Source organism: Medicago truncatula, chromosome 5, assembly GCF_003473485.1.
Source record: "Medicago truncatula cultivar Jemalong A17 chromosome 5, MtrunA17r5.0-ANR, whole genome shotgun sequence".
Classification (NCBI taxonomy): Eukaryota; Viridiplantae; Streptophyta; class Magnoliopsida; order Fabales; family Fabaceae; genus Medicago; species Medicago truncatula.
In genome coordinates this window covers 44,650,384-44,794,029 of record NC_053046.1, presented here as the reverse complement: position 1 = coordinate 44,794,029, position 143,646 = coordinate 44,650,384, and the positions used below count along the sequence as shown (strand labels likewise).

The 143,646-nt window shown below is 34.0% G+C and overlaps 11 protein-coding genes and 2 long non-coding RNA genes across 23 annotated transcripts in view; 5 read left to right on the top strand and 8 right to left on the bottom strand.

Moving 5' to 3' along the window:
• The window catches only part of LOC112422238 (uncharacterized), a 2,614-nt gene extending 546 nt beyond the window's left edge, over positions 1-2,068 (top strand). The window contains exon 2 of the long non-coding RNA XR_003012582.2: positions 1,639-2,068. This is a non-coding gene — a long non-coding RNA (uncharacterized lncRNA). The remainder of the gene's footprint in view (positions 1-1,638) is intronic.
• Positions 2,069-22,968: 20,900 nt separating this feature from the next.
• On the bottom strand, positions 22,969-30,070 carry LOC11429357 (queuine tRNA-ribosyltransferase catalytic subunit 1). The gene is made up of 11 exons (XM_003618087.4): positions 29,566-30,070; positions 29,360-29,480; positions 27,256-27,322; positions 27,086-27,127; positions 25,024-25,129; positions 24,820-24,930; positions 24,376-24,447; positions 24,195-24,296; positions 24,052-24,098; positions 23,908-23,935; positions 22,969-23,307 (listed from the first exon to the last, which is right to left on the bottom strand). The coding sequence occupies exons 1-11, from the start codon at positions 29,962-29,964 to the stop codon at positions 23,116-23,118; spliced, it is 1,287 nt and encodes a 428-aa protein (XP_003618135.2). The 5' UTR covers positions 29,965-30,070; the 3' UTR covers positions 22,969-23,115.
• Positions 30,071-31,782: 1,712 nt separating this feature from the next.
• LOC11430236 (brefeldin A-inhibited guanine nucleotide-exchange protein 1) lies at positions 31,783-50,253 on the top strand. 2 transcript variants are annotated; one of them, XM_003618084.4, is made up of 11 exons: positions 31,783-33,013; positions 33,766-34,083; positions 35,195-35,528; positions 35,779-36,201; positions 41,695-41,987; positions 44,878-45,151; positions 45,605-46,104; positions 46,344-46,665; positions 47,507-47,864; positions 48,305-48,963; positions 49,350-50,253. In XM_003618084.4, the coding sequence occupies exons 1-11, from the start codon at positions 32,010-32,012 to the stop codon at positions 49,956-49,958; spliced, it is 5,094 nt and encodes a 1,697-aa protein (XP_003618132.2). In that variant the 5' UTR covers positions 31,783-32,009; the 3' UTR covers positions 49,959-50,253. The 2 variants fall into 2 exon arrangements, with proteins under 2 accessions (XP_003618132.2, XP_024640128.1); XM_024784360.2 differs by lacking the exon at positions 31,783-33,013 and having other exon boundaries at positions 33,909-34,083; positions 35,185-35,528.
• A 3,673-nt stretch (positions 50,254-53,926) lies between these two features.
• LOC112421848 (protein FAR1-RELATED SEQUENCE 5) lies at positions 53,927-59,593 on the top strand. 3 transcript variants are annotated; one of them, XR_003012180.2, is made up of 3 exons: positions 53,927-56,249; positions 56,380-56,657; positions 59,133-59,268. XR_003012180.2 is itself a non-coding variant. In XM_024783834.2 (2 exons), the coding sequence occupies exons 1-2, from the start codon at positions 54,063-54,065 to the stop codon at positions 59,304-59,306; spliced, it is 2,361 nt and encodes a 786-aa protein (XP_024639602.1). In that variant the 5' UTR covers positions 53,929-54,062; the 3' UTR covers positions 59,307-59,593. The 3 variants fall into 3 exon arrangements, 1 of the variants encoding a protein (XP_024639602.1); XR_003012179.2 differs by having other exon boundaries at positions 56,380-56,662; positions 59,133-59,267; XM_024783834.2 differs by lacking the exon at positions 56,380-56,657 and having other exon boundaries at positions 53,929-56,249; positions 59,133-59,593.
• A 3,472-nt stretch (positions 59,594-63,065) lies between these two features.
• Positions 63,066-68,679, bottom strand: LOC11425304 (chloride channel protein CLC-e). Its single transcript, XM_024785102.2, has 6 exons — positions 68,201-68,679; positions 67,566-68,121; positions 67,009-67,475; positions 65,047-65,607; positions 64,353-64,555; positions 63,066-63,531 (listed from the first exon to the last, which is right to left on the bottom strand). The coding sequence occupies exons 1-6, from the start codon at positions 68,519-68,521 to the stop codon at positions 63,501-63,503; spliced, it is 2,139 nt and encodes a 712-aa protein (XP_024640870.2). The 5' UTR covers positions 68,522-68,679; the 3' UTR covers positions 63,066-63,500.
• Positions 68,680-69,746: 1,067 nt separating this feature from the next.
• LOC11419661 (CMP-sialic acid transporter 4) lies at positions 69,747-75,085 on the bottom strand. 2 transcript variants are annotated; one of them, XM_003618081.4, is made up of 11 exons: positions 74,875-75,085; positions 74,659-74,789; positions 74,208-74,576; positions 74,062-74,133; positions 72,901-72,949; positions 72,760-72,801; positions 72,357-72,478; positions 72,054-72,113; positions 71,536-71,584; positions 70,544-70,638; positions 69,747-70,209 (listed from the first exon to the last, which is right to left on the bottom strand). In XM_003618081.4, exons 1-11 carry the CDS (start codon positions 74,899-74,901, stop codon positions 70,158-70,160), a joined length of 1,068 nt encoding a protein of 355 aa, XP_003618129.1. In that variant the 5' UTR covers positions 74,902-75,085; the 3' UTR covers positions 69,747-70,157. The 2 variants fall into 2 exon arrangements, with proteins under 2 accessions (XP_003618129.1, XP_039690442.1); XM_039834508.1 differs by having other exon boundaries at positions 74,659-74,786.
• A 9,839-nt stretch (positions 75,086-84,924) lies between these two features.
• On the top strand, positions 84,925-85,896 carry LOC11421787 (uncharacterized). The gene has a single exon (XM_003618079.4). It carries the CDS (start codon positions 85,134-85,136, stop codon positions 85,587-85,589), a length of 456 nt encoding a protein of 151 aa, XP_003618127.1. The 5' UTR covers positions 84,925-85,133; the 3' UTR covers positions 85,590-85,896.
• Positions 85,897-91,626: 5,730 nt separating this feature from the next.
• LOC11418713 (calcium-dependent protein kinase 26) lies at positions 91,627-99,582 on the bottom strand. 3 transcript variants are annotated; one of them, XM_003618077.4, is made up of 10 exons: positions 99,429-99,582; positions 99,197-99,300; positions 98,318-99,114; positions 97,957-98,100; positions 97,717-97,869; positions 97,507-97,622; positions 97,036-97,203; positions 95,571-95,795; positions 92,804-92,952; positions 91,893-92,145 (listed from the first exon to the last, which is right to left on the bottom strand). In XM_003618077.4, exons 3-9 carry the CDS (start codon positions 99,066-99,068, stop codon positions 92,830-92,832), a joined length of 1,680 nt encoding a protein of 559 aa, XP_003618125.1. In that variant the 5' UTR covers positions 99,069-99,114; positions 99,197-99,300; positions 99,429-99,582; the 3' UTR covers positions 91,893-92,145; positions 92,804-92,829. The 3 variants fall into 3 exon arrangements, 1 of the variants encoding a protein (XP_003618125.1); XR_005646188.1 differs by lacking the exons at positions 99,197-99,300; positions 99,429-99,582 and adding an exon at positions 92,301-92,591 and having other exon boundaries at positions 91,627-92,145; positions 98,318-99,068; XR_005646189.1 differs by lacking the exons at positions 99,197-99,300; positions 99,429-99,582 and adding an exon at positions 92,301-92,560 and having other exon boundaries at positions 91,627-92,145; positions 98,318-99,068.
• Positions 99,583-101,084: 1,502 nt separating this feature from the next.
• LOC11418712 (primase homolog protein) lies at positions 101,085-107,198 on the bottom strand. Of its 3 annotated transcripts, none has more exons than XM_039834782.1 (13): positions 106,987-107,197; positions 106,795-106,886; positions 106,651-106,706; positions 106,232-106,283; positions 106,066-106,140; positions 105,345-105,425; positions 103,461-103,541; positions 102,954-103,019; positions 102,722-102,838; positions 102,303-102,350; positions 102,124-102,209; positions 101,523-101,583; positions 101,085-101,406 (listed from the first exon to the last, which is right to left on the bottom strand). In XM_039834782.1, exons 1-13 carry the CDS (start codon positions 107,105-107,107, stop codon positions 101,326-101,328), a joined length of 1,017 nt encoding a protein of 338 aa, XP_039690716.1. In that variant the 5' UTR covers positions 107,108-107,197; the 3' UTR covers positions 101,085-101,325. The 3 variants fall into 3 exon arrangements, with proteins under 3 accessions (XP_039690716.1, XP_039690717.1, XP_039690718.1); XM_039834783.1 differs by having other exon boundaries at positions 101,085-101,356; XM_039834784.1 differs by lacking the exon at positions 102,954-103,019 and having other exon boundaries at positions 106,987-107,198.
• A 4,095-nt stretch (positions 107,199-111,293) lies between these two features.
• On the bottom strand, positions 111,294-113,787 carry LOC112421695 (CENP-B homolog protein 2-like). The gene has a single exon (XM_024783175.2). The coding sequence runs from the start codon at positions 113,761-113,763 to the stop codon at positions 112,255-112,257; it is 1,509 nt and encodes a 502-aa protein (XP_024638943.1). The 5' UTR covers positions 113,764-113,787; the 3' UTR covers positions 111,294-112,254.
• Positions 113,788-116,144: 2,357 nt separating this feature from the next.
• On the bottom strand, positions 116,145-118,626 carry LOC11434404 (homoserine kinase). Its single transcript, XM_003618071.4, has 2 exons — positions 117,402-118,626; positions 116,145-116,648 (listed from the first exon to the last, which is right to left on the bottom strand). Exon 1 carries the CDS (start codon positions 118,556-118,558, stop codon positions 117,422-117,424), a length of 1,137 nt encoding a protein of 378 aa, XP_003618119.1. The 5' UTR covers positions 118,559-118,626; the 3' UTR covers positions 116,145-116,648; positions 117,402-117,421.
• Positions 118,627-120,752: 2,126 nt separating this feature from the next.
• On the bottom strand, positions 120,753-131,544 carry LOC11433948 (epidermal growth factor receptor substrate 15-like 1). The gene is made up of 13 exons (XM_003618070.4): positions 131,159-131,544; positions 130,019-131,012; positions 129,658-129,870; positions 129,333-129,562; positions 128,855-128,929; positions 128,003-128,074; positions 127,824-127,922; positions 127,648-127,719; positions 127,446-127,560; positions 126,493-126,561; positions 124,319-124,676; positions 122,653-122,782; positions 120,753-121,580 (listed from the first exon to the last, which is right to left on the bottom strand). Exons 1-13 carry the CDS (start codon positions 131,306-131,308, stop codon positions 121,152-121,154), a joined length of 3,006 nt encoding a protein of 1,001 aa, XP_003618118.2. The 5' UTR covers positions 131,309-131,544; the 3' UTR covers positions 120,753-121,151.
• A 321-nt stretch (positions 131,545-131,865) lies between these two features.
• Positions 131,866-134,795, top strand: LOC112421902 (uncharacterized). Of its 3 annotated transcripts, none has more exons than XR_003012293.2 (6): positions 131,866-132,114; positions 132,542-132,633; positions 132,753-132,835; positions 132,949-133,011; positions 133,102-133,285; positions 134,606-134,795. It is a non-coding gene; the product is annotated as an uncharacterized lncRNA (long non-coding RNA). The 3 variants fall into 3 exon arrangements; XR_003012292.2 differs by lacking the exon at positions 131,866-132,114 and adding an exon at positions 132,157-132,352; XR_005646181.1 differs by lacking the exon at positions 131,866-132,114 and having other exon boundaries at positions 132,160-132,633.
• The last annotated feature ends 8,851 nt before the right edge of the window (positions 134,796-143,646 follow it).

The following is a 143,646-nucleotide window of genomic DNA, read 5'->3' as shown; positions in this document are numbered from 1 at the left end:
AACTATTTTGAAACTGGCCCTCTAACGGTGCATCACTCTGTCAGGGGTAGGTCCCATTTGATCCACATCATTCAAACCAGTAATAAAAATTCGAAAGCCATCTCCCTCGGCCCTGATACTTCCTTTAATTGGACCAATAACATATTAAATATTTGATCAAATTCCTCCAGCAACTTGTCTGCTTCAATGCTGCAAGTTGCTTTTCAGGTGCTAGAGTTTCTGACCTGTCTTATTAAATTCAAGTCACACTTCCTTAGCATGTGAATCTTGAACTGGCTTTATTTAACCGGGAACAAACGCACCCTCAATGTTCCCTTTCAATTGCTAGGCAGCAGGAGATCACTTGAAGTACATGCTGCATTGATAGCTTAAGCTGGTTCATTTCCTTTAAAGAAAAAAGCTTTGGAATGGAATTAAAATCATGTTTTCATCTTGCTTTACATATCATCAAGTATTGAATACCACAAGGGCACTATGCAACAGTTCAACTATCTTAAAAACATATTCCAAGTTCCAACCAAATTAGGAATTTTTTCTCAATGATCACGTCAAAAGTTGTACTGTACTGATAGAACCTGATAATAAAACTAAGTATCGCTGTTACTGAAACTAAACAGAGGGTATGTACTACATAGATCTCTGTGAACAGGACAAGGAAAATAAGGGATGACAATTGAGCGGTAGGCTATTTGAGGTGCCTATCCCAAACTTTGGAAACCTTACTCGGTTCCTGGATATCTCTCAGCACCTTTCCTCCCCATTTGTGTATTCCAAGCCATCAGTGATCCTTCCCTTACCATCCTGTTGTTGCAGCTGAAAACCCAACACATTCCATTCCTTTTTTTTTTTTTTGAAGAACACATTCCATTCCTTTGTTACCCTCATCTCTCTCTCTCTCTCTCTCTAGTAAGAGGTGACAGGAACAAATAATTACCCTCAGATTAAAATGAACGGTTCACATTAAAAGCTGCACTTTAAATTGCACTAAACGTGCTTAATTATACCACCGTCGTCTTCCCAAAAGCATCCACACTCAAAAGAAGACATCAAGCTGCTGCCAGGATCGTGTACTTCTGATACCAGTTGATAGAACCTTGTAGGATTCGTACGAATACTGAACAGGACTTATTTATTAATAAAACTTTGGGAATAATCCTTCCTTTTGAGTTGGTTATGCATTGAAAACAGAAAATACAAATGACATTGAAGGAGGAAAGGGAATTGTTGTGAACTTCCACAAACTGCTAGGAAACAAGGAGCCTAGTCTTTTCCAACCAACCAGTTACTAGTACAAAATAACCGAATGCCACCTGCTCTCCCTTACTCTATTTAAAACATACAACTAAATTAGGATTGGCCATTTCTATTGAGCCTGCACCTAACATACACATTCCTAATAGTATGCCTACGAACATTCATTAAATGAATGCCTTTCAGCATGCTGACCTGAAGAGCTTGGGGATTATGAAGCATTCCCCCAACAAGCTTTAACTAATAGCATCATTGAAAGCCTTTTAATTTTCCAGCATTTATGACAATTTCAGCTAGTGACATGAACTTCCTCTTGATTAATCAACACTTTTTCTCAGTTTTTTTCTTTTGGTAATTTTCTTACAATTTCTTTGTGCCAATTTACAGGAGATCAACGACATTGCAGATATCCAAGAATGAATGGTTCACCAATGTTGAGGGGTATTTGTTTCTAATGAATAGGTGACTCCAGATGCTTTGATTTGCAGTGCAATAAAGTTACAAAGCTCGCCATCAGTTAGCTTTTCTATTTACTGGGAACCGAAAGGTTGAAGAAACAAATAACAAGTTTTGGAAGCGCCATAACAGTGATGAAATAATTGTCTCTACTCACTTATTTGACCTTGTAGCTTTTTAGCTTTTAGATAAAAAAAAAGGCTTGATGCTGAGATAATGAATAAAAAAGTAAAAGTGATTGTTTTCCTTGATACTACATAGTCTCATCAATTGTTTACTGTACAACGAGTTGGAGCACGGAGCAGACATTTTTTCATCCTATTTAATTGGAGGTATTATATTCGGCATTGACTTATTGTTAGTTATATACCGGCGGTACAACAAAATCTTACTGTTTGTACTTTTTCTTTCGTCTGATGTTGCACACTCATTCATGTCTATCAAACAACATCATAATCTATGTAGGAATGTTTAATAACTGTTGCTGATTTCGTAATGGTTTCTTCTGAAACTCCTAGAGATTAACTGATAAAACAGTGTGTTGATATTGGCTTCAAATTTGTGGTCTGGAAGAACAGAGAAATCGTGACACGATTTTGGCGTCGTGACACGATTTCAAGGGGGCCGTGAGCTAGTTTGCAGGACGCCAAATCGTGGCACGATCTTGGGAAATCGTGACACGATTCAGAAACTTGCTCGTTAAGTATCCCTGATAAGGACTGGTCTACCTTGGGTCAGACGCAAATCGTGACACGATTTGGGAAATCGTGACACGATTGCTTCAGAGGAAGGCTAGTATATATTGTGTTCTTGTGTTTTTTTACTGGGAGAACTTAAGAGAGCTTGAATGAGCTTAGAGAGAGAACTTGGATAGCAAAGGAGGGAACCAATGGGTTGAGTGTCTTTGTTGAGAGTGTCTCTTGGGTTGGGAAAAACATTGTAATCACCTTGGGTTTTAGGGTTCATATTAAGAGAGTGGGGAAACACCAAAGGGTAGAATCTAGGGTTTGTTCATGTGTAAAGCTTGAAGGCTAGAGTTCTTGTAACCTTTTGTAACACTTTCTCATATTGGATTGGAGAGCTGCTCTCTCCCCCAGATTAGGCCATATTGGCTGAACTGGACCAACAATCTTCTCGGTGTTTTGTTCTTCCTTTTATCACTTATCTTGTTTATGCTTTGTTATCTCTTTGTGTGGTTTTGCTATACACTAGTCTAGGGCTGCTTTGTTGTTGTTTGCTTGGAGACCAATTGTTCTCATTGATTACCACTATCTCTTGCTCCACACATCATTGTTTATTTCATTGGTGTGACTTTGGAACCGGATTCACAACAATTGGCGCCCACCGTGGGGCATAGGCGTTATTGATAGTATCATGGGGTCAAAGTGGGACATCGAGAAGTTCACCGGAAGTAATGATTTCGGGTTGTGGAAGGTTAAGATGCAAGCGGTTTTGACACAACAAAAGTGTGTAGAAGCATTAAAGGGTGAAGCGGCGATGTCGGCAACCTTGACACAAGAGGAGAAGCGTGAGATGGTAGGTAGACAAGGCAAAGAGTGCCATTGTCTTATGTCTCGGAGATAAGGTCTTAAGGGATGTCGCGAGAGAAGCTACCGCGGCATCGATGTGGGCGAAGTTGGAGTCATTGTATATGACGAAATCTTTAGCTCATGGGCAACTCTTGAAGCAACAACTCTATTCATTCAAGATGGTGGAGTCTAAATCAATCTCGGAGCAATTGACGGATGTCATACCCCAAATTTTGACCACTTTCCTCTATTCTTACCCATTTTATTCGTATTTTTAAAGTCGGGAATTTTCGCCGTTTCAGACGAAATTTTGGCAAAGAGGTTACTTTGAAGTACCTCATTTTTTATTCCGAGTCGGACCCTCTTTTCTCTTTTTATTTTCTTTTATTAATTTTAATTTTAAGATTAGTTACTTTTTTTATATTTAATAATTTTTATTTTCCATCTTTTAATTTTATTTTTCTTTACATGATTTAGTTTAATTTGTTTTATTTTATTTCGTATTAGATTTATTTTATTTCTTTTTAATTAATTAGTGTCAAAAAAAAAAAACAAAGTGTCAATAGGTCCAAAATAAAATGTACAAGGTCTAAAAAAAAATTTCAAGTCAAGTGTCAACTTTAACATTCCTTTTTCAAAATTCACCATAATTGTCCATCATTTCCATTAAACCATTTTTCCTTTTTTCATCAACCTCCTCACCTATAAATAGAGCCCTCATTCCACACAATTTCACACACCAAAAAGTTCTCTTGAGTTGTCAAAGAACTTTTCTCTCTTCTCCCTATTTAGCTTGTGTTAACGAGCTATTCTTTTCTTCTCCCTTTTTTTTCTGTCCCTTCGGAATAAGTCCCTTCGGAAAAGTCCCTTCGGAATTTTGTCCCTTCGGTAGTCCATTTCTTTTATTTTCTTGCATTTTTATTTCTTTTTAGCATTTTTACATTTTATTTTATTTCTATTTAGCATTTTAATTATTGTTATTTATTTTCCAGCAATTAGAATGTATTTAGGTCCAATGTAAATATAAATGAGAAAAGTGTGTGGGTGTGTGTGTCCTTTTATTTCCTTACCGCCTTAGATATATCCAAAAAATGCAAAAAAATTAGATTAGGGATTTTGTGGTGATCCAACATCACTACAAAAATCCACGCGCTTTTATTTTTATTGCTCCGTCAGTTTAATTTTCATTTATTATTCAAAAACAACAAAAACATGCAAAACTCCAAAAATATTTTCTTAATAAACCTTGGTTTGTAACCCAAGTGTTTTCCTTTTTATTTTCTTAATCAAATGCTTAATTGAATTAATATTCATAATAGACTTGATTTCTTTGTAATTAAAATTCGACCAACCTCACCTTATTTTATCTCATGCCTTGAGGCCTCTTTCCCTTCTAAAAACCCATTTTCAAAAAATCTTAAAATCAACCTAACCCACCAAAAAGAAACTTTTTAGGTGAACTACATTGGTTTTGATCCCTTTTCTTTAAGGGTATGTAGGCATAGGATTTTTATCCTTCCAAATCAAATAAAAATAAACAAAAACATACTTCTTCTCCCCCCATTCTTTCACTTAGACTTTTAGGTAATAATTTTTCAAGTAAGCAAATGAATTTAGCACAAGATAATTTAGGTAAGAGGTTCCTATGGAATACCATAGACGCTTAGGGTGCTAGCACCTTCCCTTCGCGTAACCAACCCCCGAATCCAAAGTCTCGATAAGGGTTTTTACTCATTTTTTCCCTTCCCACGAATAAAAATCGAGAGTTCAAAGATTAACGATTCAAATCAATTAATGATTTGATATCCGAAAATCACGAGCACAACGGAGTTTAACAAGATTCTTGATGATTTGGCCAACATTGAAGTTAACATGGAAGATGAGGATAAGGCTTTGTTGTTACTTTGTTCATTACCAAAGTCCTTTGAGCATTTCAAGAATACCATCCTTTATGGTAAGGAGGGCACTACTACTTTGGAGGAGGTCCAAGCGGCTTTGAGAACCAAGGAATTGACCAAGTTCAAGGACATGAAGATTGATGAAGGTAGTGAAGGCTTGAATGTTACAAGAGGGAGGAATGAGCATAGAGGAAAAGGCAAGGGGAAGTCGAGGTCCAAGTCTAGGTCCAAGGGCTTTGACAAATCAAAGTATAAATGCTTTCTTTGTCACAAGCAAGGTCATTTCAAGAAAGATTGTCCGGATAAGAGGGGCGATGGTAGTCCTTCGGTTCAAGTTGTGGAGGCTTCAAATGAAGAAGGTTATGAGAGTGCGGGTGCACTAGTGGTAACAAGTTGGGAACCGGAGAAGAGCTGGGTTTTGGACTCGGGATGCTCTTATCACATGTGTCCTAGAAAGGAATATTTTGAGACTTTGATTCTAAAAGAAGGAGGAGTTGTTCGACTCGGAAATAACAAAGCTTGCAAAGTCCAAGGCATGGGCAACGTTCGTCTAAATATGTTTGATGGCCGTGAATTCCTTTTAAGGGATGTAAGGTTTGTTCCCGAACTTAAGCGTAATTTAATTTCCCTAAGCATGTTTGATAATCTAGGTTATTGCACTAGAATAGAGCATGGGGTTTGTAAAATTTCGCATGGTGCACTGATTACGGTTAAGGGGTCTAGAATGAATGGTTTATACATTTTAGATGGTTCCATAGTAATTGGTAATGCATCGGTAGCTAGTGTTGCATCTCATAATAATTCTGAATTGTGGCATTTGAGATTGGGGCATGTTCGTGAGAGGGGTTTAGTTGAACTAGCTAAACAAGGTTTGCTAGGGAAAGATAAATTGGACAAGCTAGAATTTTGTGAGCATTGCATACTAAGCAAACAACATAGGGTGAAGTTTGGAAGTGGCATGCATCATTCTAGTAGGTCTTTTGAGTATGTGCATTCGGATCTTTGGGGTCCTTCTAAGACTCCTACTCATGGGGGAGGTTCCTATTTTCTTTCTATCATTGATGATTATTCTAGGAGAGTGTGGGTCTTTGTTTTGAAAAACAAAAGTGACACCTTTGAAAAGTTTAAAGAATGGCACACTCTCATAGAAAATCAAATGGGAACTAAACTAAAAGGTTTAAGAACTGACAATGGCCTGGAGTTTGTTTCAGAGCAGTTTAATGAGTTTTGCAGGTTGAAAGGAATCAAGAGGCATAGAACCGTACCGAGAACACCACAACAAAATGGTCTTGCGGAACGCATGAATAGGACTCTTTTGGAGCGTGTGAGATGTATGATTCTAGGAGCTGGGTTACCTAAGAGTTTCTGGGGTGAAGCCGTGACAACGGCTGCTTATTTGATCAATAGATGTCCATCAACGGGGATAGACTTCAAGACACCTATGGAGGTATGGAGTGGGAAACCGGCAGATTACTCCTCTTTGAAGGTTTTCGGAGCTTTGGCATATGCGCATATCAAGCAAGACAAGCTTGAGCCTAGAGCTTTGAAATGTGTCTTCATTGGTTATCCGGAAGGTGTGAAGGGGTACAAGTTGTGGAAATTGGAATCTAGTGGAGGATCAAGAGTCTTGATAAGTAGGGATGTTACCTTTGATGAGACCCGTATGGGGATGAAGTGCAAAGACCTAGAGACTCAAGTACCGGAAACTATGGTGGAGAAAACTCAGTTTGAGGTGGAGCTTCCAAATGAAGAAGAAGAAGATGTAGAAGATGAAGCTTCGACATCGGATACTAGTGGAACTCAACCGGTAGTGGATCCTGAGTATCTATTGGCTAGAGATAGAGAAAGAATGACCATTACGGCTCCTAAGAGATTCGGTTATGCGGACTTGGTGTGTTTTGCTCTAAATGCGGCGGAAGATGTGCAAGACTCTGAGCCTAGAAACTTCAAGGAGGCATTTGAGAGCAAAGAGAGCAAGTATTGGTTGAAGGCGGTGAATGAAGAAATGGATTCATTGGAAAGGAACCAAACTTGGAAACTTGTGAAGCTACCTAATCACCAAAGGGTAGTTGGATGCAAGTGGATCTTCAAGAAAAAGGATGGCATTCCGGGTGTTGAAGGTCCAAGGTACAAAGCAAGACTTGTGGCAAAGGGTTTCACTCAAGTGGAGGGGATCGACTACAACGAGATCTTTTCACCGGTGGTGAAGCATTGTTCCATAAGGATATTTATGACTATTGTGAATCAATTCAATCTTGAGTTGGAACAAATGGATGTGAAGACCGCTTTCTTACATGGTGACCTTGAAGAGACAATCTACATGGAGCAACCGGAAGGTTTTGTGGAGGACAAGTCTAAGGTGTGTCTTTTAAAGAAATCTTTGTATGGGTTGAAGCAAAGCCCTACGCAATGGTATCGTCGTTTTGATGAATTTCTTTTGAAGACCGGTTTTGTGAGAAGCGGATATGATTCTTGTGTGTACATGTTGAAGAAAAGTGAGAAAGTCATTCTCTATCTTCTTTTATATGTGGATGATATCTTGATGGCGAGCTCTAGCAAGGATGAGATTATGAAGCTCAAAGAGAGGTTAAATGGTGAATTTGAGATGAAAGATCTTGGTCCGGCAAAGAGTGTTCTTGGGATTGATAACGTGAGGAATCGTGACAAAGGCGAACTTTTCTTATCTCAACTTAGTTATTTGAAGAAGGTGGTGGAGCGTTTTAGAATGTCAAACTCTAAAACCGTGAGCACTCCCTTGGGGCACCACACAAAGTTGTCCATACAACAATGTCCTCAATCCGAGGATGAGAAGCAATTGATGGAAGGTACTCCCTATGCAAGTGGGGTTGGAAGCATCATGTATGGAATGGTTTGTAGTAGGCCAGACTTAGCTTATGCGGTTAGCATTGTGAGTCGGTTTATGGCGAACCCGGGAATTGTGCATTGGCAAGCCTTGAAGTGGGTATTGAGGTATTTGAATGGGTCGTTGAAGGGCGGTTTGAAGTACACAAGGGCAGCTCAAGATGAAGACGCTTTGGAGGGGTATGTTGATGCGGATTATGCGGGCAATGTGGACACTAGAAAATCCTTATCGGGTTTTGTGTTTACTCTTTATGGCACGGCTATTAGTTGGAAGGCAAATCAACAATCCGTGGTGGCATTATCTACAACTCAAGCGGAGTACATCGCACTTGTTGAAGGTGTGAAGGAGGCCATATGGTTGAAAGGGATGATTGGTGAGTTAGGAATTACTCAAGAATGTGTGAAGATACATTGTGATAGTCAAAGTGCCATTCACTTGGCAAATCATCAAGTGTATCATGAAAGGACAAAGCACATCGACATTCGCCTGCACTTTGTTAGAGACATGATTGAATCAAAAGAGATTGTGGTTGAGAAAGTGGCATCGGAGGAGAATCCGGCGGATGTGTTCACCAAGTCATTGCCTAGATCAAGATTCAAGCATTGCTTGGACTTGATCAAGTTTGTCGAAGAGTAATTCCCTTTTGGAGAGAGCAGCATGGTGGTTGATGGTTAAACTGACATCACCACCAAATTAGAAGTCAAGGTGGAGAAATGTTGATATTGGCTTCAAATTTGTGGTCTGGAAGAACAGAGAAATCGTGACACGATTTCAAGGGGGCCGTGAGCTAGTTTGCAGGACGCCAAATCGTGGCACGATCTTGGGAAATCGTGACACGATTCAGAAACTTGCTCGTTAAGTATCCCTGATAAGGACTGGTCTACCTTGGGTCAGACGCAAATCGTGACACGATTTGGGAAATCGTGACACGATTGCTTCGGAGGAAGGCTAGTATATATTGTGTTCTTGTGCTTTTTTACTGGGAGAACTTAAGAGAGCTTGAATGAGCTTAGAGAGAGAACTTGGATAGCAAAGGAGGGAACCAATGGGTTGAGTGTCTTTGTTGAGAGTGTCTCTTGGGTTGGGAAAAACATTGTAATCACCTTGGGTTTTAGGGTTCATATTAAGAGAGTGGGGAAACACCAAAGGGTAGAATCTAGGGTTTGTTCATGTGTAAAGCTTGAAGGCTAGAGTTCTTGTAACCTTTTGTAACACTTTCTCATATTGGATTGGAGAGCTGCTCTCTCCCCCAGATTAGGCCATATTGGCTGAACTGGGTCAACAATCTTCTCGGTGTTTTGTTCTTCCTTTTATCACTTATCTTGTTTATGCTTTGTTATCTCTTTGTGTGGTTTTGCTATACACTAGTCTAGGGCTGCTTTGTTGTTGTTTGCTTGGAGACCATTTGTTCTCATTGATTACCACTATCTCTTGCTCCACACATCATTGTTTATTTCATTGATGTGACTTTGGAACCGGATTCACAACACAGTGTTTTGCTGGTTTTATCATGCATAGATACACACTTCAGTTCACACCCACCTACTTAATGCTCTAGCCTAATTGTAGTTGTGTGGGAAGGTTGAACTTGAGACTGGCTCAACAAAGCCAATACTGTGTTATGATAAAAGTAGCTTACCCAGGTATGTTTGTTTGCATGTCTGGTTTTGTATTCTCAACAAAGCCAATCCTGTGTTTTGATATATGAAGGCAGATACTAAACAAAAATGGAAACATATATGCATGGTATACATATGAGATACTTCACGGATATTTATAAGATACTTACGGGAATGGGTCTGCAATGCTATGGAAGTGGCTGGAATCGACATTTCTTCTTGCTGTGCTCCACTTTCATCATGCCAAGAATATGATTCCAAAAATGTGTCAGAAGAATTCGTCATTGTGGTAGAACTGATTCAAACATATAGGTACAGTGGTTAGATGTAGAAATTAGTTTAGACTGACGATTTCTTGTAGCATCAATTTTGTATCCTGCTTATGCTGCTTAAGTAAAAATTAGTGAAGGTTATTAAAATAGTCTTCATCATACGCTTCTCAAGAGTAATTTATAATACATTTTAGTTCTTATTCATGGTGGCATTTAGTATACACACTACAAAGTTTTGTGTACCATGCACAAATTAAATTCTTCTTTTAAAGCCAACTGTTGGTTTTGTACCTGCTGGAAAAAAACCAAAAAAAATAAATACAAGAACATATTTTAATTGAAATTAATGAATGACTATTTTACTAAATACACCTACATATTGAAATTAATGAGATATATATGTATGTATTTAGAGATAGTCATTGTCATTTGAATTTGTAATAATAAGTTATAACCCTTTTCCTTTATGGATCTAGTTTATGCTGCTAATTTTTGTTTATGACCATGTATCTATTTTGATGGATGATAATTTTTTTTTTTTTTTAGAATTGATAGATATAACGACAAAGAGTTTTCTGAAAATTTAACGATGGTATATTTTCTAAACACCTTTCCTTAAATTTTCTGGCCAATAAGAAAACTAATTGGCTGGAATCTTTTCGTGATCAATTCTTAATATAATCTCGCAAGATAAATAGCAATTTTTTTTTTTGAGAGATGCTAAATTGTGCGGAATTCTCTCTAATGAAAATCCACGAAATGCAAATTACCAACTATCCAAGTGTGTAGCTTCTCCTATTCTTTTATGGAAAAATTTAGATAGCAATGCTCTTTTTTTTTTTTTGAGAGATGCTAAATTGTGCAGAATTCTCTCTAATAAAAATCCACGAAATGCAAATTACCAACTATCTAAGTGTGCAGCTTCTCCTATTCTTTCATGGAAAAATTTAGATAGCAATCCTCTTTTTTTTTTTTAAGAGATGCTAAATTATGCGGAATTCTCTCTAATAAAAATCCACGAAATGCAAATTACCAACTATTCAAGTGTGCACCTTCTCCTATTCTTTTATGGAAACATTTAGATCGATTAAACAAATATAAATTACAATACATTAATAAAATAATCTCAATAATTTAAACTTAGCATTATTGATAGAGTATCAACTGGTGCAATCCACCAATTGTTGAATGGTTCAACTATATGCTGAAATTTGACACTCGACGTATTCCAATAGGCATAGACAAAGTTAAAATGAGAAAGGAATAAGTTGAGATAAGAGAAAATGTAAGAAGGAAAGATGAAACGGTGTGAGAAATTGAGAAATGAGGGTATGTATTTAAACCGTATAAAAAAATAATATTTTAATTAACTCTAATTTTTAATGCATCTATTTAATAAACTTATGAAATCTTAGTCCACAACTTTTCTGCACTTGCTGCAAAAGGATACTCCCTCCGTCCCATAATATAAGCAAAAAAAAACACATTTTCTTTGTACCAAAATATAAGCAAAAAATACAAACTTTTATCTTTTTCAAGATTTTTTTTTGTTATTCTCATAAAATTAAATGCAAATTACATTCAATTTTCTCTTTCTTTCATTTTTTCCATAACCAATAGCCAATGAAAATTGTTTTTACATCTCCCTATAAAACTTTTTCAAAAGAAAACACAAAAAACTATACTCCAAATTCTTATGTTTTAGTTTTCTTAATAAGTGTGATTTTTGTTTTTTTGCTTATAATTTAGGACGGAGGAGGGAGTACTTAACGACAAAACAACTTTTCAGCTTTTTTTTAACATAGGTATACAAAAGGACAAAGCAGGTAGCTGCATAATGTCAGCAATGAGACTTGTTTCGACATATAACTGACTCCTTTTTATTATTTAAATTTTTGATAAATTTATTTTTCATTATAAATTCAACCCCATAAGATTAACTCACTTGGTCAAACATAAATTCACCGTCACATACCATTCGAGATCGATAGAAAATTAACAATTTGTTAAATTTAAAAATAAAAAAAAATCAATTAACATTTCCTTGAATTAAAATTTTTTTTATCTAAGATTATATTAAAACATTAATTAATTTTATTGAAGTTTAGTCTATATAATTAATTAATTCTCACAAAATTAACAATTTAATAAATTACTGTAGCAAAAAAGACTAGGTGCCGTTAAAAATAATAAGCCCAATACAACTCATTTCCTTGGCCCATCAGATTTCTTTTGTAAAGCCCACAAATAAAATTTATAAAATAATATTTTGGTGTGGTTATATGTCCTTTTCTGTGTACAAAGCAAAAGGTGTGTTGCAAGTTGCCAATGATAAATCATTGTCGTTTATATTTTTTTATTATATATCAAAAGCTATTAAAGTTTTACAAAGATCTTTGTTTCATGTGCACAAATTTGTGTTTGTGTATAGTAAATGACACCCTTATTCATCATATGTTTCTCAAGAGGTGGCATTTAGGGTGGGTAGGAGGAATTCTTTCCCACTATGGGAAAGTAGATTTTAACTGTTGGATTAATTGGAGAGTACAGTCTTATCATACTCCATCAACTCTAGATCATTTTTACACTACCTTCCTCTCCATCCTCTCTCTTCCATGTCCCACTCACCTACTACCACCACCGCCATCACCACCACCAACATCAAACACACTAGATCTAACAACTCACCCTCTACAACCCATCTCTCTCCTTGCCCAACCACCGCAACTGCAAGATTCACTGTTCATGTTCAAACTTAAACTAATATTTCCCAATTTTAACATCAATTGTTCAACTAGAAATCAACCACCACTACCCACCATGGCCAGTATCTCAATTTCCCGACGACCTTTATCCGATGACATCGTTCTGTCCCTTTCAACTGGAGATCAATTTGGTATTCTTGCATATGGTCTTCAAGCTATGACAGATTTAACCGTGGAGATGGTCGTACGAAGAATCACTGTGAAATTGAGCACAAATTTTGAACACGAGGAATCACTGTAAAGTGACCCATCAACACCCATCAGAACTTGAATTTTATAGTAGTGAAATTGAGGACGAGGAACGTTTCTACCAGCATAATACCAGAGTAGTTCCTTCAGACTTTGGAACGTTTCTACTAGTAATACCATAGTAATACCATAGTAGTTCCTTTAGACTTTTTTTTTGTTTTAAAATATTACTATTCATGGTTGAAGGCATTGGTGGTGAATCGGTGATGGGTCAATGGTAGTTTGATGGAGGTTGAAGACACTGGTAAAGAGAAAGAAAAAATATAATATGGACAGACCATGATAAGATCAATAGACCTCTTTAATCTAATGGTAAAAATCTAACTTTACTATGGTGGGAAAAGACTTCCCTTTTCCACCCTAAATGCCACCTTCTCGAGATTCATCTTGTACCTTAAGATGACGTGCACCAATTAATAGAATTGAACTGTTTTTTAGAGTTTCATATAAGTATCAAATTAGTCATACTAGTAGACATTAATTGGTTATCAAAAACCATTTAATGGAATACAACGATATTTTTTGACAAAATAACATAAAATTGTTTTAAAACCAAAAAGATGATCAACCCGGTCAAGGAACCGAGTCATTGGTTTATTGGACGATCTAGTTGTTTAATTCGGTTTCTATAAAAAAAAAATGTAAATGTATTAAATCAGATTTAATCGGATGACTCGGGTCACATTGGTCTTTATTAAAAAATTAAAATTTAAAAAATGTTTATTATCAGGAACCATCCACTACCATTTAATGAAATACAACAATGTTTTAAAAATTTAACCAGTGATCAACCATTCAATTGTTTATTGGTCAAACCAGTGGTCACTGGTTCAGTTTCCTGAATCAGATGACTTGCTTGTTTTAACTCGGTTTTTATAAATAAATAAAAAATAAAAAATAAAAATGTACATGTAAATCAGATTGAATCAAGTGCTCTGGTTAGGCAGGTTGATGTCTCCCAAAACACTATGTGTATTTTAATATTGGAAGACTGAGTGCAAGTATACAATGTCTAAATTATAGTATAATAAGATATCAATCCCACAGAGTCTCAGAAATTCTCAAAGTTAAAAGTGTGGCTTAAACAAATATTTAGTTATGACAAAGCTTTACAGCGATCTATAGAGCTACGACTTTCTATGGCTTCATGGCAACCTGGTGGCCACTGGGAGTGTTGTGCACTCAACCTTCAAGTTAAGCACGTGAAGACGTCCGATCAAAGTACAATTACATAATCTTAACATGTAATGTTGCTAGTTATGTCATCAACATTTCTCACCAAAGTGTTATTCTAGCTAAGCCTTTGAAAGAAGGAATCGTGACACAATTTACTAAAAACGTGTCATGATTGAGCAGGTGCTGTGCCTATTTAAAAAAACACGTTTTTAAATAAAAAAAAATTTAACTCAGTTGGTAAGGATTCTTACTCTATCTCATGGAAAAAGCTCAACTCAATTAATTTTACCTTTGAATCCTTTAAGCTTATTAGCCTATATTAATTTTTTACATATGTAAATGTATTTTTTTAAGGAATATTTAAATAATATATTAAGTTGAAGTAGCTCAACAGGTGACACGTGTCCAAAAAGATAATTTAAATTTTACCACAACATCTTTTTTTCTGATCCTAGACTCTTGACCCGCGCTATCGCAGCACAGATCTGTTACAGTATTGGTCATTTATATATTTTTTAGTGTACCGTGAATTAATCTTTAAGGTAGGTTAGAACATAGACTAATCAAAGACATAAAGTTCAGTACAAAAGGTAATTGTATAAAAAAAAATCATCATAATGATGATATGCAAACTTAGGTTCATATGAATAAACTAAAGTACATTTTGAAATATTTCTTTTTATACTAATTTGATGTGATGTTTGTATCATCTACCTGGTCATCATGAACCAAGAGCTTATCAGCACAAAACATCAAAATAACATGTTATGACTATAAGACATACAACAATGTGTTCATGATGGAAAATAAGCATAATATAAGTTGCTCCTCTAAAATAGTATCATCAAAATAAGTTGCTGTAGTTCTAGCAAAGTCTGACGTCCCACATAAAACAAACGTCTTTATAGGATCCTATGATCATTTATATAGTCCATATTTAAGGTGACGTTTAGCATGGGAAAATTGTGATCTTTTCCCATCTTAGGTCAATTTAACATGAGCCTTTGATTTAATATTAACAAATACCAATAGATAGGATGGTTCTAAAACTTTACCTGAAATTTGGATGAATTTTACTAATAAAGTATTAATGTAATTTCTTTTTAAATGGTATCAAATCACCTATCTTTTATATATTCATATATTTGGAATTGGAACGAATAAAAAAATATGCAATTTATATTTCTAAAAAAAAAGCTATGTTATTTTTTTTTTACTTTTATAAAAAAAAAAAACTCGACTTTTTTATTATATACCCACATGTTGTCTATAATTTATAATTCACCGGTAATTTATTTGAAATTGTTAAATCAATTGTTGTAATGGATTCAAACTCTGACTCTTTACTTTTGTTGATTAGTATCTAATAATTATTGTTATTTAATTTAGGCTTAATTGCACTTTTGGACCCCTATCTTTCCAAAAGTTGCGGTTATGGCCCCTAACTAATTTAAATACAAAACAACCCCCTATGTTTTGATTCTTTGGCAGTTTTGGACGCCCGGTCCATTAGTGAGGTGCCACGTGTATTATTTAGGGGGCCACGTGGCACCTCACTAATGGACTGGGGGTCCAAAACTGCCAAACAATCAAAACATAGGGGGCTGTTTTGTATTTAAATTAGTTAGGGGGCCATAACCGCAACTTTTAGAAAGATAGGGGTCCAAAAGTGCAATTATGCCTTTAATTTATTTATAAAAAATAAATATATTTACGTTAACAAAATTGTAGTTCAGTTTTAATTAGTAACAAGGCCGGCCTAAGGGCCAAGCCACCCAAGCAAGGGCTTTAGGCCTCAAAATTTTAGGTTAAAAAAAGCTCTAAAAATAAGTCAATTTAGTTATAAATACTCCATCCGTTTTTAAATATAAGCAAAATTTACTTTTTAGGTTCATTCAATTAATGATGTATGTGGTTCATAATATGAACCACATACATCATTAATTGAATGAACCTAAAAAGTAAAATTTGTTTATATTTAAAAACGGAGGGAGTATATAATATGACATACTAATAATCAATATTTATCTAGCTTACCTGGTCAATTTTAATGCCTCAAATCCTTTTGGTCTTAAGTTCAAATTTTGAATTCAAAAGAACTTGATTTATTATGCTTTTAATAAGCATTGTGTTATTTTTTTTAATTCCAAAAGACCTAATTATAAAATTTGTTTTAGGCCTCTTGACATGTTGGGTCGGCCCTGATTAGTAACATTAAAATTTGATTGTAATGGCAATAAGAAAAACACGAGAGGGTAACAAAAAAAATTAATCATAAAGGAATAAGGAAAACAATATCGATCATGTTTTTAAATCGGGATATGAATTGAAATATAGCAAAACTGGTTGTATAAGTAATAATAGATAAGACAAAATTGATTTAAGATGGAGAAATTTTTTCATTGTCCCATGCTAAAATCCGCCATCTATGGAATCACAAAGCAAGGCATGGACTAGAGCAACAGGAGTTAAATCAACAATTATAAGTGATAGATCCCTTGGAATATTACCTTTTCATCAACTAATATCATATAAATCAACAATTATAAGTATTTTTTTTCTCTTTGTGAAGATTGTGTGAAACTTGTTGTCAGACAGAATAGCACATCAAGGTAAAGGTAGATTGCGGTGTTAAATCACTGCATCAATGGTTGAATGAATACTTGAGTTACGTTTCTTTTTAAATCATTAAAATTTCAGACCAAATTATATCAGCAATCATATTCTTTCTCTATTTCTTCAGATTGAGGCGTTAAATCACGACATCAATGGTGAAATGAATCATAATAGCACAATATATTAGCCAACAAAACATCATTCAAATTGAGTTCCACAAAAGTTAAAGAGCTTTCCCAACATCCCTACCAACATTAACTTGAACTTTTTCATTAAGGAGCAGTGGTAAAATCGTCCTCCCTCTGTTTCAAAATGAGTATCGCTTTAGCTAAAAAAAATTGTTTTAAAATGAATGTCGTTTTCAGTTTTCAATGCAATAATAACTTTTTTCTTTTCAATTATACCCTCCAATTAATACTCTGCACACTACTTCCAAAATATTACTTTTAAAATTAACCAATAGTTAATAAGGATAATTTGGTAAAATAATCATTCTCTTTCTTTTAATCATTGTATTTCTTAATATGTGTGTAAACACCTAAAACGACACTTACTTTAAAACGGATGGAGTATTAAATTCAATATGACAGTAGCAAACGTAAAAAATGTTACCTTTCAAACTCACGAGTGCATCAATTGCTTCTTCATCCTGTGCAAACATAAGGAAATTGTCCAAACTTGAATGCTTTATGTTTGAATGGAATGACCATCAAGAGAAATAAAACCATAGAAAGAACCAAAAACTCACCTCTTGAGTTAGAAGAATACGGTCGGCGCGAGCAGTTAGACGGTGGCCAACCAAGTGGACGGTTGCCCACTTTGGAAGAAAAAGTTGAATTTTTAGGAAGGGGACGATGAAACTGGGTACTCGCATTGGCAACAACAAGGAGATAGAAATAAGAAAACTAAATGTAGTACTAGTAATTCATATAAAATAATGTTTTTTTTCTTGTTTTTTTTAAAGAAAAAATAAAGAAATCAAAATAATGTTAAAAACCAATATTTGTGCGTATTGGACGACACAGACGTATCATCTATATCAATATATAAAGAAAATACATCAATTTGGGTAAATTTCATTAAAATATGAACAACTATAATAGTATTTAGAAGTATAAGTTAATAAAGAGATTTTGAAATTATCTAACTTAAATATTCATTGTTCGAGATTTTACATAATAAAAATCACATATTTTTTCAAAATTACATTTTTCAAAACTGATTTTTATGAAAAAGCTATTTGAAATAGCTTTTTTTTAGAGATTATTTCAAAATTTTAGTATCAAAAAAAAAATATATAACAAAATGATGAAATACTTAGAGAGACATTTTTAGATAAGTTATTCAAACGAATTTTTCATTTGAATATTTTTTTAAAAGTTTCTTTATTGAAAAATTATAAAAAATATATTAGACTACAAAAATCTATTTTAAAAAAAAAATTATAGCAAACGGGCCCTAAATTAATACCAAAAATGAGGCTAGGGCCTAATGTATTTTTTACTTAAGGAGCCTGATAAATGGATCTTTCCAATTCGGGTTTTTTTTACAACTCTAATATTTTGTAAAACAAAATAAAAAATCCTCAATAATAGTAACAATATTTGACACTATTAAAACGACTTATTTTAGAGCCCGTTTGTTATAGCTTTTTGAACAAAAAAATAATTTAAAAAAAATCACTTTTAAGGGTATTGCATCCGTTTGTTAGAGTTTTTTTAAAAAAAAAGTAGAATATAAAAAAATCTAAAAACAACTTCAAATGAGAAATTGTTATGAGTAACTTCTCAAAATATAGATTTTTTTAGAGGAGAAAATATGATTCAAAAGATTGAACTAATTTTGTAACAAAAAATCCCTTTTATATTTGTATCCAAACAAACTAAAAAAATTATTTAAAAATGTGTTTTTTAAATAGGCACAGCACGCGCTCAATCGTGACACGTTTTTAGTAAATTGTGTCACGATTCCTTCTTTCAAAGCCCAATGGATCACAATACATGGCCTAAAACGTGACACGAAAAGCCTATCGTGACACCTTTCCACTAATGTCGAATGTAGGATTCTTGAGCTTCAAATCGTGACATGATTTTCATCAACCGTGACACGATTTGACTTCTTTCATTTACTTCAGTTTTTCCTACTTTTCTTGTTGCTTAAGGTTGCTTGTGAACAAGGACATCCCAAGTTATGGTCGTTTTAGTGAGAAAGAGTTAAATTTGGGGTTTTAGTGAGAAAGTGTTATTTAATCATTTTGAACTAGTAATGCGTGTTGTGGATGCTTGATGAAACATGATGAGGTTTAGCACTGGAGATCTGGGAAGCGACAACATGGATTAGGATGCTTTGCTTAGGATATGGAAAGATGCAGCGCCCTGGATCGTTAGACGAGTCGTACAATAGTACGAAATCATGGGACCAATTCTAGTCATTGATTAATGGTTAAGAATTATGAGTTGGCGCCATGATTAATGTACGGGGAATAGAAGGAATATACCTATAGTAGGTAGGATAAGATAAGGATATCTCATAGGAGAAATGAGCGAAGGGTGCTAGATTGTTTGACATGAGTTAGTCTCTATGCATAAAGAGGTGAAGGTATCAAGAGAGACTAACTTGCATGAATACTAGATCATGGAAGAGCCTTTGAAGTGTTGAGATCTAACTATGACTCTTGTCATACGCCAAAGTCTCAGCTAGAATAACACTTTAGTGAGAAATGTTGATGACATAACTAGCAACATTACATGTTAAGATTATGTAATTGTACTCTGATCGAACGTCTTCACGTGTTTAACATGAAGGTTGAGTGCACAACACTCCCAGTGGCCACCATGTTGTCATGAAGCCATAGAACGTCGTAGCTCTATAGATCGATGTAAAGCTTTGTCATAACTAAATATTTGTTTAAACCACACTCTTAACTTTGAGAATTTTTGAGTCTTTTTTACTGTTTTCCCAAACTTTCGACTTTTATTATATCATTGTGACAAATAATTTTTTATTTTCTTGCAAACAAGTTTTCTACTGGAAAGTTATATAGAGCTATAACTCCCCAGTCTCTGTGTGATCAATATCTTTTTATCATAGTTTTAAAAACCGGACCGGTCATCGACTCGGTAAGAGTACTGAGTCAATGGGTCATTGGTTGAACCACTGAATCATTAGTCGAACCGCATGACTGAACCAGATTGAATCGTATAACTCGATCTATGTAAAAAAAACTCTTCATGTTGAATTAGATTGAACCATGTGACTTTAAACTTAAAAAAATTATATATTTCGTTTACACTTAATAGAAGCACATTTTATAAAATAAATAGAAACATCTTAATAAATACCTCTTAAATTTAGCTGCATATATTTTTCATGAGATAAAGTATATAATCAAATAAATATTAAAAAATATTTAACTACAGAATTTATAAGTACAACATACAAAAAAGCAAGTGTTCTAAAAAAAATAGTCATAATCAAGTAAAATGTTTATAAAAATACTTTGTATTGTGTAGTCATTTTTTATTCAAGTATCTATGCTAGTTTTTTTAAAGGAGTTCTTTTCTTTTTTTGGGTAGTAAAAGAGGGCTTACGCCCATTAAAGGAGTTCTTTAATAGAAGCACTTTTTTTTTTCTTAAAGGAATTCTTTATTAGCTAAAAATTAATATATTGGAGCTTAATACACCTGTGATGGACGTAACTAAAAAAAATGTCAGCGATGGATTAACTTCTAAAATGTAATTATTTTATATATGATTCGAATACTTATTCATAAAAGGTACTTTGGTGCAGTGGTAAGCCAAGCACATAGCTGATGCATGTCGCTGGTTCTGATAATAAACATTTTTAAATTTTTTTTTTTTTTTTTTTGTCAAGTAGTCTAGTGGCTAGAGCTCACACAATTTAATTGTGGAGAAGTGGAGTGTCCGGGATTCGAACCCCGGCTCCTGCATATAATATGCAATATCCCTACCAACTGAGCTAAGTTCACGGGATAAATTTTAAATTTTTAATAAAGAACAGTCTAGCATGAGTCATCATCTGATTAAATCTGATTTAATACATGTACATTTTTTTATAGAAACAGAATTAAACAACGAGATCATCCAATAAACCAATAACTCAGTTCCTTGACCGGGGTGATCATCTATTTGGTTTTAAAACATTTTTGTGTTATTTTGTCAAAAAATATTGTTGTATTCCATTAAATGGTTTTTGATAACCAATTAATGTCTATTAGTATAACCAATTTGATGCTTATACGAAACTCTAAAAAACAGTTCAATTCTATGCACGTCATCCTAAGATACAAGATGAATCTTGAGAAACATATGATGAATAAGGGTGTATTTACTATACACAAAGCATAAATTTGTGCACATGAAACAAAGATCTTTGTAAAACTTTAATAGCTTTTAATATATAATAAAAAAATATGAACGGCAATGATTTATCATTGGCAACTTGCAACATTTCATCGATCTCGAATGGTATGTGGGGTTGAATTTATAATGAAAAATAAATTTATCAAAAATTTAAATAATAAAAAGGAGTCGGTTATATGTCGAAACGTGTCTCATTGCTGACAATTATACAGCTACCTGCTTTGTCCTTTCGTATATCTATATTAAAAAAAACTGAAAAGTTGTTTTGTCTTTAAGTATCCTTTTGCAGCAAGTGCAGAAAAGTTATTGTTGGAACACTAGTGTATAATGGAGGAAAAACTTGGAGTATACTAGTGAGTTTGTGGAGCCTTTGGAATGTAAACACAAGGATGGAGAAACTAGTGTAAAGTGTGAATTGAAAATTTTATGTCCCACATCGGGTAGATCACATACTCTAGTAGAAATCCTCCTTATAAATTGAGAGCTCGGGAATAGTATTTTTCACACCAAAACTGAGAATCGAATACTCTTCTCTGATTTTCTCTCCTCTCTTCTCCCTCCCGCGGTTTGTGTTGACGAACCGTTCTTTCTTTCCTCCTTCTTTGGTTTATTGAGTGGTCTACGTACCATATTAGAGTGGTTTTTCGAAACTTTTCGAAAACTATATTGAGGTGTTATTCTCGAGCGATTTCTGGCAGTGCAGCCTTTAATCGTACAGTTAGAATCTGGGCTGTTTTATCCTGGAGACGGACGTCTTAAAAATGTTGTTCCAATTTTTTCCTCCATTTATACACTAGTGTTCCAACAGTTGTGGACTAAGATTTTTATAAGTTTATTAAATAGACGTGTTAAAAATTAGAGTTAACTAAAATATTATTTTTTTATACGGTTTAAATACATACCCTCATTTCTCAATCTCTCACACCATTTCATCTTTCCTTCTTACATTTTCTCTTCTCTCAACTTATTCCTTTCTCGTTTTAACCATGCCTATGCCTATTGGAATACGCTGCAGTGTCAAATTTCAGCACATAGTTGAACCATTCAACAGTTGGTGGATTGCACCGGTTGATACTCTATCAATAATGCTAAGTTTAAATTATTGAGATTATTTTATTAATGTATTGTAATTTATATTTGTTTAATCAATCTAAATGTTTCCATAAAAGAATATGAGAAGGTGCACACTTGGATAGTTGGTAATTTGCATTTCTTGAATTTTCATTAGAGAGAATTCCACACAATTTAGCATCTCTAAAGAAAAAAAAGCATTGTTATCTAAATTTTTCCATAAAAGAATAGGAGAAGCTGCACACTTAGATAGTTAGTAATTTGCATTTCATGGATTTTCATTAGAGAGAATTCCGCACAATTTAGCATCTCTCAAAAAAATAAAAACATTGCTATTTATCTAGCGATATTATATCAAGAATTGATCACGAAAAGATTCCAGCCAATTAATTTTCTTATTGGCCAGAAAATTTAAGGAAAGGTGTTTAGGAAATATACCATCATGAAATTTTCAAAAAACTCTTTGTCGCTATATCTATCAATTCCAAAAAAAAAATTATCATCCAGCAAAATAGTAGATACATGGTCATAAACAAAAATTAGTAGCATAAACTAGATCCATAAAGGAAAAGGGTTATAACTTATTATCACAAATTCAAATGACAATGATTTATCTCTAAATACATATATATCTCATTAATTTCAATATGTAGGTGTATTTAGTAAAATAGTCATTCATTAATTTCAATTAAAATATGTTCTTGTATTTATTTTTTTTTGTTTTTTTCCAGCAGGTACAAAACCAACAGTTGGCTTTAAAAGAAGAATTTGTGCATGGTACACAAATCTTTGTAGTGTGTATACTAAATGCCACCATGAATAAGAACTAAAATGAACTATAAATTACTCTTGAGAAGCGTATGATGAATGATTCAAGACTTTTAATAACCTTCACTAATTTTTACTTAAGTAGCATAAGCAGGATACAAAATTTATGCTACAAGAAATCGTCAGTCTAAACTAATTTCTACATCTCACCACTGCACCTATCATGACCGCCTATGTTTGAATCAGTTCTACCACAATGAATGAATTCTTCTGACACATTTTTGGAATCATATTCTTGGCATGATGAAAGTGGAGCACAGCAAGAAGAAATGTCAATTCCAGCCACTTCCATAGCATTGCAGACCCATTCAGGAACATCACCTTTTGGGAACTGCAGTATACGAAGATGAAAGAGGGTCTAATAGCTACTAACAAATATCTCAATAAAATAGAAAGAATGATCATGTAAATATACATAAAGTTTTTTAATATGAAGAAAAAGACAGTAATTATATCAAATTATTTTTCAATAATGACGTCCTATGTTCACTTTAACAAGGATTTACCAAGCAAAACTGAAGGGCGTAACTAAAAAAGGCTGGAAAAAACAAGTATTGGCAGAAAATCTACCTCTACTTATATTTGGATGGCTTTATTCGAGTCAGTGGAATGAGATGGAATTAAGGGGAATGGGATAAGACTCTTTTGTTTTGATTATTAAAAAAGAATGTCATGGAATGGAATCCAAAGGAATCTACTCCCATCTAATTCCAGCATTTTTCCCTATTTTCATTCCCTCCAATTTGAGGAGAATGGGATGGAATCGTTCATTTTTTATAATTATAAATTACTAATTTATCCTTCTTGTTTAATTTGCCGATGTTCATGGGCAGAGTTAAGAGATATATTAACTATGTCGATTTTTTTAAGCAGAAGTCAATGTGATGGTGCCCAAAATTCAAAGAAGGTTGATGAAATTTCTAAAACATACCATTTGGTGCAGAAAGTCGCATACAAACCTTCAAAACCAAAAGAATATATGGTTATTGGCATATTGAGAAGCAATAAATTACTTGAAAGGATAAGTAAGATGAAAGTGGAGAAGATAATAACTGAATATAAAGGTAAAACATACTTTGGGAACCTTTCTTCAACTATTGAAGAGTGGAGATTCCTACTAAGCTGCAAAATTTTAAAGGACAGTAATTTTAGTCATAACATTAGTATGATAACCATATACTTATAATAAATCATTTTATTACATGATATTATTTGTACCTGCATCATATAATATAAATTATGATATGAAAGAAGTTGAGACCCCATGGCATCTTTTGTCACAAGACAATGGATGTAAGCCCTGGTGTAGTTCTTGCAAACCTGTAACAAAAAAAACACTAAACACATGATGGTTTCCACAAAAAGTTTGAAATTTAAAACCAGCCTCTTGTAAACATACCATACAAAGGCAAGTGGGATCAATTGGACGGGTGTCATCAGCCATGTCTCTGTTTTTTAGTTTTAACACTCCCTGCAAGAATACTGAAAAAGGTAAGTTTGAAAAGAAATCAATGAAAGCGGGGATATCAGAGAATTATTCTAAATTCTCATTATTTCACATGTCAAATATATTAAAACTGGCCCAATGTGCAATTGAAAAATTATAATATCCCAATATGGAGGCAATATCATCACGGTTCATCGGATATTTTTTTAGTATTACCATATACAAAAACAATTGCATCTTTTGTAGAAACACCCTACTAGTAGTACAAATACTAGGAAATATATGCTGGTCAGGTAGATAAAATAGTCGAGGATCTATCATATACGAATATGACAACCACACACACAGAGACAGATAATGTTAAAAATTATCAATGAAGGGGTAAAAGATTATCACCTCAGGAACTAGAGCAGTGCCAAAGCGTGCTGTGCGAGTAGGATAAACACAGTCATACATGTCAGCCCCCAAAGCACTACAAACAACAATGTCAAGTGGATAGCCAACTCCCTGAAAGAAGTACAATGGAAAGTTACAATATCATTATTACGTTGAAATATTTCATTAAAAACAAAATGCTTGTACTCAATAAAGAATTTTGACCATAACATATCGCGGTTTATCCTCTGGCAAAGCAGCAGTGCACTGAGCAACAACTCGCCAAAATGAATTTTTATCTTCGCCGCCTGAAAGACCACCAATAGCATAGCTGTGACAAAAGAAAATTGTATTTAACTCCCCATCACTACATAAATAAATAGCTGATAATTTGAAGGCGGCTTACTTTTTTAAGTCTATATGAAAAGTTGCATTTTATGTTGGAAGAAAGAAAATTATGCAAGGAAAAGTATTCAAACATGACATGCACAAAATTCATGATTTACAGTACAAATTATGAGTGGCATATAAGGTTCGTTTTTATTTGGGTAAAGCATATAAGGAACCCTTTTATGTACATCTACACCATTTCATTTTAATAGAAAAAACAAATGCATTCAGTATGTACTTTATCTTTCCAGGAATTGATGGATGCTGCGAAAAATGTGAGATACAATAACAACAGCCGAAATCTTTTACCATTGGCCAGAATGGCAAAATCACCTACTCAAATCAAATGACACCATTGTATAATGCTGAATGTTGTTAAATAGTGGCCACCGATCATGGCAGTACCATAGGTCGCAAATTGCAATCCTATGTTTATGTGGTGGAATTTTGGTCATCCTCCCTTAACCGCATTGACAAAGAACAATTCTTTTGAGATGCCATTTAGACCTAAATCTTTTTATTGTTTCACTTGGTATCTGTTTAGGAGTCTAGAGTTGAGCTTGGGTTATTGATGTTACTACAATTCCATAGAATTACAATAACTCGCCCAAACTATTTCAATTCTTGGCCAACTCCCTAAAAATTACCAATTCCACAAATAGAATGAAAACATGATCAACGCCTCAATCTAAATACCCTTCGTGCTTCTTTCAATTTTTTTAGGGTTTGTAGTGACATTAATATCCTTCCTTCTTCTTTAGTATTATACACCACATTTGAGATTAACATCTGATAGAACCCCGAAATTTAAGATAAAGAAATTGTATTATTGAATGTAAATGGATGAGCCTAAAAGGTCTACAATGGTGATAAAACAGAAAAGGGATGATAAACCAGAGTTCAGAGAACTCCTACCTTCCCCCCCTTCCTCTCTTTTATAACCCCACTCACATGTCAATCAATGTCACATCATTAATAATTCTAAATGGATGATTTAAATCATTTTCCTCTCCCCATTCACATGACAATTAGTGCCACCTCATGAACTAACTTTTACTCTTTATCCCAGGCCTCACTTCGACCTTTCAGGTTCCTATCAACGTCCTTCCCCAGTGACGTTAATATCCCAAGATTTGTAGTGACAATAACTCCAGTATTATTTTTTAATAAAATTGAGATAAATATCCCTTATGCTTCTATAGTAGTATTATATATCAAATATCTTCTAATGTTAAGGTTTATAAGTAATTTTATCTTTAATTAAACTATATACTATAGTAGAATTGAATCAAATTTAGAATTCCAATTCTATGCCATAACTCTTTATTCAACCATTAACCAAACTTAATATTTCAGACGCTTGGAATTGTTCTTGATCTACCTCTATCTTTAATTATTGGGATATCCTTATTGGGACCCTGCAAACACCTTCAGATGTGGGATAGATTAAATAATTCTAACCATAGGAAGAATTCATCAATTTTTCTCCCATTGACAAGAGCAAATAGATATATAGCATAAATAATTTATTAATAATTCCTCCAAGTCAAGTTTTGGAGGGTTACCATATGAAAAGACAAAGCCAGCAAAACTAGTCGATACAGTCTAGTTTAGGCCTTAATGTACAACAAGAAAAAAGCATCCCGGTGCTCTAAAGCTCCCGCATACGCAGGGTCCGGGAAGGGGTCCCACCATTTGGTATATTGTACGCAGCCTTACCCTGTTTTCTACACAAGAGATTGTTTCCAGGACTTGAACACGTGACCGAAGTGACCTTTCAGTCACGTGACAACAACTTTATCATTGCGCCAAGGCTACCCCTTGCTTAAAACACAGCAATATATATATATATATATTGGCAAAAAACCATGTTATGCTGACATGAATAAAGACCTACCCAGGCAAATTCCGCTCCACCAGACCTTTAACACATACATCCCTGCTTACAAAATATTCAATTTATCAGCAAAAATAGAATGTCCAAATAGATAAATCAATAACTAATAGAAAACTAAAAATAATGGCACAACAGATAGCAAGAAGGTTATGATTTTTGCTGGAACCCACCTCAACATAGGATCTAAACCACCTTGCACAATACCAAACAAGTTCTGATCATGAGGCCTCTTGTGAGCTGTTTACACAAGGCAACGTGTATTAATATTCGGCATACAAAGCAAAACAAGATTATAGAAGCCAATGCTAAAACTAACGTAAAATTCTGTACAAACGAGACCATGCTTAACAATTCACATCACTAACAAGCAAAGAAAGAAAATGCAATATAGAAGCCACGTGAGAGACTTTCCGAAGCACTCGCCACATTCTGAATGCAAAGCCCTCAAAGAGAAAACAAACTATTTTCCAGTGCTTGATTAACTTACTTCAACTTTTCTTTCTTCATACAAAATATTGAATGTGGTGCTGATTGTTAGGTGATTTTTTTCGTGAATCACAGCTAACTTCCAGATCAATAAGTTACTGTCCTAATACTCTTCAACGAAATGGTTAGGTGATTGTTTTCGTGAAAATTGAATTGTGCATCAAAGTTCATGTCCTAATACTTGGCAACAAAATGAGGTTGCAAAAGGAAAAAATAGACACTTAATGGAGGCAGCTAGAGCGTTACTTTTCTCAAATAATAAAGTACCAAATCATTTGTCTGGTGAAGCAGTTTTAACTCCAACATATTTAATTAACTGAATGCCCTCCGAAGTTTTCAATTTTACAATTCATATTTTGAAAGAATGTTTTCCTGTTACTCGTGGTTCCAATGATTTGACTTTGAAAATCTTTTGCTGCAACTGGTATCATCTTATCATGACCATATTTGTCTCTGAATTGGTGTTGAATAGTAGACTTGTAGTACAAACATACAGCATATGTGAGTAATGATGCATGCTGGGCCAAGTTCAGCATCACAAAATAACCGTTCAACCCCACCACACTTTGCCTTTTATAGTTCAGAAGAACTTGAGGCCAGAAATTAATTGACGAATAAAACAAAAGTAAGCCAACCTAGAAGTTCATGAGACATGACGTGGAACTGAATTCCAAGACGACATCGTTTCTTTGCTAAAAATTTGTCTTAAAAAAATATGCATAGTTTTACAACAACAACAACAACAATCCTTTGATTGCCGTCTCAATCAGTGTAGTGAGTAGTTTTATGCATTCTCTTTATGTGGAACATCTTGAAGCAGTTTATAGAATACTAAGATATTTGAAAGTCAATCCCAGAAAGGGCTGACTCCCTTCATCCCAAAGTAAGTGAGCCTTGTCAAGTATTGGTGCATTCACCATGATCATAAATGCAAAGTGGGAGATATTGAATTGGGAGTGATGAAATTAGTATTAATTATAGTGTATAATTGGAAATAGGTAATTAATATTGCATAAAGGTGAAATGAGTCAATTACTTCGGGACAATTGTTTTATACAAAAGGGTCACTTATTATGGGACGGATGGAGTATTTTTTAAGAAGACTGGTGAATGAAATGTGTCTATCTTCACTAATGCAGGTTGGGCAGGTTTAGTCACAAACAAAATATCAACCTCTGGATATTGTACCTATGTATGGGGTGATCTTGTGACATGGAGAAGCAACCAAAAAAAAAAGGAGTTGTAGCAAAAGTAGTGCAAAAGCTGAGTTTAGAGCTAAGGTATTTGCGAAGGATGGATTTGAAGAGTCTTGTAGGAACTTAAGATGAAAATTGGGCTTCCATTAAAGTTATATTCTGACAGTAAAGTTGTCGTTAGCATAGCTCTCAACCCGGTTCAACATGACAGGACCAAGCATATTGAGATTGACCCTCATTTCATAAAGAAGAAGTTAGATGTCGGAATCATATGTCTACCTTTGTGAACTCTAATCAAAAGACTGCAGATATTTAAGCAAAAGTTTGGAAAGACCCATCTTTGAGCATTTGATAAGCAAGATGGGCATGATAGATATCTATGCACCAACTTGAGAGGGGTGTTGGAATGTGTACCTGTGTGTGTGTTTTCTTTCTAGAAGGATCCACATGATTCTTTTGGTCAATACATTAACTTTCTATTTATTGTTCATTTATTCTTATTCCCTAAAATTCTCATTGTGAATTATTATCACTTATTGTAATCCTCACCCCATTTCTTTCTACAATCACCACCATAGACCAGAATGCTTACCTGCTATACATCTGTCTATCCATCTAAGTGTTCGGTACATAGCTTCCTCAACTCTTGGACCAGTAACGGTGGTCTTTATAACATCGTCGAGAGCCATTATGATATCTGCTCCAATTCTATTCTGCAGAATATATGACAAAAAATGAAAACAAGTGAATTAGAGGAGCACAGCACACTACAAATGTGTGTGTAAGTAATGGACTTACTTGTATTTGAATTGAGTCCTCGGGTGTTAGAAGCATCGGCTTTCCATCTACAGGTGACTGAAATGTGACACCTTTTTCTGTGATATCCGCAAGATGCAAAAGTGAAACCATTTGAAAGCCACCAGAGTCGGTAAGCATGGCGCGTGGCCAATTCATAAATTTGTGAAGACCACCAAGTTGGTCAAGAAGCTCAGAAGTAGGTCTCAAAGCCAAATGATAAGTATTTCCAAGTATTATTTGGCAACCAATGTCCTCAAGCTGGCTAGTTGTCAAACCTTTGATTGTTCCTTGTGTGCCCACTGGCATGAATAAAGGCGTTTGGCACACAAAATGAGGGAGCGTCAATCGAGAGGCACGGGCACGTTTGAACTTACCAAGAATCTCAAAACGAAGTGCCATCTTACGAGATGCGGCCAAGGAAAGCTTCAGTAAGGTTGTGCTTCTGCCTGCGTGTGTGCCGGCTGCCACTCCTTATTTGAATTTGTTTTCCTCTTCTCTTTCAAACACATGCTCATTTATCCAAAAAAAACACTAATTAGCTCAATCGGGCCGTCCAAAAAACCCAAATAAATATCAAAATTTCTTCTGAAATTTTCTGGTTTGCTGTTTAGGCCTCCCTATTTACTCAAAGACCACCTGAAAAGTCCAAAGACTAAGTTTAGTAAAAACAGCGGATAGCTAATAGCTTATACTTAATGTCAGATGATTAATAACTTATGGCTAATAACTTATATATTGATAACTAATGACTTATAGCATATAAATAAATTGAAGTATTTGGTAAAATTAACGGATCAATTAACTCATAAATGTAAATGACGTAAAAAAACACGCTTAATTAATAACAAAATTTATATCAATTAATTCTTTTGAAATAAAATTTATATCAATTAATATTTAAGAATTATTATTTTAATATCTTATATATTATTAAATAAATTTGTATTCACTGATTTCTATTTATTTTTATTTAGAGTTGTTTAGTTGTTGAGCAAATAGATTTTTTGTTAGCAAAATAGGGTGATTGGATTTATTTAAGTATTGTTTATATAGATATTTAGTTTTTTTTTTTAAAAGGTATTTAGTTGTTGTTTGTGATTTGTGAAACACCGGTATTTAGATTATGTTTTATGAATGTTAATGTAGTTTTTGTGCCCTACTTATTTGACAAAATGATTAAATGAAGATTTTGTTTAAATTTTTGTTACTGGTTGTTTTAAATATGGACTTGAGATGTTGGTGGATTAGGGTCGGAAAGGAATCCATTGTATGATTTCATACATATAGAGTGTGCGACAAATGATCCTCTAAAACATGATCAGATTATGAGAGTTTGAGGTTTCATCAAAACCTCAAATTCACAAGTATACGGGGCTTAGATGCCGATACCACCATAAAATGTTGAGATTGTACAATTTATGAATCATTTACGGAAAATGCCTTCGACATTGGTAAACACGCTGCAGCTTGTATATGGGTTGTGGAAATAAGTTTAAATATAATCTTATTATATAATTTTAGTTATATTATTATTCATTTGATTTTGTTTTTGAAGGAATTATTCATTTTATTTATATATTCATATTTAATTTTTCTCTGCTGTTTTATCATGAATGTGATAAACCACGAAAGTGTATTAACAATGAAAAAAAATACAACAATTTGGTTGGCTTCACGTCTACATGCAAAAAATTTAAACTACGAAAACTACCCTTAAAACATATACAATCTCAAATAATAGAGTCAACATAGTTGGAAGATTGTTGGTATAGGTGTGCAATGAGAAAGAAAAAAAGGGGTATTATTATTATTTTTTTATCAACTTTTTTAATTAAAAGAAAGACTAAATTGTATTTTTTGTCCCTTAACTATTTAGATAGCATCGCTTTGTTCCCTTAATTAAAATTTGATTTATTTTGTCCCATTAACTTCTCTCCGTTACACATTTTGATCATTTCGATTAGTTTTGATTCAAAAACGTTAAGTTTTCTTCATTTTCTTTTGAAATTTTTTATGTGATTTTTGTTGTTGAAGGTTGATGGAGATGATATGAAGATGAAAAAGAGGAGAAGAAGATGAAGAAAACCTAACATTTTTAAATTAAAACTAATAAAAAAGTTTAAAATATGTAACAAGATAAGTTAAGGGACGAAAATAGATTGAATTTTAATTAGAGGACCAAAACCTGAGGGACAAAAATGCAAGACGGAGTTAAGTATTTATTTATTTACGCAGAAACGTATGCCGAGGAGGCAAACGACGGAGCAGTGGATTAATTATGCTCCATGCACGCTCGCTAATGAATTGGAATTGAAATTGAAATCTCCAGCTGAAGAATTAGAATAGAATAGAACAGAAGAGAAGGAATGGACGCGTTTAGTTTTATTTTTGTGAATTGAATTTTGTATGATCCAATCTACTGATCGATTCATCGATCGTTGAAAATGTCGGCATCGCAATCCCTGGGAGGTCCTTCACGGTGTGGAAGAGTGGTGGGTCCATCACTCGATAAGATCATTAAGAATGTCGCATGGCGTAAGCATTCTCAACTTGTTTCTTCCTGCAAATCCACCATCGACAAGCTAGAATCTCTCCCCGAATGCGATGATTCTGATTCCAAATCTCCCCTTGTAGGCATCCCTTCCTCAGATGCTGAATATGTCCTTCAACCTCTCTTCCTCGCCCTTGACTCCGCTTACGCTAAGGTTGTTGAACCTGCTCTCGATTGCACCTTTAAGCTTCTCTCTCTGGGTCTTGTTCGCGGCGAGATCATCAATTCACACTTGTTCTTCAATATCATCGATGCCATCTGTAAATCTGGTGGCCTTGGTGAGGAGGCAATCGAGTTGGGCGTCCTCAGAGTCCTTCTTTCCGCTGTTAGATCCCCTTGCGTTCTCATCCGTGGAGATTGTCTCGTTCAGATTGTTAGAACCTGTTATAATGTCTACCTCGGTGGAGTTAACGGAACCAATCAGATCTGTGCTAAGTCGGTTCTTGCCCAGATCGTCACCATTGTTTTCACCAGAGTCGAGGAAGACTCCATGGATGTATCCGTTAAAAGAGTTTCTGTTAATGAACTCTTGGAATTCACCGATAAGAATTTGAACGAGGGTAATTCCATACATTTTTGCCAAAATTTTATCAATGAGGTCATCGAGGCCACTCAGGGTGGTGTTCCTCTCAACCTAGAATTACCCAATGCTTCTCCGCCCGTGTCAATGTCCAAACAAGTGGATGATACCGAACCTGGACCCGATGATGGAAGCAGTAGTAGTAAAATAAGGGAGGATGGTTTTCTTCTTTTTAAAAACTTGTGCAAATTGTCCATGAAATTCTCATCTCAACAACACCCTGACGACCGTATCCTCCTAAGAGGCAAGATTTTGTCCTTGGAGCTCCTTAACGTTGTCATGGATAATGGCAGCTCAATATGGCGCAACAATGAGAGGCAAGTACTATCTTACTCTTCACTTAAAAACTAATTGTTGAATCTACTTATTTTAATCTGTACTGTAGGCATAATTCAGACACTGTCAACTCAAAGTTCTAGTCACCTTTTCTTTTTAAATCTGGACTTTCATTGTGTTTGAACTTTGAACTATTGTGGAATGTTTTGTTGTAAACCTTCCCAACAAAACCATCTCAAAGCCACAGGGTCATTTCTATGTGTCCCAAACCTCCATGTTAACATGTTTAATTAAAACAATTGATTTGGTGCATAATGCAGATCCACAACTCTTAAATTATAAGGCCCCTGCTTTTCTTTGGAACAATCTTTTTGTCGTTCTGGGAGAGTACTTGATATGTCCTTCACTCTGGAGCGACTTTGGTTTTCTTGGTAAAAAAAAAAACCCATAAAAACAGACAGTGCATTTGGTTGAAAATGTTACATATGTAGTCAGTAGTCATTTGGTGTGTTTGGTCGGAGTGGAATACTCGTATATAAATAGAGACTGTGCTGCCTTGCTACAGTTTTGTATCTCTCGCTACTTGTTGCATCTTGAATTTTTTGTCCCTATTTTATCCTACCCTAGTTATAAAATATATTTATTTATTTTGTGCTAAGATAAATAACAGTTAAGGTGTATAATGAAATTCACACACAAAAAAGGCTATTTCCCCCAAGATCTTTCTTTTTCTATTTAATAATTGATATTGATTGATATTACTGTCATCTATATTTTCTTTTACATGGTGCAGGTTTCTCAATGGCATCAAGCAGTATCTTTGCTTGTCGTTATTAAAGAACAGCGCCCTTTCAGCAATGGCCATTTTTCAGCTTCAGTGTTCCATTTTCATGAACTTGTTATCAAAATTTAGATCAGGCTTGAAAAAAGAAATCGGCATGTTTTTTCCCATGCTTATCCTCCGAGTACTTGAGAATGTTCTTCAGCCCAGTTTTCTGCAGAAAATGACCGTCCTGAACTTATTGGACAAATTATCTCAAGATCCTCAGATTATTATTGACATTTTTGTCAATTATGATTGTGATGTGGATGCTTCAAACATATTTGAAAGGTATCACACTTTTGTAATATTTTGCCGTTGTTATCACTTGACAATGATCACTTTTCAAAAACAGACAGGGACAAATACTTCGCAAAGCTTAGATGATAACTAAACTTGATTTCAGAAAAGATAAATTGAGAATAGCCCTGTTTATGCAGATTCCTTGATAGAAAGAAAAAAAATAAAAATACGCTGTTTTGTATCGGTTGTGATTGTGATGTCCTATGAAGTGACAGAAAAAAGAAAGTAAGAAACAGCTTGGGGCAAATGAAAGGAAACAGAGAGATTGGATGAGTGTAGAACAAGTATCTGAAATTTTATTCATCTGTAAATTGAGACACTGAGTTTGAACCTCTGTTTTGTTTTTAGGTTCATCATTAGAGTAACTGAATCTAACTGTCAGTTAGTTAGTAACTGATTCTAACATATTTTAACCAACAGAAGCTACTAGAATTTGCAATAAACTGTTTTAGACTAAAGATAGGTAAATGCAACAGAAACCATGCGAAAGAATACAGCAGAAGATAAGCATAATAACAGCCAGACACAGTAAATATAAGCTTTATCTAACAAACACTTAACTAACTGAAATTAGCAATAACAGAGGAACTGAACAACTAAGTAGCTAAGCATGAGGAATAGTAAGGGAGTGTATAGTTTACATATACTCTGTAGTCTTATTTCCTTCTGGATGTGGTAGATTGCAGCTGATTAAGTTCAAGGAGTACTCTGGAGAATCGTATAAAATTAAGCTAATTGTAGTTTTTGGGTACAGGGCCGTTGGGGAGGGATAATTGTTTGAGTGTGTTTGGTGTAAGATTTGGTTTGTTGGAACACTTTCTATGTGAGTTAGGAAGATTAGAAATGTTTGGATACCTTTTATTTAATTGTTTGGAGGAGAATGGCACGGTTGGAAACCGTAGCATGGGTTTTAGGGTCAAACCATTTTCCCTGCATATTTTGAGTAGTTTGTTTATATGGTAGACTTGGAGCAGTATCTTTCCAATAGATAAATCGTATTCAGGGTCCACAGTATGCTTTTATTCCTTTATTTATCCATACTTGATTTCTGTATCTTGTTTTAGTATTTAAACACTTATAATTCCTTAGATATTTGCAGGATAGTTAATGGCCTTCTGAAAACTGCTTTGGGACCACCTACGGGGTCAACCACATCTTTGTCTCCAGCACAAGATATTACTTTCCGACATGAATCTGTGAAGTGCTTGGTCAGCATCATTAAGTCAATGGGAGCTTGGATGGACCAGCAGATAAGGCCAGGGGACTTGAATCTTGTAAAGAGCCCTGAAAGCAATAGTTTAGGAGAGAGTCAGCTAACTCTGAATGGAGAAGAAGGAAACACTTCTGATCTTGAGCTACATCCCGATATAAATTCTGAATTCTCAGATGCTGCCACATTAGAGCAGCGCCGGGCATATAAAGCTGAGCTTCAGGTTGTTATTATCTGCCTTCTGTGGATGACAAATTGTTATCGTGTCATATTGCTAAATATCATCTTACACAGAATTGAGAAACAACTGCTTGATTTTACACGAAAAACATACCTGTGTTGTGTCTGTCAATTATTATTTTTTTTAATCTCCCCTCACGCTCCAATTATGAATTCAATTCATGCATAATCTCATCTTCTTAAGCTTCATATTTCCATATCATGTGCTGATGCTTTTTCTGTGTTAAATGCAGAAAGGTATATCACTTTTTAATAGAAAACCTTCCAAGGGTATTGAATTCTTGATAAGCAACAAAAAAATTGGTAGTTCTCCAGAAGAAGTGGCCCTGTTCCTGAAGAACACTGGTGGCCTTGACGAGGCCAAGATTGGTGACTATTTGGGGGAAAGGGAAGATTTTTCTCTAAAAGTTATGCATGCTTATGTAGATTCCTTTAACTTCAAAGGGATGGACTTTGGTGAAGCTATACGGTTTTTTCTTCAGGGCTTTAGGTTGCCTGGTGAGGCACAGAAAATTGACCGCATTATGGAGAAATTTGCTGAGCGCTTTTGTAAATGCAACCCTAGTTCTTTCAGCAGTGCAGATACAGCCTACGTTCTTGCTTACTCTGTAATAATGCTCAATACTGACGCTCATAATAATATGGTGAAAGATAAGGTTTGCCCTAACTGAATCTTCAATATTATATCTTAGGCTCAATGGTTTGAGCATCTGCTTTGTGGCATGCTTACTCTAGGTATTCTTTCGATTAGGCTTAATTGAATTCTAAGTATTCTTTTCCAAATTATTCGACTGATGAAAATTAAACAATTATGTTTTGTACCATGCAGAATTAGCCAACAATACAATGCGATAAACACATGTTTATTTTAAGTATCAATCATTTCCTATTCCTATTTCTTTTATCTTCTTACTTTGATGTATGGTAATAATGGTAAATTTCAGCATTTGGGTTATTAGAAATCACATTGATTATGGTGAGCTATCATGTATTGTATATTTTTGTGATTGATTTTGACCTATGAAGCACGGACACTTCTCGGATTAGGCGTGTCCCGGCGTCGGACACATGTCGTGTCCGACACCGACACTTATAATTACACTAAATTATGTGATTTTTCCAAATTATGATGTGTCGGCGTGTCAGTGTTCGTGTCCGTATCCGTGTTCATAGATTTTGACAAAATATGATTGTAATTCTTTTACACAAGTTACATTGCAAATTCAAGATATATTGTTTTGTGATTCTAAGGTGTTGAATATGGTTTTTGACTTGGATTCTGTGGTGCACATTATTAGAACTGAAAATATGTTTATTATATCATATTATGTGGTGAGAATGTACATTTATATAGGTAGGAGTCTCCTAGTTAACCCCTAATTAATAAGGAAGATTAATCAACACAACCAACACAATGACTAGTGGAGTTAAAACTAAATAGTCACAATCTTTTCAATATCGCCACTAAGTACTTGATTAATTATTCTAACAGTCCCCCTTCAAACCGAGGGTGTCACAAACCCTCAGTTTGTCTCTAAGATAAAGGAATCTGGCAGTGGACAGAGGCTTAGTTAAGACATCTGCCCACTGGTCTTGAGCAGGCACATGCGAGACATTCAGTTCCTTCCTTATAACCTTTTATCTCACAAAGAAAATATCCAATTCCATGTGCTTGATTCTTGAGTGTAGGACTGGGTTGTGAGCAAGAGAAACTGCACCGAGATTATCACAATAGATATGAGGAATTTTACTCTTGATTTGCAATTCCTTGAGAAGAGACTGGATCCAAATAATCTCCGCAGAAGCTTGTGCAAGGTTTCTATATTCAGCCTCTGCACTAGATCTAGCTACAAGGGTCTGTTTCCTTGCCCACCAGGAAACTAGATTGGGGCCCATAAATATGCAGGCTCCAGATGTGCTTCTTCTCTGAAGCCCGGTCAGTATCACAAAAGCCAGCTATAGGTTCAGTAGAGCTTGCAGGTGTAAGCAATAACCCATGGTGTAAAGTACCCTGCAGCTCTTGACTGCCTTCCGGTGATCTTCAAGGGGATTTGATAAGAACTGGCAAACTTTGTTCACAGAGTAGGATATTTCAGGTCTTGTTATGGTTGCATACTGCAATGCACCAACAACACCAACAATTGACCTGAAAAATGTAGGATCTGAGACTGTACTTGAACCAAATTTAGACAGTTTTGTGCTAGATGCCATAGGTGAGGGCATGCTATTAGCATTAATCATGTTAGCTTTCTGAAGAAGGTCCTTGATATATTTGGTTTGAGAGAGAAGCAAAGAGCCAGATGGTGAGTGATGCACCTCTATGCCAAGAAAATAATCTACTATACCCAAATCTTTAAGGGAGAACTCAAAATTGAGCTGATGAACTAGATTATTAATAGCCAGTTTTGAGTTTCCAGTGATGATAATATCATCAACATAAACCAATATAAAAATGCAGTGAGTTTGAGTGTGCAGAGTAAACAAAGAAGGATCGCACCTGCTTTACTTGAACCCAAAGCTAAGTAAAGATGATTTCAATCTCTCAAACCATGCTCCTGGAGCCTGTTTTAACCCATAGAGAGCCTTGTATAGTTTGCATACAAGGCTCTTGTCAGAAGATTCAAAGCCAGGAGGCTGCACCATGTAGACTTCTTCAGTTAGTACCCCATTTAGGAAGGCATTGTTCACATCCAACTGCTGAAGAGTCCAGTTATATGTAACTACAAGTGTCAGAACTGTCCTCACTGTAACAAGTTTGACTACAGGGGAAAAGGTCTCATTGTAGTCAAAACCTACTTGTTGATGAAAACCCTTAGCCACTAAACGTGCCTTGTACTTGTTTATAGTGCCATTTGGATTTCTTTTACCTTGAATACCCATTAACATCCAATGGCCATTTGCAGGAAGAGGTCTGTCTCATTATGAAATATATAATGCTTTACTTCATAATGCCACTTAGGATCCTGAAGAGCAGTTTTGTAAGTAGTGGGCTCAACATGAGTCAAAAGGAGTGTAGGGTTAATTCTAGGCTACACAATTCCATGTTTACCTCTGGTTCTCATTGAGTGACGGTTTTGAGGATGAATTCTGTGAGGAATAGGAGGAGGAGACTCAAAATTTGTAGACTGAGAGCTAGTAACACTAGCAGATGACTCGTGAGGGATTTTGAGATGGAGAGGGAGATAGAATGTTGATGGGTGTGGGATTTAGGACAACATTATTTATGTGTAAGGACTCAGAGTGGTGAGAACTAATAGATGGAGTCTGGGGGGGTGTTTGATATGGGAGTAGTAGGAACAGACTCAGAATGAGAAGTTTGAGCAGTAGGTGAAGTTTGAGGAGTAGGTGAGTTAACAGTAAAGGTTGGTTGTTGAGACAGGAGTGGGAAGAAAAGTCGATAAAGTGGGGCCATCTGGTAAAACATAACACACTTTCTGATATGGAAACAAGTCAAGATAAGGGAATTTTACCTCATTAAACACAACATCTTTGGATATAAAAATTCTACCTAAAGCATTTAAACATTTATATCATTTGTGACTGTTGGAATATCCCAAGAAAACACACTCCTTTGAATGAAAATCAAACTTATGAGAGTTATTGGGTCTCAAAAAGGGAAAACATGCACACCCAAAGCTTTTAAGGAATTTATAGTCTGGAAATTGAAGGTGAAGTAAGAAAAAGGGTGATTTATTTGCTAAAACTGGTGTAGGTAACCTGTTGATAAGGTAAGTTGCAGTTAAAAAGGCATGGTCCCAAAACTTTAATGGCATTTGTGCATGAGATAAAAGAGTTAGACCAGTTTCAATAATATGTCTATGTTTCCTTTCAACTGAGCCATTTTGATGGTAAGTGTGTGGACAAGTGAATCCTTGAGTGATGCCAAGGCTATTGAGATATTTTGTGAAAGGTAAAAACTCACCACCTCCATCAGTTTTAACCGAAATAATTTTGTGATTTAACTGCAATTCAATCATGGTTTTAAAATTCTGAAATGTAGGAAGTGTGTGAGATTTGAGTTTCAGAGGATATATCCATGTGTATCTAGAATAAGCATCCACACAAGTAAGAAAATAGGTATATCCACAAGAGGATTCAACTGGTGCAGGTCCCCAAAGATCACAAAAAATTAGTTCAAGAGGTTTAGTATATGTCATTTGAGATGCAAAAGATGGCAGTCTATGAACCTTACCAAGACAACAAGCAGTACAAAAATCTGACAAGCTTTTATTTGGTAATTGTATGTTACAAAGTTTGATAATACTTTGGAGCACCTCATGATGAGGATGTCAAGTCTGCTATGCCAGATACCATACATGGTAGGAAAAGACCGAGTAGAACTAGATGTTGAACTACTAGGTAAATGTTCAACATTATTACATTGAAAATTATTGAAATTGAAACCATCTAGAATTTGTGCTGGAACTTTATTGCAAACAGTGTTGACACTAGAATTTTGAGAGACAGTGGTCTTGAATGAGTTGGTGTGCTCAAACTGATAGAGACCATCATGTCCTAGAATACCTCTTAAAAGCACCTTAGAAGAATCCTGAGATTTGACAAAACAGTGATTAGGATGAAACTCAAAGTAAACATTGTTATCTTTAGCAAACTGACTCACACTAACAAGATTTTTGGTTATAGAGGGAACAAGAAGGAGATTATTCAGTTTTAAAGTAGTTTGAGGATGTAAAGGAGAAGTAAATTGCAAGGAACCAACAGAGGTAATAGCCAAACCTTGTCCATTTACAATATGGACCTGATCAGAACCTGAAAGAGACATGGAATCCATGAGGTTGGATGCATAGGGGTGACATGATGAGTAGCACCTGAGTCAGGGTACCAGACATTGTTGAATGAATTGTGTGGATCTGAGCTAGTTAAGAAGGCCTGGGTAGCTTGACCTCTCTGATTCTCAGCCTGAGACTGTGTAGGAGGCCTAAGAAACTGTCCAGAATACTGAGGACGTGACATGTTCTGCATCCATACATTTGGAGGTGCACCATAGCCTCCTGGTGAGCCATAGGGACTTTAGTAATAATACTGTGTGGCAGAGAAACGGTAGTGACCATATCTTGCATCATGACCAGTTTTTGAACATTGGATCTTCCACCATAACGGCCACCTTGTCCTCTGAATCTACTACCAAAACGGCCACCACGTCCTCTGAACTGGCCATTTCTTCCTTCAAAATTAGGGTTAGAGTTAAGAAATTGATTGTTTTCAGTGCCATCAGTATAATTGTGGTTTTGAGAATTAGGACCATGAGATTGAGATTCTGAATTGAATTTGCAGTTTCAGTGATAACAGCTTTCTTGAACTTCTCATTTCTAGATTCTTGTGTGAGAAGCTGAGATTCAAGTTCATCTAAAGAAACAACCTCAGATTTCGCATTCACACCAGCATCAACAACAGGGTCAAACTCTTCCGGAAGTGCTTCAAGAGACTCTGAAATTGCGAGAATTCGAGCAATGAATTCAGCGACAGTGCGTGAACCTTTCGTAATGGATCTAAGCTCATATCGAAGTTGACGTGAACACGTCTTCATCTGCGTGAAGGAGTAACTATGAATCTCATCCCAAACCTGCCACGAGTGGCGAAGGAGAACGAATCGCGAAAGTAGCGAAGGCGAAATCATTGAAAGAATCCAGGTGCAGAGCAATGAATCTTGTTCTTGTTCTTCCAATTCAGTGTAAGCAGGATTCTCCGTTCCTGCTTCGTGTGCTGCATCTGTGAGATAAACCGGTGGAATCTCAGGTGAAATCGCAAATTTCACCATCTTCGTTCCGCGAAGAACACCTTCGATTGTTGCTTCCATTGTTTGAAGGTTTTGGATGCTGCAGCAGGTACGCGTTGCGCAGCAGAGGGAGTAGGAGAAGGCGTAGCAGAAGACATGGCTCTGGATCAAGAAGCTCTAGATACCATATTAGAACTGAAAATATGTTTATTATATCATATTATGCGGTGAGAATGTACATTTATATAGGTAGGAGTCTCCTAGTTAACCCCTAATTAATAAGGAAGATTAATCAACACAATCAATACAATGACTAGTGGAGTTAAAACTAAATAGTCACAATCTTTTCAATATCTCCACGAAGTACTTGATTAATTATTCTAACACACATTCCATGTTGATTGCTTTTCAGATGACAAAGGCTGATTTTATCCGAAACAACCGAGGAATAGATGATGGAAAGGATTTACCGGAGGAATATCTTGGGGCCCTTTATGATAAAATTGTTAGAAATGAAATTAAGATGAAGGCTGATTCTTCTGCACCTCAAAGTAAGCAGGAAAATAGCTTTAATAGATTGCTGGGATTGGATGGTATACTCAATCTTGTGAACTGGAAGCAAAATGAGGAAAAAGCAGTAGGTGCAAATGGGCTTCTCATTCGGCACATTCAGGAGCAGTTTAAATCAAATTCACGAAAATCAGAGTAAGCTAAGATATTGAACATTACTCAATGTTTGGATTGTTTTTGTGGAATTTTTCTCGGTTGCAAGGCTATACCTGATAAGCCCTTTTTCCGTTTAGAATGTCTGTTGTTTGTTTGATTTATATAGATTTTAACTTAGCTATGCTACCTTGAATCTTTCACCAGATGTCTTTTATCAAACACAAATGCTGTTGAATAATTTATGATAAAACAAATGATTTTGAAAGAGTCAAGGTTTAAAACATTGATTTGTTTTTGCAAATGATACTTAAAAGTAAGTTTAGAATAATTGACACTTGTATTGATTCCTCCTCCCCCCCCCTCCCCCTATTTCAAGACCATACAGTATTCATAATTACACAGTTTAAGTATCTTGAGCTTATCATATAAAATGATAAGGAAAGAGTGCGATGTAAACTATAGTTTTGGAACAGGTGGGTGAAATGGTGTAGTCTTTACATGTTATTGGCGAGAGAAACACCACTCCATGTTAAGGAAAATTTTATTGCACAATTATAGGACTGACATGTTTATGATAAATGTTGGATGGGAAAATGCTAAAAAGAAAGAAAAAAAGCTCATTTTTGTAGAGATAAGAATGTTAGGTTGGATGAGTGGACACACAATAAAAGAGAGGGTTGGGTGAATGCCTCAGAGGGAAAGTTGTGCAACACCTATTATGGATTGGAAACATGATAACATACTATAATTGTCAAGATTTGTTGTGATTCCGATATGATTCTATTTGTAATAGAATCTGCATCAGGTTATTATAATTTATTCCCTAATAAAACATTGAGCAATCAAGGAAATGTATGAGGGGGCCTCAACTAGTGCGAGGACGCAGGATAGGGCCACCGCAAATTTTCCAATAACAATAGGATTGCACTAAGGGTCAACCCTCAACTTTTCACTTTAGTTTTGGATGTACTTACGGAACACATCCAAGAGCTAACACCGAGATATATGCGTTTTGTAGATGATGTAGTCCTTCTTGGAGAGTTGAGGGAGGAATTTAATGGGATGTTGGAGACAAACCTTAGAAGCGTATGACTTTCGTCGGAGTACAAGCAAGATAAAGTATATGGAATGTAGATTTAGCAAAAGGCAAAGTGTTTCTAGCTCAGAGGTGAAAGTTGGAGATCATAGCATACCACAAGTTACACGATTTAAATATCTTAGGTCCATTGTACAAAACCACAGAGAAATAGAAGCAGATGTAAATCATCGAATTCAAGCAGGGTAGTGGAAATGGAGAATAGCCTAAAGTGTTTTATGTGATACTAAAGTACCGCTCAAGTTGAAGGGAAAAATTCAAGGGACAACTGTAAGACCGACAATGTTGTATAGAGCATAGTGTAGGGCGGTGAAGAACCAACACGAGAATAAGATATGCGTAGAGATGATGAGGATGTTGCGTTGGATGTGTGGTAAGACTAGACGTGACAACATTAGAGAGAGAGAGTTAGGGTAGCATCTATAATAGAAAAGATGGTGGAAACTAAGCTTAGGTGGTTTGGGCATATAGAGAGAAGACTTGTAGATGCTGCAGTAAGAAGAGTAGATTAGATAAATGATGGTCATATCACTAGATGGATGATGACCTAGAAAAACTATAAGAGAAACCGTAAAGATTTGGAGATTATTGAGTTGGATCGAAATATGGTTTATGATAGAACATTATGACTTAAGTTGATCTATGTAGCCGACCCCACTTAGTGGGATAAGGCCTGGTTGTTGTTGTAGTTTTTATTTTGATTATGTTTTTTACTCAGCAGATTTGTTTCCTAAATAAGGACCGTTTCTGCCTATATATTTCCTACTGTAGTGTTTGATTTCTACAGACGAATAAAACAAAAATTCCTCGTGTTCTAGGTGGTTTGGGCATGTCGGTAGAAGACCAGTAACAGCTCCAATAAGGAATGTAGATAATATGGAGAGCGCTTCATTAGTTGGACGTAGACGGTGACTAAACAAAACTATAAGTCAAACTATTAAGGAAAAAGAAGATTTTTTTTTTTTTTTGTAGACATGATTGATGATATGATACTATGATGTCATTTGATCCATGAATCTTACGCCACCTAGTGGTAAAAGGCTTTCGTTGTTGCTCTATAACAAATTATAAGCAAAATCAACCACTTCACATTCATTAAGATAATTAGATATTCTCATGCACTCCTTTTAATCCCATTTAAAAATTCAATTTCAATACCTAAATTACCCATCATTTCATTTCATTGCATAAAAAAAATTGGACATTTAATCTGAAAAATTCAACTTTTCATGTTTTCGCCATTAAATATTTGCAATCAAGGAGAGTGTCTTCCTTCTAAATTTTAAACCAGGAGATTTATTGAACTTTTTATCTTCCTCAACCTGTCATTTCAACCATTGTTGTTGGCGCAAATTCTTCTAACTCTTTCTTTATTGATGTTAAAAGTGAATTTCATCAAAAAAGTTGCTAAACTTAAACGTGGTGCCGGTTGAGTTTGTTAAACTTATTCAAGACCAACCAATTTTCAAAATAAATGTATGCTATCCTTTATTTTCCACTGAATGTTCAATTATCTGTAGAAGCACTAATCGTATGGAAACTTGTTTCAATTAATAGCTATTGAAAAAAAGGGCATTTTTGGCATAATATCATTAAATCTGAAGGAAATAGTCCACTTTTACTTGTATTTTGTTACAAGCAGTTGAGCTAAATTTTGCCTTTAACTTGTGACTGTGGGAGTATTTTTGATTGTGTATTGGCTCTCTGCATTGTACATCCTTTCCATTTGTGCATTTTCTTTTCTTCTAAGCCATCTTCTGGATTATTCATAAACAATCCATGTCTATCAATTTGTTCCCTTAGTTAGACATTCTATTTACCTATTTGTTGCAGATCTGCTTATCATGTCGTCACAGATGTGGCTATACTGAGGTTTATGGTGGAAGTATGTTGGGGGCCTATGCTGGCTGCATTCAGTGTAACGCTTGACCAGAGCGATGACAGAGTAGCTACTTCTCAATCCTTACAGGGATTCAGGCATGCGGTGCATGTTACTGCAGTGATGGGCATGCAGACTCAAAGGGATGCTTTTGTTACATCTGTTGCAAAATTTACTTATCTTCACTGTGCAGGAGATATGAAACAGAAAAATGTTGATGCTGTCAAGGTGAATGAATCTTAGGTTACTTGTTGCTGAAACTTTTTGAAGCAAATCATTCTCCTCCTACATGTACAACATATTTTTTGTGTGTGCATCCGTACAGTGCGTATAGGCACAACAAATCAAAAGTCAAAATACACTAAAGTAACAATATTGACATCAAAGCTGTCACTATATTATTTTAATGATGTTTTGAGCTTTTGATTAGATGTGCCTACAGGTATGTGATTATGCAAGCATTGCTGTTATTATTGCAAATCATATATTGATCTCATTCTAGCAGTATTGTAGTTACATAAAGAAAGCAGCAATGACCGGGGTACTTCTATTTGAAATCCTTTTTGAAAATATAACGTGACCATTACAATTTTTTATTTTTTTTGCATTTATCATGCATGTGACACATTTTATATGTTGCATATATCTTGCTTATATATTGTACATCTTAATTTTCTTCAGGCAATAATATCAATTGCCATTGAAGATGGTGATCATCTACAAGAAGCATGGGAGCACATATTAACTTGCCTCTCCCGAATTGAACATTTGCAACTGCTAGGTGAGGGTGCCCCAAGTGATGCAACCTTCTTCACTTCATCTAATTTTGAAACAGAGGAAAAAACACCAAAAACATTAGGTTTCTCTTCTTTTAAGAAAGGAACTCTTCAAAATCCAGCCATGGCGGCTGTTGTTCGTGGGAGTTCGTATGACAGTACAAGTGTTGGGGTCAACCCCTCTGCATTGGTAACACCGGAACAGATAAATAGTTTCATCTCTAACTTGAATCTACTGGATCAAATTGGGAACTTTGAATTGAACCATGTGTTTGCTCATAGTCAACGGTTGAATGGCGAAGCTATAGTAGCATTTGTGAAAGCTCTTTGCAAAGTTTCCATCTCAGAGTTACAGTCTCTAACAGACCCCCGTGTATTTGGCCTGACTAAAATAGTAGAAATCGCGTAAGTTTCTTTCCCTTATATAAGACAGGCAACTCTCTTTTTTGCAATTGACTCAAAAGTCATTCTTTTGCTGATTTTATTGGACCTCAGGAAAGAGTTTGTAATTGACTCAAAAGTCATTCTTTGTCGCTTTGTAATTGATGTTTTTGAGTTCTCTTATCTTGTACACGGGCGATTAAAATTCTTAACGATAATTCAATTTGTTTGAAGTTATTAATTGAACATGGTTACGTTTGCAGGCATTATAATATGAACCGCATCAGATTAGTGTGGTCCCGCATATGGAATGTTCTATCCGATTTCTTCGTCTCAGTTGGATTGTCAGAAAACCTGTCTGTTGCAATCTTTGCGATGGATTCACTACGACAACTTGCAATGAAATTTTTGGAGCGTGAGGAGCTGGCTAATTATAACTTCCAGAATGAATTTCTGAGACCATTCGTGATTGTTATGCAGAAAAGCAACTCAACAGAAATTAGAGAATTAACAGTTCGTTGTATTTCACAGATGGTCCTTAGCCGTGTCAGTAATGTGAAATCTGGCTGGAAAAGTGTTTTTATGGTATGTTGAAGTTAGCTTTGGTCATGGTTTTAAATTATTTGGTAGGAAATCCAAGTTTTAAGTTGTCAAGTATTGCTGAACTGTATCTGTTTAGTGACAAAAAGCAAAATGAAATAAGACGGAAAACTTGTGCTTGTTATTTAGGCTGGAGTTACCTTCAGCAGTTATAGGAAGGAAAATGCAAAAAATAGTGTGTGCGCGCGCCCGTGTGTGTGTGTGTGTCTATATATATATATATATATATATATATATATATATATACGGACACTTCTCGGATTAGGCGTGTCCCGTGTCGGACACGCGTCGGTGTCCGACACCGACACGACACCTATGATTACACTAAATTATATCATTTTCTCAAATTATTATACGTGTCGTGTCCGTGTCTGTGTCCGTGCTTCATATATATATATATATATATGAACGTCTTCCTCTCATTCATTTCTGTTGGTAAATTAGAAAGCCCAAAGCATATTCTCATAACCTTAACACTAAAATAGTAAAATTATCAATACAAGTTGTACTTTTTAAACTTGTTCAAAGGAAATGAATACAAACAACAAGGAAAGGGACATCAAGAACACTTATCTAGTCAAATTATTAATGGGTTTAGATAATCTATAACAATACAAAAGTTTAAGATCCCAGAAAAACTATTGATGGTAATGGCATCTAGCACTTTCACATGTTACATAATGTTTAGACACCGGCTTCATAAATTTGCCCCCTTCCTTCCTAAAGAAGACCAAAATTGTGATCATATGTGTGTCTTATTGTTAGGATTTGATAATTTAGAGCATGTAAATATTTGAACTTACCATGAAATGTTCTTGGTTCTCAGGTTTTTACAGCTGCGGCAGCTGATGAGCGGAAGAATATTGTATTGTTAGCATTTGAGACTATGGAGAAAATAGTGCGTGAATTTTTTCCTTATATTACTGAGACGGAAACAACGACCTTCACTGATTGTGTTGGATGTCTTTTGACATTTACAAATAGCCGATTCAATAGTGATGTTAGCCTCAATGCAATTGCATTTCTTCGTTTCTGTGCAGTCAGACTTGCTGATGGAGGACTTGTATGCAATAAGAAGAGCAGTGCTGATGTCTCATCAGTTGTACTAACAAATGGTGTTTCAGATGTACAAGCTCTTACTGATAACGATGATCACGTGTCCTTTTGGATTCCTTTGCTATCAGGTAAGATGCTATTCATTACTATGGGGTAAGATATTTTGTACAGTTGCTAATGCTACACCACTATGCATGTTGGACAATAAAGCATATTCTTGCCCCAATGAATTGTGTATTCTGTTTGATTTATTGCCTGCATAAATCTGAGATGACTATTGCTTGTAACCATATTGATCTGTAAGGTTTACATTAAGTTTTTGCAAAAATCGAGTGATGAATGCTGCAGTAGGTCAACCGAAGTGCCTACTGCACTTCACTTAATAAAGAAGGTAAACCTATGTATCCTCAGCTCCTAGTTAGTGTCAGAAAAGTAAACATGAAGTTATTTGACCACACTTTGTGCAGCATTAGATAACCTCAAACTTTCTGCATTAGGATATTTATGCCCATTGTTTTGTAAACCCTGTCTGTGCTTTCTGTTTAAAGTGAATTTTTTTTTTTTGCAGGGTTGTCAAAATTAACTTCTGATCCAAGATCAGCTATCAGAAAGAGTTCTTTGGAGGTTCTTTTTAACATTTTGAAGGATCATGGCCATCTATTCTCACGCACATTTTGGAATAGCATTTTCTGCTCTGTTATTTTCCCTGTATATAACTCAGTATGTGGAAAACGAGACATGAATATACTAGACGTTCATTGTTCACCTTCAGTATCTGTGCATACTGAAGGAAGCACGTGGGATTCTGAGACTTCTCCGGTAGCAGCAGAATGTTTAATAGACTTATTTGTCACCTTCTTTGATATGGTGAGGTCTCAGCTACCAGGTGTGGTGTCTGTACTGACAGGGTTCATTAGAAGTCCTGTTCAGGGTCCAGCTAGTACTGGAGTTGCTGGATTAGTGCGTCTCACTAGCGACCTTGGTAACAGGCTTTCAGAAGAAGAATGGAAAGAGATTTTTCTGTGTTTAAAAGATGCTGCTACATCAACAGTGCCTGGATTCACAAAGGTCTTGAGAACCATGAGTAACATTGAAGTACGTAAATTTTCACAGTCTTCTGATCATGATTTGACAAATGATGAGTTTGATGATGACAATCTGCAAACAGCCACATATGTTGTCTCAAGAACAAAGAATCATATTGCTATGCAGCTACTTATTTTACAGGTTTATTTCTTGCTCTTTCTGTACTAAACATAAGCATGATAAGAAATTAAGAATTAACATTTTAAACATGAGGACCAAACCCTAGTTTTCCATCTACCATTGTCTTTATCTGTCCTCTATTGTCATTGCCACCATTCAACTTGTCTCCCATTGTGCAGCTCTGTGCTTACCTTCTCAGATCACATATTGTTTATGGCCAGGTTGCACACTTTATCATGTGTAAAAAAGAGAGATTGATCACTCCATTCTTGTGGTGGTTGCTCATTATTCATGTTCACATATCTTTCTCGTGCATAGAAGCTCATAATGTAAAATATTCAATCAGTTTTAAGTTTCATTTTTGGATGAATTCATCATGACGACAGCTTTTTGTGTTCTGATCATAGGTTACAACTGATCTGTACAGAAAACACCAGCAATCCTTATCAGCAGACAGCATCAAAGTCCTTATTGAATTATATTCATCCATTGCTTTGCATGCTCGACAATTGAACAGAGAGTCAGTCCTACTGAAGAAATTGCAGAAAGCTTGCTCTATCTTGGAATTATCTTCCCCGCCTGTGGTTCATTTTGAAAATGAGTCCTTCCAAAATCACCTCAACTTTCTACAAAACTTACATGACGATCAATATTTTGTGCACGATGAGATAGATCTAGAACAAGAGTTAGTAACTGTATGTGAAAATGTATTGGACATATATCTAAATTGTGCTGGCCCTGTATCCACATTTCACAAGTCTGATACACAGCCAGTGCAACGTAGAAAACTCCCTCTAAGTTCAGCAAAAAAAGAGGAAATAGCTGCTAGGACATCTCTAGTCATCTCAGCACTGCAAGGGTTGGCTGGTCTGGAAAAAGATTCATTCAGGAGGTATATTCCACGGTTCTTTCAATTATTGGTGGATCTCGTAAGGAGTGAGCACACCTCTGGAGAAGTTCAGCTTGCCCTGAGTAATATGTTCCGTTCATCTGTAGGCCCCATTATAATGGAATGACAGTTGTGGCATGTCTTTTTTGAAGGAAGTCGCTGAGTGTTTAGTCAGTTATTTCTTTATTAGTTCAAGCACAGGCCATTGTATAGACATATTTTAATTTACTCACCATTGCAGCTATGGGGTGCTACTTTGAATTTTTGTGATTATATGTGCCATAATGTAAATGATAAATTTATCTGAAGCAGCATCGTGAGCTATCACGGATAATCTTATACCGTTATTCTGCCAAGATATGGTTGCGTTGAGTTTGAAAGGGAGGTAAAAGGAGGCCGAGGGTGGCTTTTACTTATTTTTACTTTCACCCGATATGTTGTTTATCTATACAAATATATAAATGGGATATTGATTGATTTTTTTTATTTTTTTTTTATTTCAACTATACCGTTGAACAAATTTTTCTATAACATTAAAAAAAAAAAATTATATTATATTTGACTAGCGAACAAATTTTATTTCTTTTTATTGTGTCAACGTTTGAAAATTATGAACGGTGTTATTTTTATGAAATTTTGATTTTGATTAAAACAAAAAATATAAATGTTTGTTCCATTTAAGTTATAACAATTTAAACTAACCATGAACAAATCTTATGAAAAAACTAAACTAACCATGATTATATATTTCAATGACACCAACAATATAACCAAAATATAATCTAAGTTCTTTTGTCAAAAAATATAAAATCTAAATTATGTTTTTTAATGACACCAACAACAATCTTTATTATAGATTTTAAAAATAAAAAAAAAAACACACTATCAATTGAGCTAACTTCATTGATTATGATTAATTTTACTAATAACTAGACTCCAACTCGTGTTATGCATGAGTTTGTTTAGAATTTCATATAGGCTACCAATGGTATTATTGAAGAAATCAAATTAGAATCATTTTCAATAAAAAAAAAAAAAGAAAGAAAGAAATGAGTAAGTTTAGAGTGTAGAGGGACAATTTGTGTTTTCAATTTATTTAACCAATATTGAAGAAAGCATAAATAATGCTCGAATAATTAATGGTCACTTGGAATGGAGAAAGCACAAAACATCTCACAATGGCCTACCCATTGATGGTTTGATTAGTAACAAGGAGGAGAAACATTGCCATGACAAATCAATAGTCATACCAGAATGGTGTATCCCATGAAAACACTTTGAAATACATACACAAATTGGGGCATCATTCTCTCGATGGTTGAAGAATCAACAATGCAGTTATTTACAATCTACACAAAAAAATTTACCCACGAAATCTTATTCTTTCTTCTTCTTCTAAAATCAATTGCTTTTATTACAATCCCTGCAAGAGAGGGAACAATTTATTCCATCAAAATTAAAATTTGTCAAGTAGAAGCATATATTTCATGATAAAAGCATAAATTAAATTCGACGAGTTACTTGATTTTGAAATGAAGAAACCGAAGTGGCTAAAGCATGATCAATTGACCCCTATTATTATTATAGTTAAAAATACTAATAATGTGGCTTTTGTTCAGGACTTATAGGTTCTTTTTTATGAAAACCTTCGACCGTTAGCCTCCAATATTATAAGAAAAAATTATATGAAATTAGAAGCAACACACAAATTTAGCAGCCAAATCTATAAGAAATTGCAAAAAAACTGAAAACTCAGACGAGTTTATTTATTTATTTTAGTTTTAACGCTGAATAACTAAAAACCATACCAAAAAAAAATGAAAAACCGTATAAATAAAGAGAAGTGCTATATAGTACGGGAATTATTTTCACGGGAAATTCACGGACGCTTAGCAATCTGATCACGGTTTCTATTGTTATGCAGTGCACTATGTCTCTATTATGCAATTCAGCCAAAGAAAAAGCTGGTCAACATCCACCGTTTCAATTAATTTGCTCCACCGTTTGTTTAATTAAGAATTCATTTTATTAGTGTTAAGATTAATTCCCTCAAACAAAAAAAAATCAGTGTTAAGATTAAAGAGTGCTAACCTTTCACGACCCAAAAAAAAAAAGAATGCTAACCTTTAAACTTTCTTATATTAATTAATCACTTACTTTTAAAAATAAAAAATAAAAAGTGTCGCAGTTTTTTTTAAGGCATCCGTGAATTTTCGTTACCATAGTTCCGTACCGTTTAGCATTTTTCATAAATAAACTCACAGGAAACTAAGAAAAAAGTTAAAAAAAAACTAATAAAAAAGTTTTTAATTTTAAAGAACTAATAAAAATAAATAAAGATACATAGAATGAAAGCAACTTTATGTCAACAAAAATGGGTATAAAAATGTGCATGGCTATGGTAAAAGAGGTTATGTTTTCGGATATTTTTTTAGAATTTCAATGCATTTAATTTTTATTTTTTTTGACAAATGCATTTAAAAATTATTGTTTACTCGTTACATATTGACTATTTGCCAGGTTTAAAATACAAGATAAGGTGTTCTGTAAGTGTAGCTCAATTGGTAGTTATCAGAGATAATTTGTGTAGGAGCAGAGGTTCAAACCCCGAATCCTCACTTCTCCCACACATGATATGTGTGAATCTAGCCACTAAGCTACTTGACAAAAAAAATGAATTAGTCACTTTAGTCTCTGAATGAAAAGGAAATAGTCACTTTAGTCCTTGATTGCAGAGAAATTGCAAAACAGTACATGAATGTAGACTATGTTGGTCAATTTTAGGAACTAATTAAGTGACTAAAAAAATCTACATTTAGATGCTAAATTGACTAACAGAGTCTGCATTCATGGACTAAAGCAACGACTCATGATAAGTGTGAATCCACTAAAGCAACTAATCTGACTAACAGAGTCTACATACAATGACTATTTTGTCATTTAAATGCATTCAGGGATTAAAGCAACGACTCATTTCCCACTTAGGGACTAAAAATATTAATCTAAAAAAAAAAATACAACCCAGTATTTGTATTTTTGGTGAGGACTACAATAAACATTGAGTTTTTCTAATTACACCCTGTTTAATCCTGGTTGCACCCCAAAATGACAGAATTATCCTTCCATAAAATTTAATTTTCAAAAAGCATCTTCCGTTTTTTTTGTTACACTCTAAAATTCCTCTTCAGTTTAAGTAGGTCATGTAAACTTAGTTTCAGTAGGTCATGTAAACTAAGTTTAAGTGTACGTACTTAAACTCAGTTTAAGTAGTTAATGTAAACCGAGTTTAAATGTACCTTTAAAAGTTCAACATTGTTCAATGATTCTACGTAATTTCAGTTTAAGTATGTACATGTAAACTTATTTTAAGTAGGTCATGTAAACTAAGTTTAAGTGTACATACTTAAACTCAGTTTAAGTAGATCATGTAAACTTAATTTAAGTAGCTCATGTAAACTCAGTTTAAGTATACATACTTAAACTCAGTTTAAGTAGGTCATGTAAACTCAGTTTAAGTAGGTCTTGTAAACTGAGTTTAAGTGTACATCTAAAAGTTCAACCTTGTTCAATGATTATACGTAATATCAGTTTAAGTATGTACATGTAAACTTAGATTAAGTAGGTCATGTAAACTAAGTTTACATGAACCTACTTAAACTGAATTTAAGTTAACCTCAACAATGTAAAACTGAAACTGTCGTACAGTACAGTTGAACAAGAAGAACAAAATTGAAACCAGCGTTATTGAAAAAGAAGAAAAAATTCACTTATTTATATGCAATCGAGTATGAATGAAAGATATTTTGATTCGCTCTTTAATCTTCCACATAGATTAATTGAACATCATGATTGTTTGATCGTTGGTTGGTGAAAGAGAGTGAAATTTTAGTGTGACAATGAATGAAATCAATATTTAATTTTTTTTATATAAAAGAACAATTTTGATATTATAAAAAACTTTTTAAAAAAACTGGGTGTAACCAAAAATATATAGGGTGTCAATGGAAAAACTCATAAACATTACACTACAAAAATCTATTTAAAAAAAAAAAAAAAAAACTATTACAAAGGGCTTTAAATCAAAAGCGATGTGAATTAACGCCGTGGTTTTAGTGAGGGAATGAACAATGAACTGAAGTGAGGTCTTTGTTTGTTTGTTTGTGGTTTCGTAGAGTAGAGAGAGAGAGAGAGAGAGAGAGAGAGAGAGAGAGAGAGAGTTGGATTGGATTGGATGGAGAACGAGATGGTAGAATTTGATATTGGGTTGGGAGGAGAATATGAGGAGGAGGCGCGAATTGAGATGATGGATGAAGATGAGGAGGAAGAATATGAAGAAGAAGAAGAAGAAGAAGAAGATGATGATGATGGCAGCGGTGCTGTTTATTTTCCTGAGGCTGGAGATCTGGAACCTTCTGAGGGTATGGAATTCGAGTCTGAAGAGGCTGCTAAGGCTTTCTATAATTCCTATGCTCGTCGTGTTGGTTTCAGTACTCGCGTCAGTTCTTCTCGTCGTTCTCGCCGCGACGGAGCTATCATTCAGAGACAATTTGTTTGTGCTAAAGAAGGGTTTCGCAATTTGAACGAGAAACGTACCAAAGACAGAGAGATCAAACGCCCACGAACAGTCACTAGGGTTGGATGCAAAGCCTCTTTATCTGTCAAAATGCACGATTCTTCTGCCAAGTGGATCGTATCCGGCTTCGTCAGAGAACACAATCACGAACTTGTTCCACCCGATCAGGTTCACTGCCTTCGTTCCCACAGGCAAATTTCTGGTTCTGCAAAAACCCTAATTGACACTCTACAGGCTGCTGGTATGGGTCCTCGCCGAATTATGTCTGCACTCATCAAAGAGTATGGTGGTATCAGCAAAGTTGGCTTTACTGAGGTTGATTGTAGGAATTACATGAGGAATAATCGCCATAAAAGTTTACAAGGCGACATTCAACTTGTTCTTGATTATTTGAGACAAATGCATGCCCAAAATCCTAATTTCTTCTTTGCTGTTCAAGGTGATCTTGATGACGAGGATCATCCCATCACCAATGTTTTCTGGGCTGACCCCAAGGCAAGGTTGAATTACACTTTTTTCGGAGATACTGTCACTTTTGACACTACTTACCGCTCTAACAGGTATCGATTACCCTTTGCTCCCTTTACTGGTGTAAACCATCATGGTCAACCTGTTCTCTTTGGTTGTGCTTTTCTAATTAATGAAACTGAAGCTTCCTTTGTCTGGCTTTTCAACACATGGCTTACCGCCATGTCTGGACGCCCCCCACTCTCCATAACCACTGATCATGATTCTGTCATTCAGTCTGCTATAATGCAAGTATTCCCAGACACTCGCCACCGTTTCTGCAAGTGGCATATCTTTAAGCAATGCCAGGAGAAGTTGTCTCACATTTTTCTCCAGTTCCCAAACTTTGAAGCCGAGTTTCACAAATGTGTTAACTTGACTGACTCAATTGACGAATTTGAGTCTTGCTGGTCCACACTTTTAGACAGATATGATCTCAGGGACAACGAATGGCTTCAAGCAATACATTCTGCTTGCAGGCAGTGGGTACCTGTATATTTGCGAGACACATTCTTTGCAGAGATGTCCATCACTCAGCGAAGTGATAGCATGAACTCTTACTTTGATGGCTATGTGAATGCTTCAACCAGTTTAAATCAGTTCTTTAAGCTTTATGAGAAAACGCTTGAAAGTCGCAATGAGAAAGAAGTAAGGGCAGATTATGACACAATGAATACTTTGCCAGTATTGAGGACCCCATCTCCAATGGAGAGGCAAGCATCCGAGCTTTACACAAGAAAAATTTTCACACGATTCCAAGAGGAGTTGGTTGGCACACTAACATTCATGGCATCCAAAGCCGAGGATGATGGGGAGGTCATTACATATCATGTAGCTAAATTTGGAGAGGATCATAAAGCATACAATGTTAGATTCAACGTTTTAGAGATGAAAGCGACTTGCAGTTGCCAAATGTTTGAGTTTTCAGGCCTTCTTTGCAGACATATTCTAGCAGTCTTTAGAGTTACCAATGTCCTTACTCTTCCATCTCATTATATACTCAAACGCTGGACAAAAAATGCCAAAAGCAACGTCAGTTTGCAAGAACATTCTTCTCATGCATATACTTACTATTTGGAATCTCATACAGTTAGATATAATACTCTCCGACATGAAGCCTTTAAATTTGTTGATAAAGGTGCAAGCTCCCCTGAAACTTATGATGTTGCAAAGGATGCTTTACAAGAAGCGGCAAAAAGAGTTGCGCAGGTAATGCGAAAGGAGGGGAGAACTCCCATCAGCAATGGGAAGGTTAGGAGTCACTTGCTGAATGATGAAAATCATGCTATTTACAGTAGTGGCTGTCAGGAGGAAAGCTTGGGCGAGCATATGAATGAGGTCAGAATTCCATTTTACGGTTGTTTTTAACCTGTTCTATGATGGCATGTTATATGTATTTTAAATGTATTTTACTCCTTAATCCACCATGCTAGAGATATAAAACTAACATTGAATCTTCACCAAATAGCTTGCGGTCTTAGGATAATTGAATCTTGAAATGGTATTAGAGCCTGTATGATAAAGTGGTTAGCAGTTTGATACTTGTCAGTTGTCACCACCATCATTCTTCCAATAAAGTTGAATTTCAGAGCACAAGGCACAAGGTAGTTTTGACTTGTGTGTTGGCCACACCTCAAGTCCAAAGGTTTTGTGGATGAGGGGATGTGCTAGAGATATAAATTCAATCTTTAACTTTCAGTTGTACAGCTTAGGCTATTCAGCGACACACCCTTTTTAGCTCTCAAGGTAAGGTTAGTTGGCAATTGCTTTTCAATCTTAACCCTTTTTGATCACCTTCATTTTTGTTGAGTGCTATTGCATATGTTCTCTATATATTATAAGTCCTACTAATATATAATCATCATATGCTTTTGTGTCCTTATACATGTCTACTGTTTTAATACTAATATCTTCCAACCATTTTGAGTTATGAGTCTTGTGACTCAAAAGTAACTGAATGTTTGTTCAATTTGAGTAATACCTATGAAATTCAACACTTATTTATGCAATTTATAGTCTAAAATCTAATTGAGAAGCTAGTTACTCATTTTATTTGTACATATTCAGGGGAAGTTAAAGGTAAACACATGTGATATGTTTTTTTTACATTAAACTGCCTATTTGCTCCTAAATATTGATTTTGATACAATTTTTGTTGTAAAAAAATAATTTATTTACATCAATTGGCTTGAAGTACACATCAATTTGGAAGAAAATTTAATCCTCTGTAGATCGGACATATCATCAATTAGGACTTAATTTACTTAGTTATTTTAATTCATCTTTTAAGAACCAAATTGGTAGTGCACTGAGATTTTTAGAGAATAAAGCAACATCTTGATTTCATTGATTGAACAAAGTTGGCCTCTAAATTCCTTATCCATTAACCCTTAGGTCTCTCTGATAGGGTCCATAAAGAGAATAGCCCAATGGATAGTAGAGGTGAGTTGGCAAGTTCGTTAGAGGGAAAAATGGGAAACACATGTGGCAGAGTGATGGGTGAGGTGTGTGATCTAGTGATCTATTTTGTTATAAGAAAATGTGCAATTACAGAGGGAGTTGTCTTAGATCATTATTCAGTTAGAACCTTAATGTTTGGGTAGAGAGAAATGTCTCTGAGGAGCTTTTGCTCTGGGATTATAGGGGTTAATCTTCTGCAATGTATTTTTTTTTTCAATCAATAATACTTGTTTTATGTTCTCTGTTAACTCGGTTCCTATCACTCTCCCCTGACCAAGAACTTCATATTTTGATGTTTTAATTATTACGTTACATAGTTACATTACATGTGAATAAATTTAGTCATTAGTTTTCTTTTTTCTATTAGGAATTTGTATTTTGTCAGTCTTGTTACTGCATTCAGTTGTCTGATGTTCATTAAATTTATTAATAGAATTATCTTAATCATGGTTTTGAATTAATTAAGGATGCATAGTGTGTGGGTTTAGTTTTCATTTGCAATGTTTTTCCCTTAGGGCATAAAGAAAAATATTTGCATCATATATCATCTCAACATTTTATGATTTTGTTTTCATTAAAGCATTCTTTGAACACATTTTGTGTTTTAATATTGGGTTTTAAGCAATTAATGTTGACTGAATTGACTTGTAGATGTGGTATGTTGTGGATTTTGGTATTGTCAATGAAGTTATGTTTACTGCATTTGTAAGCACAAATGCACAAAATTTTGGTGGCAACAATTTACATTTCAACGTGATATGGAGACAAGAAAAAAATAGCAGTGTCAAATGCTATAAACCAAAAACATCATTAACAACATTAATCATTAATTGATGTGTTTTCTTCCCGACGTGGGATCAGTTACAAGGATCAAACAACCCATAATGTCTTGTTATAAATCATATTTAAAGAGAGACAATTTGACTCCAAACCTCTTTTAATAGTTTGGCTTGAAGTTTTATTTGGACTATCCTCAATCTGATTTATCTTCCTTACTGGGCTTTCCACACACCTACCTAACCCACCTAAGACGAGGTTCTACATTCTTTTCTACAATAGGAACTATTCCTTTTTTTTCTTTTTCTAATGATTTTATTTCTAATCCTATATTGTCTTGCATAACCACTCATCTATCATAATATTTTTAGCTTTGAAACTGTTATAAATCCAAAATATCATTTAAAAGTAACGTGAACAAATATTTGGAATACACATTTGTACTTGATTTAGCTGAAGCATACATTTGTAAAATGACATGAAGATTTACTTAAACATATACTTTTCTTGCTTTACAGAAGCTGGATTTAGTCTTGTTTAAGTACTATGATACCTTTATATAGTTATTCTTTCCGTCATGATGTGCTTAATTGTATATTAATTTCATACCCATTGATTGGATATTGTCTGACAGTTTTTGGAACAGAAGCATATGATATTAGTGTTCTTTGTGAATTTCAATTAGCCCAAAAGTGCTTTCAGGTCCACAAATATATTTTGTTCTTACGTGCATTTGGTTGAGGAATGTTGAATAATAATGATATGGAAAGAGAGGGAACAACCTTCTAATATACTCTGCGTGTCTTTCATTTTTCTATTTTAGTAGATTTGTTATTCTCCCCATGTGCTTTCTCTCATTTCTTTCAAATGCTGTTTTCTTGAATTTTCTTGTCTAATAGATTATATTGGATAACGTGTTTTAAATTTATGATATTTCATACTCAAATATGCTTTTGTTTATCTGAATTACTTAATATCCTGCAGGATGATATGGATAAGCATATCACGAAACTTACGGATGAGCTTGAGTGTGCAAATAGGAAGTGTGAAATGTACCGGTCTAACTTGCTCTCTGTTTTGAAAGCTGTTGAGGATCACAAGTTAGAGTTGTCAGTAAAGGTGGAAAACATTAAGATAAGCATGAAAGACGGCCTCTGAGGATTGTGGAGTACATAGAAACAGATAGGAAAACAAATGGAAAAGATGCTTATGTTTTCTTTTTTGACAATCTAGTTAATGCTCCTATGAATAACCCCTATTTTGTTTAGTTTTTGTAGAAATTGATAGTCATTTCAACTTTTGCCTTCACGCCCCCACCCACTTCCTTTATAAAGCTGAGATATTTGCGATGTTTATTATGTCAAATTTAATAGTTAATGACTTTCAATATGTAATTAATACTTTTTAAGTTCAATAGTTGTATAACTACTTATGAGTTAGAGTAATGCTAGCAATACTTTGAAAATTGAACTCACACAAAGTGATGAGACATACATTGATTTTATTCAATAAAAGAGGAAGTATTAAAGAGAGTGTTGAAATTTTGTACTCTATAATAAAGCCTAAAATTTGTACTCTATAATAACTTTCCCAAATAATGAAATTTTGATATATTCGGCAAACATTCGGTCCATGCTATTTTTTTTCACCAAAATACGTGGTATATAGTATGGAAAATATCCCTTGAAAACATAACTACATAAATCGTGATGGTGAATAGAATTTTGAACTATATTTTATTTCAATAACTTATAGGACATCACATAGAGTCTTTCAATTTACATCCTACTCAGCATTTTTTGCAAAAATCTCAAAATTTGTAGTCTATAATAAAGAAAAAAAAACCTAAAAACTTAACCAACAAAAATCTTGGCCGAAATGAAGTTTTGAGCTATTATTTTAATCTTGGACATGTATCACATCGCATCGAGGATGCCGGCAAATACTCATTCCATTGCAAATTTTTCACCAAAAAGGTGGTCTATAGTAAAGAAAAAATCTCTCAAAATCGTAACAAAAATCTTGACAGAGGAATGAAATTTTGTGCTGTAACACCCATACCAATTTTGAAATTTTGTGGTGTAACACCCATACTAATTTTGTAACACCCGCTACAAAATTTCACTCATGCATTAACAGTGGCGGATCTTGAGTAATTTTGTTGAGGGTGCCAAATATCGATAGAATATATAATAAACAGTTTCAAACACTTTCTAGGATTATGATGTGGTGTGGTTAGCTTGAATGTTACTTGGAGGGCGCTGGTTCAAGTCTTGCCAGGAGTGATTTTTTTGAATATAAAACATTAAAAATACAGTTGAAATATAAAAAAGAGGGTGTGGGAAATTCAAACACACGCCCTCAAGATAGTTAGGGAGTTGTCTAACCACTGCACCAGCCATTACCCTTTTGTCATGTTATGACTAATATCATATTTATAGAGAAGTTGGGGGGTGCAGTGGCTCCAAGGAGATCCGCCACTGTGCATTAGAGAATTGATAGATGATTTAGAGTAAGAGAATGATGGAGAACTATGTTGTTAATGTAACAAAATTTCTATTCATGTTATGTCCAAATTAATGCCCAGATGCCAAGTATTTATAGTGCATTATATGACCCTTCACATGAGAGAACACTCATTTGACTTGAGTCAATGTTATGGTTCATTAAGCACCTTTTGTCAAAGGTTATGATCATATACACTTGAATCAATACTAAGATTCATTAAGCACCCCTTTGCCAAAGGTTCCAATGTATATGAATAATTACCATGAAGAGTTACAACTCTTGGTGAAGAGTTACAACTTTTGGTTCTAAATTGATTCAATTATTTTGGAAATCACCAACAATCTTCCACCATTTTCAAAATATTAAATCTCATAAATCCAGAAATTTCAAGCCTTCAGATAATGGTATCTCACGATTTGAACCATTACTTAGTAAGTTAAGTTTTCGCTCATTCCCAAATAGTATGGTAGGCAAGATTTGAACCAACTATTCACTAGAAAAAATGTTCTTACACATAGAATCTCGGCACCGTTGATAAATAGAATTGTAAAATGACACATTTGTTAAGGCCTTGTGTCCGTGTATCCTTTTCATGAGAATTTAAGAGTCAAACCCTTGAACTCAATAAAGCGGCCCTACTTTATTCTCATAGAGGTAGACTATATCAGAAATGCCCCATAAGTATGCATTCCAGCAAATATATGTTATATGTCCATTAAGAGGAAAAACCTCATCCTAACCCTTTTCTTCTTATGTTCCAAGTACTTTTACCCCTTGGGATGTTCTATCGTCAAGTACTTCAATCACTCTAATAGTGTACTTTCACCATTGAACCCAAAACTTGATGTTACTCAAGTGTGTTTCCACCATTGGTGATCAAATAGATTTGGGCTTCTACCGCATCCCTAATGATGTCTTCAATGTCATCAACATCTTTATCCGAAGACATCATATCCTTGTCAATAATTTCGTCAAATAATTGTAAGATTTTCTTTAACTTTTATAAACTTTGAATATTCAATTTTTCTCATAGATTTTGTATTCTCGTAATTATGTCTATGGATCAACTTATATACTCTTGATAGTGTTCACATACTATCATTAAACCATGACACTTTTGTCAATTGAGTATATTGTAATAATACACAAACTTTTATGTCATTACACATTTGCTATTAAAATATTTAACATGCATTTCAATCTGATCTTCAACTTTTCTTTTATATATGACAAGATATATCATACATTAAATGCATTAAACATACATAGCAAAATAAATGTTATCATAAAAGAATGTCATACCAATTTTGACTTCATAAGATGAGTCTAAACATGTAAGTCATATTCCACATAAAATATAACACAAACATTTTGTTCTTAGTTATCATATAGAACGTTAATAGTTACGTTGCCCACAAATTGATACATATATAAAATTATGCAGAAGCACACATAAAACACAACTAGTTTGATTAATGTAAATTCAACACTTTATCATCATCATCAATATTCATAAAGAACATTAGCACTAGATTTCACAAACCTCCAATGCAACATATTTCAATTTTTTTTTATGTCCTGTAATTTAATCATTTACTTTCTCATTTTTCAATGGATTTTGACAAGGAGAAAATTTAGGTACAATTCCTTAGGTGTTTTTCGTATGGTCCTTAACTAAATTCATCGTGATTTTCTTAAATCCATAATTTTCTCAAAGTTTGTTATATCCAAAAAATATGTATTTATAGTTCAGAACCATACGAAAAATACCTAAGAAATTGTACTAAGTTTTCTCCTTTTGACAAATAGTGAAGATACACGTATCAAGCATAACAAATTAATCTTTCAAAAAAGTTATGATTTTCATCCATTTCTATTTTACACATAAAAATTATCAATTTTTTCACCAAAATCCAAAAATTTGTAGCCTATGATAAGGGAAAAAACATAAACAAAAATCTTGGCCAAATAATGAATTTTTGAGCTATTATTTTTATGCTCCTCGCGTATCACGTCGCATAAAGGCCGCCTGCAACTATTCTTCACTTTTCATTATCTTACCCTAATTTGTGGTATATAGTAAGGGAAAAAATCCCTTGAACTGGTATCGAAAAAAATCTTGACGGAGGAATGGAATTATGAGCTATATATTTTATTGCAAGGATTTCTAGCACATCAAATAGACGGTGTCTTCCAATTTACAGTTCATACATTTTCATTTCACCAAAATCCTGAAATTGACGGTCTATCAAAAAACCCAACCAACAAAAATCATGGCGAAAGAGTTTTAACATAAATTAAACAAATTTGAATTGAGTAGAAACTAATACTGAGTGTAGAAAGTTTTATTGGGGACTAAAAGAACTATTAAAATTAAGTAATAATTAAACTTAAAATGTTCCAATTTTATAGGGACCAAAAACATACTATGAATTAATAACAGTTTTGCTTACTGTATAAAATTATAATACATTTAGGACATGTGGCTATATACAACGAAAAAAATAACAACTACATGCGCACTGAAAAGATGGAACATGGGTTCCACTTGAGTGACTTTTGAGTTTGGTAACTTTTAGATGAGATAGAGGCCTTAAATTTCCTTCTATAATTAAAAGATAATCCAGCGTTCTCTGTCTTACATCAGAGGAGATCTTTGCTGCCGAGGATTCTTACGGCCGTAAAACAATGTGAAATAAGCAAAGCAAATGAGCTATATTTGGAACTTTTTCAACACAACCAACCACAGAACTAAATGGCATGGTTAAACTTGACTTGTTAAAGGCAGATAATAGAAATTTATCAAACGGAAGAGCCTTCCTGCCCTCCTCCTAACTTGGAACATCAGCTGAGGGACTGTCTTGTGGCCAAAGCACTGCATTCAACAACAAAAAGTAATTGCGTTGAGTCATACCATACAAACAAAAAAGCATCGAAGTGAACATGATAAGACCCTTTATAACTTTAAAGAGCTTGAAATTATGAGCGACCCTCCACTCTTCTTACACCATTCTTTCCCACATAAAGTTGCTTCGAATTTCATGATTAGCTTCAACTACTATTTCCACCCACCTCATCTAATGATACCATTTACTTTCTAAAAACATTTGCAATTTTCATTTTCTAAAATATCTGTTCATTTTCAATTTAAATTGCTAATTATGAGTTAGTGAACAATAGTGATAGAGAGAAGATGGAAGGGAAGCTAGGAATAATGCATTTTTAGAAACAATGAGAACACTGTTTTGCCATTTTCAAAAAATTTAAAAGAAAATGGTGAGAAAAATATTAAATCTATATTCTCCTATGTTTATTAGTTGAAGTGAAAATGAAAACAGGAAGTATGAAGAGCAAACGGGCCTAGATTTTCCTTTAAGATCCACCCATTTTAGTATTTCCTTTATTACGGAATTTGCATCCCTGCAATCCACATCCGAATTCAAGACTCGATTTGTTCAGCCTTATTCTATTGTGCATTTGGTTTCTTTTTACACCTTTGTTCCATGTCATGAAGCTTAGTTCAGCAAATGCATCAAAATTGACTGCTATAAAGTTAATCCTTTCAAAATAAGAAATAAATGTGAAATTAAATAAATATGCTTGGAGAAAGACATATTTCCTGGATCACTAAACCAATTTTATGAAAAGGGAGCATATTTTCTATATAGATAAATCATTGAAAAAATGTAACAAAACCTGTATGTTAAACTGATACTGTCGGGGTCCAGTAGGCCAATTGGATGAGTTCTTTCATAAATATTCTTCACAACTGGAACTTGATTCACTCCATGTTCCTTCATGATCATTTGAGCATGACAAAGTTCCATATCAGGAGTAACTGTACATGGTACACTACATATTCCTCCATTTAAAACACATAACTCAGAAACTAAAATCTCCTGTAAGAGGAAGAACCAAATAGTCAGATATGTAAAGCCACAATAAGGTGGTTTAACTCAGCACTTGCTTAGCGCAGCAGTATATATTGATATAGTAAAGGCCCCACCAAGATCTACCATGAGCGATTCTGACTCATTTGAGCTGAATTGAGAAATCAGTGGCCAAACATGTAAACATGAAATCTACAAGGCCCTTTTAAGTGTGTGCTTGTGCTTTCTAGTTTACATTACATCTATAGAGAATTGACATTTTTTATATCTACATTTGGGTTAAATGTAATAAATGTTGGTTTCCAATCAATGCTAGGTTAAATTTGCAGTATCGTCAGAACTTAGTTCCATCTATTATCTTATGTATCATCAAAAGTGTCTATCAACCACAACTAGAGGTATATAAATTTAGCTTACAATTGTAAATATTCTAGGTTGCCACAAAGGTTTCAAAACTATATAATAGTTTCATATCAAATTGAGATTAAAATTTCTTGTACCTTTGGATTTTTGCTTCCAGATTTTGCCGATTTTCCAAACGCTCGAATGTCTCCAAGTGTCAATAAACCAATCAAAGTATCATCAGTATCAACAATTACTGCACAAGACTGTTTCTCTGCGAGCATGAGATCTATTACTTTAGTGAGCGGCGTGCACATTGAAACCGTCACGTATCTTGTCTTCATGGCTTCCGAAACTAATGTTCTCCTTACATAGTTCATTGTTTCATCATTATTATCCTCTACACTACTTGAACTCTCCACTTGACACGATTTACTCAAATATGACATACCTTCAGCGGAGGTATTACCAGTAGATAACTCAATTGAACTACAAGAAGATATTTCTGGAAACGAAGAAGAATTTGAGTTTTGTGTCTTCAGCTTTTCTCTATCCCTTTCATCACCTCTCTTTGTCTGTACAGATGAAATCCATGAAGACAAGCCTACTGCTCCAAGCAGTGGTAGAACAATCCGATAGTCTTGTGTCAATTCAAACAGAAGCAGAACTGCAGTAAGTGGTACTTGGCAAACACCTGCAAGAGTCGCAGCCATTCCAACCTGCAAAAGGAACTTTGATATGATCATCCATGCCACGCCAGCTTCTTTTCCTGAACATTTGCAAAAGACAAATGGTATAATATACTGGAGCTTTCAGTCTCTAACCCTTTCTAGGTCTTTTTTCAAGCTGAAATCTATTCTTACAAGTCTTATTCTGACCCAACAAATCAAAGTGTAGCAGCATTCCAGCGTAGACAACCATACGCTGCAACATTAAATAGCAAAAGAATTTCCAAAATTTGTTTTGTAACTGGCCCAGGAAGCTGCTTGGACCATACAGAATCTAGTCCCACATGATATGAGAAAATTCTCTTCCATGTTACTACTATATATTACAAATTTACAGACATGTTAGTCTTGGATAATGTCTGGTTTCTTAATCATGGAAGATACTCTCAAGGTTAAATCCTCCTTTTTCTTTATCATGGAAGATGCTCTCAAGGTTAAACCCTCCTTTTTCTTATTTGTTTCAAACAATTTTCTTCTTTTAATGCTTTAAACTTCCGTCCACTTGGTTTTGACATTTTGCTCGGTGTTATATTGACACCTTCCAGTTAAGCTTTGGCTGATGTAAGTGTTGACCCAATATCGTTTTAGTTTGTTTTGCCGATTGTCGTGAAAGTCGGCTGTAGTTTTGAGCACTAGTTTTGTCTCAGTTGGCATCTGACCCTAATCCATTCTGAATTCATAGATTTATTTTTGTATCAGGTTTTATCTTGAGTGGAAGTGCTCGAATTTATAAAATATCTTGATATTATTTTATAGTATCTTGGAATATCTCATAAGAGTAATTTCTTATCTTATAGGATTAGTTCCCCATCTCAACATATCTTAGACTAATTCGTAGTTATTTATTATCAAGATAAGTTTCCTTGTGTAATTAGGATTTGGAGTCTTGTATTATTAGTTTAAATATGTGCCAGTGCTTAGTCTTTTTGTATCATCAAAACATCAATCATATCATTTACTGATAAAAATCCCAAGCAATAGAGAGTAAACCTTCACTTCCCTTCTTTTTCTCTGATTTTCTTCAAATACTAATACAAACTGAAATGCCAAGTTATATGCATGAGAAACTTATTTCTCATAAACAAAAGGAGAACCTTCAACTAAGATAACAGGATAATAGATTACAGGATTCTCATAAGATAACTAAAGAGAAAGGGCTTAACGTCAAATTAGTAAACCTTATGGCTCTTGTCTAAATTTAAGAATTCTAAAATATTCAAGAATTGCGAGCACTGCAAATATAGGATTCCTCCAGGAAAAGGCTCATTTGTACATCCACGGAAGTGATCTTAGAAAGATCAAATTGATCTACCTCCCCAAAGAGAAGAAAAACATGATGATACCAAGAAAACATGAAATACCAAAAAATAAATAAGAGAGAGCAGTACATACCAGGCCATAAGCTTGTGGTGATGCCACTTCCAACACAGAGAGGTTAATCACAGGATTAGAGTGAGCAACAGCGTAAGCAATTAATTTTCCGTAAGCCATACCGGTTGCACCACCAATAAAGAGAGATGGAGCATAATAGCCTCCTACTAATCCAGAAGCACGACAGAGAGAAGTTGTAACTATCTTGACCGCTATTAGCTGAAGCAATAGGTCCGTGGAGAGGCCTTTGACAAAGGGTCGAGATTCTAACAAAATGTCAACATTCTCAAAACCCCAATAGAGGATTTCAGGATATAGCAATGCTATGAGGCCTACAGATAAACCTCCCAATATAGGGAATGAAGCTTTTGGCATGCCGGTGGCCTTGTGAAGGTTGTCAAATAAAGTGAACATATAGGATGTAGACCAAGATAGGGTCAATGAAACGAGGCCACATAAGATACCCAACAATAAATACAGCGGGAGCTCTGAAATGAAGTTGAATAATGATATGATATGATATCAGGTTTTGTTTTGTTGAAATTCAAAATCATGATATCAATCAGTAAGTTACTTACCAGCAGGAGAACGAAAGTCGTAGTCTGGAACTTGAAAGGCGGGTTCAGAGCCAAGGCCAATCTCAGAAATGACAGAAGCAATGACAGCACTGAGAATGACTGTGGAAGTAGTATTAGTAAGCGATAAATTAGAAGAATCAGAATCAGAAGGCCACAAGACAGACTCAACAGCGAAGAAACAACCAGCAACGGCAGCATTGAAACCAGCAGAGAGGCCGGCAGCAGATCCAGCAGCACGGAGGGGAAGGAGTTTGGCGGAAGTGAAAAGAGGAGTGGAAGCAATCCATCTGGCAATGGAATTTCCAATGTCGACACTGGGACCCTCAGGACCCAAGGAATTACCAGTACCTAAAGTAATAGAAGCTGCAATAGCCTTTAAGAAAGGGCGGGAATTGGAATTGGAATTGGAAAGAAGGTTGAGAAGAGAAACAAGAAGACCTCCAAAAGCGGGAACAAGTATTACACTTTTCCATGTTTCTTGAATAGGAGCTTCTCTCAACCATGAGGCACCTCTATCAGGAATCCCATCCCACAACAAATCACGAATTTCATGAACCTGCATATTGATATTGATCGATCAATGGATGAATGAATGAATGAATAATAGGAATGAATATGAAAATGAATGAACTTACAACATTGTTGAAGAGCACGACTGCAACACCTGTTAAGAGACCAACCAAGCATGAAGATATTATTCCCGAATTACGAATCCATTCAGAAGAAGAAGATGAAGATGAAACTCCTTCCTCAACATCTCCTTCTCTATTTTGGCTATTATTGTGAGGCGGGACACGAAACCTCCTTGTAGTTGTGAAGTTTGAGTAAGAAGAATAAGAAGAGGAAGAAGGAAATCCCGAACGTGTTACTGTTATTGCTTTTAGATGATGATGATAATGCCAACTATTTGGTTCAACTCTCACTCCGATTCCAACCGCACATCCTAAGCCACCCATTATTTCATCTTCTTCCCCCTGCCATTCCACTATAACAACAACTCTTTTTTTTATTATATAACTCTCACAATTCTTTTCTTTTTTTCATCTTGTGATTAATGAATATCATGTTTAAACATTTGAAAATCATTTACTCAAACAAAAAAAAACATTTGAAAATCATGTAATTAGATAGTTAATAGGATATAAGTATATTTGTACCAAAAAAAACAAAGATATATGTATATTTGAACGTTGTTATATGTATTAACCATCTATGTTGCTGTCGAGTTTTGATGTCAAATTTCCATCAAAATAACACATTTCTCTACGTATGCCCCTAAAATTACTAATTATTTGTACACTTGCTTATAATACAATTGACTATTTATTTATCATCTTATCTTACAGATATTTTTTATTACAGGGGATCTTATCTTACATATAGTTGTTTCTCTACAATAAATAGACAAAATAATATTATTTTTTTATTAAAGACAATAATATTGTGTATTGAAAACGACAAATTAAACAAGAGGAATGCTATTTTCCACGAAAGGCAATTCCACGAATAGCACGATGGTGTGCAAATTTACTATCACAATTTTGTTTTTAATATAAAAATGAAATACACAAAAAGCGGATTTGGTGGAAAACATGGGTGGGTAGTGCTATTGGCAGGTTTCGTGTTTTGCCAGTCAAATTTATTTCCCATAAAACAATACATAAGACTTACAAAGAGGAAAAAAAAAAAAAAAAACTGATCAAGTAAATCGGATAATTTGCGACTTCAATTTTTTGTGCTTTTTTAAACTGTGGCATATAGAAGGAACAAAATTTATATTCCATTAGTTAATAAATTAACATTGAAAAGGGGAAACCATATTCAGAAGAACAAGTTAGAGAAGCGGGGGAACAAGCAACCCCTTGAGGAAGATCACGCTTGTCTTTATGCTTTTTCTTCCAACCTGTTTTCCTATGTTTTCATCACCTGGCTTGTAACAAATCCAATATAATTTATTGGTAAATGGGTTGGCATCATCACTTCCCACGACGATAATTGTATGTGAAGTTGTGAGTTACTTTGGTTAAAAAAAAGTGTTTTTATCAGATAGATTCAAGTGGTTTTTTGGTTGAAATAACAAAAGCGCGGTCCAACCAGTAAAGCCGGCAGTTGGTTTTACCAACAAAACTCTCCTCCCCTCACCTCCTAAACTTCCACACAAATCCTAATGGAAGAGACTAATTTATGAGATAATCACAATAACTGAGTAAGATACCAAAACTGGATCGTGAAAATGTAATATACACACACCCCTCGCCACAAATCACGTGACACACACACACACACACACAAGCACATTGCTTAATTATAGCATTGCTTAAACCTTTGAAACAAAAAATATGGGAGGGGGGATGAAGGTTATTTCACTTTAAAGGCAATGCATAGGCTCTGATAAGAGCTTCTGGTGGAACTTGCATATCACCTTTCAAGAACCCAATTCCGTCTTTGTTGAGATACACCAAAGATGGGTTTCAAAGTATACACTAACACTTGAACTAAAGTTTCAAAATAGCATTTGAAATGAGGCTAATCAACTACGGATAAATAAACAAAAATATCCCTTGTTGGAAAAATATAGGGCAGCAGTCATAGTTATCGTTGCATCTTCCCAGCAGAGTGCAGATAAATTGAAACGGAGACAACACTGTAAACATATTTAACAAATTCTTATTCAAGAGAAAAAGATAGAGCAAAGGATTTATATTATTTCAAGCAAGATTAGAAAATGAAGCATTGGGAGCTATTGCCCCATTGCATGCACATAAAAATGAGGTGTTTCAAAATCTAACGCAAGTTATGATTAAGAGCCAACAAAACCCTCCATAGTTTTTAATATTTTAATTCCAGATGATTTAATGTGATAAAATTATGTTGTCTGTTAATCCCTATTTGATGCATGTGAATTGCTTGATCACTGGCAGAAAAACACAGCCATAGGACATGCAAGCCTGTTCATGATATAATAAACAACAACTTACATTGTTCCAAGGAAGAAGGCTAGGGAGAGATGGAAGCCAAACAGGAATACAGAAACAACTGCTGTAAGAAGCATTGCCACTGAAGTAGAATACACCTGTGTAAATTGGAACTTATAAATTTGAATATCATTTCAAAGGCTTTTTCTTGTGCTAATCAAAGTGATATGATAATCAAATAAACTACGAAAAACAATTATAAACACACATATAGAGTGCATTTGATGCTAAACGTTCATCATACTGCAGCTCCATACAATTAAATAAAGAAGGGATGAAAAATTAGTACATGTGTTAATATGTTGTTACGAATGTGTTCAGATTCTTCTAACCTTTGATCGTTATCATATTGATATCTATAACAATATACAAAGGGAATTTTGGGGTGCCTTTTTCATTCTTCCAATTATACCCTTCAACAAATTGGCCTATAAGAATGTTATATTGTTGGGATCATTGAAAAAGATGAGAATTTATATTTTATTTCCTATATTACAGATGTCACTCAAAAAGATAAGCATGGTTTGTTACAATTTGAAAATGACAAACGTCTATACCTATGATTTTAATCAAAATTTCATAAAAAAAACACTTCATAGTTTACACGTGTTAGCGCCATATAATATTAATATGTTGTTGCAATGCAAATGCTACCAATTGCATTAGTCATTTGAGAGAAAAAACACTTCACAGTTTTCATAAAAGCAAAAGTCAAAAGAGAACAAAGACCTCCTGTAAGAATATACACCTCTATTCCAAGAATATCTTGTACGATTTTATAGTCATTTGACTGTTTCTAAGATGAGCAAGCATGACCTTAAAATCTAGAGACAACCAATAAATTCTGGAACTAGCATGTATGATATATGAACTATTCCAAGTATAAGAAATGTGATTGATCTTAATTAAACTATTGGATTTTTCAAATTCCACAGTCGTGTGTAAATATTCAGTCAAACAAAAATCATATTATACAGTCATAATCCCAATCTTACCTTCACAATGTTGTCAGCGTATTTCATTACCATTGATACAGCAATTCCACTGTCAAAAACAATAAGAGATCAGACGACTCAGATAAAATATATTTTTGTTTCTGTGCAGTGGAGAGGCACAGACGAGAGAGAGAGAGAGAGAGAGGGAGAGAGTAGTTGAAATTGAAATAACTGTAAATAAAATTGAAATAAAGACTATGTCATGCAGTTGGCACTTGGCCCTTCTGAGATTTGCATATTCACGATTTCATCAATAATATCAAAACTAAATGTTGTTTTATCTCTTGATTTCCATACTTAACAAGTAACCATCATTTCAGGATGAAACAGAAGAAGCCAAAAATGGGAAGAAATAAATGACTAAATCACATTACAACTTCTCCACTCCATCACATGTCAAACTTCCCGCTGCCTCATTATCCCATGTCAGCCAACTTGATCTCAATCCAACTAGATGGTAATTAAGGAAAATCCCCCAGCCTTCAAGAATTTTATAAATCTCGTCAGTTGACATTTACCTGAGTGCATGGTTGAAAATCATGAGAAAGGTAATGAATGAATATCCATGAAAGAATCCCCTGCATATACATCATAATATAGGAAATAAGGCACATATTATTGGCGGGACATTTTAGGCCTTATAGTTTCAATGAAAAAAAGTATTTTCTATAGATAACACTTGGCCCTTGGCTTGGTGTTATCCAAGTTTAATGAGAAGGAATAAAATTTATACAAAAAAAAATGACAAAATAGGAACTAAATAGTTAGAAAAGACCAAAATAAACTGCAAAAGTAAAGTCTGAAAGAAGGGCTTGAATTACTTGTTCACCACTGCATCAAAATCTTGAACCAATATTGCAACAGCATTGAAGCCCATGCCAAAGACATACAACCAGAAGTTTTGAACATTTATGTTCTGCGAAGGGCGCTTTTTTATAATAGCCTGCCAATATTTAAAAAATAAAATAAACTAAGCCACGATTGTTAGCTAAGAACTCTTGCTCAATGATATAGTAAGACTAAGAGATCTCAAAAATGTTATTCTAAGAAGACTGGTGTATGTATCCTTTGACCAATCAAATTATTGTATGGCAGCAGTGCATAGGCAGTTTTAATATATTCCATGAGTCAAAAGAAGTCAATAGTACACAGTACAAATATGGCAGTGCGTAGTCATTCAAGAAACTTCAAGGGATTAATGTAACTGCTCTCAATTAAAATCACCTCAGTATATACTCCTGCAAAACCACTCAAGAGAGCCATGACCTGAAAAGGAAATGCTCATCAAGATCATTTCAACCATAAATTTAGTCTTCACTACGTTAAATTTCTAATATGAGAGTACCACAAATGTAAGAAACTCACAATTGCCATCACCCAACCTTGAACAGGAGTTTGAAGAACATGATCAGAACTGAAAAACAAAGTCAGAGAAATATATGAATAAATATAAAAAAAAAAAACATCAAACTACTACCGTATTTTTATTTCGTCATAAGTGCCTAAACATGAAAGGGGAGAGAGAGAGAGAGAGAGGAAAAGATAGATACTTGGACTAAAAGGATACCAAATTGATATGGTGTATCATCATAATGTGATACAAGGATGACTCTTATTTTGACAGTGCGTAATATTAAAGGATGCCTATTAATCTCTTTAGTACAAAAAACACATTGCATATAAATTAATACAAACAGTCTTCTGAAGCCAAAGAGCTACAGCCTACGGGTGCATAAACAGATTGCTTGTATTAATTTTATCTAGTACCATGGTCCACAAAAAAGCTTTCACCTTTCTGGGAGCTGTAACCGTTAGAATATTAGGATTAATAATTCTTTAGAAGCCTTATGCATCATACTCTTGAGTGAATGTGCTAGGGTTAAACTGGTTGTACTACATTAGTACTTGACCTAGAATATTAGAAGAAATAAGAATTAGATTAGCATTTTGTACACATCACACCATCAGAGTCATGATATCGTTCAGAATTCTTTTTCTCCCTTTTCCTCATTTCCACATTTTCCCTATAGTTTCACAAATAATATTTTAAACACTTTCAAATTGATAAAGGACGGAAAGTAGGATTCAAAATCCGAAACTGTGAATAGACTTGCAAAGCGTAAACATTGTAACCATCTCTCTGGTAAAGTAAAAATGTGAAAAATATTGACAGATTCCTTAGGTCAAAAAGTCTATAGACCCTCTCAGTCATTCAGATATCCATTAGGATTGTAAAATCTGATATAGGAGCCCAAGTAATAAGATGGTAGAGACTAGGGGGAAATGTCAGAAAGAAAAATCATGAAAACAAAAAGGCTAGGAAGGAGAATGCTTTGATCCTCAATATTATATATGGTACATTCAAGGATCGGTTAATTGAATACCACATATTTTCTAGTAGCAATGATGCTTATTCCTTACAAATTACCTATCATTATTTATGATTCATTTGTTTGTAATAAGATCATCAATATACTAATAGAAAAGTGATGGATGGACAAATGGCATGCTTTGGATTAGTCTTACTTAGAATTCAACTGAGCTGTTGTGCACCCAGCAGTTAGTAGAACAAAAGCAGCCCACTGAATCTCACTCAACCTGAAATGTAACACAATGAGTGGAAAATTGAATGACAGTGCAAAGGATGGAGGGGACGATGATGGTCATCTTACTTTTTCTTAAGTATAATTCTGTAGAGCACGCCTGTAGTGATAATATTTAAGTTTTTTAATATCTGATAGCCAGGAGCATCTACATATGCAAAGATGTAATACTGAAGCAAGTTTTTGAAAAGGTAAAGTGCTGCTGGGATAGGATAGACTATAACTTCTTTTAAAGACGCAGTCAACTTGTTTTGCTCGGTAACACCTTCTGTTCTCCAAGCACTTGCAAGAGCGATGATGGAAATAGCACATTTTAAAGTTTCAACCAAAAAGTTAGCAGTAGTAACACTATAGTCATACTTGCCAGCTCTCTTGGACCAGACGATTAGAATGGCTTGGGAACTAGTAAGAATAGTCAATGCAAATGTAACCAGAGACCTGTGAAAATATATATGATTAAGTAATTAAGAAGAAATGATTGTTAATAACTAAATAGATAGATAGATATGACATTACTTACTTGCGCTTCCACTGTGGTTTGATCCTGTTTATGTCAATTTTGGGTTCTCCAATGGAGGAGGAGGCAGAAGGGACAAATGGATATGATTCTTCAACGTCGTCCTTCGCTGCTGCCTCCACATCAATATCTTTCTAATAAATAACAATGCAAAATATATCAATAGAAGAAATGAATCAAAAGAAAAGAAAAGAAAAGAAAAGAAAAACACTGACCTACCTGGTCTTTGATTTTCCTGTAGTCCATTTTAGTTAGTATCGCAAGAAAAGAGAAGATCGATCTACAGACAGACACTTGAATTCGTTCAAACCCTACACAACACACCACGCATTCTAATTCTTTTTCCAATTCAATTCAATTACAACACTCAGATAGATAGATAGATCTCGCTCTCTCTCTCTCTCTCTCTCTTTCCGCTCCCTTTCTTTTTCGCGTTAAACATCTTTTTTTCTTTTTATTTTATACCAAAATAAATTCAATTACAACATTTGGGCCTGGATCAACATTCCTCCACCCTTTTCAACTATTTTTACTTTTTGCACCTTACATCTCTTACTTCCACTTCTTTCTTAATATATCTTTTTGGGTTTGCTTTTCAAATTTCGACAGGGTTGAAACATACTTCAAAACTTACTGAGTGGTCACAAATATACTTAAAAATTACTTATTAAAGATATCCTCGCATCGACGACGGAACTTGAACTCGTGCTCTTCATTGATTATTTTAATAATTTATTAATTGTATTTATCAGAATAATCAATTGATTAATACTTATTCATTCTACTTCCAATTGTTTTATCAATTTCCTGACCATATATTTTCTTATTTAAATTGTTTGGTGCATCAAGCAAGATTCTATCTTCTTGACGTTAGTGATTAAATGGAATCATAAAGAATTTGTATTTAGATTATTTTGCATCCTAGAGGCTCAATAAAATCATAGTATTACCATGGCAGTTGTTCATGTGCATGTTCAGCAGGTGCAAGACAATAAAACATTAATTAAGTAGGTGTGTGTTTAATTCTGTGTAATAGCAAAAACTGAGTTTAACGGAAATATTTTTCCGTTTTTTAAGCCAAATATAATTCTTACAATCAAATTACGTTTTTTTGCTTCCACCATGAGCATATTTATGCAAAGAGAATTAGAGCTTCATCTACTACTATATTCTTACATAAATCATTGTAACGTTGAAGATCGAGTGTATTGGAGCATCCACAGTAACATGTAATAAATGGATCGAAAGATGGTACTTCCTCCGTCCCAGTTTAAATGAGGTAGTTGAGCTTTCCACACAGATTAAGAAAAGTGTATAAACGAAAGAGAGAAAAATGATTTTGAGTGAGTGTGCATTCTTTTTATCATAAATGTAAAGTATAATATGTTGAATTGGAAGTGGTGAAAGTAGTATTAATTAGAGTTATAATTAAAAAAAAAAATTAATGTTGTATTGAAAACTGAAATGTGTCAAGATTTCTGGAACAATATTTTTCATAAATGGATCAGTTATTATGGGACGGAGGGAGTATAATATAAACTAGTACAGTGACCCGTGCCAAGCACGGGAAATAAAAAACTTTTTGATCAAGTGTATAGATTTTATATTATGTTATCTTAAAGTTATAAGTGTGGTTTTAATTTAAATTTGTCATGGAAAAAATATCATCTTAATTTTGTATATATTTTGAAATATCTAAACATTGCACATAATGATTAAAGTATTTGGATTTATAATCATAAAATATATTTGTAGTATAACAGTTGCTCATTGTTAAACTTAGCATATGTAATATTTTTGCAAAAATGTGTCGACGTACTCTATATTATTATTTGTTGACATAATGTATTATATTAATCATAAAAAATAAAATATTTGTATTTTTTTATAAAATAGTCAGTGCAAGATGTAGACACCCATTCTGTGAATGCAAATGTTAGATTTTTTACGGGTGTGTATAAATATAGTTTGTGCTACACAAACGCTGAATGTTCTTTGTTTTTATTTTTTACAAAATCAATGATCTAATGTAAATATTGTATTTTAGGGTAACAACGATGCAAAAAAAAAAAAAAAAAAAGTTTCATGGTTGTTATACTTGAAAAGTGCATCAATTAAAAGTCAATTGCAGGAGGATTTGCTTATATAGAAATTGCATGTCCTGTAATGACCAGTACGCCTTACAACGAAATAAAAAGAAAATATGACTTACAAACATTACACAACTTTATAATTAAAAAGAAAATACGACTTACACAAATTACGCAACTTTAGTTTTCTCAATTATAGCTACAACAATTTTAAAACATAATCAATTATCATACTTTTTGAAAAACTTCACGATACACAACATTTGTGGTCTCCTTGCACATATTATTATCTTCATCCAATATGAGCAGCTACAAACCTCTTCTAGAAGTAACTCGAGAGACAGCGACATAGAGTTGTCCATGCGTGAACACGGGCCTAGGAAGATATAAACTCCCACTCGGGATAAAGATTGACCCTGACTTTTATTTATTGTCATTGCAAAACAAAGCGTTAAGGGAAATTGCATGCGCCTGAATTTGAAGGGTAGTCTTGGATCACTTAGAATAAGATTCATCCTAGGAATGAATATCATGGTACCTTCCCTTTTTCCTGTAATGAGTGCAATGCACGGGGTAAAAACTCAATAATAAATATATATTTTAAATAAACTTTTAAGATCAATTTATGTCAAAATAAAATTTGAGAATATGAGATATGGTTGGTCTCTTCTTTGGCAGAGATGGAAACAACTTTGAGGTTGTTCACCATTTTGAGGTTGGATATATATCCCAATTTTTGTGGTTGAGGTTTAGGAGAAGTTCCATCTCATTCTGTGCATGAAGGGAAACTTTTTGTCTACTTCATGACGCTAGCTAAATTTTAACGCCTGGATAGATGTGGTTAGATTGATGGTTTAAAGTTGTGGTCACATATGCGATTGTAGTGTGTAGGCATGGCGACAAAACCCGTGTCCATGGGCACCCATCCAAACCAATCCCGATTTGACGGATTTTTCCCGATTTGACTGAGTTTGGGTATGAGTTTGGGTTTTCCCCGATTTCAAAATACGGGTAACGGGGATATATGTATCCACCCCGAACTCATACCCAAACCCTACCCGAATGTAAAAAGGTCATATTTTTTGTTGTTGAGGGGGTTGATAATGATATACCATGTTATTTGGATTGATAATTTTCATGATATAAGAACTTTCATTGATAGTTAAAGGAGCAATCGAATTATTCGATAAGAAAATGTTAAAATTAGCGCAAATTGTTGGATAATCCATTACAAAATTATCATTGAAGCTTAAAAAAAAAACTTTTTTTTTATTAAAAATATTAATTCACTGCGGGGACGGGGATGAGGTGGGAATACCCGAACCCATTGGGGATGAGATTCAATTTCTCATCCCCCTTGAGTATGGGTATGGTAACGGATAAATACATGGGAGTAGGGGATGGGGATGGGGAAGGCAAAACCCGTGCTCATCCCACCCCATTGCCATGCCTAGTAATGGGAAACTACAATTGCATGCATTGTGATTGTTGTTTTTATAGATAAATGGAAGTTGTTAGTATGTTATGTTAGTCTCGAAGACATAACTCAAGTGGTTGGACTCAAATATTGTTATATCTAATATTATTAAGATGAAGTATAATTTTACATACTATTATGAATAAATTTTATAAATTTAAAATTTAAGTTGTTTTAGTTTAAACGTGGTAAAGTAAAATTAAATTGTCAACTACCTTTATGTCGTAATTTTATAAAAAAAAATATTAAAATAAATACAACAACTAAAATCAAATTTTATCCCATAACAATCAAGCGGTTAATGAGCTCCACCAAAAATGAATTATTTAGGGGAACATGACTTTGATTCTCAGATGGAACAATTTTATGTCCGCTTTATTTACCTCTAGATCATACTTCGGATTATCAAGGGCCATTTTCCATGAGAACATGAGGGTTAACAACAACAAAATTAATCTTATCACATAAATGAGATCGGCTACATTGATCACACAATGTCATAATGATGTATCAAATACCATATTTATATCCAACTCATCAATTTCAAGATCTTTCTGTTTTTTTTTTTTAAAAGATTTTTGATAATTTTAAGATCTTCCTCTACCTCTATTTATTTGAATCCACTTCATCTGGTATACTCCTTTTACTACAAAATCAACAAGTATTATCTCTATATGCTCAAACCACCTAAATCAATTTTCCACCATCTTTTCTATATATTATATGTGTTATCTTAACTCTCTCTTAAATATTGTCATTTCTAGTCATATTGTTGCACATTCAACGAAACATTATCGTGTATACTACATTTAATTTAATTTTGGGTTGGTTCTTTAGAGCCCAACACCATATCTAGTACAAACATAAGTTACTTTAGTCTCTTTTCTTAATCTTCCTTTCATTAGCCTTTTTCATAACTTCATGATATGACTTATAATTTGAATCCTCCAATAAGTTGCATAACTTTGTATATCTTTGAAAGGTTTGTATGTCCCTAGTGTACTTATAGGTCGGAATTAAAATGATTCTTGCAACACTCATCAAAAACTTTTGTTTGGAATTAAAGTGATTCTTGCAACATTCATCCAAACTTTTGGTGATCCACCCAAATATCTCCAAGACATTTCCACACTTCAATCTGTATGTTGTCTGGTCCAATTGCATTTTCCTTACTCAACAATTTGAAAAAAAATTAGCCTCCTGTTCTTGAATTCGACAATTGTAATTATAATTTTGACCTTCCTCTCTAATGTCAAGTTTGTTAGAGTTTGATAAGATCTCATGTCCCTTTATTAAGTAAGGTATGTAAATATTTTTTCCATGTATCCTTTCTCAAGTTTTTTTTTTATAAATATTTACAAAAAAATTTTTTTTTAATAAAAATGTGTAATAATGGTTAGTAAATTTTATCCTAATAATCATGTAACAAACATATTTTATATGTAATTATGAACCTTTAACCAACCTAGTTAGGCCCATAGACAAAAAAGAGACAATAGTTATTTGGTTTTCATAGTATTAATAATTAACTTACTACTTTAATACTGTAAAAAAAAAAAAACTTACTACTTTAATAGAACAGTGAAAAAAATAATCACGTTGTTAACTAACAATCAATCACTAACATTTTGCACATTTAACGTCATTGATACATTTATTTAAAAATGTTAATCATGAAAAATATCACAAGTGTAATTGAAAAATTCTAATATTCTGTTTTACGTTTCTAAAATATTTATGGATTCATTGTCACGTCTTATATTAACATATAGTAATTTTATGATGACGAACTTATCTAATTTTATTAGTGATTGATCATTATCACTTGTTGACAACAAATTGCTAGAAATAGTAGTTTTCAATTATTATGAATGTTCTCCTTCTACACTCAATTACCAATTTTTTTTCTCTATCTTAATTTTTTTATTCGCTCCTCAATATTTCTTTCTCTCTGCTTCAATGGAAGGAGAAGATCCATTTGGTTTGTTTTCTTCTAGTGCAAATATGCTTGGATGCAATAAAAAATGTTATTTAAAAGTCAAGTCTAATCCATGTGATATTTGGATTATTATAAGACGCGCACTTAATCTTGTCTCAAGTGCTATCACTTGATGAATAAGAGGGCATATTTAGAAGTTACAATCCCAAAGCATACTCAACAACTAATAACAATCACTTTAACTATTTTATTTCTCCCCAGTCTTTGGAATCAATTGTCGTGAAGCAAAGAAAAAAATAGATAGTTGATGAATCACATTTGTCTTTCAAATCATGTTATAGATTGGACTTATGTACATACCATATATCCTCTTATTCGAACTAATTGCATGAGAGCAAATTAAAAAAGTCTCAATGCACCACATAGCTCTTTAACTTTGATAGGAGAAATGTTTTTTTTAAGCTGCTCAAAATGAAAATGATTTCATAACTAAGGTAGTTGATGTCCAAAATATAAAGATGTATACCAATAAAATAAGAAATTTTAAATTTCTTTTTCATGGAAATTTCAATGTTAATACATACACACGTGTAACCAACAAAGGTGCATGCCTTCTTCATATATGAATAGTGATTACATATGAAGAAAAAAAAATACATACTTTTTTTTAGAATATAATTATTTTGACAATGTAAGAAAAATATAGATTTGATAGTAAGAATTTCTCGCTCATTGTTGCTTGATGTACACATGTGATAGAGAAGGTGGGAATATAAGAAATAAAGAACTAAAATCAAATTTTTATGGTAAAAAAACAAAGATGACAATCAAATATATCTCTACTTAATCCCCGGTTTGGACATTCCCTTTGTACTACAGATGTGTCTCGAGTGCGTTGTACGCAATTCAATAAAGTCTTTAATTTGGCATAAAAAAAAATCAGTTATATCTCATATTCGAGCAAATCAATTAAAATAATATGTTTTTTTGTGGCTCACTTTTTTTGAAGCAGTTAAAACCTTTTCATTGAAAAATGTTTTTTTATTCCTATATAAAAATTGAAAAATGGTTTTTGATCCTAGTTAAAATCATTATCAAAATGTGTCAATTTTTCTTATGACTACTAATATTAAGAAATGTCATATAAGAATTAAAAAATTGAATAAACTAAAATCATTACCAAAATGTTTCAATTTTTCTCATGTCGTAGCCTATCAACCAAAACATAGTGCAAGAATTAATTATTACATGCCCAATAAATTATGAGTGTTTTTTAAGGGAAATATCCAAGAAATTATAACTGTACACCTGAAAAATAAAATCATACCACATTAACATGAATAATATGATAACTTATAAACATTTCATTCTAGTAATAAATAGATACCATATAATACTCATTGTCATTGGACTAAAGTTTAATATTAAACAAATTAGAGACATTACTACTAAGTGACGTGCACCAAATAAAGCTTGTGTAGCTTAACATGTTTGAAATCAATGGTCTTTTAAACCAGACAAATGAGAGAAACTGATCTAATAACAATTACTTAACATTTGTCATACAAAAATGCACTAAAGTACAATAAAAAAAAATTAACTTTTAACATCAAGAAGCATTTCAAATTTTCATTGATTATGGGAGCAAAAGAGAAACGTAAAAAAATAAAGTTCAAATGCGAGTAGTATAGGCAGAAACTTCACTCACTATAAATCAAAATCTGATTGAGAAACGATAAATTTTTTATTTTTTTTTTACCAAGAGAAACGATAAATGTTGATAAATTAAAAATCAAATTAAAAGTATTGATCACGCGCGTTAATTAGGAAGAATCAGAAGCATTGATAACCTTAATGGCTATAAGAATTAAATTCATTGATTAAATATCCATTTTTGTCTAACATGAATTTAAATATGAATATTTGAGTCTTGAATGATTTTGATTCACTATTTAATGATTTTATTATGGTGTGCATATGTGTAGTCCCTTTAATACAATTGCGATTTCGACTTATTAATAATTTGTATATATGCAGTCCCTTTTACTTAAATAAAAAAAAAATTAATGTCTGATAGCGTTCGAATATTGTAATTCAATCAATCGAGCATGTACAAAAAAAAAAAAAAAACTCCCCTCGAAAATCAGACTATTTTTTTTCCTTTTGAATTAAGGAAGTTTTTTTATTTATTTATTTAGACACTCATTTCTCGACCACCATATAATGCAAAAGTAACAACTAAGAATAAACTACATTGCATGAAGTAAAAATAAAATAAAATAGACTACATTACATAAATAATCACACACACACACACACATATATATATATATCACACCATCGAAAAAGACAACTACATGAATAATGAAGAATAAAATTGAGGAAAAGCATATAAGAATGAATCCAATATAGAAAAGAAAAAAAAAATCAAAGTTTGAGGCTTCGTTACATCCTCATTGTTGATATCAAACTTGTTCCTGAACTATTTATCGTGTGTATATTCATCTCATATGTCAACCATAACTTTGAAGAAAGAATCTCTATATCACTTAAGATAAATAGTTGAAGGGCCACTAAAATCTGATGAAATGGAGAGGAGTTTTGAATTAAAAAATATGTTCCATTAAATAACAATCATAGAGAGGAAGACAAACGTAATTGAATAAAAAAGTCATAAAAAAACATGTAGCAAACAACATACAAATGTTTTTTATTATAAAAAATTATAAAAAAAATCGTATTTTTGATCGAAGAACAAACAATAAAAAACTAAACAAAAAAGAAAGAATAGTAATTGAGTGTGATGTAAAATTATGTTAATCCATAGGTCTAATTTATAGTCTGTTTCACGGGACAATTTGGTAAAATAACCATATTAATCTCTACCATGTCCCTGTACCGTTTTAAAAAAAAATTGGAACCATTTTGATTTGCCAACAATCCATTAACGTTTAAGAAATATTTTGATAGGGCAACAATTAAAGTAGATTAAGAAAATATTAATTTGACCATTAAAAGTAGAGTTTTTCTACTTGCACCCTAGTTAATCATGGTTGCACCCCAAAATGACAAGAGTACCCTTTCATAAAATTTGATTTTCAAAAAGCATATTCCTTCTTTCTTGGTTACACTCCAAAACCCCTCTTCCAAAACCATAATTCTACAATCGATCGATTGTGTTCTGCGAAGATTTTCAAAACCATACTTTCTCACGTCCATTAATGATTTCAAAGAAAATTCGAAGCAAATCAGGTTAGCAAGTGTTGTTCTTCAATCGATTGTGTTTTTTCTTCTTATGGGTTCTCAGTTCTGCGATTTTGTGTTTTCCTTGTTCTGTAAACTCAGTTTAAGTAGGTTCATGTAAACTTAGTTTAAGTAGGTTCATGTAAACTCAGTTTAAGTAGGTTCATGTAAACTTAATTTAAGTAGGTTCATGTAAACTCAGTTTAAGTAGGTTCATGTAGTTTACATGAACCTACTTAAACTGAATTTTAGTTAACCTTACCAATGTAAATTAAAACCGTAATCGTACGGTGCATCAGTGCAGTTGAAGGAAAAAAATTGAAACTTGCAAATAGAAGAAAAAATTCAATTACTTATATCCAATTGAGTATGGATGAAAAATATTTTGATTCACTCTTTAATTTTCATGGAGATTGATATTGAACATCAAATTGTTTGTTCGTGATCACTTGTGGGGTGAAAGAGGGTGAAACTCAGTGACAATGAATAAAATTAGGGTTTTAAGAAAATTTATATAAAAGGACAATTTTGGTATTATAAAAAACTTTTAAGAAAATTTGGGTGTAACCAGAAAAATATGAAGTGTAAATAGAAAAACTCTTAAAAGTAACATTTTCACCATTAAAAGTATTAAGTTGACCATGTTTCCAAAAATTAATACGGAAATTATAATAATGCAAAGTTATAATAATAATTCCAAAAATAATGCATAAGAATAAAACAATATTTGAGTGCCACATGTCGTGACTTGAATGAAATCCTAAAACATTGAAATGTGGTGACACATGTCAAGAAGAGAATAAAGAAAATTATTTCTATTAAGGGACATGAAATACTTCATCCGCCCCTCAATAGATGACCTAGTTGACTCTGACACACGTACTAATGCATATGTTTTATCTTTGATATCATCAATTCTCTACTAAAAAAAATTATAAAAAATTAATATTTTAAAAATATTCATCGAGACGAATCCAATAACATCTTACATGATATTATTTATCTTTGTGAATTAGTAGAAAAGTATGATCAAAGTATGTCAAGTCAATAATATATATTGTCAACTAAGTCATCTATTAAGGGACGGAGGAAGTAAGTCCTAAATTTATATAATATAGATAGATAAGATTCATATACATTATAAAAAGGATTATTACTGTCCTTAATTATAAGGGGCAACTAATGAGATTCAAACCAGTATAGACTATGTGTAACTCATTTATTAATTAATTTGGGACTTTATTTAGGTCTCATGTTCACCACCCAAGTTGAATCTTTTCATATATTTTTTATAAAACAAAATTGATTGTAATGAATTATGGGAAAGTGGCGGCAACATATATATATATATATATATATATATATATATATATATATATATATATATATATATATATATATAGAATAAAACATTAATTGTTTATATTAGAAAAAGAATAAAATATTTAATTTGAGGGTTAAGAAGAGTAATTTTGGCAACAAAAAATAGAATAATAATAGCAAGAGACAGAGAGGTGATGAGCAAGCAAGAGAGAATCGAAGAGAAAGGGTGTAAAGGAAGGACCCCACAGCACAAAAAGGAATAAACAGGCTGTGAAGGATGCATTTCACCATATGATTGGTATTAGTATTAGTATTAGTATTTGTCCACAAACAAAGCGAGCGAGTGAGAGCTAGGTTGGTTTGGTTTCAGTAATAAGCACGCAGCAGATACAACGAGACAACCAACATGAGCTTCTTACCAACAAGTAGAAGTGGAAAGAAGGGGTCTCTCCCTGTGTCAACCAAAACCAAATTAGGAGATGCTGCTGATGCAGTCGCAGCAGGAGGAGGCTTTATTCGCAGACGCCTATCAACATCCTCCCTCAAAAACAACACCTCTACAGAAACAACTAATAATAAATGGTCGTCATTTATTCCCAGATCCAAGTCCCTCTCATTCTCATCCATTGGTGACTCTATCAGAAATTGGTGGACCTGGAGCTGGGCCTGGATCCTCTCAAGGAAGCCTATCTTTGCCACAGATCTTGAAATGAATGAGCAAGAAACCAAGTTGCTCACTTCCCGTGATAAGGGGAGTTGGAAACATGTTATTTGCAGGATGAGGTCTGAGATCAGAAGAAGAATCACCAATTCTGATCATTATTACACACCTCTTCCTCAAACCATGGCTTACACAAAATGAATCATTCCATTCCATTCAAGTAGTTAATTCTTTTTTCTTTATTTTTGTATGCATATATATATCCTTAAGATAAGATCAAGTAAGTGTACGTTTGCTATATGTTTGTTCCTTCTTCTGCTTATATTTCATGTGTATTGCTATTATTCACTGTTGCTTGCTTGTCCATCATAACGTGTGAGGACAATCTCCAACCAAGGATGTACGTATGTAATTAGTAGTAGTAATAGTAATTACAAACATTACATTATTGATTGCTATTCTCTCTGTAATAATAATAATAATTTGATTCATTGTTTTGTGGATTATATTTTAAATAATGCTATCAAATTATTTATTTATTTACCTCATCTAATCTAATGGTTGGAATATGTTTGGTGCTATAAGGTTAAACGATCCATGTACCTGGCTTCTTTGCCCTTCAAAATATATATATATATATATATTTTTTTTTTTTTTTGTCTTGTCATAAAGCAAAATTTATTTTGTTCATAACAAATCTAAAATATGGCACATTAGCCAAGTAAATTATACCTTGCCATATCAATCGAAAAAGAAGAAAAAGTAAATCATACCTTGCATAAAGATAACTGAAATCTAATTGTCCAACTTTCCTTTCTTAATTTTTTATATAAGCAGGCTCATAAAAGTTCACAAGGGCATGGCAAGTCTCATGACTACGAGAAAAAACCTCTCAATATACTTATATATATTATTATGCACTAAAATGATTTAATAAGGAGTGGGAGCTATAATTGTTTAATTTGTTATGCCACTAGAGTGAAGTTTCCCTTTTTTTTTTTGTGGTGTTTCATTATGAAACATGAAATAAGGTCTAAGCGAGCAATTGGAAGGGGATCGTAGACGGTTTTATATGGTAAAACTTTAGTGAGTTAAATCTATATTTAAATTAGGGTTAAATATGTTTTTGGTCCCTATAAATATATCAACTTTTTGTTTTAGTCCCTCTAAAATTTTCGTTCAACTTTTAGTCCCTAAAAAATTTTCCATCTTCACTTTTGGTCCCTCTTTTAAAGTAAACTCATATGTAGAATTCATATTTTTGAATCAAATTTTTCATAAAAATTCATAATATTATAATAATCTCTGCCAAAAAAATTAGAATTTTTTAACAAAACATGAATTTAATATGAATTTTTATATTATTTATGGTTAAAAATTCACATATAATTTATGTTTACTTAAAAAATTCTAATTTTTTTTGAAATGTTTTTACAATATTCTACACATTTCTGTACAATTTCATTAATAAATACTAAAATTTACTTTAAAATAGGGACCAAAAGTAGTGATTCAAAATTTTATAGGGACTAAAAGTTGAAGGAAAATTTTAAAAGAACTAAAACAAAAAGTTGATATATTTATAGGGATCAAAAATATATTTAACCCTTTAAATTATAATTGAATTGAGAAATGCTAGGGACACACTCCCTAACACACTCTTTTAACACACTCCAATTAAAATTTGCCACATCACCCACTCTTTATATTTCTTTAACCTGGAACCGGTTGTCCAGGTGAACTTACTGTGTTATTTTGTTTTAATTTTTTTCACCGTCTTTCTCACAATGAAATTGGAGATCGCAACATTGCCAACAAAAAGATGAGCCAAATCAAACACAGAAAACAAATCAGAGAAGAAAAGAAAGGAAACAGATCTGTCAATATTTGTGTTCAATAAAAAATTATGTCATGCTTGATCTTCATCCCCATATCTTCTTGGTAGATTCATCATACGAGTGGGCTTCGAGATACTCTTGTACCTTGAGTGTTTTCAGTATGCAAGAAACATGAATTGGCTCCTTCAAGAAAACCTAAATCCCCAAATTCATTTTTATTAAGTCTTTTTTATTAAAACAATTCTTTTAAAATGAAAGAGAATTATAAGACCAGTAAGAATTGAAAGAGAATAAATTGGTGCAGAACTGTACAAAAGAGAATGATGGTGAAGAACTGTGAGACACAATTAGAAAGACCGTGAAAAAAATAATAGTGATAGTTTTGTTTGAATGTTTAGTAACTTGAACAACCTGTTACAGGTTAAATGAATACAAATAATGGGTGATGTGGCAAATTTTAATTGGAGTGTGTTAAAAGAGTGTGTTAGGGAGTGTGTCCCTAGCATTTATCTAATTGAATTATGCTAGAAGGTGATATATCTTAAAAGTATATAAGTAAGTGTTTGCGCTCGAATTTAGCTTACTCATGAGAGATGTAAATGATAATATAATAGGTCAACCACATATTCTAGTGTCTAATTTAAAAAAGAAAAATAAATCATATCAACCCATCCTCTAAAGAAACAGTAGATTCTGGCAACGATGAGAGGTTAACCGTATGATGCCGTATTTTAACGATGCGAGGCTGTCTGTAGACGGTTCCACCGCACATCACATTTGTTTGCATTGTGTCGGTGCATTACTTCTTTAATTTCCAGTTGTCATAACTATAATATAATATATACATGTGCATGTGCATGTGATTATGAACCATTTATAACACTTAAAAAAAACTGTGGTTAAATAAATTCTATAAGAGGTTACTAAATTATGACATTTATAATTAATCATATATTTGAAATGTGTTTAGGTTGTTTTAAAAAAATAACAATTTGTGCAGAAAAATACTCATGTTCTTTATAATCATGGCTGGCTAGACTAAATATTAGTTTGATTTATTTTTTGTTATTTTCCTTTTCAAAGGTAGTTGACAGACAGCGACATACAATCATGTGGTATGGTGAGAAAAGAATGACACTACTATCAGTCAGTCTGTCCATCACCGACAGTTGCGGTAATAAAATGTACCGAAAAAAGGTTGTGCGGTTGTGTCCGTATAAACATAGTTAAGTCAATACACGTATGTATGTATTTTACTTTAAAAAGATAGGTAGGTAGTATTAGATTAATTGACCGTAAAAAAAAATTATGTGCAGTTTTTTATTAGTTTGATTTTTTTGTTGCCTGCACGTGTATTTAACCAAACTCTAAAATAGTACATAGGAATTTACCATTTTTAGTCCGCTATTTTGACATACTAGCAACAATATTATAATTTTATTCAAAAAAAAAAAGCAACAAAGTTATAATTCTTAGTTTAATTCATCGAGTGGTTGATAAAATATATAATTCTTTTGTGATTTAATTTCTTTTTTCACAACATTTTGTTAGCTCAATCCATTGTGTGGTTTGTTAGTGGGTTTTCAATCTTTTTGGCATAATCGTATAAGAAAAATTGACATAATTAATTTATGTTTTTTTTATATGTTAATTCTCCGATTTTTTTAAGGTAAAGGGGTCCTTATTATTCGAATTTCTATCGATAGATAAGTAAAAAAAGATAAGTAAAGTTTGACAAAACATTGTTCGATTCAAAATCGAATTCAGATTCTCATGAAAATTGTATTTTTTGTTGAATTTCATTAATCGCTTAGCTTCAATGCTTAGTTTTAAATTTATGTTTCTTATGAATACTAAAACTTATAAGGCAGTGACTTATAAGTCACTAATACAAATTTTAATTTGTTGGACTTTGTCATATTACTTACAAGTCTTTAAAGAATATATATATATATATAGAGGGACATATCAAGTGAGAGGACTATTTAATATGAGAGGGTGAGAAGGTTAATTATTAATCATTAGATTGAGATAAACGGTTCAGATTATATTGGTCACTAAAACAACACATGTATGTCACAGATGTTTGTTTCGAGGCTTTTTCAAGTCCAACGATTGTTTCAAGTCCAACGCTTCTTCTTCCAGCAAAACCCAACATCGGTGATAAAGAGGAAAAACACAGTCAGATTTTTTTATTTTATTTCATGAATGCAGTTTTTCTTGTTACTACTAAATTTGTTGAAGATAAGTCCTTTGCAAAAGCAATCAAATCCACTTCTCTTTTTATTTTTTCTTTGCTCTACGAACCATAATTGTTGGTTAACTACCTATAAAAATTAAGTTAGAAAATATATCCTACAAAATTCAAGGTCGAAGAAAGAGGGGTCTTTAACCAGGGTCGTCCCTATGAAATAGGAGGCTCGGCTCTCTATTTAAAATAGGCCCCCAATAAAATAAAAACGCAATTTTTTTTTTGTGTAGCTAAGCTTTATTAAAAAATCAGAATCAGCAGAGCTTCTAAACATGAAACGAAATACAAAAAAATTAAGTGAAAGAGAGGTAGAATTTACTAACGGTGTCGTTTGGATTTGTCACTTATCCGTTGTGGGAAAGGGAAAAACGAATGGTTTATATGAAAAAGAAATGATTGTTGTGATTCTTTCCATGAAATAGCTTTTCAAATTGACTGATTAAGTGATTATACAAATTGGGGGTGGTTTGATAGTACCAGATTTATGTCCAGATAGGAGAACTAAAGTCTAGAAAAAACTCAAACGTGTAAAGAAGTAACATATATATTTTTTATTTAAGTGGAGGTGGGTATTAGATTTAATTTTTTCTGAGGCCCATAGCTTTTGGAGGTCCGGCTTGATTGAGCACCTTGCACTCCCTCAAGGCCGGGCCTGTCTTTAACTAAGATAACCAAAACTGTAAATGGGTTTCAACTTGATTGAAAAATTCATGGCTCGATCTGGAATGGAAGAAGATAAAAACGGGTCTTTAGTTGAGAAAACCAAACTATGAATGGGCTTCGAATTGTGGTGTAGATTTGATTAAAATTCCGTTGTTGTTGTTATGAAGTTGAAGAAACAAGGGATATAAAGTCCATTGTTGTTGTGATGGAGCAAGAGAGAGAAGAAAGGTGAAAACTTGAGAAGGAGGAAGGAGAAGGGAAAATAATCATGTGCAATCAATTTTATATGAAGCTTTTAATCAGATCCGTTCAATTTGATCTAATGGCTATTAATGAGTCCTCTCATCCTCTCACTTGATATGCCATATATATATATATATATATATATATATATATATATATATATATATATATATATGAGTTAGGATCCGTTGACACTAAATTCTGACCGTCTAAATTTTTAATCGAAGGGCTAACAATTCATCTACATGATAGCTAGAGTGGACTCCCCCTGCGCACTTAGGTGTTGTTGGTCTTTCTTTCATCATTGTTGGTGATTACGTATGAAATTTCACTTCTATTCCAACAAATTCTTATAGGAATTGTGATCGTCTCTTTCCCCCTTTAATATCAATTTGCATTCTAAGTCACATGGAGAAGCTAATTGAAGAGAGAATGAGATAATCAATTACTAAAAGTGAAATTTCAACAAAAGCATTTACATTGTGGTTGTGCCGAGGAATGTTCCTGGACAAAGGTTATACCCTTTCTTTGAAAAATAAAATAACCATGCCTGTCGTACAAATCTTTAAGTTCATGACAAAAACTTATTTGTTCATGCCCTTGTGTTCATCTTTGAGATATCAAATTGAATTTTACAACATAAAATTGATGGCAAGAGTAAGATATCAAATTCACTATATATGAATATATAAAACCAATTTCATGGTTTTGGTGAAATCGAAAACGCTTCAATTACATTTGCAACAGACTTTCTGTGTGGTCAATTACGGAAGTGTAGAAAGAGATTGGTGAAGAACCAGTGTATTAAGGTGTGTAAAATAAATTTGATGTCACCGTGCACTTTTAAGTGAATAATAATAGCCATTAGATTAAACCAATTTAATGGATGAAATTTGGTGTTAACGAATCTGTTGACACCTGGTGTCAACGGATCCTAACTCTATCTATATATATATATATATATATATATATATATATATATATATATTATTCCTCAAAGACTTGAACAATAATGAGTCATAAAATCATTTTTCTGTCTTTGGTTGAGGCTCGGAGCCTTGGAGGTAAAAGCATAATATAATTGTATGTATAAAAAAAACATAATATAATCATCATATTAATATTTTTTATTAGATAAACAGAATAACATTAGCTATTAAAAAAAACATTATTAGAAGGATAATAACCTCGGACATAGTTATTAAAAATTCACACACAATAAAAAAATGCACATGATTATAACTTCGGACATAATTATTTTTATTTATTAAATTATTACAAAATGATAGTATTATTAGAAGGATGAATTTGATGCCAAAAAAAAAAAAAACTATTGGGGATATAAAATTCTTCATTGTCACTTTAACACAATTCATGTGCACCTACAGAATCGAAATACGCTTCTCAGTTTAGCCAATACATAATATCTTGTGTGTGAAACTTTACATGCGAAAAATCAGAAATTGAATAATCAAAATCCTTCTACTTCAACTATAAACAGGATGCCCCTATATGAAAACACAGATAAATAACAGACCAACTCAAAATAGCTGCAAGAATTAGTTTACACAGACACAGACACAGACACAAACAAATTTTGCAGTCATACAACACATAAATGTCACACTTGATGCGTACTCGTGCAGGAGCATCCACAATCCCCAGTTTTCTCCATGCGATGACATCCTCCAACAGGATTAAAAACAATCATTGGTAAAGATTTATGCTTTATTTTGCTCTTTCTGGCTTTGCTGCATACAACCTGCCAAAATGACATTTCAGACTCAATAATACAGCACAAGCCATGTTAACATCAGAAGAGTAACACATAGACAAGGGCTCATGCATGTTACGAAAAACTCCCAGCATATAAATAAGCAATCATCCAAAGTTAACATTGTAGAAATTACTGCTTACATTGAGTGAGTTATCATTCAACAGCCAGAAACTGGTTCTGTAACGTCCATGACAACCAGAAAGAGCATTTATGATTAGAAGGTCTTTTATTTCCTAAAATGAGACTCAATTGGGGCTCCACTCCCCGTCTCCCACCCCAAGCTAAATCACGCGTCTTTTCTAAATAAATGATTCTACCATATATAAACAGCAAGAAGTTCTTTGCCACTAAACTAAGCTCGATACGCCTCCAAATGTATGCCAGTATTCTGCCAACTACTCTATTTTATCCGAAATCATCATAAATAATTTCCGTCATCAGGAAATGAGTCCCATATTAAGTAGGTAGGACATCCGTATCAGACTCAAAATGTCATGAACCAATAACTGAGCTTCACGAAATCATTTCTGGTTATTAGGTTCACGAATCACTTCTTAAAAATTCAAAAGTAAATACAGCAGGGAAAATTATATCATATTGCACAAAGATCTTTTTTTTTTTTTTTCCAAAGACAGAGAAGTACCTGCATATAATGAGCACAATTAAAAGCTAATGAGCACTTGGTGCGTCCCTCATGCTCAAATTCAGACTGTTGCGCATAGTCCTCCTACCAATCCCAACATTGCCTTTTTGCATCATGGCAACAAATTCACCATAATCAATCCTTCCATCCTAAAACAAAAAACATAACCAAAACCATGAAGCATAATTGCATAAAGGGGAAGGAACTCAAAATATAAACATACTTGTCAAATCATTAGAGTTCAGGCATTTGATATTTATAGTTTACTTAAGGTGTGATATTGTTTTGCTCAATTAATTACTTTTCACTAGTATAATGTCTTTGATCATAAAACATCTAATAGATAGATCAAGCATAGGTCCTAACTGCATAGTGCATACTATACATATTTCATATTGTCAACATCTATCGTCCCTAGGTGGTAGGAACCTGAAGAAACAACACTATTGAAGGGAAAAACCAGCTAAAAATCCCTTATTCACTTCTCATACCAAGACATCACTCATAAATGGAAATTCATACAAGAACAGATAATAGAACTCTAGGGAAAAAATAATAATATGTAGAGACACTGCAAGCATATCGAGGGGCTTGCTACCTCCCTTCTAGTGGAGGATCCACAAATTTTAAGTAGTGGAGGAGGCAATATTTATCAAAAAAAAAAAAAAAGTAGGGGATGCAATACCGATAAATATGTAGCATCAACTATATATATTTATATAACATTTCATTTTTGGAAGCATAAATATACATATAATGGGGATAACTCCCTTTTGCTCACCAAAAAAAAAAATATACATATCATAAATTGTTCTCTTCATAGGATTTTTCATTTTCAAGAAACATTCAGTGTTTTTCTCATTTTCAACATTATAAAAAATCTCTCTCAATAAAAGTAACTATACAATCATTCAACCATTTATCTCTCATGAATTCACATCCAATTCTTGACGATATTCATAGTAGAGAAAACTCTTTTAGTGGTTGTATTTGCCATTGGTAGTATCAAAGATGACTCTAAAAGTAAATATAGCAGATATACATGTTTCTAACTCTTTTATGGTTGTTTTTTACAGATTAGTTGTGGGATAGTTGTTTTCAGACTTTTTTTATATAAATAAATACGTGATATTATTTTGATAAAGAAATAACACAATATGTGTATATAGTGTTCAGTAAAAGTTATTGAAAATATATTCTCTCAAAGTACATCTATCACTACTTCCTTCACAAACCTCACTCGCAGTTTTCCTACCTTTCCTCTTTTCTCTTTTAATTTTTTCTCACTGGCCAAATCTGTTTCTTGCCCCTAACTGCCAGGTGTGCATGTTGAGGAAAATTCCATCACAGACAACTCTCAACAACCTCTAATTCCCACCTCTGACAATACTTCCTTGATATAGGTGGTTGCTTAACATTCATACCTAGTTAAAAATCTAAAAGTACGGTGAATTTGATGTGCAAGTACTTATCAGTAATTTAGGAACGAAAACTGATAATAGTATACTCTTCACACATACATTTTAATGCATTCTCTATTCTTTAGTAATTTCATGTGGGTCTCACTATATGTATGTATCACAATTCAGAGAGTGGTTCAAGCTTATCTAATGGAATTCACATGAAACTCACTCAATAATAGAAAGTATGTTTGAAAGAGTATGTTGCTAGAATTCCATTTTCATTACTCGTTAGAATTATTAACCATCAGGAAATCATTACGATGATCATTAGTATAACTACATATTTATTTGAAGTGTCGGCTGTTTCTGCTTCTTATACACAGCCATGTGTGAATAACACACTACCACGTAGCCGACCCTTTTCAGCACCAACCCTCACTATTAAAGCATAACATTATAAAATCTCGTGAAATTTTCCTAATTCACATTTCAATTCGAGGTTTGCCATTCTTGCAGTAATTAAAATAACAAACTTGTTCTGCAGCGCAGTTTTTTGGAGGGAGGAGGGTACCATATGCCTAAAGTTAATTTAATTAGCATATCCATGAAGATAAAGTTATATTTGCAAGGTCAGTCAATAATAAAAGCCGATTGATTTTGGCAATAATAACAGCAATCATTAGAACTATTTATCGCCATAAATTTTTAGACGTTTTAAACTATCACAACATAGCCCCATTACAACATACTCAAACAATTAATTTATCCTTGTTGCTTTGAGTATAAACCAAATATTTTAAGAAACTAAATAATTTTTATGATGAATATTAACTATTATAATATATCTTGGATACTGCACATTCATTTCAAAAAGATAAATACAAGCTTCCCTTGGTATGCAAAAAAGTTTCAACTACAGTTATTTTAATGGGTACTTAAACAAATTAGATATGATATTTTTTATTAATCCGTAGTTAAAAGGATTTAAGCCTCTTGCTGTACTGAGATGTTAGATAACAAATTCTTATAAGCTAAAAGCTTTAAAAATGAAACTCCAGTTTTTGTACTTAAACTCAGTCTTTCCAGGAGGACACACACACACATACACCCTCTGGTCACTATTATAAGCAAAATTTCACTTTTTAGATTCATTCATTAAATGATGTATGTGACCACATACATCATTTAATGATTGAATCTAAAAAGTGAAATTTTGCTTATAATAGTGACCCGAGGGTGCACACACACACACGCACAAATATATATATATATATATATATATATATATATATAAACTGTAAGGTCTTTTAACAGCCTACTGGGGTTTCCTATGTCAATGCATGGCACAAGTGTAAATGACTTACGTTATCTTGATCAACTTCCTTGATAATATCTTCAAGAAAAACATCAGTCATGTTATGTTCTGTACAAGCTTGTTGAAGTTCATCAACTGTAATATAACCACTTCCGTCCTTGTCAAAATACTGGAATGCTGCAACAAGATGTTCCTCACGCTCCAGTTTGTTGAGATGAACGGTTGCAGCAATGAACTCCCCATAATCTATAGTTCCACTGTTGTCCACATCAGCCTGAAACAGCTCAAACATTTCAGCTGAATGGAAAACAATCAGAATTTATTTAACATGAATATAAGTTGCGGTTCAGAAAGAAAAGTTGAGTCTATGTAAAGGATGACTAGTTAGTCCCTGTTTTTCTATATCACATTTAGACATGGTTCACCAATGTCCAATGTCAACTCCACTATCAAAATGACAGATTACCAGCCAATGCAGAACTGATCAATTCAAGCAAAGTATAGCCTAGCATATCTCCATAGGGTAATAAAGGAAGAGAAGCATTTATAAGAGATTGATGCAGAAGAATCCAGGTTTAAGAGTCCTCTATGGACACTTGTTCAAAATTGAACAGACTCAAGTAAAAGAAGATGGCGTAGAAACACATTTGGCTCTTCATCACTCAAATTTCTGCTATGGTGAAGATCCCAATTCTCTCCAACTTGAACGAAAGCCAAGTGTTTTCAATAGTAAATCTTAAAAATCACGGTACAAATATCCATATACCACTCCCATGTCTCAACTACAAATATTCTTTTACTAGCATAATAAATAAAAAAAGGAGAATAAAAGATATTAAATACCACTATGAACAAAGAAACTCTCCCTATGTCCAAATATAAAATAAAATGAAGAAAATAAGACATTCAAGAGAAGTATAATAGACTAAGTCAACCATTATGTGCTATCTACCTATCTCAAAACCATATCATTTATTGTATTCACCAAGCATAACTACTTGTGTATATATCAGGAAACACATCCGATCATTTTCTGCATTAAGCTTTTTAATTTTACGAAATATATCCACTCTCCTATGATGCAAGGCGTCAAAAGAGAAAATTAATATGGGATTCTTAACAATATTAATAACATTCAAAATGTTGATATGTTATCATCAGTGGTTATCAAACACACCCTTTATAAGTGCGCCCAGTTAGACTAGCTAAACCTGACATACACAACATCATGAGCATAAACTGATGACTTAACACTCATACAAGACTTGGGCCTTGAAAAGAAAACCATCCTAATTTTAAAAAAACCTGACTCAGATATGACCCGCTGAATTATGTACTTGATGTGTAATGAAGATTGCCGAATATCATGCAGCATAGTGAGTGACAAAGAAAACAATAGAAACTCACAGAGAAAATATATAACAATTAAAATATAATTTCTAGAAAGAATGGAAGTACAAACACCAAATACAGAAAAATATATTTTTAACAGAACTAAGTCACTAACATCTTACCGCTTCCATAAGGTCGCGTATTTCTATATCCTTAAGGGTAGACCCATATCTTCTTAGACCAGCTTTGAGTTCATCAAAAGTGATTGCACCACTGTTATCAGTATCCATAGTCTGGAACATTTCTCTCAAACCAGCAATTTCTTCCTCGGAAAGACTTTCAGCAATTACCTAAGAAAACACCATAACAAGCAACCATGACAAACAATTATAGCTAAATTTACTCTGTTTCAATCATACAAAAAAACAATGGCCGTTCATAAATTATGAATATGGAAATAATTTGAATACAATTGAAAGTATACAATAAGGTAAGTTAGTTTGGCAATCAAGAAGTGCATGATAGTATATTGCCACAAAGGCAACAACGGCAGTTCATATATCATATACAAAAATGCATTATCCTTTTCATAACAAGATATGATCCGCGTTCATCCACAAATTAATATGCATGCATTCATTAGCTTTATTTACCCGTAAAGCCATCTTCTTTAGCTTATTCATTGCAGAAAACTGTTTGAGACGAGAAAGAACAGCAGGGTCCAATGATCTGTCAGGGGCAACTCCATTTTCACATATCCATGGATGACCTGAAGAAGCACAAAAGTAATGTCTTTTATTCTATTCATATAGGGATTGTCCTTGTTTATATGGCAAGCGTAGTAGAGAAAAGGACAAGCATACATAAAACTTCATGAGCGGTTAACCGATCTGAAGGCCGAGAACACAGCATCTTTCTAATAAGATCTTTTCCACTATCAGATATTAGAGGCCATGGCTCTGAGTCAAAATCTATATGTCCCTTCAACACTGCATCGAATATACCCTGCTGGGTCTCTGAGATCCAAAACAGACAAAACTTTCAGTAATGGCACAGATGTTTGACAAAATATCAAAAGAGTGTTTGCACAAAGGGACATATACCTGCCCAAAACGGTGGCACACCACTGAGCAATATATAAAGTATGACACCCGCCGTCCACACATCTGCTTCAGGCCCATAATGCTTGAGGAGAACCTCAGGAGCAACATAGTATGGGCTGCCAACTACATCGGTGAAAACTTGACCTAAGGCAGAGAGGATTCAATGAAGATATAAATAAACAGTAGTTAGTATGGAATGATATTTTGGACTGTAAAAAATCATGAGTAAGAATCTGGTACATTTGGAAGCATTCAATTGAAAAATATTACAAAAAAAAAGTGTGTATTTATTACGACATACAATACAATTGTGGTAATAAAATAAAAGTAAGGAGGAGTGGAGAGAGGTAGGTAACAATACCTGGTTTGAAGAAAACAGAGAGGCCAAAGTCAATAGCTTTAAGAGAGAAATCGTCATCTTTGTTAACCAACAAAAAGTTTTCAGGCTTGAGATCTCTATGCATAACACCAAGGGAATGACAGGCCTCGACAACACCAACAATAATTCTGGTCAACTCAGCAGCCTTCCTCTCGGTATAATGACCTCTCTGGATGATACGATCGAAGAGCTCGCCACCAGAACAAAGCTCCATGACAATATGGACATAGAGAGCATCCTCATAGGCACCCTTGATGGTAACAATGTTCTTGTGACCAGCCAAATGATGCATAATCTGAATTTCTCTGCGAACATCCTCAACATCCTCCTTGGAAATGAGCTTCCTCTTAGAGATGGATTTGCAAGCATATTCAATGGAGGTGGAATTATCGATGGCTAAGAAAGTGGTGCCAAATTGACCTTGACCAAGCTTGCGGCCAAGAGTGTAGAGATCACGAATGTTGGGAGTCTTATGACCTAAGACATAATAAGTCTGATTATCAGGGCCGCGGCGCATGGCGTCGTTCTTAAAGTTGAAGGAAGGTGGTGGTGGGGGATTGAGTGGTTTGTTGTTGTTGCGATGATGATTATGATGATCTGAATTAGAGTCGTTGTTGTTGTTGTTGTTGTTGTTGTCAGAGATGATTGTTCGCTTTGAAGAATGGTCAACAGGCTGGGTATAGCCTTCTTGAATATATTTACCTTTTAAAGATCCACGACATGTATTGCCCATCAATCTCTCATCGATTATAAGATCAGATCAGATCAGATTTCTCTTTCTAAATCAAATCAAATCAAAAAATTCAATTTCAATTTCAAACATAATTCATTAATTAAATAATTAACAATGATAATACATACCAGAAACAGAAGAAGAAGAAGAAGAAGAAGAAGAAGGAGGATTATTGTGTGAATTGTTTTCTTCTCCGGTAGCTCCGACAGATCTCCGCAAACTTAGCAACTAGCTGAGGGGAAGGAACAAAACAAAATATTATTATTATTATTATTATTATTAATATTGGGTTGGATTGGATATATATTTTATTTATTAATTAATTAATATTTTGGTATTGATTGTTAATATGGTTCCTACCGAGAAACATCGTAACCAAGTCAGTGCTGACCAGCTAGCTAGCTACGCACACCACTTCTGTCTCTCTCTTTTCGTCAAACCTTCCCTTTCATTTCATCTTCTATTTTTAGCATTCTGTTATTGCTACCTACCTTCGCCCTCTTCTAATTTAATCTACTTTCTTCCCATTTTATAATTTAAACTCTTTTTCACATTTTTCAATTATAAATTGACAACAAAATTTAATAATTCAACATATTTTATTATTTTTATCAAAATACATTTATATTAATATTGTAATAAAATATTAAAACCTAATATTAAATTTGTGGTTCAATAAGATGAAAATAGAGAAGATTTGTAATCATACTTTCTTATCCCATCTCTATAAATAATACTCGAAATCTCAAAACTCAACATCAACGAATAATACTTTAAGACCTCAAAAAATCATCAAAAAAATTGTAGAGTATCCTTCACTTTGAAAAGATACAAATTTGCAAAAAGATGTATCGACCACTTCCTTAATCAATGAACTAATTCAAAAGTTTAACCACCGCCTCCGTCCTTCTTTATATGCCATTTTAGGAAAAACAATTTGTCCAAATTATATGTTGTTTTGTGATATCAATAAAATTTTGTACTATTTTCCCAATTTTATCCCTCTATAATTATTATTACACATTTCTTTGTTTAATCAATGTTATTAAGCAATTAGTAATTTCTCCTTCAGAAAAAAAGCAATTAGTAATTTCATTCATTAATTTCTGAACTTATCGGTTACCTAGAACACTTCAAATTTCAATCTTTGTTAGCCATTGTGTTATGGTTATTTGTGTGGATGTATAATTCTGAACCCTTTTTGCTTGCATTCTTTCATGAAATTCTATAGCAAACCTTGTGCTTATCTTAATTATCAATCAAAATCTATTCCTAGGGTACAAGCAGACCAACACATTATCACGTTCTTTTGGATGAAATTGGCTTTTCTCCAGATGATTTACAGGAGCTTGTGCACTCTCTATCTTATGTGTAAGCGTACATTTGGATTGTATTGCTTTTATGTCTCTGTCATTCTAATATTCAATGAAATCTATTCAAGTAAATTATGTAGAGTATCTTATAAAAACATTTGTTGTATGATAACAGCTATCAAAGTTAAAGGGCCAAAAAGATAGTTGAGCCTACGTATTTATAATTGAATAATAGGATCTAATTAGTAAAAAAACTTTTATGCAGTTGCTCCAATCTGCTACGTACACTTGGCTGCTGCTCAAGTTGCACAGTTCATGAAGTTTGAGAATATTTCTGAAACTTCTTCTAGCCAAGGTGGTAACAACGCATCCTCCATACCACAGTTGCCCAAGTTTCATACGAAAGTCTGGAATTCCATGTTTTTTGTTTCAGATAACGAGATTATGATCCAAACTTGTTCTTGCACAATCAAACCTATTGTGTTGGTGGTTAACTTTGTTGATCCTTGTAGGATACCTTGTTCACAATCAAATTTATAAAAAAAAAAAAATAAAAAAAAAAAAAAAAAAAAATGTGACGTGTGTGAAGGCATGTGTCATCTAAGGGTTTTTGAGCATTTGTTGACACATGTCTTCACGCATGTGTCACGTTTTCTATCAGCTATTTAGCATCGTGTTTCAGCTATGGCATGGAGACCGTCGATTAAAGTTGCAACAACCACATTTCACTGCGATTCTCTACAAAATTAAGGATCACAATGGGACAGTTACCACGACTGCTATTAAAAACCTTACATTTGACTAAATATTATAAAAGATTTGAGTCAATAATATCCAAGAGTTACAATTGTTCATACCTACATCCATCTTCATATTCTTAGATAAAAATCATGGAATTACCTAGTGTGCACAAGTATATGGCTCTGCTTTTTCAACTATTCTCTTCAAAGCATTAGCTCCCATGTATTTGAGAACCTAGGCCCATTAGCCACAATTGAATGATTATATGTATGAAGAACTTGACACTTCAAAACAAAAAATGCAAGCATGATAAATCATTAATTGAGCCATGAAAAGTTAATTTTCTTAGAAGCCCCAAAAGGAATCAAATATGGACAAGATAGAAAATCCTGAGTTATACCTCATTTGCATCTTTGAAGAAGCTGAGTTCATCTTTCTTTGGCCAGCGTACTTGCCAACACCTGACATTAACAAAAATAAAGAAAGAAAATAAGCCGGGTTCATCTTTCTTAGGTCCATTATGAGCGCCGGATTCAGGATGTGTCTTCATTTATTTAGTTGGATATGGACATATTTTCCCTATATGGCCAGATATTTCAAGAGAATGCAATGCAAGCATGCAATTCAAACACAGTGCGTTAAGTAGTTGAGGGAAATAGATTCTCGGCAGTAACTGCGTGACAAATTTACTGATCTCAACCATCCGATTTAAATCACTGGTTGAGATGATTTAAAATTGCTTTAGCGAATGTGTAATCAAAGTCGCCCGATCATAAATCGATTGCAGAGATTGATTGTTACGAGTAACTGCATGGTGGTATTATTACTGCAGGGAATCCAGGTAGGTGCAATTAATTGTTGGGTATTGATCACCAAGCTGCAAATTTTGTGCGCAAGCTACCCATGCAACATACTATGTGCACATCAAATTCTAAAGTTCAATGTTTATATTGAGTGCTTCCTTACTATGAACATGAAAAATAGATGACAGAATGAATGACCTTTCTCGCCCAAGGCGCCGTGCTAGCTCTTCAGCTAAAGCTTGACCTGGTGGATCATTATCAGTAGCCAGGATAATGCGAACCACCTAAGAGAATGGGAGAAAGGAAACCAAATTACTAAGTTGTCCCTTCTGATCTAGAAATATCTAATTGAAAGGGAAGGCATCAAATACATGTACCTTATCCAAGTAATCTTTGCTGTTCCACAGGTATTGATATGCAGTGTCCTGACTTCATAAAAACAAGCATGCACACATTAATAGATTGAAGAGATAAAACAATTGGTTGAAACATGTATTTTAGATGAGGATGCAGAAATACAAATAGAGTATGAAGATGAAGTAGTATTACTGATGTTTGCATCATTAAGGGATCACACTAAATATTTTCTTGGCCTTAAAAGTGAAATCTATGAAGCATTGACACAGATACGGACACCAGACATAACACTTACACGGAAACGTTGACACTGATATATATTTTAAAAGCGAATTGATTGAACGTAATCATGTGTCGGTGTCGGACACCGGACACATTCCCTTAGAAGTGTCGGTGCTATTGGGAGCAAAATGAAACAAACTCCAATAATAACACAAACCTTTTCTATTGGTGGCGGATCTTTTGAAGATACCTTTCCAGGTGCACCATCTGGAACACTAACACAATTTTGATATCCAGCCTCTTCAAGTGAAAGCTTATCAATTTCCCCCTCAACCTATTATCATTATCAAACTATAAAAACATCTTCAATTCCCTTTTTGAAGTTTTCTTCATTCGTAGATTTCCAACAAAAGAAGATAGGGATGAGAAAATAGGCTTAGGGAATTTACAATGATGATTTCAGTTGCATGACTAATGTCGTCAAGTCCATAAAGTACCTTGTCTATAACTTTTCCCTGGACACCAAAAAATTTTAGCATTTGAACAAAAATCAAGGTATTAAGTATCAATTTTATTTCATATGAAAATGTATATGCTTGGAGTAAACCCTCTAATTGGTCCTTCAAATATCAGGCTGTAACCACATTAATCCTCCAAAAAAATTATTTTCCGTCTCTAACGTATAGTCATCATTTTGTAATACATCTTTTGATGAATACTCATTGTACACATTATTATTAATTTTTTTCAATTAATCGTTTTTTTTGTGATCTTAAATAAATTATGTTCATTAGGTAAATTTGTACATTAATGCCACACAATAAAGGAACCACCTGCCTAACTGGTTATGAAATTATACGCTAATACTATTTGAATGACAATCATATTATACGAGATAACTCAAGTCTAAAGAACAAATTTTAACATGCAAGTGTGGTTTGAACTGGAAACGTTACCTGCCAAAATCTTTTCTCCATTGTTCTGTACTTGCAACCAACAATCAACCCATTTTGTTTATAGGTAAAAGCAATAACATTCTGCATAAATTTAGCAATACAGATTGAAGTTAAGAACTAACTAGTTAGGTTTCCAAGAACTAAACCACACACAAAATATTTACAAAAAATATCAAGTTAAAAACGCAATCTTCATGATGAATAGCATTGGCATACACTTACAGGATATGATTAGGAATGATATCATTATAAAAAAGTAAGGATAACTCCTAACGTATAAAAGATGGTCAAATCTCATCTTAGGTAGTTTAAACATATATAGAAAAGATTTATAAAAAAACACTAGTAAGGAGGGTAGATAGAATATAAAATATTCCAATAGTAAGAGATAGAGGAAAACCAAGGAGAACTATTAATCAAACCATCAAGAGAGAATTTGAGTTAACTAATCTATCTTTAGAAATGATTCATGATAACATATTATGTTGACGTTGTTCGAGTACTACAAACAAGATACAGGGTGTGTTTGTTTTAGCTTTAAAAAAAATAGATTTTCTGTTATTTTTAAGAGATTTTAAAAAAAAATATGAAGCTATTTGTGTCTGTTTACTACCCAAAAATAATCACTTTTTAAAAAAAGGAATTTTAACTAGTTCATGTGTTAACCCTTTGTTTTTGAAAAAAAAAATAGAATTTGGGAAAAGCTAATTAATCCTAATAGATTTTTATCTTAGAGTCAAAATAGATTTTTTTGATAAAAAATGATTTTTCTAAAAAAATAGATTTTGGGAAAAGCTAATCCTGACGATTTTGGAAAATATCAAGTTAAAAACGCAATTGTCACTTAAAAATGACAAAAGTGATTTTTTTTTCCTTAAAAAATCTAAAACAAACGCCCCCACAGCAATTAGACATTGGGAGTCTATTTTTCTAGCAATTTAAGGAAATATCAAGTAAGAAAAATTGTCCCTAAAATCCATATTGTGTCTTAGAACATTTTAAAAGTATATGAGGTGAACACTTAGGCTTTGTTTGCAAGGGGAAGGGAGGGAGGCTTTGGAAAAAAGAATCAGCAAGTGAAAGAAATAAAGGAAAATGGGAGAGGAGGGCTTTGGGGGTTAATTTTTCTTAATAATACAAAACTCTGCTCATTTGGGGAACTTAAAAATTGTATTGGAGGAGGGTTTATATGAATTCTTCAAATTTAATTTATGTTGTTATAATATTTTTAAAATAAAAAATATAGTAATCATAATCATTATTTATCATTCTCTAAAAAAAATGTGAAAGATTTCTCTATTTCCCCCCATATTTCCCAACCCCCAAAACCCTCTCATCCCCTCCCCTCCAAACTCGCAAACAAAGGACTTTGGGGGTGGAAAATATATAAAAAAAAATAGAAAAATCTTTCATATTTTTTGAAAGAGCAATTTTTTGGAGAATGATGATATATTTTTAATTTTAAGAATATTATAACATCATATATTGGATTTGAAAAAATCATATAAACCCTCCAAAATCCCCCAAAACCCTATACCAATACATTTGTTTAGTTCCTTCAAATAAGGGGGATTTTGTATTATAAATAAAAAATTAACCCACAAAACCCTCTCCTCCCATCGTGTTCTATTTCTTCCACTAGTTCTTTCCCTTTTTTCCAAAACCCTCCCCTTTCTTCCCCTCCAAACTCGCAAACAAAGCCTTAGGATTGGTCTACCTATTGCCATGTATTCATCAAGATTCTAGTACGAGTAAAAACAGGGATTAGCATTTTGTCTTTTGTAATGCATATCTAAAATCAAGTAAATATCAATTTCAGAGTATTTGGTCTTACAATCATAAAACAAGATATCGGAGGTCTTACAAGAACACCATTGAAAATACCTTTTCGTCCGAGAGTTGCCTTACAGAATTTCTGCTTAAGGTTTTCTCTGATATCAATCTTTCCTTAAAATAAGCAACAAGCTAAAATAGGGAAAAGGAAAAAAGTAAGCAAATAATATGACTAGCGCCTGAAAGTGGCAATGTATTAACACAACATGGACAGCCAAAAACAGAAGTGGTTCTGATAAGGCCGTACAATTATATTCATTTAAGATGGTAGCCTTAACTTCCTTGGTACCCACTTGAACATACCATATTTATCAACCATTGACCACACTACTACTGCAATGTATTTTTACAATTAAGATATTAGTTCTACAAGAAAAAAATAGTATAATGAATTTGACCCTTGAACATAAGGAGGGGTAGATAATCCAGAACCATATTTCAAAATTTTAAGTGAAACCTCTATTATTTTGATAATTTTCATTAACAATTTGAGGAATAATGTCAAAACTCAAAAGCATAGCACATGACAGTCAAACCCTATGTTTACTTTAGATAAAATGCAACTAATAAAGCATTACCACTCAATACTCATAACTCACAAGAGTGCTTACCTTGTACTTCGAGAATAATCAATAGTAATCATAATCAATATAAAAGACCTAAATAAGATTTCTGGAATAATGATAATTTATGACAAAAAGAGGGAGCTACCTCATTCTGAAAAATTGGCAGTTACTCTACCTTCTGAAACTGAATAAAATAATTTGAATACCTTAGGACCAAGTGGTTCCAACCCTAAGCTCTCCTCATCAGGTTTATTGTCCAGTTCCTTGTCATCTGCAGAAACCTATAACCACGTAATCAAGGAAATGTAATTCATCCTTAATGAAGTTCTATGTTTGAGAAGAGGCGCAAATTCATAGACATTTTATGTTTACCTGACCAGCCCAACCACATATAGGTCTGAAACACCTCCAGATTGCAAATTCACTACAACACACAAATGCAAGAAGACACATATAAAAAGAGTAAATGGTCATTTTGGTTCTTAAATGGGTGAGGAAGTTTCCTTGAATGTATCAAACTTTCAAAAACATCCATGGATAAGTAATTTTATAGACCACGCTGACAATTGGAAAACACACTCAAGCACCAAACTAACTAACAGAAGACACATTTGAGGATCAAAATGACAAGCAAAAGATACACTTGGGATATTTTTGTAATTTTGGTACATTCAATGACTACAATGATGAAAACGTCCGACATATTCAAGGATCCAAATGGTTGTTTACTCCATAGTCCATACCAATGACACCAAAACCTCAAAACAAACAAGTTGAAGATACTTACTTACCCATCAGTGATAATGTGAAAAGACAAACTTCTCTCCATTAACTGTCCACCTTTACACTAGCATATAAAAAACAAACAAAAGTGAGAAACAAAATCAAATAAATTGAAAAGACTGATTCTAGTTTTGTGGAAGAAAAGAGGATACCTTTGGACAAAAGAGGTTATGGTAGTTCCCAGGCAAACAGGAGTTATCTAAGCTGATACCAAGAGGTTCCACTTTGTGCTTCAATATTTTAACTTTATTTTTATTGTCACAAAACAATTTAAACAATTATGTTAGAGAAGAAAACTAAATGACCCATTTGGTTGAGTACCCAGAAATTCAAAAATGGGGTACCTTTGGTAGAAAGTGGTAATGAATGGCACCAAAACCTTTGAGTTTGGGGGGAGAAAAGTGATTTGGTGAGAGGACGACATAGCCACCAGCTCTGACAAATTGACATGTTTCTCAATTTCATTCAATTTTCAGTAACACCCTCTTCTTTGTTCTTTCACATGTTTGGTAGACTGATGTGATGAATGTAATGTACAACTCTCTCATTCTTTCTTTCTTTTTTTTCTTTTTATTTTACAAAAATAAATTATATTCATCCATTCAATTGATACATCGACATAAACTAAAAACAAAAGGCAAGAATCTGTGAACAAACTCACAACATCCGTGTTAATAACATAAAACGGCAAAGTACATATGCCTACAAATATGAATATATATATATATATATATATATATATATATATATATATATATATATATATCCGGATCTGCAACATTGACGATGTCAAAGTCATTGTCATTGATTGGATATGCACTTGCTCAAAGTTAGTCTTTCAACCTGAATCAAATAAACACCGCACTAAAACGGAAAATCAAAAACACACCGTACAAAGACAGGAAATCAAAACAAACAGGCGAAAAAATCACAAAAACAAACGAAAGAAAACAAAAAATATGTGAAATCACTTATTCAATTAGAATAGAAGGAAAAACAATTCGGAGAGGTGATTTTTGGATCAAAATTGACCCTAAATCACCCCTCTAAAAAGAAGAAAAAGAGAGGGGTGACGACTGAGGTTTGAAAATGAGAGAAGAGAGAGAGGAAGAGGTTCTCTCCTTCTTTTTTTATTTCTATAGTTTTTATCAATAAAATAAGCGAAAAAGATGGTCACAAAAATTATCATAAAATAATTGTATAAATATCGTTATTTAGGTAATAAGTTAGTGGATAATGATTTGATATGATGAAAAAGATAAAAGGTAAAATAAGGTATTGCGTGAGTGCTTGAAAATTTGACGTGTTTAAGCTACATTCTGATATGGTTGATTTCAACTATTAACTTATGTGTAAAAAAAATTAATTTTAAAATCAAAAACTACAAATCATATCTTCATATAGATAACTATTTTTTTTAACAAAAATATTAAGTCAACACATCTCCATTTCCATTTTGATAATAGAGACTAGAGAGACATTAAATAGCTAAAGATTATTTATGCCTAAGCCACCTAATTTCTTTAGAAGGAACACATTGTCCCACTTAACACATTGTCACAACATTGCCCGCATTCCATAAATTTCATTTGAATCAAAACATCTCCTTCACAAATACAATGGCAGACTCGACAACACAGTTTATGAGAGCAACACTACCTCATAACAATAAAAAAAAAAAAAAAAAAAATCCCTTTCCTCAAGGAATTTATCATTGGCCGCCAAGTTATTTCTCTTAAACAATTAGCACCAATTGGAATGCCTAAAAACTTGAATGGAAATGCTTCCACATTACAGTATAAGAAATTAGATGTCAGTGTCAGGAGTGAGCGAGTGGGACTCTATTTCACCAACACAGACATACTGCCAGAAATACACACACAATACCATCTAAGAATCAAATGTGCTGTGCCTAAATAGAGTACGAGTGTACGTATGAGCTATAGATAAAACCGAACGGGTGACCTATTTATAGTAAGCATCAGTCCAGCATTTTGCTTATAGCTATCTAATGGAGTAAATGGTCAATTACCCCCCTGAAATTGTAACTTTCGTCAAAACCCCCCCTGAATTTTGCAAAACATCAAAAATCCCCCTGAAATTGTCAAGCGTCTGTCAATTACCCCCCTCCGTTAATTTCCTCCATCCAACATGTTGATGTGGCCGTTAACTGCCGCGTGGCACTTACACATGGTCAGAAAAGTCATGCCACATCATAGGGGGTAATTGACTATATTAACGGAGGGGGTAATTGACAGACGCTTGACAATTTCAGGGGGGTTTTGACGTTTTGCAAAATTTCAAGGGGTTTTTGACGAAAGTTACAATTTCAGGGAGGTAATTGACTATTTACTCCTATGTAATGCTTTGACTAACTCCTCTACATGTGTATCATCCCAACCATCTGACGCACTGTTGTCTCGAACAGTTTTTTTGCTTTTTTTCAAACATTATTTAAGAGCCCTTTTTGGGAAACCTATCAAAATTGTATGATTTGTTATCTTAGTTATTATATTTTTAAATTTAATCTTTTTGTTGTGTAGGTTAATTTGTATCTAGCTTCTTTTTTTTTTTTGACAAAAATGTAACAATCTTTTTTTGGTTACACAAAAATGTAACAATCTGAAACCATAGTAATCTTCAATTTGAGGATTAGTTTTAGAATATTAATAATGGATTAATAAATCAAATTCGTACTTAAATTTTCAAAAATCAGCCAAGTTCATCCCTGAATTTTGCGAAATATCTATTTAGTCCCTGAATTTTAATAATTTACATAGTCAACTGATAGAATTTTTAGCAAATGTACTAAATACTATCGAAGTAGTAAAAATATCGTTCCCACAAGGACCGTGTTAATCTCAATTTAGCAATAAAGTAAATATTTAGGATGTATAAATTATTTTGTTTGCCCTAGACAGTAGTTTTGATTGCATAAAATTAAATAAATAGAAAATAAAGATAGTTTTGGAAAAGAATAAGAGAGAGATGAGATCAGGTCTTTCGAATCATCTATGTTCCCCTAATCGGTATATTGCATCTATTTTTATGAATGATTTTCTAGTTCCACGATAGTTAACAAAATAGTTCTAATCAATCCCTTGAGTTAGAACCCTCTTCTCAAACTAGACCCCCTAATTCCTTAGGTGGTTTAATAATCTTTGAAGATTTTATGCACGTTAACCTAATATCACTAACAAACGATTATCCATTCCTAGACTAACCATGTTTATTAGAACAATTCAATTAGGTCTAAGTCGAAAGCTATGGTCAGTAGTCATTCGTTCTCACTAAATCATATTTATATTTGATCAGGATATAAAAAGCATTAATAACAATTGAATTGAATAAAAACTATATTGTCATTCACAATAAATAGAGTTTCACAACAACATGTTTCAATTAGGTTACACAGAATCATTTCAGATCTAATCCAAGGAAATTAGCTAGACATGGTTAAATACATAAACAACATAGTAAAGAAAATAAAGAAAATAAACCGATAGAGTTCCGTCGTTGCCGGCTTTACTCCGCAGTTTCTTTTCAATAGCTACTGTTGATGTTGTTTCACGTGCCTTCCTCTCTCTCGTGCTGCGTGTTGTTTTTGGTCTCCAAAACCGTTAGCACCAAAAACGTGTTCCTGTACCAGCAGTCGTATCCTTGTTACGTGATGCCTCTTGCTTTTATAACCTTCTTGTAACCTAGTTTCTCAATTCCAATCAGCATACGTTTCTTTTTTTCTTTTTGCTCAAGCCACACATTTCCTCTTTTTTTAGTACAGTGACCTGTGATAACATCAAGCTCATTTGTTTCTTCTTTTTGCACCTTCCATGTTGTGACATTATTCTCTTTCATTTCATTTCTTTCCTTGTGCCACATGTCCCTAAAATCGTGTTACGAAATAGACATCGTGATACGTTTTAACCAATGCCAAATGAACCTCATCCTGTGCTCCTAATCGTGACACGTTTTCAACAATCGTGACACGATTTTGCTTTCTTCAAAATCTTCTATTTTTCTTGCTTTTCTTGCTGCTTAAGCTTGTTTGTGAACTCAAAAATATCATAAAAAGACTCTAAAAATGTGAAATGACAGACTGTCATCACCAACCCTACTGCTGAAGGCAAACAACAGCGACCATAACACCCAACCACACAAACAACTACCGCAGCAAACAGTCCCTTGGATTCCATGACCATTTGTAGAATAAGCACGGACGGATGTGAATTCTAGTCAAAAACCACCTCCACAATAGAACCTTCACTTCCTCTGCCAAATCCGCCACATAGCCAACGTCGTTATTGAAAATCCTATCGTTCCTCTATTGGGAAAAACCCAAGTCCCACATCGGATAGACAAGACTCTTGAGAAGAGTTTATAAAGAGAAGACAATACTCACCTTCCAAGCCGGTTTTGTAAGGATGAGTTAGGCCCCCAATTTCAACATGGTATCAGAGCTTGTTGAATTCAAGGGCCGCCTAAACCTATTCACGCACCAAGCCCAAAGAGTGCTGGGCGTGAGGGGGGTGTATTGGGAAAAACCCAAGTCCCACATCGGATAGATAAGACTCTTGAGAAGAGTTTATAAAGAGGAGACAATCTTCACCTTACAAGCCGGTTTTGTATAAAGAGGAGACAATCCTCACCTTACAAGCCGGTTTTGTGAGGATGAGTTAGGCCCCAAATTTCTACTTCCTCGACTTCCACAAAATCAAAAACAGCCCTCTCTTTCCAAAATATTACACTAACATCAACATCAAGTCAACATCAAGTTAGAATAAAGCAGGAGAAAACAGCCCCCTCTTTCCAAAATATTACACTAACATCAACATCAAGTTAGAATAAAGCAGGAGAAATATAGAAATATGCGTCCTTCAAAAGTAGGAAGGATTTTGCGCAGGCGAGAACTTGCATACTTCCTTAGTGATGCTACTGGCATTGAATCCCCAAACTGAATCAATATCATCATTTATGTCCAAGGTTCCCTAATTAGGGTCATAAAAAACTACTCAGAAAACACAAATTTGTCACCACCATGATCACTGCATATGCAAGATTATATACATATTATTTATTTTACAAGATCTATATAATACAGCGAAAAACAAGTGAAGCATATTGTGGACACCAAACCAATTTTCAACAGATAAATATCCTTTCAAACACAGTTGGGAATAAACCTCCTTATCATGCATAACAACAACTAAATCTTATCCCACTAAATGGGCTCAACTCTAAATCATGTGCATGTTTGTAAAAGTCACATGAATCTGACAAGTTTTTCTAATCCATCTCCAATTCATGATATACAGTAGAAACTCTTTAAATTAATACTCGGTAAATTAATAAACTCTCTAAAATAATAAATTTGTCCGGTCCCGACTTGGGCCAGTGTAAAAAATTGAATAATTCGATAAAATAATAAGATAATAATTTTTTGGGAGATCCCTTTATAATTTTCGGTCCCAAGAAAATCATAAATTAATAATTCATAGAAACTGAAAAAAAATATATTACACTTTGTTGAAATATGATTCAATAGTTGTTTGTTTTCCTTTAAAGTTCAAGTCTGTTTGGAGCTCATCTCTAACTTTTCTTATTGCATCCAATAGCTAAGGTGTTGTATTTTTGTATTGTATCATAAAGTTGTGAAGAGTGTTCGACGCCATAAGTGCTTCCTTTCGCGTAACAGGCTTCAAAGACACCGTATCATCTTCGTCGTCATCCTCTGCATTGTTCTCAATGATAGTACGCACAATATCTTCTAAACTCTGAACCTCCGAACATGCTTCATTTTCACCTGGGTAGTTCATTAGATTGTCGATATCCATCTTATTACGATAGCCACATTGATTGATCATAGTCTGGAGGTCTTGAGTTTCTTCATCAAAAGTGGATTCATCCAAATTTCCTACAACGTCACTAGCTGAACGAATTTTACAGTGTCGGAAGCAATTCGCTATTGTTTCTTTTCGAACATCTATCGTCCAAGCTGGGATTGCCAAATTGATAGCATCAAGGACATTTATCTTCCCTGGATCAGATTGTCCCACCTCATAACCTTCCAATATTTTGCGGTAAAACCTTCTACGGTAATGCATCTTGAAAGCTCTTATTATCCCAGCATCGCAAGGTTGGATCTTTGATGTCATGTTGGGTGGCAAGAAGAACAACTCAACGTTTCTTAGCCCTTCAATATTTCTTGAATGTGCTGGACAAGTATCCACCACAAGTAGAACTCTTCTACCATGCATCATTTGGTCAAATGAACGAACATATTCATCAAAAAGCACACTAGTCATCCATGCTTTTTTGTTAGCTCGATACTGACAATCCAAGCTATTCATATTGACATTCTTGAAGCAACGAGGCTTTGCATATTTCCCAATAATCCATAGAGGGATTTTTTCAGAGCCATCTTCATTGCAACAAATAACTACTGTCAGCCTTTCTTTATCTTGTTTTTTTCCTTCAAGTTGTTTTGTTGCCAGTGAATGATCAGCTTGTAGCCTATAAAACAACCCAGTTTCATCCATATTGAAAACATCTTTCATAGGGAACTGATCAATTTTCTCTCGAATCGATACCAATTTCTGCTCCATGTCTTGCACATCAACAGACCCACTCTCGCCAAAACGACGAAATGACTTTATGCCATGTCGGTGCTTGAATTTCCCAAGCCATCCTGTAGAGAAGTTAAAATCTGAATCATCATGAGGGTACAAGAGTTTCATTGTATCTCTTGCCTTCTGCAAAATTAATTCTCCTGTGATATTCACACGTTCTTGATGCTGTAGAAACCACTCATAAACAACTTTCTCCATGTCAGGATATTTTGCTGGTTTGTGTCTTTTGATCTCCGCTCTTCCCTTTTCTATTTCAGCAGAGAGATAGTCATTTGACCGCTTAAGTGTGTTTGATATTGTTCCTTGACTAACTTTCAACTGAAATTTTCCCTCAAGCCATCTCTGCAAGTCTTTTTGTGTGCTTGCAGGATTATCTCTCTTGTACTCGCACAACTCCTTACGTATTTGATCTGACATAGTTGATTTTGCAACACCTTTTAGATGAGAAGCCATCTCGTGAGTGAGATATGGTTTGAATACTTTTAACACATTCATGTAATTTATATATGCCAAACTTGCTTAAGAATATATTGAACATTCCACTTGTTTACATTTACTATACACTTCAAAAGTCAAAAGTCATATTTCCAATGGATATGAATACAATATTTATTAATTTACATTGAGTCCCAAGATTTGGTGCAACGTAATTCTAAGAGACATAGACTAATTTGCCTTTTTGTTTGGTATGTACAGTATAATTACTTAAAAACTCTTTAAATTAATAATTATTAATTTATAGATAAATTAATAACTCTCTAAATTAATAAATTTCTCCGGTCCCGACATTATTAATTTATAGAGTTTCTACTGTACTTTGTGGCTATTTAAGTTTATCAACATTTGGTAAGTAAAAACTTTATGACAATTAGCATTGTCGGGACGAGGTGAAAAGCAGGTTGAGACAGCAACGACAAAAACCATGAGGCTGCCTTGTTAAGGTCTAATGCTAAATTAATCATACAAGTGTTGCAAAGGACCATTTAAAGTTTAAACATTAGTGAAAGTATGGACAAAAGCAAGCATTGCAAAGAAAAGTGCAACTAAGCTACAAGTAACTTAATGAGATTGAGAATATCATCAAAATGTATGCTTTTGAGGATCTCAACAGAACACCCCCCGCCCCCTCTCCCGATCCTTCAATTATGTGGTATTATTCAGTCCTCATTGTGTTCTATTTCCTGTTCTAGCATATCCACAACTGATTTTCCTTTACTTCTATTTTTTCAGAGACATTTTCTCTCAAAATCCTTGAGTCAGATGATATGTATGATGAATAATATTGTTTCCTTTCCTGCTCTTGCAGATGTGGAAACTTCCTTTATTTGAGATTTTATCAGAAAATCTAACAATTTTAGTGCACAAGATAGAGTACAAAATCTGCATAGATGTCTCAAAAACTTCCAATGGGTAAAGCTATGATAAAATAGAATTCTATTCCGTGAACAGTAGAATGATTCTGTAGAGGATGCTAACATGCTTGCTTCAGGTCAGACTTGCGGATGTTAGCATCCTGATATTTGACCGAGTTTTGACAGATGGAGTTTCTGTCATGTTGGAAAAACTAGTTTTTTGCCCAACCAAAAGTGGAGGAAAGAAGCCTCAATACAAATGTGAGAAGGGGTAAGTGCACGGGCACATGTGTGCTGATGATAGTTTACTATTCAGCTATGACTTATTGGTGAAAAAATGGTCCAAAATTGTTGAGGTGATAACTTAATTGTGACACTCTTGATGCACAATATTATTGACTCTCTCTGGATCACACTTTACCTTGAACCAAAGATTCACGACTGGGGGTAGCAAGGATCAAACTCCTATCCTATTGTTCACAGGGGCTCTAATACCATGTCATGCATAAATTCTGCAAAAAGAATAACTTGCTGGGTGGAAGCAAAAGTGTAATACAAATAATGACCATTTTATATAATGATAATTATTACGATCACTGCAACCTTCAATAAGACACAGAGAATATAGATCAGTAAAATCCAAATTAGCAACTTACCATGCTTTCGAAAACTAGTGTGCAACTCCTAGAAGCCATACCTTTGGGTTTCTAGCACGTAATCTTGATTACAGGGTGGGCTATCTTCACCGGAAGTCTTCCGAATGTCAGAATCAAAGAAGTCACTAGGTGGACTTCCGGCAGTACTGCTTGCAAATGTACAATTAGGAGCACTTTTTGCGGACCCATCATCACTTTTATTAGGCCTCAACCATCAATCTGAATTGACTCCATTCCTTGCACCTGATTCTGACCCTGAATAACTACATTCCTGATCATGTTTTTCTTCTCAATTAGAATTTTGTTTCTCTTTCTGAGTGTTTTATATACAGCGCTAAAAAGTTTCACAAAAAAAAAAAAAAACATACGGCACCAAAAAATAAAACTGATTTTCAGACCGGCTATGTTATCAAACCAGTTCAGTGTCACACACACCCAGAGTCCTCTGCAAATAAGTTGAGGAGCCATCAAACATGAAGGCTAAATAAAGAGAAGTTGCAGTATTAGATAAATCGATAAAGATAAAGCATGCCCCTGCTTTGCAAAACCATCAGCGACACTGCTATTTATTACTACTGCTTTGCTCCCATCAGGACCTATGCTATGCATCCAAAGAGTTATTCAGACGTGTCAAAGAAAATCAAATAGTGATTCAATTCAATCTAGCTGATTATTTCCCAGCAAATACTAAGGTTTTAGTTTCATGTTCAATTAACGCCAGCATAGGATGAGTTTTTGAACAATAAAGAAAATAATTGGTGTGTTACATTGACCTTTCATTCCCTTCAAATACATCAAGTTCAATAAATAAAATCCTGAATATCCAAGGTAAGAAAAGATTTATAGGAAAGGAGAGATGAGCTATAAGTAATAATTTAACAAGCAACCATAAGCAAACTTTCAAATTAAAATTCATACACGATGTGAGCCTCCTCACATTTTCTTAAATTTTACCTAGAAAGAGCTAGAAAATGAAAAACATTGGCATTGAAATGATAAGTAGACTGAACATTTTACATACTAATCAAAAGCAAGACGAACACAGTGAAATAAGGAAAGACTATAAAAGACTTCTTATTGAGCTATCTAAAAGTACCAAAGCAAGATGAAGGATGAAAAACAAAAAGCAATGAAAATGTTCCCTAAAACATGCCTGAGTCTACAACAACATTGACCTAATGAAGGTCTTTCATAATTATTATAAATCTATAAAATTTGTGTTTCGAAAAGCAGGTCCCGGCTTGGTTTGAGTATTTCTCTTTTTATTCAGAGCTCCACACCACAATGCTGCTTCTTTGATCAAATACACGTGACAAGTCAGCACTAACAGCGCCACACCATAGAGAAATCCAATTTGGGAATCTACAAGTTTCTGGCAATCGTAAGCACGATAAGTTAGACATCAGCAGTACTAGATCGAGTAATCAAATTGTTTTAGACATATATATTATATCATGTGTATTAATATATATTCACAGGCTGCAAATAAGAAAAGTGGTTGTAGAGTTTCAGCCATGAAATTCACTAAAATAAAGGAAACCTAGCTAACTCAAAAGCCTTCCAGATTTTTTAAACTGCAGATTGGATGCCATAATCAATTTTAAGCTTCAAACACAAATGAATTAAGTATATGAGTTTTGAGGAGGAAAGCAACACGGTGATGATTTTGTTTTAAAATAATTGACTATAAGCTAGATGTTATGTTAGATCATAAAGGATCTGCTGCATAGAATAACACTGTGACATTCTCAGACAACAAGGAGCATCAATTATTTAGCAATAACAAAGAGAATATTCGCAAAGACATTTCTTTCTATTTTCTCCGCAAAGGCTTCAAAAGCAAATCACACATATCTATTCAAAATTCAAGAAACAAACAAATAGCCTTCACATTATCACCGCCACAAACAAAACTTATACACAAAATATAACCTTTCCTTGAACAACGATTCAAGACAATTGAAAATTGTCCAAGAAAATGTAGAAGGGTTCCAATTGACTCAAACGTGATATGAAATGAACCAGACAGTACTTTGGAGAATATAACATCATCATACTATGACCATGAACATGAACATGAAATAAACCAAAAGTGGTGTATGAATATGATGACAATTTAACATACCTAAGCTAGCTACACTGAAATCAATTTAAATGAACGCTGCTAATAAGTCTAGCACCAAGGCGATCAAGCTGCTTGACATTAGCAGAAGCATTCAAGTTTCCTTCCTTTTGAAAAGCTAGAACCATGTGTTGAGCAATGATGTGCCCCTTTTCCTCATTATCAGTGACAGCGACAGCAGTAGGTCCAGCACCACTGATGGTGCAGCCAAAAGCTCCAGCTTGAATGGCAGCCTTCTTGACAGCATCCATCCCAGGAATCAATGGTGCACGCTTAGGTTCAACAATCTTATCAGAGGACAGGGCTTTACCTAACATGAACAAATCCCCCTGTAACACGGAGGCCACAAGAGCAGCTGCCTGGCTAGAATTCCACACATGGTGCGGCATCCCTATCTCTAATGGAAGTGCTGCTCTCATTTTTTTAGTGGGGGCTTCAAATTCTGGTGTAACTAATACAAAATATAGATCTTTCTCAGATGGGAACTTCAACGGCATCAACTCCAAGGGTTGGTAATTGCGAATCAAAACAAAACCACCCATGATGGATGGGGCAACATTGTCAGCGTGGTAACCAGAAACCTTCTCTTCTGATTTCAAGCAGGCGAGAACAAGGTCGTCCACACTCAATCTTTTCCCAAAGATCTCATTGACAGCAACCGCGGCTGCAGCAGCGCTAGCAGCACTGGATCCTAACCCACTACCCAAAGGTAAACCCTTTTCGAGAGAAAGTGAAAGACCGACGGATCGAATGCGGAGCATTTTCATGGCTTCGATAGCGGCAATACCAGCGCAGTTCCAAAGAGGGTTTTTACTGAGTTTGTGGATGTTAGGTGTTTGACCAGAAATATGTGAGATGGATATCTCACCGGGGTGAACATCTGGGTCTACTTTGAGTGAGACAGTGTCGCCGATGCCATCGACAGCGCAGCCAAGGAAATCGAAGCCAGGACCTAGATTGGCGACGGTGGCAGGAGCAAAGGCCTTGACGGAAGAATAGACAGGTGGTGGGTCGGTAGTAAGTGTGACGACAGAGGAATGCTTCTGAGAGGTGTTGTAGCATCTGATTCTAAAAATTGAAATATGAATCTGATTATTCTTTTGTTTGAAATTAAACGGAAGTGGAGATGAAGACTGAAAAAAACATGTTGAAGCAGCCATTGCAGAGTGAGAGTGTAGTAAGTGAAAGTGTGAAACACTCGATGAATGAATGAATGAGAGTCGTATGCATCTCAGATTACTATTATAAACAAAAATTTACATTTTATATTTATTCATTTAATGATGTATATGATCTTTATTATAGACCACATCCATTATTAAATGAACGAATCTAAGATAGATTTTTACTTATTATACTAATGACCGAAGGATGCAGTAAGTAACTACTCTATTTGATTTCTAGGTTGGGTCATTTCATATCCACCTTTTGACATTTTCATTTTTTTTTTTTTTGTGTGTATGTTCCTTTTCCTTTTTGGAGGCAACAAACCAAATTCCATTTATATACCTGCCCCCATTAACTCCAATCATAATTATATGTCACGGTAACTTTAATAATGGATGCGTTGGATGTCACTCCTTGTCCTTATTAACAAAAGAGATATTTGAACAACTATTTGATACAATTTTTGTGACAACTTCTTTTTTCTTTCTTCTTTTATTGGTTAAAAACAATGGAGAGAGAAAAATAAAGAGAAAGAATAAGAGTATGAAAAAGAAAGTTGTCGCAAAGGGGTTATACAAATATCATTTCACTTAACAAAAATATATTTTTAAGTCAATTTACTACGATCATAATTTGACTTTTCTCTAACAAGCTTATAAATTAATCTAATAACTTATCCCCTAATTTATTTGTGTTACCAAACAAAATTTTAATATTTGGAGACTCCACTCATAGACTCTTAACAAAATAAGAGTAAGTATTGTTGTACTTTTCTAAGAATTTAAATTAGCTCATCCAAACTAATAGTCTAATATTGATGAGAATTGTGAGTATTGTTGTACTTATCAAACAATTAATCTCACCATGACTGGGTGAGCACCGTGCAAGTTAGTTAAGAAATGGTATCATATAGAAGCTTCATCGATCAATCTCAGTTGAAGGCTACACTACTAATAAGTCTAGCTCATTTATTAGGTCAAATCAATGTGAGTCCTACATTTTAAAAATAAGTGTCACATAAAATGGAGGGACTCATGAATTGAATCAAATAAATGAGTGTTAGAAAATTACTAAAAAAAGAGTATTTTGAACACTCGCCTTTTAAACAGCCTAATTTTTCTTATCAAATGAACTAAATTTTATTAAACACAAAACGAGAGATACAAAGATTGGGCAACAAGAACCAAAACTCAAACAACAATTTTTAAATCCAAAGTTTGACATACCTACCTATATTAACTCTAATAATAAATAAATAAATAAAATCTAATAAAAGGAGACAAATCATCCCACCAATGGAAGTCCATAATATTATGACCATTTTTAAAGAATCGACAAAATAGTTTCTTTCACAATACACATCGGTGATTATCAATCTACCACCTTCCCTCAAAGATGTGAGATTAGCCCGCTCATTTCTAATCCTCCCGAAACCAACCTATTAAGTGTACGTTTAAATGAACGGTTAGCTCAACAAAATCATCATGTCATTGTATTGTGGTTTTATTGAAGCTATAAACTATGGTTATTTACGGTGAATACAAACATGCATTGCATTAAGAAGTATCACTTTAGGAAGGAAAAAATACTACGGTGCTCAATTGGAGTGATTAAGTGTGTTTTTTTTTTTTTTTTTTTGATAATGAAGTGATTGAATGTTTGTTAAGTACAAACAAAATATATACATCAGTGATGTGCATGTAAAACTCATCTAAGAATACATACAAAAAATCCATGATGTAGATGCTCTTAAAACTCCCGGAAAAGTTGTTTGAAGATTGGTATTTTATTTGGAAAGGTATAACTACTTTGAATACATGTCAATTTGTAAGGATGTAGCTTATTTCTTTTCTTTAATGTAGTAGATGGAACTTCATTGTACTCCAAAAATGAATGCATATAACATTTGTTATTTGGGTTAATCCATGTTTTTGTTTTCTTCAGGTTTTACCATATTGTATTGCTTCATTTCTAGGTAAAGTTCTAGTTAAAATTCCCTACTTCCTTCTAAAGTATGGTCACTTTAAAAAAAATATCATATCTAGCATACACAAGATTTGAAGATCAGAACTCTGTCGTACTGTTCATCCATAGAACACAAAAAGATAAAAATAAATAAATAAATCAGCCTGAAAAACCAACCCTTGTTGAGATGAAGGTCATCAGTTATGCAATTAATTAGACAAATGAAGTTCAAGCTATAACTCGCTAAAAAAAGAATTATAATAAAATTCTGATCGTTAAAGTTTGAACAAAACTAAAATCAAAGTCATATCAATACCCACGATCTCATCAGGTGGAGATACTTTTAACGGAGACTCTATGGAAAACTATCAACGAACAAGCCAAAAATATGAACAGACCTTCACTTCCAATTTAAGAAATCAAGTGGGATCGCTGGGTTTAACACAACACCCACGCCAAAGAAAAACAGAGAGATAAGGAATACACAGGATTAAATACAAAGAATACATTACAAATAAGAGGTGCCACACAGAAAGATGCACAACTCACTCCACCAGAGGCAAATATCGGAAGAGGCCTGAAGACAGAAATAACGCATGAATGTGTGGTAGAATTGCAAAACTAAAAAGCACTCCAATTATCAGATCCTTTTCTAGGAGTTTGACTTTCTGATGAAGTCCTAAAAGGCCCAGAGCCAAAGGGATCCGAGTCATCAAAAGCAGGAAAACCATGATCAAAATCCGCACTGCTGCGGACAGAATCAAATCGTACTGGTGGTTGTGCTTCCCGAGCAGGTAAAGATACACTATCGTGTGTGCTAAATGAATCAAATCTTGAAAAGTCAAAAGCGTTTTCCAACCAGTCTTTAGGCCTTTGTGGGGAACTGCTTGAGCTGAAAAGTGGGGTGCTTGGAACAGAATCATCAAAACTGAATCCACTGGTCTTCTGGAAGAGATCAGCAGCCTGTGGTGAGGATGTTTTAATGGGGTTGAGGCCCAGGTCTCCAGAACTAAAGAAATAGTTGTCTCCAGCTCCATCAAGCTCTCTCTCCTGTAAAAGTATAAACAAATGCCCAAAAGCAATCAGTAGACTGCTAAGAGTACAAAAGAATGACATCTAACCCTTTGATACTAGGCACAATCATAAAATTTTATAAAAGCTCTCAATTTCTAAAAACCAAATAACCATGAATTCGTATCGGTCATAAGTATTGTGTAGCTATCGAGATCTTTTGAACCTTACAAAAGGAGTTTGAGACTCGATATAGCATCGATCACCTCCTTTGGAGATTAGCTCGTGTTGGGATATCAGCTGTATTTGTGGAATTGAAAAGAAAAGGAAAAAACACGGCACCATTGTCATTTTAGGCATATTTGGAAAAATATTGTAGACTTGTTCAATCGTCCTCTAACCCGTGAGTTTAATTGAAGCCACTCAAGTTTATACAAATGATATTGTACGTGAGTTAATCCAAACTTTGATAACTAGAGTCTTAAACTCAAAGAGTGTATGACTCAACTAGATAAGACAACCATGATGCTGACAGTTATGAATGGTGACCTGTTCCTAGTAAGCATCAGTCCAACATTGTCTTTTTGCCCATAGCTATGGAATACTTTGACTAACTCCTCTACATGTGCCTCATCCCAACCACCGTCCCTTTTTTGGGAAGCCTATTAAAATTATATGTTTTGTTATCTTATAGTTACTAAGTTTATAAAAATAAAAATAAAAATTATTGTTGTGTGGGTTTATTTTTAACCAGCTTTTTCTTGACAAAAATTTATAACAAGCTGATACCTTGGTAATTCTTCAATTTGAGGAGAAAGGTTTTAAATTATCATATTATCACTTTTCTGCTAGGAGTCTTGTCGTGTCGAGTAATGGTACCAGTTTGGCGACATTTCCTAGATCACTGGTATAAATAGGTGTGGTGTGCTAGACTACTATCAGGTTAGCGTTTCCAAAATATTACAAATTTACAATAACATCACTATCAAGTTAGAATCAAGCAGGAGAAATGCTGACAAGTTAGAATATAGCAGTAGAAATTTAAACAGATGTGTCCTTCAAAAAAAAGGATTTTGCTGAAAAACCACTTTACACGCAAGAGCTTGCATACCTCCTTAGTGATGCTACTGGCATTGAATCCCCAAACTGAATCAATATCATCATTTGTGTCGAAGGTTCCCCAATTAGGTTCGTCAAAAACTCGTTCTTCAGAAAACACAGACTTCTCACCGCCATGATCACTGCATATGCAAGATTATATACCAAACAATTATTTTACAAGATCACAAAATCTATCTAATACCAAAAAAAAATGAAGCATATATTGGTAACCGTGGACACAGACATGAACCAAAACCACTTTTAAACAAATAAATAACCTTTCCATTCTACAGCTGGGAATAAACTACTTATCACCCATAACAACAACAACAACAACAACAACAACCAAACCTCAACTCCATATCATGCACATGCTTGTAAAAGTCGCATCAATCTAACACTATTTTCTAATCCGTCAAAGAGTTTTTAATGCATACAATAACTAGTTCATAATATACTTTGTGGCTATTTAAATTTTCTAGGTAAGTAAGACCCATATATGACATTTAGCATTGAAGTGACAAGGTGGAATGCAGTCCTCATAGTGTTCTATTTCCTTTTTTTGCATATAAACAACTGATTTTCCTTTAATTCTATTTTCTCAGAGACTTGTGCTCTCAAAATCCTTGAATGGTATGGTGCATACCCCATTTGCACTGCGTTTCCTTTCCTGCCCTCGCAAATGTGGAAATTTCCTTTATTCCAAAAAAGTTACATTTTTTGTGCACAAGTTTAAAGGAAAAAAATTAAATCGGTAATAAAATCGTACAAAACCTGCATGCGTCCTTTCAAGTTGCAAAAACCACTCAGTGAAAGTGAGAGGGGATGATTTAGTCAACAAGGAAATAAACAATTAAGTAAAGAGAGAAAGCATGGATGTCTCAAAAACTTCAAACGGGTAAAGCTATGATAAAATAAAATTTGATTTAAGGGAAAGCTAGAATGATTGTGTGGAGGATGCTAACATGCTCGCTTCAGCTCAAATATAAGGAGCTTCGCATCCGCATATTTGACCGAGTTTTGACAGATGGGTTTTCTGTCAAGTTGGAAAAATAGGTTTTTAGCCCAAACAAAAGTGGAGGATAGTAGCCTCAATACAAATGTGAGGAGAGGTATGTGCACGCACACATGGGTGTGTGCTGATGATAGTATTACTGTTCAGCTATGAATTATTTGGGAAAACATGAAGATCCAAAACTGTTGAAGTGGTGACTAAATTGCGACTTTCTATTGATGCACAATATATTACAGATGACAATTATACAAAAATAAAAACTCTTAATAGCCTACGCTGTTAGCAGGTCTCTAACGAACATGCGCGCATGTGGAGACAAAAGCCCTTTGAGTTGAAAAATGTACAACACACATGAACACTTTACCATGAACTAAAGATATACGATTAGAAAAATGGGGCAGCAAGGATCAAACTCCTATCCTATTGTTCAAAATCATAGGGGCTCTAATACAATCTCATGCATAAGTTACCCAAAAAGAATAACTTGCTAGGTGGAAGCAAAAGTGTAATACAAATAATCACCACTTTATACAATGACAATCATTGTGATCACCACAAACTTCAAAAAGGCACAGAGAATATAGATGATCAGTAAAATCCAAATGAGCAACTTGAGTTACTCATGATTTGGAAAACTAGGTGCAAATCATAAAATCCATACCTTTGGGTTTCTTGCGCCTCATCTTGATTACGGGGTGAGCTATCTTCACCAGAAGTCTTTGGAATGTCAGAATCAACAAAGTCCCTATGCGGACTTCCTATAGTACTGCTTGCAAATGGACTATTAGGAGCACTTTTTGCAGACCCATCATCACTTTTATTATAAACAGATCCGTTGCCTATTCCTTGTTCATTTGTAGTCTGAGGTTTTTCTGATTTATCATCACTCTTAGGCGATGCTACAAATTTTGGACTGTCAATATCCAAAGCTTTTGCGTTCACAGCCTTTGGTTGCTTTTGTTTTGGAGGCACTGTGGTGTTTTGCACATCAAGAGTGTATTCTTTGACAAGAGTAAATTCTGCTAGAAGAAAGAATTATCCATATATTTCCAACATTCTTCAAAAGAGAATGGATAGAGACTGGAAAATGAAGAAATTGCAGTGAACCATAATTTTAATCTCACCAACATCATATAATATCTCTTACAACCTAATTTTGGATTATCATTTTTCCTAAACCAAATAAACTGTTCAAAATGATCAAACTCTTCTATTAGACAAACAGGTAAGCTTAGAAAATGAATACATAATATAGCACAAAGAAGTATAGTTCAACAGCTGCCGAAGTAGTGTGTAAAAGAAATATAGAACTACAGATGCAAGAGAGGTGCATACGCAGGCAGAGTAAGTGAGAAAAGCTAGGAACTGACCGTATAGATAAGAATAGGCTTAATTACTCTTTTGGTCCCTTAACTTATTTTTTGGTTTCGTTTTGGTTCCTTAACTATTAAAAGTTTCGTTTCGGTCCCATAACTTATTTTTGGGTTTTCTTTTGGTCCCTTAACTATTAAAAGTTTCGTTTTGGTCCCTTAACTTATTTTTTAGTTTCGTTTTGGTCCTTTAACTTATTTTTTGGTTTCATTTTGGTCCCTTAACTCTATTGCATTCATCCTAACATAAAGGACCAAAGTGGTTGACCGAGGAAGAGTTAAGGGACCAAAACGAAACCAAAAAGTAAGTTAAAGGACCAAAACGAAACTTTTAATAGTTAAGGGACCAAAACGAAACCAAAAAGTAAGTTAAGGGACCAAAACGAAACTTTTAATAGTTATGGGACCAAAATGAAACCAAAAAAAGAGTTAAGGGACCAAAAGAGTAATTAAGCCAATTTAATAATATCCTTAGAGATAAGACTGACCAGCTTCTTCAGGTTCAACTTATGTAGCACCCAATTGCAATATTCAACTGAGTATACTACTTCATTGTCTCATCCATTAATTATGTAGTTACAAATATCATTAACTCAGTGTGTGTGTGTGTGTGTGTGTGTGTGTGTGTGTGTGATCGGACTTTGACCAGTTTGCTTAGTCTTTTGTTATTATCATTTTCAGCTGATAAAAATGTATGTGTCGTGAGTAGGCATGCCTTTAAATTCAGTCTTGCCTCAATACAGGTAAAAATTGACAAAGCCTTAAATTGTGCATCACATGTACATACGCATTCAATCCTAATAGAGAGGCGTAAATACAGCTAAGAAGAATAAAAATATACCAAGCGAACTAAACAAAAAAGACAACAAAAGAAGAAAATAACGGACACCGTAATACTTCACAGACGAATTTTGTTTTAAGATAAATCGTACTGCCTAAATTATAAGAATAGTGATAGACTATTCTTACCGAAACCAAAAATGCAGCAACAACAACAACAACCAAGCCTTATCCCATTAAGTGGAGTTGGCTACGTGGATCAAATTACACCATAACGTTCTACCATAAATCATATTTCGATCCAACTCATTAATCTCTGGATCTTTCTTAATAGTTTCTCTTAAGTTTTTCTATGTTTACTTTTTCCTATAGTGATCTGACTATCCTCCATCTGATCTACTCTCCTTACTACAACATCTACAGGTCTTCTCTCTGAATACCCAAACCACCTAAGCCTAGTTTCCACCATCTTTTCTACTATAGGTGCTACGACATCCAATATGAGAGTCATACTAATCCCCCAGATAAAATGATAATTAGCCTAGTGTCCATGTCAATGTGGTTTCATAACCTTTCGCAAAATATCCTCAATTTATGGCAGATGGCACACAATTTGCAAATCATTTTTTATTTTATTTTTAGTAATTAATAGAATATCAGATCTAATTAGTGTTATTTCGGTTACCTTTATCTTCAAGCTTATCCCAATCTTCATCCCAATCAGCAGCTCCTTCTTGGATACCAGGTTGCCAGCCTAAAGGATTAATTTGAGTGAGGCCATATAATACAAGCAAAACCTATATATATATATACTGAATGGGGGCAGATGACTCATGAGACTGGTGAGCAGGGTACAACAAAGCAAAGAGAAATGGTATGACACAACTAAAACAAGCAAAATAAGAGAAGGTGATAACTGAATCAAGAGGCCAACAATGAACCTGGCATGTGAAAAACAATAAAGCAGATCAATTTAGCAAAAATTAAGGGTCAATTTGCAGGCAATGAAGAGTTTACCGAGCTTAATTCAAATAAAAGTAAACAAATGCAACAAAAGGATTTTTATTTGGATCAAATATGTAGTTTATTTTGTATACGATTCTCAGAAACATCAACCAGTTTCAACTTTCATATCTTTTCATACAACCAAATCACTAATACAACATTTGATAACAGCTATAGTAGTCCCTATTATGAAGAGCCATATAGTGTCAATAGCAATCCATTATTATATTTTGCTTTAAATGGATTCTTCAAAAAACAATGATGAGAAAACATTTATGATAAGCAGCAACAATAGTTATATAAGATTATATAGAGCTTTTCCATACAGAATTGTGCCACAAAGAAGTTCAAAGGTTACATAAGAAAATCATTATACAGTATATGTTAAATGACATGCCACTTGATCAGGCAACTAATATCAAGTTGTGCTGGCTGAAAAAGTTTTCATGCTGATACAAAACCGGTAGTTCAGCAATTTAAGGGTACTTCCTCAAACTAAATATCAACAACACTAATGCAACAAATATCATATAATAAAATTAGAGACATGAAAAGGCTTGGTAACACTTGAAAGGAATAGTAAATAAAAAATCACTTGAAAGGATATAGTAACAACTATAAATTTGAAATTACCAAAGGGTAGCTCCACTAATGTCGTGGGCTTTGCACGTAATCCATACTTCTTGCACCGTTCATTTAGAGATTTCACCAGTTCATCAAAGTCAGAATTGATGCGATCTGCACGGACCTGAAAATTGTATTTGACTAGATCAGATATGAAAAAGAAGAAAAAAACTCATGATGGATGTGCAGAACAGGTCATATTCAAACATACCTTTACTGTGTCATCAGTATTTACATCCTGTTCCAACTTGGCAATCCCTTGATATAATTCAATTTTTTTCTCCTATACATACAATAAAATATTGTGATATAGTGATGCAAAATGCGGAAAAAAAAAGTGTCGGAATATATTCTATGAATTAAAGAAAAAGCCATATTTTCTTGCACCTGTATGTCACGGAATGTGGCTTCCTCCGTTGTCAACTTGGATGATACATCACCAACTTGCTTATATTTATCTTCATATTTCTTTGCTAGATTGTCTACCTGAAATTAATATATTGAGCCAATGATAAAAGTTACGTTATAGGTCTAATAAGGATACATGCAATGCTAAAGAAAAATACCTCATGTTTATCAGCAGATATCCTTTCCATGATCTCATTAAGACGATTGTCGCATCGGCTCTTGTATATAACCTTTTGCAGGCAGAAAAACCAGAAATTCGTTTAAAAAAGGAGAAAATAAAAGAAAGGAGTATTAACATGACATTGTTAAACATATGCAGAGCATGAAAGGCAGCTTTAATGTGTTTTTCTCTTCTAGGTATCCACGATTCTATTGTATAAATACACAAAAGACTACCGCCTGGGTTCACAATAGAACAAATCTATTTCGTAGGCATCATTCTTCTGGGCCAGTAGTCCCTAGGTATCTAGAGAAGCAGCCAAAAGCTGAAAGAAGGGTATAACGTCTATTAATGGACAATTGAGTAGAAGACCTTTCCCTGAGCCCATTTTTACTTTCTCCAAATTAATCAATATATAAGAAACAGAAACCCAACAAGCAGATGGGAGTCTACATATTTGTAATCATTAGGTCATAGTAAGGAATGGTTAGTTTGGTCAAAGAATCTATGATATTTACAATAACAATAATAACAGCCTACATATATTTTGCATCCTTAAAGTTCAATAAATCAAATGATAATGTAAAATTTTTTGCCGAGATCCATTATTTCACGAGTACAATAAATCCCAATGGTAAACAATCTGTCTCCCAAATTACATTTCAATTACTAACTATATCAGTACATCTATATGGTTCTAGCTTAGCCTGCAAATCAAGATACACTGTACACATAAACAGAACACCGGTTTATCGAGAAAAGAAGCTGCCAAAAAGATAAAATAGAGCACAACTTAAAGAGGATAGAATTTTAATAAGGTGCAAAGGTATGAAGCAAAGAAAACACTTACAAGTTCTTGCATTTTTGAACGGAAGAAATCTATTTTCTCTCGGGACTCCGCTATTTCTTTCTCAAGTTCTTCTACCTGCAGTTAACAAAAGAGTAAAGAGATGAGAATTGCCTTTGTTCAAATTGAACCGGATTAGAGTGTAATCAAGAATATTTGGCAGTTAGCCAATAGGTAAGCAAACCGTTTAGGAAACACATGTAAATATGTAAGTTTTACAATCAGATTAAAACAAAAACCAGCAGCTATGTTAGCGGAAAAAGATAAACAAAGAAACATGTCATTCATTGAGGGGATGTCCCTGTCCTAAGCCTTTTAAGATTGATTACGGTGATTGTGTCAGAGGAAGGTTCAATCCCCAACAAAGGCCACTTATTCCCTAAAACCTCCTAATGCACCCCAAAAATAAAAGTAAGTAACTGAGCATGGCATATTTAAGGCACAACATAATTTTGAAAAGAAAAAAATATACAGTAGTTACCTTCTTATCAGCTTCTGTTGCTTCTTGAAACTTCAAGTTAATTGAATTTTGCTCATCTGAACTCAGTTGATTTATGAGATGCTTCTCCAAGACTGGAATTTTGGATTTCTGCTGCTTGTTTTGAGTTCCTTCATCAGATGGAGGAACAGCAGCCGGCCTTGGTGGCCGACCTGCAGTAGGGTTGAGTTGTCGAGCACCGGATCCAGTCATCCCTTGCTGTTGTTGAACACCTTTCAAAGATAAAAGGAAGAAGAGAAAAGAAATTATAGAACCAAATAGTTTCCGTAATACCCCCAAAAAAGCACGCCAGTTCTTTGGTACAAACCTGACTGGTTTCCCCAAGTTACGGGAGTGTGGAGATTGGCAGGTTGACCAGTAGTCGTCGGTATATCAGGAAGAATGTTATTTGGAAGTACACTTGGAAGAGCACGTCCCTCCCTGTGGCGCTCCATTAGGTACAGTGCAATCCAAAACTCTCTGAGTGAAAGCATGCTATCATTATCTTGATCAGATAGGTCCCAGACCTGCATCAAAACCTCTGGAAAACATAAAACATGGCAAGCAAAAAATGATCAGCGAATTAGCTAGCCATTGAGAATTTACACCCAGAACACCAGAGAAGTAGAAAAACAGAGAAATCATTTTACTCCTGATCCAAACAAAAGGAAAGGAAGTAGAAAATATACCTCTTGGTAATTGCCAACTAAGAAACAAGTTCCTCGCCTGTTCCCCGGTGATTTTCCCATCTCTATCTCTGTCTACTTCCATGAATACTCTTGTATATTTCTGAACATCAGTCTGAGTCATTCTTGGCCATGGAGGTTGGGGCTGACCTGACGCAGAATCCTGCAATCTCACCGGAAGTCCAGATGAAGTGGGGATATTAGGCGCCTGAACCGAGGCATGCTGGTTCTGATTCACTGCCGGCTGGTTCAGCTGAAGAAGATGTGGACGAACAGAGTGAGTAGCAAGTGAGGTCTGCAAAGAATCAGGGGTGGTGGTCCTAATAGAACTCTGGTTCCCTCCAGATACAGGAACAATGGCAGATGAAAATCCTTGTGAAGAAGAGTTTTGGTTGGGCTGAGATGAGGTGGTTGAGAACAAATCCCCTCCGAAAAATGAATCAGAAGCCATAATACCGTTGACAGAAGTATCGGATGGCTTACTAGCAGATAAAGGATGTTGTGGTTGTGTAGGTGTGAGGGGTGCAACACTTGAAGCCGATGTTGTAATTGCAACAGGACTAGTTCCTCTAACTGGCAGCTGAGAGGACGTTACTTGTGGTTGTTGCAGAGGTCCACTACTACCCATGTTGCCATACCCAGGGAAGGCGGAGGAAGTTGCAGGGCGAGGTCCAGAAACAGCAGGAAGTCCTTGAGTACCTGCAGACATATTTTGCAGAGGCCTAACTAATGGAGTTGGCTGAGAAGCAGCAGGAAAGTTTTGATTTGGAAGAGGTCCCCTTGGTCCAAGATTTGGTGCGGATGGGGGTGTGACAGTGGCAGCAAAATTGATCTGAGGGGCAGGAATCTTGGATGCAGCTGGACCATACAATGCAGCTTTAACCATTTCAGGAGTGAGTTCACGCTTGCTCTGTGCGACGGTAACAAGTTTAAGTGCATTGTAGAACTCTGCACGACCTAGGAAACCACTCTGATTTGTGTTTGCAAATTCCCAAATCTGGATTGGATTTGCGATTCATTTAGATTGATACATACATACTAATAATAATAATAATAACAAGTCTATAACAACTACACTATAGTGTTAATGAATGAATTAGAAGAAGTTAAGATTAAAGAGGAAAGAAAGAGGTGAGCTCTGACCTGAGCAAGGACTTTTTTGGGCAAACCGGAACCTTGGAAGAAAGAGACGGCTTCGACACCGCTGATACGGCCGTCACGATCCAAATCGGCACGACGGAAATAAGCATCGAACAGATCCACATTAGGCGCTGACGACGAAGATGATGCCATTGAAGCACAAGTAGAAAGAGATTAGATCAGAACAATTCAGATTCCAATTGAATTGAATTGATCGCCAATCAATCAATCACCATATTTCAAAATTACCACTCCTCTTTTATTTTCCCTTCCTTTTCTCTTAATCAACTCTCTTTGTATGTGTGTCTCTCACCAATTTCTTTTATTCCTCCCTTTTTTTTTTTAAATCAAAAGATCCTTGTTAATTTCATATACTATTCCTGAGGAGATAAAGTGCGTTTAATTTCTTTCTCAATTCCATATTTTCTATTGATTTTTTTTTAGATAGATAAATTGGCAAAGTTGTCGGGATTCGAATCCGGTCATGACGGCCTAACAATTTCGGTATATTTGTCGGTAGGGATTTGTGGGACTATTTTCTATTGATGATTTTTAACCATTTCATTTCAACCATTTCTTTTTTATTGTGTGTCTATTACTTCAATGGCAAAACTCACACAAAAATTAATGAAAAAATTAAAAATTAAAATAAAAGAGAGGTATTGTGAGTTTCGACTTAGGTGAGTTGAATTTTGGAGCTCGCAATCCTTTATTATAAAAGCCAGACTTGATGAGCTGGCAGTGTTGCCCTAATCACTTCTTATTTTCCCTCCCAAATCCGTAATTAATGTTAATTTCATCTGCCAACCACACCCTAAATCTCAGCCTTTGATCGGAAGACCTTTCATGTTCGTAGATAACCCAATCATAATCTTAAGTTGTACACTTCCCCACATTGCATATGCACATATCTCTGTTAACTATGCAGCACACTACTCAAATAGGCTTTCACTAATCAGGTTTTTCATCTCCTCAAGAGACTAATTAATACTCACACCAACCTATTTTCATTTTCTTGAATGCCGCTACGTTTTCTATCCATCTTCTCCATAGTTTTCTTCCCTCTGCATATTTCATTTCCTTGAATCGAAGGCATAAATCTCCATTTCCAATACCCTTTTCTTACTAAATCGAAGGCATGTATATATGCTAAAACCCCATCCATTTCTATATCAGCATTTAGAACTGTTATCATGGGTATTATCATCACAATCACTCACTAAATCCATTCAATTTTTCAATTCTCATTTCAATTTTGTGATTTCCTTTATCAATTCAGTATTACGATTACTATTAATTGGTATTTCTGTTTTCAATCACTTTTTCACAATCACTCACCGAATTTAATTTAGTAATCACTTTGAATTTTATGTTTTTTCTTTACAGTTTTAGATATGCACACCACATGTTTGATAAAATGTTTTAGTGAGCAATTGGATCTCCAAAGCTTTCTCTCCAAAGATAGCCCTCTTGACCACGTAAGCTTTCACTATTTTTTTTTATAATATTTTTGCTTTGATTTTTTATTGGTATTGCAAAGTGAAGATTTCTGAATTAATTTATTAATCAATTCGAATTTTATGTTGTTCTCTTTCAGTTTTAGATATGTATACCATGTTTCTGATAAAATGTTGTAGTGGAATGGGAAACTTTCTCTCCAAAGTTAGTCCTCTCTATCAAGTAAGCTTTCATTTTTAATAATATTTTTGCTTTGGTTTTCTCTTAATCAAAAATCCAATAGGATATGAGACTTGGAATGAGAGTTGTATTGATAATGTTTTCTTTTCTTTAAGTGACATTTAGATTGATGCTTCCCTCTTTGGAATATATGTTCGTGTGTCATTGTTGACTATTGTGTAAGTAAAGTGATATTGGAGTGGTTAATATCTCTATATAAATAGTTCATGATCATTGCTTTCATTCTTACTATTATGTTTTATTTTCAGAGACTAAAGAATAGGGGTTTCCCATTCATATTGATCACCATTTATAGCAGACCTCTTTTACTCTTCTGCCTTTAGATTAGCGACTGCATACTCTCTTTCTCACTCGATAACCCAAAATCAGATCAAGACATGGATCGCATTGCGTTGTTACATGACACTTCAGTTGCACTTCACAGTCTGAAAGGTATATGATGGTTTACTTTCTTTGTTTTTAATAGTCAGGTAGCATAATCAGTTCTGTTTTTGTGCTAAAAAATTGTTTTATAACATCTGCTTTCTGAATGGTGTTATTGTGCTAGAATATGACTGTTATCTGCTAAAAAATGAAAGATTCGTCAATTATAAAGATAACCCAATAACAACTATATTTCTCCATTGAATTGATGGAAGGGATTTACAAAGGGACTGACATATTGGAATGGTTGTATATGAAAAATGCAAAAAAATTCCCTTAATAACATGATTTGTGATAAGCATATATAATTGCCATTAGAGAGCACTGACATCTTCCTACTAACAGACATATACCATTAAATATAGATTCCGATGTAAGTCGATGTTGTGTTATCAAGAGCACTAATTAATTAGGCCGTCTAAATTGCTCTTGGACATTGTGAATCGATAGATAGAAAAGCATGTATAGCCGTATTATAATTACTTTTATCTTGATCAATGTGAACTTTTAATAGTTAGAGGTGCCGGACATGAGCTTAGTGTTTGCCAAAAGTTCCGTCTATGCAAAGGCTAGCTGCCCTATGACAGATAGATCATTTAATGTAAAGGCTAGCTAGCATTCTAACATATTACACTATATAAGGACAAGGCACAGGCGAAGATGCATTCCATTCCATAACAGTAAGCTTTTGATACCAAACAGCAAGATAGAACTAAAAATGAGATCAATACACTTTGGTTTACTTGCAGCTTCGCTAAAGTCACTGAATAGTTGTGCTAACAGCAGCTTCACTAACTTTTTCTCTTTGTTTGTGCTATTGGCAAGCTAACATGTTCTTCATATCAGCAAATTGGCATCAACATCCCTCCTTTGTTTAGGCTGAAATCCTTTAAGAGTTACACATAACTCTCTTGCTTATTTATGGTTATGGTTATGGTTCACACTTCTCCTATGCATAAATTCAACAAAAGATGTCTAAATACATCTTCAATTGATGGCATTGGCATGGATTAAATTTATCTTTGTTGATCGTTTGTTGCTTAAATTTATATAGCACAGTAGTTTTTCTTTGTGTTCTAATTTTTTTTTATTGCTCATTCATGGAAATTGTTCAGCATAATCTTTCTTTTGTCTTGCATATAATTTCAGATAATTAAGTGTTAGTATCAACTCAGTTTTAAGTAAGATTGCATCAGGCTATTCTTATGGCGTTGTTCTTTGAACATGAATAATAGTAAAGCATTAGAAATTATATATGAACATGAATTATTAAGTTATGGTACCAAATTTGAAGCTATGAATTATTAATTGTTGTACTCTTTTTTTTAGTGCAAGGGAAAGCTATACCTGCTTTGCTTGATTTGCAAGAGAAATCGGAATGAAAGTTGCTCCCAACAAAATTAATAATCACACGTTTATGAAGGAGTTAAAAGCTTCTCATGTTAACAGCTTAGTGAGAAATGTTTTATGTAACAAGAGTCAAAATTTTACATAGCTTTTAGTTTTGCTTCTGTTTTTTTCCATGTTTGGCAAGTGTATTTATTGATCTAAACTATAACAGACCCGGGCGATAGCACGGGTCAAGAGTCTAGTGTGTTAAAAATTAGAGAGAAGAGATGATGTCTCAATCTAAAATAAGTCGATTTGAAAAAACATGTGTTTTTTTTTTTTCTACTATATCATTTCTTTATTTCCCTATCTTTCTCTCTTTCAATCAGATCCAAAGAAACTTTGATCATAGATTCTAAATCGAAATTTCACAATTCCATTTGAATATAGTGAACCAATATGGTTGATTTCAGCATCGCCCTCGTCATCATAGCAATTATGATGTTTGTGATATTATTCCTTTTTGCAATGTTCTATTTTGAATGTCACAATTAAGTGCGTAGTTTTTGTGTTTGTTTGTGAAGAAATGAGAAAACGTTTTTCTTTTTTTTCTTTTTTTTTGGATTTGAAGTGTTTGGTTTTTGTTCAATTTGTTTGCAAGAGCGTTCTCCGGATCTTTTGACGGTGATTCAAGTGTTTTGTGAAAACATGTTGCAGATGACTGTGGATTGAAGAAGATAAAAATGCAAAATGGGTTTATGAAAAACAATAGAATGATAAACGACACATGCATTTAATCACAATCATCTACTTTTGATTTAATGGTTGATAAGTGTTCTTCTTATTCTCAGATAAGAAAATGTTCTCACTTGTGTGTATAAGGGACATATGAAGTGAAAGGGTGTCTAGTAATAGAAACGAAAACATTAAATATTAGTTGTTGGATTAAAAAAAAGGGTTAGATCACTTATCAGATAAAACAAAGCAGTGAGCCAAACACTCAATACTAGATAATCAATAACCCTAAAACCTCGACATCTACAATAGAAAAATCTCAAGTAATCAATATACCCTTTAGAATTACGCTGAAGATTCACCTTTAAAAAATTCACAAGGATTATCGTAACCATCATTTTGAAGCAATCCAACGCACAATCCTCGTCTACTCGAACCCAAATCTTCATTACAAACTACACTCAAAGCATTAGTACTATTCCCAATCCCAACCATTCTACCGTGAATCACCGAAACCTCAGTTTTCAAAATCAAAATTTGATACAAACCATATTGCTTAGCCATATAAGCATATTGTCTAAGTAGTGGGTTTTTTTTGAACAAACTAAAATGATATATTATAAACAACAGTGGATCACCCCGCACAAGGTGTGCAAAGGGATAGCCACCCAAGAGTATTTACACTAGAAAGGTGCTAACAAACAAAGGCACCGAACAAGCCAAACAAAAGAGAATTACAAGTGGGCACCCATACAATGGATTGGATGTTTCCACCACTCATGATAACTAAATTGAAACGTCGCCTGTTTTGCTTTAAGCCATAAAAAAGAATTAAGTTTCACCTTCTCAAGCATACCAGAAGAAGAAGACACCGCATTTTGGAATACACAATTATTCCTCTCATTCCATAACACCCAAAGAGAAGCAAACCAAATTATTCTAAGGAATAAATGAGTAACTCTAGGCAGCCCCGCCATATTAGTAAACTGATAATAGTGCTGAAGAAGGTTATTAGGCAACACCAAAGATATACCAATCCAATGACAAACCTGGTACCAAAGAGAGCTAAAAATATTACATCCCAAGAACATATGATTTGTTGTTTTCTGAAGTCCACAACCAGAAACACAAACCGCATTTTGTTGTTGAATCACACGCCTATGCACCAGATTATCTTTAGTAGGCAAACAGTTCCGAAATAGACGCCAAGCAAACATAGACACCTTGGTGGAGATATGTTTGTGCCACACATCTACAGTTGGACGATTCACCGGAACACCTGTGGTAGTAATGAAAGTGTATGCGCCCTTGACAGTGTAGCCTCTAGTAATGTCCAGTAACCAGCTCCAGGTATCATCAATGTCAACCTGCAAAACAATGTTGTGAAGTAACACTGAACACTCCCTCACACTCTCCTCCTCCCACGCCAACAAACGACGACGCCACACCCACACTGCTCCACGCCTCCACCGTCCCCCCACCCTAACCTCCACATCTCTTCCACCTTACACTCCTTATCCACTGCCAAAGAAAAAATACGTGGAAATTTGACTCGCAAAGGCATTTCCCCCACCCACGTATCATACCAAAAAAGTGTATCTCTACCATCACCAATAACCCGACGAGTGTTATCATCAAACCACCTCCCGACTCCCTCACCGACAACCTCCCGCACTCTAGACATCATCCTCCACCAAGTCGAACTATTCCTCCCTCCCTCCCTCTTGCAACCATCCCCTACCTCCCCATACCGAGCTTTGAGTACTCGATACCATAACCCCTCCTTATCAGTTAACATCCTCTAACACCATTTTCCTAGTAATGCTAAATTAAAAGCACCAATCTGCCTAACACCCAACCCCCCAACATTCTTTGGAGTACAAATAGACTCCCATTTAATCCAAGCAATTTTCCAATTTTCCTCACATCCCCCCCAATTTTTTATTTTTTTTTAGGCTTAATTGCACTTTTCCCCCTATAGTTTGTCAATTGTGCGATTTTGCACCTCATAGTTTTAAACGAGCGATTTTGCCCCCTATAGTTTTCCCCCTTTCTGATTTTATGGTCCCCATGACATTTAGTGCTGGTTTTTTATCAATTAATGTGTGCCACGTGTGTAATTCCATTTTTAAAAAAATAAAAAATGGTATTTTTCAGATTTTGAGAGAAGGAGCACGTGATTTTTCAGATTTTAAGAAGAAATATCACGTGCCTCCTTCTCTCAAAATCTGAAAAATACCATTTTTTTTTATTTATTTTTTAAATGGAATTACACACGTGGCACACATTAATTGATAAAAAACAGACATATCAGCACTAAATGTCATGGGGACCATAAAATAATTAAAATCAGAAAGGGAGAAAACTATAGGGGGCAAAATCGCTCGTTTAAAACTATGGGGTGCAAAATCGCACAATTGGCAAACTATAAGGGGAAAAGTGCAATTAAACCTTTTCTCTAAAATAGATTCAATAGAAGAAATTATACATGTAGGGGCTTTGAAAAAGAAAAGAAAGTAAACCGGAGGAGAGATGAACACAAATTGCAAGACTTCCACCGTCAATAAACACCATGTTGATGGCATTATTGCGTCTTCGTCCAGACATGTAACCATGGAAAAATTTGGAGTTCGCGTCCCCCTCTTTTAACCAATTCATGCGAGACTTTTGCCACCGAATACTATGCTGAGTCTTCGCCATCGAATGCAAATGAACGGTTAAATCATGGAGCTCTCTAACCTCAACTTCCTAAAGATCCGACAACTCTCCTTTAAAATCGAAAGCAGCAATTTGATTTTTAATTTCTGAAATTTTACCATCCAGATTCTGTGTGTGATGAGAATGCCATTCCTTCAACTGTTGTCATTATTTATGTAGTTTGAAGAGATCAAAATCGTGAAAGTAATAAGATATGTGAATTTCAATATACATATTTATTTCGTATAAGATTACCTTTATTATGCCTTGCATTCATGCAGTATTAATGTTGATTTTTTATTTTATTTTTTTATAAATTTAAGTTGTATTTCTTATTTTACAATTATCTAACATAAACGGGAAGTTTTGATATTAATATTAGATAGATATCTATAAGTTTTTGCTTTACGACTATTAGATTGGATACATTTATGTCTATATTTTTTTTTTTTGTGGTAGTCGGAGTTTTAACCCTGCATATAATATGTATTGTTTATACCAACTGAGTTAAGTTCACGAGGACAATCTATTTTTTTTTTCTTACCAAACATATATGTCTACATCTCTTTGATCTATGTGTAATCTAAATTATGAAGAGCATATTTAGCTAAATAACGAGAAGCATGGTTGGCTTTACGCCTAACATGCAAAAAATTTAAACTACGAAAACAAACATTAAAAATAATACAATCTCCAATAATAGAACCGATATAGGTAGGAGATTGTCGATGTACATTCAACGCCAAAACTACATTACAAGCATATGATAATGCTTTAAGATTCATAAAAGACATGTCTCTTACAAATTCCAAACTTTTTCGCATAGCTAAAGCTATGCAACCTCTGAATCTGATAATGAAAAGACTTGTCAACAATGACAACACATTCATTATCTATCACCACAATATGAGTACCCCACTTGCCCCCTCTATCGGACTTCTTGCATCAACATTAAGTTTATAAAAAATTCTAAAAGGAGGTGTCAAATGAACATCAAATATTGACAAAATTGGACCTCTACTTAGCGTCTCGAACAACAACATAATATCACTCTTAAAATTCACAATAAATATTGATGTCTTTTGAACGGTGGCTGCCATATCAATATCAATCCTCTCAAAACATCATAAATTAGCAATTGTATCTCATCCTTTACCTTCTTCCTTCCAAAAATACCTAGAAGCTCAAACTTAAACCCAAAATAAAAAAGCAAAATTATTCCACACACCCAAATTAAGGGAAAACTCCATCAAAACCCATCTTTCACTCGATCACAATCTCAAATTAAGGGAGTAGTCCTTAGCAATGAGGGAGCTTGTTGCTCACTGTGATTTAATTGATTTCATCATCTTTGTGTTTTTGGATTTTGCTTGATTTGTTAGTTTGTTAATCAACTTTTGATAATAATATTTGTTTTGGATGACAAAAAAAAGCATAAAAAATAAAATTACTAAGAGCTAGGTCTAGCCTTTTATATGAGACCCACGTGATTTGGTGGAACTCGTGTGAATTTTAACCGATTAAAAAGAGTGTGTTAGAAAATGTGTGTTGCTAACATTCATTTGTTGCAAATAACCAAACTAAAACTAAATTAAAATAGAATAAAGATAGGTAGACACTCTTAATGTGTGTACCCCTTTGTAGCACTTTTGAAAATTTCAGTTAATCAAATATATGGTCTTTGGACCATATTTTTTCAGTTGTGTGACCACTATTTAGAAGTTGAAAAATACGGTCACGCAACTAAAATTCACGTAACCACTATTTTTCCACTTAGTAAACCAAATAAATTCTGAAAAAATAGTTGTCACACAACTGAAAAAGTATGGTCAGAGAGACCATATAAGAGGGTGAGACCCGTATTCAAAGTGTGAGACCCACCATGATTTAAGTCAAAAGAGGATGAGTGGTGAAGAGAGTGTTGAAAAAAGAGTATTGCTAGCACTACTCTTTGATTAAGAGGAATGCTAGTGACACTCTTTTTTTAACACTGTCTTGAACATTCATTCTGTCATTGGATGAATGCAATGTATGACCCATCACTTTTAGTGGAACCCATATTCAAAGTGTGAGACCCACCATGATTTATTTCAAAATGGTACATATTAAGAGTGTCTACTTATCATTACTCTTTAAATTATGCAATCATGTTTGTTTGTAGTTATTCTAGTTTGGTCCACCGATGCCAATCTAGTTGGAAATTTGGAACAATGGTCTTTTTATAATGTTCCATGCCCTTGTTTTTTTTTTTTTTAATAAAAAAAACCAAGCATGAATGCTCAACAATTTAAAAATATTCCTTAAAATAAAAAAACAATTTGAAAATATAAATTGATACCTACGGTTTTTTCAATTTAGTTGGAACAAAAAATGAAAACAAAACATTAGAAGAACCTTTTTTTTAAGAAATTTTTTTGACCGACTAAAATGAAATATGATATATTTATAGAGATTGAAAACTCATTTAGCCCGATACATATGATAATTTTATTGGAGCTTTGAAGGACGACATTTCGATATTATAAAAGTTATCATTGTTTGGTATCATTCTGTTGAAGCAAAAATCCCTTTGAACTTGTTTTTAAATGATAAACAAACTCTTGTATTAAAATTAAGAGTATAATTTTATTTGGTTATTTAATGTGTGCTCTTGAGTGAATTTTATTAAGGATAGGAAAGTCCAATTCTCACACATTGTTAAAACCATGTATCCTTGGATGATTATGCTCAAACTTTCAAGAAGAATATGATGATAATTCATTATTAATCAAGAAAGGATAATTATGAATTTAATCCAAGAAAGCATTACAAGAATGCCATGAGCAAATACAAGGAAAAATGAACAAACATTATGTTTCAATCATGGGCTAATCATTTGGAAGAGACAAGGATGATGACATAAGCCCTATTGTGTATCTTGATGAGCAAGCAAGCAAAAAATCATAAAGTAACAAGACTTGGTGACCAAGTATGCTAATATGATTAATTAATGGTGTCTTGGAGACAAAGAAATGCAAGGACAAGTACAACAATGCATCTTGGAGAACAAGATAGAAACAGTAGTAAAAAGAAAAAATCTTTTTACTGTTCATGTACTTTTTACTGTTCACACACGCTCCTGGTCCATTTCAAGCTCAAGCTCTTAGTGTTAAAAGTTGAGGCCGAGGCTGGCAAGCTCAAACTCAACGTACAAAAGAATGGAACAATGACAGTTTTGCAATTTCTTTCAACAGCAAGGGTGTCTACACAAGAATGAACAGCTGCAAATATTGAAGGATGAAGGCTGACTATAAATAGAAGCTTTCTCTCAACAAAGAAAGCATGAATTTCCAATACAATCACAAGCCTACACACAAGCAATAAATTCATCAATCAATCTCAATATCAAAAATACACTTACAGAACTCAATCATATTTTCGGATCATCCTTTTAAGAGTATTACAAACTACAATCTCTCATTCTCTTAGTAGCTTGAAAGTTGTAATTAGATCCAAACATCAAATCTCATTTTGATTGTATATCCTCAAGCCTGTAAAATCTTGAGTGATACTGTAAGCTTGCTGAAGCTAATAATATCAGTGGTGTAAGTCTAGTGAGGCTTAGAGAATACATAGTTGTTTTAGCCTCAAGCTCAGAGAGAGCTCGAGAGTCAGTGTAAGCCTGGTGAGGCTTAGAGAATACATATTGTTTTGCACATTGCAAAGAGGAGGAAGAAACTCCCAAGAACTAGTGGATAATCTCACAAAAGCTGTGGGGACTGGACTAACCCATATCGGGGGAACCAGGATAACTTCTCTGTGTGATCTCTCTTAAACTCTACTCTTTACTTTCTGCTTTGTTTATTTTAGTATTACATATTTACTTATTGTTTTACTAATCATCTTACTCTAAGCAAAGTCTTGAGAGTTCAAACTCTCTAAGAGTACAGAGAAATTTTTAAAGGGTCGCTATTCAACCCCCCTTCTAGTGACATTTACTTCAACTTCACATTCAACATGTCTTATTGTTTTTATAGACATAATTCGTTCAACATCTCCTACATCATTTTGGATAGGACTTGCAAATAATTAACAATTATATAAAATTTGAGGCGTGATGTAATTATTGTCCTCAAGTATTTATCTGTCTCATAGCATATAAATACCCCAACATTTACATTGGATAGAATTCACTACCTATTTTATGTTTATCTCATTCTTAATGGTAAATGAAGAGTATCTTTACTCTTCCTAAGTTGATCTTCAACTCTAAACCAACATCATGGCTGTTGTTGGACTAAAACTATAGGATTTTAGTATAGAAAGTAAGCTTAATAATTAAGGGTAGGAGAGACTGGTTGAGCAATGCTATGGTTGACCTTATACTGACCATAATTCATCCTAAATTTGGACAAAATCAATTTTTGTGTTATAAATCAAACAAACTCAATATTTCGAGGCCAAATGGATGAGGATAGAATGAATCTTTAAATTAGATTGTGTTCGGCTCACATCTAAAGTTACGGGTGACGTTTAATATGGGAAAGGGAAGTTTTTTTTCCATGATGGTGCAGTTCAACTTATAGACATAGATATATTAATTTTTTTATTCAACGGCTGAGATGTTAGTCTGGTTACCTGCAGGTAACTTTTTGTCCTGTACAAAAAACAAAAATAATGTGACCCCACAACTAATTGTTTATTATTAACTGATTTATTTGTTTATAAAATGGAAAAGTGGACTTTGAACCTCAGAAAAATAACATTGATTAATAAAAATAAATAACTGAGGCAAAATTAAAACAAAAGAATCAATATAAAAAAGGAATTCTGAATCAATAATGATATGTTTATGTTTATAGTTAAATTTTATTTTTACAAACAAAAAAAAGGAAACAAGTTCTTCAATATTTATCATCTTAAACCAAGAAAAACCAAGTTCTCCATCATTCTCTTATTCTCCATTCACTAAATTTACGAGAAACTAACTTTGAAAACCAAAAAACCAAAATGATGAAAAAGAAAATAACTTTGAATCAAGAACAAAATTGAAAAAGAACTTTGGTAAAGAAGATGATTTCTCAAATCCAAAATATTGAACTCAAATTTGTAAAAATTGAAACCCAACTTCTATTTGTAGTTAGGAAAATGTGAAAGAAATTGTCCACCATCAAAATTTGTGATTCAATAATTTTCTGCATTTACCATGCTGGAAAAAAAAAACATCATCACAAACTGGGAAATAACAAAGGTATCCAAAATCATGTGAGTAGGCATATGTTTAATTTGAAATCAAAATTCTAATTCCTATCAATCGACTTAGTTTACTGTCAAACCCCTCTTTTGCTTTCTCTATTTTTTCATTTTTAAAATTCTTAATCATTTGTTGCTTTCTCAATTCATACTTCTCCACAAAAACGGTGATGTTACACGTACCTATTTGTACCTTCACCAACCAATAAAATATGTTTTAGAATTTTTGTTTAAAAAATAAATAAATTCAATGACAACCGGATTAACCGTCAGGTGACAGCAAAAAGGAGACTTTTCCATGATGGAAAAAATCTCTACTGTCCGGGTTAAACGTCACCCTAAAGTTAATATTTTGGATAACCGATTTACATTGATTT

What these genes read in the sequence shown, in the direction of transcription:
- LOC11429357 (XM_003618087.4), bottom strand. Translation starts at nt 29,964, where the DNA reads ATGGCACTTCGTTTTGAGATTCTTGGTAAGTTCAAACGTGCCCGTGCC. An exon ending in AGGACTCAATTCAAATACAA is followed by an intron (nt 29,481 to 29,565) that starts GTAAGTCCATTA and finishes TATATTCTGCAG; the next exon opens with AATAGAATTGGAGCAGATAT. An exon ending in GCACTGCTCTAGTTCCTGAG is followed by an intron (nt 24,448 to 24,819) that starts GTGATAATCTTT and finishes GTATTCTTGCAG; the next exon opens with GGAGTGTTAAAACTAAAAAA.
- LOC11430236 (XM_003618084.4), top strand. Translation starts at nt 32,010, where the DNA reads ATGTCGGCATCGCAATCCCTGGGAGGTCCTTCACGGTGTGGAAGAGTG. An exon ending in CATATAAAGCTGAGCTTCAG is followed by an intron (nt 35,529 to 35,778) that starts GTTGTTATTATC and finishes TGTTAAATGCAG; the next exon opens with AAAGGTATATCACTTTTTAA. An exon ending in GCTGGAAAAGTGTTTTTATG is followed by an intron (nt 46,666 to 47,506) that starts GTATGTTGAAGT and finishes CTTGGTTCTCAG; the next exon opens with GTTTTTACAGCTGCGGCAGC.
- LOC112421848 (XM_024783834.2), top strand. Translation starts at nt 54,063, where the DNA reads ATGGAGAACGAGATGGTAGAATTTGATATTGGGTTGGGAGGAGAATAT. An exon ending in TGGGCGAGCATATGAATGAG is followed by an intron (nt 56,250 to 59,132) that starts GTCAGAATTCCA and finishes AATATCCTGCAG; the next exon opens with GATGATATGGATAAGCATAT.
- LOC11425304 (XM_024785102.2), bottom strand. Translation starts at nt 68,521, where the DNA reads ATGGGTGGCTTAGGATGTGCGGTTGGAATCGGAGTGAGAGTTGAACCA. An exon ending in TCGTGCTCTTCAACAATGTT is followed by an intron (nt 68,122 to 68,200) that starts GTAAGTTCATTC and finishes ATCAATATGCAG; the next exon opens with GTTCATGAAATTCGTGATTT. An exon ending in CACCACAAGCTTATGGCCTG is followed by an intron (nt 65,608 to 67,008) that starts GTATGTACTGCT and finishes TTCCTTTTGCAG; the next exon opens with GTTGGAATGGCTGCGACTCT.
- LOC11419661 (XM_003618081.4), bottom strand. Translation starts at nt 74,901, where the DNA reads ATGGACTACAGGAAAATCAAAGACCAG. An exon ending in ACAGCTCAGTTGAATTCTAA is followed by an intron (nt 72,950 to 74,061) that starts GTAAGACTAATC and finishes TTTGTTTTTCAG; the next exon opens with TTCTGATCATGTTCTTCAAA. An exon ending in TTTGATGCAGTGGTGAACAA is followed by an intron (nt 72,114 to 72,356) that starts GTAATTCAAGCC and finishes ATGTATATGCAG; the next exon opens with GGGATTCTTTCATGGATATT.
- LOC11421787 (XM_003618079.4), top strand. Translation starts at nt 85,134, where the DNA reads ATGAGCTTCTTACCAACAAGTAGAAGTGGAAAGAAGGGGTCTCTCCCT.
- LOC11418713 (XM_003618077.4), bottom strand. Translation starts at nt 99,068, where the DNA reads ATGGGCAATACATGTCGTGGATCTTTAAAAGGTAAATATATTCAAGAA. An exon ending in TACGCGACCTTATGGAAGCG is followed by an intron (nt 95,796 to 97,035) that starts GTAAGATGTTAG and finishes GAGCTGTTTCAG; the next exon opens with GCTGATGTGGACAACAGTGG. An exon ending in AGGAAGTTGATCAAGATAAC is followed by an intron (nt 92,953 to 95,570) that starts GTAAGTCATTTA and finishes TTTTTGTTTTAG; the next exon opens with GATGGAAGGATTGATTATGG.
- LOC11418712 (XM_039834782.1), bottom strand. Translation starts at nt 107,107, where the DNA reads ATGAAATTGAGAAACATGTCAATTTGTCAGAGCTGGTGGCTATGTCGT. An exon ending in TATGTGGTTGGGCTGGTCAG is followed by an intron (nt 106,141 to 106,231) that starts GTAAACATAAAA and finishes ACGTGGTTATAG; the next exon opens with GTTTCTGCAGATGACAAGGA. An exon ending in TGGAACCACTTGGTCCTAAG is followed by an intron (nt 105,426 to 106,065) that starts GTATTCAAATTA and finishes TCCCTATTTTAG; the next exon opens with CTTGTTGCTTATTTTAAGGA.
- LOC112421695 (XM_024783175.2), bottom strand. Translation starts at nt 113,763, where the DNA reads ATGAATGTGTTAAAAGTATTCAAACCATATCTCACTCACGAGATGGCT.
- LOC11434404 (XM_003618071.4), bottom strand. Translation starts at nt 118,558, where the DNA reads ATGGCTGCTTCAACATGTTTTTTTCAGTCTTCATCTCCACTTCCGTTT.
- LOC11433948 (XM_003618070.4), bottom strand. Translation starts at nt 131,308, where the DNA reads ATGGCATCATCTTCGTCGTCAGCGCCTAATGTGGATCTGTTCGATGCT. An exon ending in GGATAAGCTTGAAGATAAAG is followed by an intron (nt 124,677 to 126,492) that starts GTAACCGAAATA and finishes TTCTTCTAGCAG; the next exon opens with AATTTACTCTTGTCAAAGAA. An exon ending in CCAGTAGCATCACTAAGGAG is followed by an intron (nt 121,581 to 122,652) that starts GTATGCAAGCTC and finishes ATACTTTTACAG; the next exon opens with GAGAGAGAGCTTGATGGAGC.